The 132,457-nt window shown below is 43.2% G+C and overlaps 1 protein-coding gene and 1 long non-coding RNA gene across 5 annotated transcripts; both read right to left on the bottom strand.

The window, feature by feature from the left end:
* Window positions 1-25,419: 25,419 nt before the first annotated feature.
* Window positions 25,420-78,806, bottom strand: LOC147428390 (E3 SUMO-protein ligase SIZ1-like). Of its 4 annotated transcripts, XM_086497590.1 has the most exons (18): window positions 78,617-78,806; window positions 78,155-78,250; window positions 78,002-78,059; window positions 77,781-77,862; window positions 45,239-45,443; window positions 45,023-45,150; window positions 44,842-44,916; window positions 30,011-30,098; window positions 29,302-29,377; window positions 29,136-29,206; window positions 28,929-29,036; window positions 28,696-28,851; window positions 28,459-28,563; window positions 28,057-28,137; window positions 26,720-27,962; window positions 26,548-26,622; window positions 26,394-26,471; window positions 25,420-25,833 (listed from the first exon to the last, which is right to left on the bottom strand). In XM_086497590.1, the coding sequence occupies exons 1-16, from the start codon at window positions 78,641-78,643 to the stop codon at window positions 26,585-26,587; spliced, it is 2,637 nt and encodes an 878-aa protein (XP_086353716.1). In that variant the 5' UTR covers window positions 78,644-78,806; the 3' UTR covers window positions 25,420-25,833; window positions 26,394-26,471; window positions 26,548-26,584. The 4 variants fall into 4 exon arrangements, with proteins under 4 accessions (XP_086353716.1, XP_086353715.1, XP_086353718.1 ...); XM_086497589.1 differs by having other exon boundaries at window positions 26,394-26,622; window positions 78,617-78,805; XM_086497592.1 differs by having other exon boundaries at window positions 26,394-26,622; window positions 45,239-45,401; window positions 78,617-78,805.
* Window positions 78,807-105,830: 27,024 nt separating this feature from the next.
* Window positions 105,831-132,242, bottom strand: LOC147428389 (uncharacterized). Its single transcript, XR_015186082.1, has 3 exons — window positions 132,051-132,242; window positions 106,783-107,200; window positions 105,831-106,317 (listed from the first exon to the last, which is right to left on the bottom strand). It is a non-coding gene; the product is annotated as an uncharacterized LOC147428389 (long non-coding RNA).
* Between the last annotated feature and the right edge of the window lie 215 nt (window positions 132,243-132,457).

Below are 132,457 nucleotides of genomic sequence, written 5' to 3'. Positions count from 1 at the left end.
TAAGAAACTTCAATTAGTGTGAACATGTTCATGGGCTAATCCCATTGAATCACTACTCTTCTAGTTGGTTAGGGTGATCTTTTGGTGTTCTCAAACACAAAAGGGGGGGGGGGGTTAGGATTTGTGCCTGGCTCACACCATGGAGCACTTCCCCTATTCAGCTTGACCAAATACATTGTACTTTGTCTAGAGGATACTTTGCTAGATTTGGGAGATGCCTCACATGCGACACACACCCATACAATGCCTCCACTTGTGAATTTCGAATTTTCCCTCATGCATCATCTCTAAGGTCAGATGGAGCTCTCATCTTGGCCTATATAGAGGTCCTTGTACTTGGTTCAAGTTGTTCATTCAAATGATTCCAAGATTATGTGCAATTGCCTTGTCATTGTGCACTCCTAGTCCTTATTAGCATCATATAATTAAGTTTATGATTAAGCATGAATGTTAGCTAAGTATATCCATCCTAATCACTTACTTAACAAATGTTTTGAATGCATTTATTTTTAGTATTCACAAAAAATTCTTCTCAAAAAGCATGAGTGTTCAGAATGTTTGCATTGCGGAACCTATTAGCACAAAATGTGTATTTTATAAGAGCCAATATGAACTATAGATCCCCGCTTCAATTTTTGGTCTACGTAAACCGACTTTCTCTCACTAGAATTAACAATTTTAGAGAGAGAGAGAGAGAGAGAAAGGTAAAAATTTTCAAAGGACCGGGAATCACAAAGATGGTAGAAAGGTGCGTGCATGGCTCATTAGTGTGAGAAAGATGATGCTACCTTCAAAAGTGCTAAGGAAATTCATTTTGGATTATGAAGTGTTTTAACGATCAAAATGCCATTAAAACGTGGCCCGACAACCCAAGAAGGGGGAAGTGGGAAAGTGGTGCATTCATGGCCTATTGATGCTAGAAGAAGGATGCTACCTTCAAAAGTGCCTACGGAATACATAAGGGAGCAGAATGCCAGTAAAACGTTTTTCGAATGCCTTCTAGGGAGAGTTAGAAGATTAGTCAAAAGGAAGGGGGATAGGGGCTAATGGAAAAACTTGGTCAACATGTCACTAGCGTAATGGAAATATGTATATGGATTATTGAATATTTTTTATTTAGATTTGGTTAATGATGACGGCACATTGATGATGATATGTTTTTGTTATGACATTGTTATGGTGTTGTTGAAAATCATATCAATGTGTTCCATAGGTGAAGAACGTTGTCATGCCCCGTTGCATGCACAAAAACAAAGTCAAACGAAGAATTTATTGTGTTAATGCTTGGATTGTGCTAATGTTATTGGTGACTTAGAGTCAACAAGATTTCAATTGGAATGTATGCCAAAGATCCTGCTTGGGCAGGGTTTTGATCGGGTTTGCAACGCAAATAGTTCAATTATGTATGCCAATGGTGGTGCTTTTCTTTAGATTGGAATTCATTTGGGAGATGACTTGATATCTCTAGAGAAAATGGATCTATGCGGGCCTTTGGAGCCATGACTTGAATTTGTAACCTCAAGGCTAGAAATGTGGGCTTTGGACCTTGATCGGGGGAAAAAATGATCAATTTTGTCAGTTTTATGAAGGTTTTGTCCATTCGGAGGGTAAAATCCATGAAGTTGTACCATGTGGCCTAGGAAAATGACCCATATTATATGGGGGCTTAAATTCCACGGTATAAATAGAGAACGAGGACTCTCTTATGAGTATCATAAAGGGGAGAGACTCCCTTGAGGGAGTTAATTCCCCATGGATAGCTAATGTAATGGAAATGACCTATGAACTTTGAGAGTAGTGAAATTAAGAGAACTAGATTGAGCATTTTTATGAGACTACTTTGAGAACATAGAGGGTGAACCTAGTTAGCGGTAGCAACATAACCATTATACTTAATTAACTTGGCATGAACAATACTTTTGCAAGAGAGAGAATTAGAGAACATAGACAACATTTGAGGACCGATTTATGTGGAGCCGGACCCCCCTCCAATAGGCTTTTGTATTATAGATTCTCCCATAAAGGGAGACTCGGTCCAATACAATCTTTGTGTTCCTTGTGACCTAGGTGATGCAATGAAGATGGAAAGCTTCGTGCATCATGAGCATAACATAAACTTTGTAAAAGCATTAACCATCCCCTCAGTCCCAAGGCCTCAAACACCTTCGAAGGTGGAGAGAGCTAGCGAGGAATGAGGGTAGGGAAGAGGAAGAAGAAGTAATATACGGGAAAGAGATAGTTCCTCGCTTATCATCACTCTTCTTGCATAGCATAGCTATCATAATAATGATGATGAAGAAGTTGGCAAGCTTAATCATTGGAGCATGGCTCTTGGTTGGTTTTGCATTCCATAGCCAAGAGTGTTGGTGTAGGCTCTCAACTTCTCAACAAGCTTGGAGAAGGAGATGGAGCTCTTGCACTTTGCACTTCACACAATGAGAGTGTGTGCGTGTTGGGGGGGGGGGGGGGGGGGGGGGGGGGGGGGGGGGGGGGTCGACCCCTCATTGTAGCTCAAGCTTCAAATTGATTGGACTCCTACAAGCTTAGCCAATCACATGCAGAGTGCATATCAGGCAACCATGATAGCATTAGGACCTTTGAGAGAGAAAACTTGATAAATGTATAAATAATCAATTTAATTAGCTAAATCATCATTGGACCCCTTGAGAGGCCAACCAATAGGCTTTAGGGACACCATGAGGGCAACATGGAGAGGAACTTGACATGTGTCCTTGTTGCTTATTTAGACTAGGCTTGCCTTGTGTGAGGGTATGTGTGTTCTCTCTCATGCCACTATAATGAGGGGTCGCCCCCCCATGCGTAGGGATACTTGTTGACTTTTGGAACACCTTAGCCCTTTAAGCACCTTAGTCATGGAGCACCTTAAGCACCTTAGTCATAAAGCACCTAAAGCACCTTAGTCAGTAAGAATGACAACCACCTTAAGCACCTTAGTCAATAAGCACAAAAACCATCGCAAGCACCTTAGTCAGCAAGCACGACAAGCACCTTAGTCAACAAGCACGACAAGCACCTCAAGCTTGGGCCGAGTTCCCACCTCAAGCATAGCCCTAGCTTGCCTAAGGTCTAAGGACTTTAACACTAACCTTTGGAGGTCTTTGATGAAGCTAACCCTAAGGTCTTTAAGCTCCATTAGCTAGCCTTGCTCTTTGACATACCATCTCTCATTGGGACCCCTTTAACCTTGGCCCCGTGTTGAGATAGATCCATAAGCACATATCTATATTTTAACCCTTGTTCTTGTTTATTCTCCCACATTGAATGATCAGTTTAATATTAGAAAATCATTTCCGTTGGTTAGATATTACATTTTATGACATTACCTATCTCTTGAAATCATAGTCATCATCAACTATGAGGTAGAAGAGATAAAGCTTTAGTCATTAGTCCATGTTTCTTAGCGGGCAGACGATCCCTTTTTACCCACGGCATCATTCCAAGATGGATGACTAATCCATTTGCGGCTTGGGAGACTTAGCTGTCGCAAGCATGTTTGCTCTTTAGTCCATATCATAGTTCCAAAGTAGAGTGACAATTTCTACTTGGTGTTTGAGAGACGTCATCAACATAAACATGATTCTAAGCATGCATACTACTTAAATTTGTGCACATGAAAAAGAGAATTATTATTATAAGACAAAAACATTGATCATTTAAAGGAAACATTTACATTTGCTTACTTTAATGTAGCATTGTAAGCATTGACAAGGTTCATACTATCCTTAAGCTGTATTTCTTGCATCCATCTAGCATCTTCAAAAGGATAATTTTTGAACTTAATAAGATACCATCAGATAATCTTACCATGTTGTAGTACCTTGTCCTCATTTCAAAGAATAGCTTCCGGTTGTAGCACCTCTTCTTGGTCTTCAATTTCTAGGGGGTCTTCAATAATTGGTTCACTTGGTGGCTCTCCTTTGTAGAGCTTAAGTAGACTCACATCAAAATCATTGCGTATGAGCCAATGGCTAGGCAACTTGAGTTGATAAGCCATGTCATTGATTGGCTTCAAGATTTGAAAAGGGCCATAGTATCTTTTTGCTAGTTTAGCATAATACTTTTGATGGCCCGTAGGATTTTCGCTCGTTGTTTGTCTCAATCGGCCTTGGGAAACTTGACTAAGACCCAATCATTTTCTTTGAATGTTAAGGCTCTTTTGTGCTTATCAGCAGCATCCTTTTGCCTTTGTTGAGAGATGGATCTAGCCTCCTTAATCTTTTAGAAATATTCTTGTAGGTCACGGCTATATTTATCGGTAACAAAGATCTTCCCATGTACTTTAAGTAGCAAGGGTCTTTTAGGTCTTCCCTCTATGATCTCAAAAGGTGCCTTTCCCGTAGTAGTATGGACAATATTATTGTGCACATACTCTACAAGGGGTAAGTACTGCTTCCATTGTGAGTGTTGATCTACTTTGGTAACATCAGTCTTTAGTAGATCGAGAATCGTAAGATTGACTACCTCACTTTGGTCATCCATTTGTGGGTGATAGGCCGAAGAGAAATTCAATCTTGAACCTAGATTTTCAAAGAGACCTTTCCATAAATTAATGGTCATTCTAGGATCTCTATCTGACACGATGGATGTTGGCAATCCATGGTGTTTGAAAATATGAGATATGAAGAGAGTTGCCATTTGGTGTGTCTTACTAGTCTTTTTGACAGAAATAAAGTGAGAATAAAGTGTTCTTGCTTGCTAAATGTGTCGACTATTGTCCGTATTCCCATGGATAGACCTGGGTAATTCAAATATAATATCCATGGATATAGTCTCCCATGGTGAATTAGGGATTCGCAATGGCTAGAGTAATCCAGGTTGGTTCCCTCTATCATACTTGGTCTTTTGGCATACCACACATTTTGAAACATACTCTTGTATGTCCACTTTCACGGTAGGCCAATAGAATTATGTCTGTACTCCTCGAAGAGTAGGTTGAATGCCTCTATGCCCCGCATAGGGAGGAGCATGGGATTTCATAGAAGATAACCATCCTGCAAGGTGAATGGGTCTTCTTTCTTTCCCAATGCAAGGGCTGACATTATGTCTTTGAAGTCAGGGTCAGTAGCATACTCATCTACCATAGTTGATAGATCATTGTGAGTTGCTATAGACACCGCATTGACTCTTGGTCGTCGTGGAAGTGCATCGTCCACTTGATTGTGCTTACCAACAATGTGAGAAATATGAACATAAAATTTCAAAAGAAAATTTGCCCACCTCATTTTTTTGTTGAAAAGTTTGGTTTGTGTCATGAAGTACTTGAGACTTTGGTGGTCCGTTTGCAAAATAAAGGGAGTCCCCAATAGATAATTCTTCCATGTGTCTAGGGCATGTAGAACAGCTAAAATCGCTTTTTAGTATATGCCCACGACTTGTTCATTGGCATTGAGTCTTCGGATCTCATATGCTATGGCATGCCCTTCTTGAAGCAAGACTGCTTCAAGGCAATCACCACAAGCATCACATTGGACCTAAAATGGTTTTCAGAGATCTGGAAGCATAAGAACGGGTTTAGGAGGTAAGATTTTCTTTGAACTTGTCAAAAGCATTTTGCTCTTTAGCAGTCCATGAGTACTTAATGTTCTTCTTTGTTAAGTCATGTAATGGTCCTACTATTTGAGAGATCTTTGCTATGAAGCATCTATAGTATGCACACATACCAATAAAGCTTCTTAGATCACGTAGATTCTTTGGATTATGCCATGCTTTTATTACCTCTAACTTTGATGGATCCATACGGATACCATCTTGAGAGATAATAGGACCTAAGTATTGAATCTCTTGAAGGAAAAATTCACTCTTCTTTTGATTGATAAAAAGTTTGTTCTCCCTCAAAGCTGAAGGAGAGGAGACCGAAGCACAGTGGAAGGGGAAGAGGAATACGCACACACACTCACAGCTTGGAGGGGGAGAGCCAACACACAGTGCCCCCTATCTTCTTCTCTATACAACATGCGCACAAGCACAATACACACAAGACGTAGTGTTAGTGGCTCACACAAGTGTATAGCTGTACACTTAGGGTCAGTAACAGTTAGTGATGACGGCCACATGGCCATTAAACCTAACATTCTCCCACTTGATGGCCAATGTGGGAGACCATGGGAATGGAAGAGAACCACTCTTTTGACTCCTTCATGCAAAGGTTTAAGTGTTTTCGCATCATGAAAACTTTATTACTAGCCATAAATATTTTCAAAAGTGTCGCATAACTTTTGCCATATAGCATAGGTAGTATCACATTCTAACACTGAAAAGTATACTGACTCGGAAAGCTGCAGTCTAATGGTAGACCTGCATAGCTCATCAAGCTCTTCCCTTGAAACTCAGTCAAGTTCATGTCTTTAGTTCACGCCGCATAGATAATAGGCAATTTCTGTTTCTTTTGGACGAACACATCTTGCATTTGGTTTTTCCAAACCTGAAAATTAATGCCATCGAACTTCTTTATGTCATAGATATCATGCTCCTTGGTAGTAGAAATTATGACAAATCCAAAAGATTCTAAGAAAATTTTGGCAGAGTCTCGTTTATATTTGGGACTATATCAATCAAAACATAAAAGACAAAATGACCAATATGTCAATCAAAGTGCATAAGGAGGGCAATGCCACCCACAAGGCATAGATATCACGCTCCTTGGTAGTAGACATTATGACAAATCCAAAAGATTCTTGGAGAATTTTGACAGAGTCTCGTTTATATTTGGGACTATATCAACCAAAATATAAGAGACAAAATGACCAATATGTCAATCAAAGTGCATAAAGAGGGAAATGCCACCCACAAGTCATACAATATAGAGAGCAATTGAGGTGCATAAACTGTCACATTGATGATAGACCGTTAACTTGGCATTAAGAGCACCTATCCCACTCTATACATGTCCTATGGCGAGGTCACGTAAGGGTAACTCCAGCTACCTATATCACTGAAGGTATCTCCACATTTGAGAATACCCCAGCTCAAAAAAACCTCACCATGACCCTCTCAATGTAGGATATGCAACAAACATATAGCCAAGTCTCAAAAATGTCTATCTTCCGGACCAAGTCTTAGAAATGGCCGGGACTATCATTTAAGCCAAAAGTGGCTCCACAGAGGGTGTACAAAGGCAGTATCCACAAATACCGTACAAGATCTAACAATGCACTCAAATAGGCACCAAAAGCATATGCATACATGAGTTGAACCTGCTCACAAATCAATCCAAAAAACTACACGCAAGATGCGGTAATCGATGAACCTAGACAATGCCTATCAAATCTCTCCCACTTGAAGAGATTACCGCATGCTAAGCCTGCATGCACTAGGTCATTCCGCATATGGCATACACTCTTCCACCCGAGAGCAAAACCACTACCAAAAACATGCTCTAAGCAAGAGCAAACACTACCACAAAACAAAGTGTGGAATTCTCAATGCACACTACGAAAAACCGACAGTATAATGGTAGTAAATCGGCAAGCTGCGCCAAACCATAGTCTCAAGCTGCACCAAATCACTGGTATAAAGTGTAGCCAACTCAAGCATCATTGAGCATCTCCATATCAAGGCATAACCGCCCAATCTGACAAACTGCAATCAATGAGCATAAACCACTCAATGTAATGCCAGATCAAATGGCAACCAATGCAATCGATGCCAGAAACCTATGGACCAAACAAGAGATTTGTCAATCAACTAGGCTGTCCACACATGTATACATCCACTCTAAATTGGCTGAAGATTCAACTCTCCAAAGCTTTCCATCACCCTGATCTGAAGCCCTAATTTAAGCTCTGAAATACGTGCCTCTGCAAAATGCAAAATACACACAGCTGCTGCAAAAAAAATTGTGATCAAAATTAGGTCAACAATACATTACCTCTGCATCCAAAACGTGCCAAAACCCCAAAAAAGAGTCTTTGGTTGCGTATATTTGAGTATGTCTGAAGGATTTATGGCCAAAAAAGTGATTTTTGGGCGAAAAATGCACCCATGCAAAATTTGATTCTGCAAAACCGCTTGCTGTGTAGTGTGTGTGGGTTGATCTGTGGACACAAGGAGCTCATAATAAGATCCCTCTCTTTGCTTGACCTACACACACAAAACGGAAATCAATTGTGTGCTTGCTCTGCTTCCAGCATCTGCAGCAAGTCGATTGCAAACCGATTCTTGTTGCACACTAAGGTTTAAGCCTTAGCTCTTCTTGAAGCTTGTGGATGCACGGAGATAATGCCGATGTCTCTACCGCTCAGACCCAAGCTCTGATACCAGATGAAGGAGAGGAGCCGGGAGCACGAAGGAAGGGGAAGAGGAATACACACACACACACACACGCACGCACACTCACACCACCATAGCCACACACACACGGCTTGGAGGGGGAGAGCCAACACACAGTGCCCCCTATCTTCTTCTGTAAACAATATGCGCACAAGCACAATACACACAAGACTTAGTGTTAGTGGCTCACACAAGTGTATAACTGTACACTTAGGGTCAGTAGAGCAGTTAGTGATGGGCGGTCGGCCACATGGCCATTAAACCTAACAAAAGCTTGAAAGATCACCTGGAGATGTTGCTCGTGATCCTCCACAGACTTGGAGTAGATGATGATATCATCTTCTAGTGAACTTGCGGTAGGGTATAAAATATTTTCTCCATCAAACGATTGAATGTGGCCACTGCATTAGTCAAGCCAAAAGGCATGACTAGAAATTCATAAAGACCAAACGTTGTACGGAACGTGGTCTTTAGGATATCTTCACTCACTATCCTTATTTGATGATAGCCACTTTTAAGGTCAATCCTAATGAAGTAGTTCGAACCTTGTAGCTTATCAAATAGATCTTCTACCTGCGATACGAGAAATTTGTTTTTGATAGTGATATGGTTTGGTGCTCGATAGTTTACACACATGCGGTATGTACCATCTTTCTTTTGCAGTAAAAGGACTGGAGAACAAAAGGGAGAGGAGCTAGGCCTCACCATCCCTTTGTCTACCAATTCTGGTACTTGCCTCATGATCTCCTCTTGTCGAGGTTGGAAAACTTGATAAGGAAGCTTGTTAGGCGGTGAGCTTCTTTGTAGGAGCTCTATTTGATGGTCATCATCCCCTCATTTTGGAGGTAAGTTCATAGGGAGATCATCTATAAAAACATCTTGGAATCCATTTAGAACATTAGACAAGTCTAACTCTTCTTGATTCCTACCATCTTCATTTGATAAAACATTAGGACTTGTTATGGATTGTTTGACAAAAATCATGTACTTTGTCGTGCAGCTCCGCTCCCATGCTAAGAAAGATACTAGGAAGATGCACATCAAACTTAATTGAAGCTTACCTAATTAATGATCAGTGTTCAGGGCTTGCTAACAAGCTAGCTTAATGGTTAATGTATGCCAGATGCGGCTTTAAAGGGCCAATAGATGCCTTGATGATTCTAAAAAAGAGTATGCTTGAAGTGAGCACATATGAGAGTTTATGATCTAGAAGTATAGTGCTTGAAGTGCTCTACCGGCCTATCTTTATGGCTCCTCGATTGGAGCTACAGTGAAGAAGCTATGGTAGTTTGAAGTTTAAGTTGATGCAGATCCGTACCGGATTGGGCAACTACAGCTGAGGGGATAAAAATGAAGTGAATGCATGGTCTTGAAGTTCTCACTTTGTGGAGCACATTCATCTTTTCAAATCAGTGATGGGAGATACAGTTACCAAGATATCGCCAGATTAAATTTCACCAGGGACCAATTCCGTACCAGTCTGGTCGGCTCGATCGGTGTGCCATCTGGGAATTTTTGAGCTTCAACCAAGGAACACTGGAAACCGATGTCGTGCTTGGTAATGCTTTAGTTGAGTTATATGCCAGTTTGCTAATGGAGACACACATGCTTTGGAAGTTAAATATGTTAAATGTGGTGCCTGTACGGAAGCACATAAGGTTTTTGATGAGCTTCAGTTCAAAAATGTTGTCTCCCAGGGATCATTGGTTGTGGGGAATGCCCCACACGGCTGTGGCAAAGAAGCTCTAGCTTGTTAACTAAATGCAAGGGAAGGCATTTCTCCAAATGCAATCACTTATACTTGCATCTTGATGGTGTGTGGCATTATCTGAGATGCTGATATGAGCAGTAAAATTCACGATGATATTGTCATTAAATACCAAATGTTGTGCTAGGCATTGGTCTGGCCAGAACGTATACCAAATGGAAGCTAGCAATGCCTTGCACGATATGTATACCCAATATGGTGCCCCATAAAACCAAGGGATGGACGCCCGCCCAAGGCAACCAAGGAAATTGACTGCCCAAGGCCACTAAAATTAATTGGCTGCCCATTGGGGCAAAGAAAGGAGAAGGGGGAAGCTCGTGTAGGCCGGTTGGGAGCTTGGGTGAGCGCAAAGAAGAAGAGAAAAATCTTCAGCTCCTCATGGAGCCCCTTTTGGTATTGCTCTCGCACGGAATGGCAAACCCCAACAACCCTACTGCCACATCATCAAGACCCACTTCCCACGGCCCTAGCAACGACGACGCCGTCGTTGCTTAGGAAGGGGCCTATTTTAAGAGGGGAGAACGAGAGGAGGCTATAAAAAGGGGGATTTTTTGGCATGAGGAGGAGAACGGGAGTAAGATGAACGGGAAGAAAAGGAAAACGGGGAATTGCATGAGAAGGAAGGCAGAGGAATCATTCTCTCTGGCTCGCTCTGGACCTCAAGGAGGTTATCTCTCTCGTTCTCGACTAAGAGGAGAAGAGGACTCAATCTCTCTCTCTCTCTCTCTCTCTCTCTCGGATCTAAGCAAGGAAGAAGGGTCTCTCTCTCTCTCTCTCTCTCTCTCTCTCTCTCTCTCTCTCTCTCTCTCTCTCTCTCTCGCATGAGCAAGCTAGAAGCTCTTGTTCTCTCTTTTGAGCTTAATCAAGAAGTATCTCTCTCTCGACCTAGAGAAGGAAGGAGGAGATAAAGCAGGGAAACCCTCTTTCTCTCTCTCTCGAGCTGGGAAAGAGAAAGCACCAAGGACATATAAGGCATGACTGCAATCAAAGCAAAACAATTAGCCAAGAAGGTTGAAGATTGTTTTTGGCGATTGGGCAAGAGAACCACGAGTTCGTCAATCATAGGAGACAAATAGGAAAAAACGAGCTCTTGAGACCTTTGACAAGGGATAGAGTAAAAATAGTTTATTGGCAACCAAAGAAGGGAGACCAACACGTAGGATATTTCCATCGTCGTCATCAATCTAAACTTGAATGCTCATCTTGGTAAATCCCGGTGTTGCTAACGGCCCGATTAATCCTGTAAAATGGGAGCTTAAACTCCTCATTATCAAATGATCCAAGTGATGGTGTTGTTAACATTCCGCCTTGGCTAAGGATTAAGTTGTACTTAAAGTTTGACTCGATGAATTGAAGTTTACAGTGATTGCCATAGCCTTTTGCACCCATTGTTCTTATTCTCTCTCACACCTCTCACAGCTAGAGGCTCGGTGTTTTCCCGGCTCACGTTTCGAACACATATCCCCTGACATATTTGGCGAACCTGACACGAATCGAGCCAGGGGGGGAGGTGTAGATGGAGAGTTTAGAACAGATGATGAAGTTGATTAAAGAGTTAAGTGCAAATGGTTTTGACGATAAGTCAACAGTTCCAATTTTTTTGATGATGCTTCACTTGGTTCAAGGATCTCTGCTTGAAATGGAGGTCATGAAGAAGAAGAATCAAATGGATGAAGCTTTGGATGCAGCTTTAGATGCGGTATACGACGAGAGGCGAGTCTTCGATGGATATGATCCAGAAGGCTACCTAGAGTGTTATGAGTTGGAAACCAAGTTAAGAGGGATACCAAAAGAGTTAATGATCAGATCCTTTGAGCAATTAGTGAGTTCATATTTGAAGGAGTAGATTTAAGAAGTTACCAAAGCCTACAATGACAAATGGGAATACTTCAAAGAAGCTATTGTACAAGTAAGTTATGAGCATTATGTAAGCTATCAAGAACAAAGTCCAAGTCTACCAAACTACGCAGATGTTCGAGGACAAGTATGATCAAAATTAGAAGCTGTGTGATTGATGAGTGTATTGTACAGGATGCTACCTTCTTACAAGCTAATGATGAAGGCATAGTTAAAGCTATGTATGAAAAGTTGGGTTTTGCAGATGCCTTGCATGAAGTAAATACGCAGGGTGAATTTTTCAAAGAACCTATACATACAAAACAGGAGGAAAAGAAATCAAGGGATCAAAACAACGAAGTGGCTAAAGCTCAAGAATAAATTGTGCAGGTGAATGAGTGCAATCATATTCAAGTAGACTAGGATTTTATTTTTGCGAGCTTTCAGTGTCGAGCTTTTACAATTGGAACCATTTTTTCGAGCTTTTGAGCCTTGATTTTACACTAATGATATCTTTAAGTATCATTGTGTAGTGAAAAAACTTGTTACCATATACATGTGGTAGACATGTAGTGATGTGTGTGAACACACTAGGACCGCCGGGGCATTTTTTCCCTCTCTAGGAGGTTTTTCCCCCCGTGCATTGTATATACGCCCATTCATTCTAGGGCAATCTATCTTTCCATTGCACACTAAGTAACAAACTCTCTGTTGTGTGCCTTGAGCTTCCTTCATCTTCTCCAAGTTGTGTATGTTTCTCTGCAACCCTAATTCCAATTGGTATCACAACAAGTTGCGTCCTCCCGGGCTTAGTCGCCAGCTACTCCAACACACGCCTGCTCACTTTCTTCGATTTCTGTGAGGTTCGGCAACCGTTCGCACGTCGACATATATTTCGGATCAGCTCGTAGAGCCGAGTATGCTCAAATATTTGATTCGGGCTCATTTCAACCTCCGTTTCCACTACAAGCAGGTCTGCACAGGCAATTTTGTCATTTTGTGCAGAATTTTTGTTAGTGCCGTTTTTTGCATAACAAGTGCCTTACAGTCTTCTATGGTTTGTGCTATATAACACGTGTTGTTCCGGTTCTGTTTCTCCTCTTTTTGGGTAGTTTTCACATCAGGTACAACATTTACCATGGCCGACAACAACACAGAGGTGTTCAAGATGTTTGCTGCTGAGAACAGGTTGGATGGGGACAATTACCCTATGTGGGCTTGTATGATGCAACATGTTCTTATGTCAAAGGGCGTATGGAATAATGTGCAGGGCATTGATGTACGTCCTGGTTCTAAGGATGTAGGCGATGTTGAGGATGTTGCAGGTCTTACTGCAAGGATTGCTGCTATTAGAGGTTTTTTGCCTATGGCAGAACAAGCTCTTGGTATGTAAAGGATGCACAGGTTCTTGCGTTGATTGTGTTGTGTATGAAGCGCACCATCACTCCTCACATTCGTTAAGCAAAATCTACTAAACAGGCTTGGGATATTTTGGCTGGTCTTTATACAAGCCGTAATGAGGCAAAAATTGCTTTGCTGCGTAAAGAGCTGGAATCGAAGATTATGCATGAGGAAGATGATATGGACACTTTCCTTGTTGGTGTCAAGGATATCAATGAGCAACTTATTTCTGTAGGTGAAGTCATTTTAGACAGTTTCCTTCTGCAGACTATTCTTGATGCCTTACTAGCTTCTTACCAGACTTTTGCAAGTACTTGGAGACTTATGACCCAAGGAAATCCTGAAGTTGTCAAGTTTGATGCATTATGCACATTGTTGTTGCAAGAGTCACTTTTCAGAAAAAACATGACTAGGCAGCGTGCAGTTGAACATGCTTTTATTGCTTCTCAAAGAAAGGGTGGTAGCAGCAATGCAGCCACTTTGTTCTGCTACGAGTGGAAATTTTTTTGTTCCTAATGCTTCTACTGGCAGCAATTCGTCTGGAAATTCTGGTGATAAGGGGAAAAAGAAGATGCAGGTTGCAGGTTATGCATAGTGATGTTTGTGGGCCCATGCAAACCCCGTCCTTGTGGAATTACCTTTACTTCGTGACTTTCATTGATGATTACTCCAAGCATGCATGGGTATTTCCGCTTAAAACGAAGTCCGAAGTTTTTATGTGCTTCCAACAATTTCTGGCTATGGTTGAAAATGTCTCCAAATGTACTATGGCCACCCTCCGTTTCGATCGAGGAGGGGAGTGAAGGAGTATGAGCGAAAGTGCAACGCGAGAGAGAGTGCGAGAAGAAGAGCATGACGATATGGTGAACTCGCTCTACTGTGTTGTGTAGAGCATAGTGAGTTCTTATTAGGTTTTAACAAAAGAATATGTGTACATACCTGGCGGCCTGCCCACTTACCTGGGCGACCACATTGGGCTTTCTACCCCAACAACCTCCCACTTAAAGTCCAATGTGGTACTTTAAGTGTGAGAGAAGCTACTATACAAGCTAATATACAAGAGATGTAGAGAAGTGATGTACTACCCTACACCTAACTGCTTGCGAAAATGCGCAAAGCTCTCTGAGGGAAGTCCTTTTGTAAGTAGATCAGCAGGATTTGCTGTGGTGTGAACTTTGACAAGCTGAAGTTTCTTATCCTCGAGCATTTCCCTGATGAAATGATACTTCACATCCACATGCTTTGTCTTTGAGTGATAAACTGGATTGCGAGCCAATTGTATAGCACTTTGACTATCACAATATAACACAGGCATCTCTTCTTTGATTCCCAAATCTGTTACTAGTCGATTAAGCCAAATTGATTCTTTGCATGCCTCTGATGCTGCAACATATTTAGCCTCTGTAGTAGACTGAGTAACACAATCTTGTAATCTAGAACCCCATGATACTGCTCCACCAGCCAATGTAAAGACATACCCTGACGTAGACCTTCGGTTGTCTAAGTCACCTGCATAATCTGAGTCTGTAAAACCCTTTACACTTAGCTCCTGACTCCCATAGCATATACGCATACTCTTTGTAGCTTTCAGGTATCTCAATATTCCTTTCACTGCCTCCCAATGTTTCTTGCCTGGGTTTGACATGTATCGACTTACTACTCCCACTGCAAATGCAATGTCTGGGCGAGTAGCAATCATTGCATACATCAAACTACCCACTGCAGATGCATACGAAATCTTATCCATTTCAGCCTGTTCTTCCTCAGACACAGGACAATCTTGTTTGCTAAGTTTCACATATGGTGGCAATGGAACACTCAATGCCTTTCCCTTCTCCATATTGAAACGTTGCAAAACCTTGTCAATATACTCTGTTTGAGATAACCAAATCAACTTCTTTGATCTGTCTCTCTCAATGCGCATACCAAGGATATGACTTGCCTCACCCATGTCTTTCATGTCAAACGATTTTGCCATCTTTGACTTCAAAGCTGAAATTTCTTCCAAGTGCTTGCCAGCAATCAACATGTCATCCACATACAAAATAAGGATCAGCCAACTACCATCCTTTGCCTTCTTTGTATATAGACAGTGATCGAACTCACTACGTTTGTAGCCTTGAGAAAGCATAAACTTGTGGAATTTATGGTACCATGCCCTCGGTGATTGTTTTAAGCCATAAAGACTCTTTAACAACTGGCATACCCAATCTTCCTTGCCTTTCTCAACAAACCCTTCTGGCTGCTGCATGTAAATTTCCACATCTAAATCACCATGCAAGAACGCTGTCTTGACATCCATTTGGTGCAACACCAAATCTAATATGGCAACCAATGCAAGAAAGCATCTCAATGTAGTCATCTTGACCACCGGAGAGAAGACTTCATCAAAGTCAATGCCTTGTTCTTGCTTAAAGCCCTTGGCAACAAGCTTTGCTTTGTACTTTGGCTGACTATCATGAGCGGTGATCTTATACCTGTAAACCCATTTACAAGGTAGAGCCTTTTTGCCCTGTGGTAATTTAACTAGCTTCCATGTCTTGTTTTTATGCAGAGTTGTCATCTCTGACTGCATGGCCAATTGCCAATTCCCGGAGTCCTTCATTTGCACTGCTTCCTTGTAACATGAAGGCTCATTGCAATTAGTCAACATGACATAGTTCATAGATGGAACAAACCTATCAGGAGGTCGCGTGACACGTCCAGATCTACGCACAATAGGTGGCTCAGGCTCAGCCACAACCTGTGGTTCCACTCTATCCTGTCCTTGCTCCTCTTGAGCCCCGACATTTTGTCTTGCACGTGCAGGTCCATCTTCTTGGAAGACAACTCTTCTAATCTCCTCAACCCTCTCTTGTTTAGAATGATATTTGGATTCATTAAAGTGAACATCATTGCTGCGGACAACCTTTTTGGATTCGGGATCCCAAAGTCTGTACCCCATCTCACCATAATTACCATAGCCTAGAAAGATGCACTTTCTACTTTTTGGCTCAAGTTTGTTCCTAAATTCCTTTGGAACGTGAGTATATGCCTCACAGCCAAAGACTCTGAGATGCTTGTATGAGGGCATTTTGCCTGACCATACCATCTCTGGCACTGAATCCTTCCGCAAAACCTTGCTAGGAGATCTATTTACAAGACGAACACCTGTTGATACAGCTTCAGCCCAAAACCGATTTGGCATCTGTGCATTAGACAACATACTTCTGACCTTCTCTTGTATGGTCCTATTCATCCTCTCAGCAACACCATTTTGAGGAGGATTGTAAGGAGCAATAAGTTCAGATTTTATACCTTTTGACTCACAAAAGTCCTGAAAGGCCTTTGAAACATACTCTCCACCATTGTCAGTGCGTAAGCATTTAAGCTTCTTGCCACTCTGATTCTCCACAAGTGTCACAAACGTTTTGAAAACACTAAACGCTTCATCCTTGTGCTTGAGAGAGTAAACCCATACTTTCCTCGAGTAATCATCTATAAATGTCATAAAGTAAGAAGCTCCCCCTAGAGATAAGTTAGGCATAGGTCCACACAAATCATTATGAACAAGTGCCAACTGTGTATCTCTTCTACTGCTTCTATGCTTATGTGGCTGCTGTGTTTGCTTACCATACAGACAATGTTCACAGAATTCAAAATCATTAAATGAATAGCCAGGCAAATAACCAGAACGAGACAAGATTTCCATTCCCTTCTTGGACATATGTCCTAACCGGCTATGCCACAAAGAAACGTTCGGCTGCTCGGTTACATTGATTACATTTTTAGAGACATTTGATACATAAATCATGTAAAGTCCTCCAGACTTTACTCCATGTGCTACTGTCATAGAACCCTTGGATATCTTCCACATGTTCTGTCCAAAAGTGGTGACGTAGCCAGCATCATCAAGTAAACCTGTGATGATCAAGCTCTTTGTAATTGCGGGAACATGTCTCACATTCTTCAGCGTGAAAGAAGAGCCATTCTGAAACTTCAATTGAACATCTCCAACACCTAAGATCTCACATGTCTGCCCATTGCCTAGGCGAACATGATCTTTAGTGGTCACATAAGAGGTAAACCACTCCTTGTTTGGAGACACATGAAGTGATGTCCCTAAGTCTATAATCCAGTCACTCAGTGCATTTCCATCAGATGCTGTAAGAAGAGCTGAGTCCATTGTATTCTTCAAGAAGTAGATGTCTCCTGACACTAGGCTGTCATCCTCTGCAACATTGTTTGTCACATTTATTTCTTGAATCTTCACTGAGGACTTGTTCTTCTCACCATGGTCTTCAGCTTTCTCGTTGCCTTTTTCTGCTTTCCATTCTCTGCATTCTCTTTTCATGTGACCCTTCTTGCCACAATGGTAGCATTCTATGTCACTCTTGCCTTTAGCACTGCGGGACTTGCTACGAGACTGATTCCTCTTTCCACCTTTGTACTTTTCTTTGGTCCTTCCCCTGACAACTAAGGCTGTTCCTTTGCCTTTGTCCATTGTCTTTCTATTGGTTTCTTCAGTAAGTAGACTTCCTTCTACACCTGCTATGTTCAAACCATCTGGAGATGCAGAATTACTCAAAGCTGTGCGAAAAGTGTCCCAACTTTCCGGCAATGTGATCAACAGGAACATAGCTCTAACAGGTTCATCAAACTTGACACCTTGAGCTGACAACTGACTATAGATTGTGTTGAATTCATTCAGATGATTGGACATAGGTGTCCCTTCTTTCATCTTCAAGTCAACAAGCTTCTTAAGCCAGTATACCTGTGAAGCTGCACTCTGCTTCTCATAAAGATCACTCAGCTTTAACCATGCTTGATAAGCCGACATCTCGTCTGCTACATTGAAGTAAACGCTTTCTGCCAAAGTCAGCATAATGGTAGAAAGTGCCAATTCATCCATTTCGCTCCATTCATCTTCGTCCATATCTTCTAGTTTTATCCCCTTGAGCTTTATAGGTTTTATCTGATTCTTTTGTACCAACACGTGCCAAATCTGCTTCTTCCACAATGGGAAATTGGTTCCATCCAGCTTCTTGATATTGTAAAGAGCAATGTCCTGTGATCCAGCCATAGCTACGCTTCACAGTAGTTTACTTTCCTGGGAAAAATTCGACAGAGTTTCCCCTGTAAACTGACCTCTGAACCAATATCAACCTGTCAAATGAAACAAGAAAGCTTCAGATTCTGCTGAAATTTTGGCAGAGTCTCCTTTGTAAAATGGCTCTGGTATACTAAAAAACAGACCAAAAAACAACTCAAAAAAAAACACTGTCTCTCTGACACTGTAAGCTGTGGGTAAACCTGTCCTGCACCTGTACTGTCTCTGACTGTCCTGTCACTGTCCTGTAAGCATAGACTGCGACAATGCCTCAACGGCAATAAAGCAAAGATGCAATCCCAACTGTCTAACTCACAGTCAATACATCCTAGCTGCCTATCTAAGGGTGCTCGAAGGATCGCTCCAAGACCTGTATCACCGAAAGGATCTCAACATTCGAGAATCCCCCAGCTCAATAAAACCTCACTCGACCCTCAACAAAGGCTGCAGTAAATCTGACAATACATAGACTTCCCACAAAGTCATACATCCACAAATTACCCACTATATGCTGTAACCGCTGCGGCGGTTGTTTGCTGCGTGACTCACAGCCAGCAAACCCTCAACAGACATACATCATCTCTGACAATACATCCCATGTGGAAGTACCTGCAATGTCAGGATGAAATCCGGAATATCAAGCAGCAAACACAAGCTACCTGATGAACCAGTGGATGTCGCCTACAGTCTGTGTGTAGATGCGCCCGTGTCGTATGTGACATGCCTCCAAGAACTGTGAGCCGTCCTTCGATGTGTAGACAGCCACAAATCAACACTCTAGGAGTGTCGATATCCTCAGCACCTGCAGTCGTAGGCCGAAAACCCCAAATTTGCAGAGTCGGATGTGCACCCGTCGAGACCACGTAGTCGAAAATGGCCTGCGCAGACCTTTGTCGAAGCCGAACGGTGGCCGAGATGACCTCAGAATGAAATTCTGACAACACCGAGCCCTTCGAGCTCACCCACGAGATTTGGAGCCGTGTCTTCGCCTATCGAATTTCACTCCAATCTTAGTTGGTGACTCTAGCCTCCTGCAGTGCTGCCTCGAGCCTCGATCTGAGCTCTGATACCAGTTGAAGGAGTACGAGCGGAAGTGCGATGCGAGAGAGAGTGCGAGAAGAAGAGCACGACGATATGGTGAACTCGCTCTACTGTAATGTGTATAGCATAGTGAGTTCTTATTAGGTTTTTACAAAAGAATTTGTGTACATACCTGGCGGCCCACCCACTTACCTGGGCGACCACATTGGGCTTTATACCCCAACAGTGTTTTCACAGCTTACTTCAAAAGGCCCCAATTTCGATGATGAAATAAAGGCCATTTTCTTGCTATGTTCGCTACCATCGTTATGGAATAATTTTGACACATCCATAAGAAATTATGCACCCAATGGCAAGCTAGATTTTAGTAGTGTTGCTGTTGCGTTGCTCACTGAGGAGATTCAACGCCAATCACTTGATGCGGGTGGGCATGGTGATGCATATGTGGCTAGTGGCAATCATGACAAGAAAAAGTAGTGTGGTCGTAGCCGTGGTCGTTCGTAGGATCGCACGCAAGGTCATAGCAAGAGTCACGGCAAAGACTTACAAAAGGTAGAGTGTTACCACTGCCATAAAAAGGGACACTTGAAGAAAAATTGCCGCACAATGCAGCGTGACAAGGGCAAGGAAAAAGCAAAGTCTCGCAAACCTAAAAGCAATGTAAAAATTGAAGAGCTTAATGTGGTTGAGTATCCAGCCATTGAGACAGTCTTTGATGTGCCAAATGATGGGTTGATTTTCACATTGGATTTGAGTTCTGATGCAATGTTAGCTCATGATGAGTGTTATGCGCAGAATTGGATTGTGGACTCATGTGCTAGCTTCCATGTGACTCGTCACAAAGAGTGGGTTTCTACATACACTGCCATGCATGGCATGATGCAGCTAGGCAATTCTTATGAGCTTGATATATGCAGTGTGGACAACATCAAGTTTTCTATGCATAATGGCACTGAGTTTATATTGCACAATGCCAGACATGTACCCAAATTGACAAAGAGTTTGACGTCAGTTGGACAACTGGATGATTTGGTTTACACTACCATATTGCTCATGGTTATTGGATTATCAAGAAGGGAAGTATGGTCATGCTTAAAGTCCAGAAGTATGACTCATTGTACTCACTTTATGTCTCTTCCGTGAAAGAAAATTCTACTTGTGTAGCTGAGCTCTCGTCTATAGGGTTGTGGCATAGCCAGCTAGGGCATATGAGCCAAAAGGGAATGAAAGTCTTGCAGATTTCTGGTTATATTCCTGTGTTAGATTACTCTAACTTCTCTTTATGTGAGCATTGTATCTATGGCAAATAGACTAGGTTGACATCAGTGCCTTTGGACAAGGAGTTAGGGAGTCCTCTAGATCTCGTTCATAGCGACTTGTGCGGACCTATGCCAGTCAAGTCTCTAGGGGGAGAGTTATACTTCCTAACATTCATAGACAACTCTACTAGAAATGTGTGGGTTTATCTCTTGAAGAAAAAGAGCGACGTCTTTAGTGTTTTTGAGAAGTTCTTAGCATTGGTAGAGAACCAATCGGGTAGAAAGCTTAAAGCTTTGCACAGTGACAATGGAGGCGGGTACATTTCCTCTGAGTTCAAGGACTTTTGCAGTAAAAGAGGCATTAGAAGATAGTTTACCACGCTTTACACACAGGCCCAAAATGGTGTGGCTGAGAGGATGAATAGAACCATTCAGGAACCGGTCACTTCTATGTTGTCTACGGCCAACTTACCTCAAAAATTTTGGGGAGAAGTTGTTTCGACGACTGCTTACTTGATCAATCAGTCACCTAGTATAGCACTAAAGTACAAGATTTTGTAGAAGATGTGGACGAATAAAGAGCCTAGTTATGACAGATTACATGTGTTTGGGTCTGAGACATTCTCACATGTGCCAAAAGCGCTTAGACAAAAGCTGGACCCCAAATCACACAAGTGCATCTTCATTGGATTTGGTGTAGATGGAGAGATGGGATATTTTCTCTGGCACCCGGAATCAAAAAAGGTCATATGCAGCTCACAAGTGATATTCAACGAGTCTAGATGCATAAAAAGCCAGTGAAAGACATTGAGTATCGCAGAGTACGGTTTGAGGATGTCTCCTCACCGCTAGTTACATAGAATGTTGGACGTGCTAGTGATGCACCTTCCACTAGTAGACACACACACATGTTTCTCCAGAGAGAGCAAAAGCCAGGAGTCGGGCACTTCGGAGATCTACTCGTACATCTCATGCACCTGAGCGGTTTGAGCCAAGATTGGACTACTTGCTAGTCACTGATTGCGTTGAACCCACTTTCTACAAAGAGGCCATTCAAATGGACGATAACGTGAAGTGGAGGAGGCTATGCAATCTGAGTATAACTCGATTTTAGCCAATGAAACTTGGGATTTGATAGAGTTACCTGCAGGTAAACAGGCATTGCCATGCAAATGGGTGTACAAGAAGAAGTATATCACAGATGATCCCGAGCCTAAGTATAAGGCAAGATTGGTTGCAAAAGGGTTCAAGCAAACAAAAGGCGTGGATTTTGATAAAATATTTTCTCCAGTGGTCAAGATGACTACATTGCGTCTTGTGCTTGGTCTAGTAGCCATCAAGGACTCGGAATTGGTCCAAATGGATGTGAAGACAACATTTCTTCATGGGGATCTTGAAGAGGATGTTTACATGAAATAGCCAGAGGGTTTTGCAATAAAGTCTGAGAAGCCAACAAGGGCAGAACTGGTGTGTAGACTCAAGAAATCTTTGTACGGATTAAAGCAAGGCTCAAGGCAATGGCACATCAAGTTTGATAAGTACATTCAGTCCCAAGGTTACATACAGAGCCAAGAGGATCACTACTTGTACACAAAGAGGTTGAACGATGGTTCCCTTATCATTATGATTTTGTACATCGATGGTATGCTCATAGCCGGGAAGTCAAAAGATGAGATTGCACTTCTTAAGGATGCCTGCTATGAAAGATTTAGGTGATGCACATCACTTTCTTGGTATGCATATCAAGAGAGATTGCAAACGCGGTATACTTGAGCTTTTCCAGGAAGAGTATTTTCATAAGGTCTTGCAATGTTTTAATATGCAAGGGGGGAAAGCATTGAGTATCCCAATGACAGCATAAGAAAAACTTAGCAAGCATGATTGTCCCAAATCGGATGTTAAAAAGGTAGAGATGGCAAAAGTGCCGTATTCTTTGGCAGTTGGCAATCTTATGTTTGCCATGGTTACCACACGACGAGAAATTGCATATGCAGTGGGAGTGGTCAACAGGTTTATGGAAAATCCAAGCAGAAAGCATTGGGACGCAGTGAAACACATCTTGAGATACGTCAAGGGCTCAGTTTGGCAAGTGCTTACACTTTGGGAACCGTGATGTATCCATAGTTGGATACACTGATTCACATTATGCGGGTTGTCGGGACACTGAGCGATCCACATCTGGCTACATTTCTTGTTCGCTAGAGTAGCAGTTTCTTGGAGGTCATGTATCCAGAATTGCACTTCGTCTTCCACCACTGAGGCAGAGTATGTTGCAGTTTCTAGTTCCAATAAAGAAGCTATGTGGTTATCTCGTCTAGTGGGAGATTTTCCTATACACTAGACTCCAATGCTACATTGTGGACAGTCAGAGTGCGATTGCATTAGCAAGAACCCCGTGTTTCACTCCAAGTCAAAACACATAGAGGTCAGGTATCATGTGGTACGGGATATTTTGGCTGGCAAACGCATTGAGTTAGTCAAAGTTAACACAAATGAAAACCCAGTGGATGCTCTAACAAAGAGCCTAGCCTCAGAGCGGTTGGCACATTGCATAGAGATGATGGGGGTAGGGTGAAGCTACAGTCATGCTTCACGGTTTTGTACATTTGTACATAGTAGTCCCTACATTCTTTATCCACTTGGGCCACGTTGGCCTTCAAGTGGGAGATTGTTGGGTTTCAAGCCCCGTAGTCAAATATGGTCGGCAGACGCCCATCCACTTATTCTTGTTCATAAAGGAAATAAAGAGAGTAAGAGTGGTTGACTCTCACAAGCTCCACCAAAACAGGTCTATTGCTCTTCTTCCCCTTCCCCTTCTCTCCTTCCCTCTCTTGCACACTCCACCTCCGCTCCATCAAAAAGGCACATAAAGCCAATACAACTCCCATGAAGTAGAGGGAAAGTCCACACTATCATGAAATTTTAGAGGGGATCACTAGAGTTACAAATAATGGTCACTTTTAAATCTTAGTTCCATATTCCCATTTTAGATTCCTATTCCGAATCCATATTTCATCATGTTTCAAACGTATCTGTGATAGGGGAAGGCAATTAATGTCAATTGATGTTTTCGTTCCCCGTTTTGATTTCTCATTCCAAGTAAATAGTAACAAGAGGGGCCAATCCATACAAGGATGCAGGTATCTAAGGTATCAAAACATATAGTCAAGCTATTGAATCCAGGTGAAGAGATTTTCCAATGTAAAAGGAATATTATTATGAAAAAGTGTGTGTGTGTGTGTGTGTGTCCACCCTTTCCAAGCACCATACTCAATGTTTAGAGAGTAGACCCATTATAGGCCTAATGCCTCATGGGGTTGATGAGACTATAACAATCAAGCTTGAAACCATGCAAGTTGTCATACTTTAAAAAGTAGAAAAGATAGAATGATGCAAAGTGTTTTAGAACTATAAAAGCAACATTTGTTGAATAAGAAGTATTAGACAATGTCTCAGTGAACATTATACTCCAGTCAAAGTTTTAAGGCTTTGTGAGGCAGCATATGCTAGTGTAAAGCATGTATTCACACTGTCCATATAGAAGTCTTTATTTCTTGAAATGAAGACACTATTTAGATTCAAAATCTAAATATAGAGGCTGTATTTAAGGCTTTGTGAGCTATTATATGCTAGTGTAAAGCCTATATCCACATTGCCATATAGAAGTATTTGTTTCTTGAAATAAAGACAATATTTAGATTAAAAATCTAACAAAAGGTAGTAAGAGTGGTAGCTCCTATTTCCTGAAACTAGCCAATCAAAAGACCAAAATGTCTATGAATAGGAACCCCATCTAGATTCATAGATAGACCACCTGACACCTGCCTACCTAAGAGAAATTACTAATAGTGGTTCATTCAGAGACTAGAGACCAAAAGTAAGCCAAAGCCACCACCTTCGCCTAACCTGTTTCCCAGGAACACCTTGCATCAAAGGTGTGTGTGTGTGTTAAAAAAAAGATAATACTTATACACAAAAGAACCTCGTTTTCAAAATGCAAATGGATTTGAACAACAATAAGGTATTTTTGCATAAACTTTTATGCATTAAAATAATTTATGTGCAATATCGTGAGAATTAAGGAGCATTCCAATTATCTTATTTATTAGGGCAAAAGATGAAACTATGGTTGAAATCGATCTTCGTCTTCAAGGGTGAAAAACAGATAACCTAATGCTCTTTAAGCAAAGACAAAATTCTCACCTTCATAGTGTCTAGGCATTGACAATAACTGGCCACCACTTCCTGTCTCACTACAAAGCTTTGAGCAAATCATTATAGGAATCAAGCAGAGACGAGAAACAGAGCACCAGGAAAAATGATTTGCCAAATGGATGCAACATTTAGAGAAAGCTAGTCGCAAGATCTACAGAGGGAGAGCAGTGTCAGGTGCTAGGCATGTATCCTTGTGGTGTAGTGAATGGCATGGGAGCGAGAAGACCGTGTGGTGCATCGTATGAGCTCGCGGCACAAAAAACGAAAACATCTTCCATGCTAGAAAAAATAGAGAGAGAGAGAGAGAGAGAGAGAGAGAGAGAGAGAGAGAGAGAGAACCTAAAACAAAGTGAAGAATCATGTGGGCATTCTAAAACAAGAGAAACTCACACGGGCCATGAATGCTAGCAGGACCGTTTGCAAGCTAGAGACACAAAAGACTGTATACCTCTCTCTCTTCTCCTCTAAGACATGTTTTAGCATGCCAAAAAGAGAGACTCCAGATTGCTCATCCTCTCAGATGGCAGAAACACCTTTTCCATTGCTGAGAAATTATAAGTTCAAAGAGAGATGTTTGGCCTGAGAAACTGTAGCATCAATGGGTTAATTGCATACACAACCCTAGCTATCTGAGTGCTAATTATGAGCACTACAGATTCTGTTTCAAGGGCTTACTTTCTGTCAGTATGTGGAGTATATCTGTACATTGGCAAAAAATGCCTTTAAAGCTTGCACCTTCACATGAGAACTCTGGTGAGTATTATACAAGGTAACACCAATCGCTATGTTTCAGGACTTAAAGAAGGTTAATGGGGCCAGAAGAAACCATGAAAAGAGTTAAAGAATACGAGTTGTTTTACAGGTAAGGTAGGTAATGGTTGCTTGGGCACCAGCAACTGACAAGCTTTGAAACCGTCTGCTATCTAGCATCCTATCTGCAAAGCATGTAAATGTTATCAACCTGTGCATGCACTAGAAACTCAAAAAGGAAAGAAATGAAATTCACATAAGAGTTCACAGAGCGTTTAACAAAGTCCAAGCACAGAAGACTTAAGCTTTGCAACATGTGCGTCTGCTTGAGGCCATCATGTGTGTTGCATATGAACATTTTAACAGGGGTCCTATTAAAGCCTTGCAATCTATCACTCTGTACAAAGCTTGGCATGGTAAGGGGCATTCTATTGGTCACTTGTATGTCTTTGATTGTTTAGGGTACGCATTATTGCTTGAGCCCAAAACAACCCAAAAAAAAACCAACAAACTAAACCTTTAGCTGGTCAAATTCAGTTTTTGGGCCTTACAACAGTCTCTAAGGTAGCCTTGAATAATGAACACATCCTCACTCCAAGTTCCAATTAATGGGACCGGGAAAGACAGACAACCAGAGATGAAACTACCACAAAATATGTCTCCAAGTCCAAATGAAGAAAGCAAGGTCTCACTGTTCCAACAATGGGAGGGGTGCAAAATGAGAAACTATTAACCTCTGCAATACCTGACAATTAGAAGGGGATCTGATTTGAAAAAACAGCCAGAGAACAAGGGACCTTCAAATGTTTGGATGCAAAAGCCCCTGCCACTTTAATCAGAGTCAGAATCAATACAAAAGAAATTCCCTTGGTATTGATCGGGTTGGGTTATTTTACTGCCTTTAGTTCTTTTTGATCCAAAGAAGCTTCCATCTACTCATGTCTTGCAATGACTTAAATCAAGCAGAGCAGATGCTGCAAGCCAGACAAGAAGTTAAACTTAGGCATGGGGCATGATAAATTTACTCATATTTGCATTCAACGTAAAGCATTTTCAAATACAGATTGGCACCTGATTCAACAAGCGGATCAATTTGTGTCGTTTGAGCACATGATTCATAGAAAGGTGCTGCGGCATTGAAAGATTCAGTTCCACCCAAACTAAGGGAGAACCACTCACCTTGCATGTCATCAGTAAGAGCTTCCCTGGGCTCATGCCCTGTTAGGTTAGATGCAGACCTGGCCGGTTGATGGGGTAAGAATTCCCTTAGTGATGGATCAGATGTAGCCAAGTCCTTTGAGCTTTCCTTGCATAGGGTCTGATATCCCTGTGCACAAGTAACAGGAGTTTCTTCACCAGGATTTATGCAAATCGTATCCAGCACATGGGTGTCTCTAGAAAATTGATTCAAAAGTACACTTGGGTTGTATGCTTGCATCGCAATTGAGTCATCAAGAAGGTGGGAGCTCTGGCCCATGAACGATTCTGGTGCAGAGCTCAAAAATTTGTAAGATCCAACCTCGTTTTCTGCTTGCCACGATTCCTTTTGAGCAGAAAAGGATGAAGGTTCCTGACCCATACCTAGAAAATCTACAGCTACAGTCATATTTGACTGACAGGAGGCTCCCTCAGCCAAAGCAATTCCTGCTTCTGAATAGTTTTGAAGAAAACCTTCTTCAAATTGATCAATATACCTCGTGTGATTTTTTTGTACCTCAATATGATTCATGTAAAGAGATCCATCAGCACCTGTATTGAAGGCTGTTAAGTTGTCTTCCTCGTCACTAGACACAGTAACTTCTCCAATTACCCCTTGATCAGAAACACCGCCAAAAAATCCAGTGGGATCATTATTCACAGCGGCATTTAATGGACATGAATTAACTTCCACTTCCTCTCTTCCAAAATGTTTAAGGAAATTCATGGGCTCCTGGTTCACACTTGAGACCTCCCTGCTCACACTGGCAGTACTCTTGTGAGACCTTGCAACACTCTTTAAAGCATCATAATTAAGCCCAATCATCATATCACTTATGGTCAAGTCTTCGGGCCCTGAAGTGCCATTCACTTTCCAAAGCCCATCCTGTGTTCGCTTAAAACCTATCTTTAGCGGTACCTTTTCAACCGAAACATCTTCCTCCACTTCCCCGGGATTTGAAGAAAAGTGAAAGTTGTCAGCATGAGTTATCGTGGAGTTCCAACAAACTGGTGCTCGCCATGACTCATTCAACTGAGAATCACCATCTAATTTGGGACGCCAAAAGCCATCTGGCTTCATCTCAACTTCACTCACGTCTTCATCATAGCTCTCTAACTGTCATAATCAGTTGCAAACATTAGAACTCTTATATACAGGACAGAAGCCAGCAAGAGAAGAAGACACTGATAGTAGTTACTGTGGTTCTTACTTCTCGGGCAACTTGTGTAAAGAATGGATCTACGACAAGATCCTTCAATGAATAGTTCTTCAGACAACTAGGGCATTGCCACTGAAACAGGTAGACAAGTTCTTGATTAAATAGGAAAGCTTGACTGCAGAGTTTTCTTTTAAAAAACAAGCATTGCCTTTAGCCAAAGCCAAAACTAGGTAAAGGATGCAGAGATGTATTCAAGCCCTATTAAACATATACAACACCCAAGGATGTGATGTCCCTGTTTCAGCAAGTTCAGCATAAAAAGACTACTTGCAAATCTCCTTACAAACATAGAAATGCAAACATACGAGCAAAGAGAAGACACTTGCAGATGCTTCACAGCAAAGTATTTTCCTTTTTTTACAGGAAATCATAAGACAACCAACTAAACAATACCTTTCGAGCTCTCTGATTGAGCTGTACAAATGTGTGTAGGTCAAAGCAACCCATATGCATACATGGCTTAAATCTACTAGCCACCTTGATTCTGGAACCACTCATCTGTGGGAAGAAAAAAAAAATTCAACAAAAAGTTTATCTGCTCTTCAAATCATAGGAGCCATTGAAAAACAAACTACAACGACTGTATTGAAAAGCAACACAAATATAAACTGTAACCATGAACCATCTTACCGGGCAGCGAAGGTTTACAGTCACCCATTCCGACACAACTTCTAAGTCACTGTCACTATCATCACCCAATGCTCCACCACCACTAATGCGTCGCACACGTGCCAAAGCTTCATCAAGGCTTTCACCTTCTGTTTCACTGGGAATTTGGCTCAAAACCTGTAAAGATTTTCTACATGAAATCTTTGCAAATGGTTTGCTAATCCATGAATTGGAGAGCCAGTATCTTGCCAAACCTGATCTACTGTCAACCGCTGAACTATGCGGACTCCTAAACAAAAGCTTCGTCCATCATAGGCTGTAAATGATATTCTATTTAAGCCTTCTCTGGTGAGATCAGTAATCTACATTGTCATGTCCAAACAAGTGCAGTACAAAATTGTGAGATGGACTGCAGGAATAAGAAAGTAAAGTAATTAGTATTAAAAATAATGAAGCCTTACCAGTGGACCATCATCACGATCATTGGCCCCCAGTTTCTCTCCTCGTCTATTTGTCACACGGACAGAATCACCTGTTGTCACACTATTTGCTCAGGCCACAACATAAAAACTAAAACTAGACAACTTCGCCTGACCAGAAACTAAATTAAGGGTGCAAAGTAAACACCATTTACTCGCAAATCCGCTTCTAGAGGCCAATGCATTCTATATGAAACCTCATCACCAAGAAGCACACACCAAATCTGCAAGAGAGCATCAAGAAAATTACATGACCCCCACAACGACCTCTTTTGCAAGCTACTGCGTAGTCGCTAATAATTACTAAATTCAAGCTCAAATGACTGGACTGCATTCACATTTATATGATATGCTCACAATTTGACGGAAAAGCACATTTTGAATTCAGACAAAAGCAGACAGAAAAAATATTTGTAGCTATGTGGCACACACTTAAATGCAGGTAGACACATACACACACTCATACATACACATCATTACAGGTGTGTCTGCGGGCGTGCACGCGCATGCTTGCATGTACACAGACATATGCATAAATACATGCACGCGCACACACACACACACACATTTACACATCTCAATGTGGTGTGCATCCATACATACATGTGTAGATTGAATTTGTACATACATATACACATCAATAATAATCAATGTTATTTTGTAGGCGTACACACCCATATATACATACGTACATACATGTCACAGGCATACATACATATGTCTGTAGGTCCAAAAGAGATTATAGCAACCTTTGGGACCAAAAAACCTATACATATAGAAATAGTAAGTGACAAAAAGAATGCACATGGTCTGTACATCTAGAGCAGTGAGAGTAGCAGAAAACAAGGCATGCAAACCTGAAGGTCGTAATCTGGATATCTAAGATGTTCCCGATCATTGTGAGTAAGGGTAAATGATGCTTCCACACTTTGCATTACACTTGATCTGTTCATGGTACAACATATATACATTTTATCGAAAGGCAAAGATGCATCTCATTTTACACTATAATCCACATTTTGCCAGGCATAGAGGCAACGAGAGTACCTTGAAAGGAGTGGAAAAGCATTTCTATTGGCCTCAGCTCAAGAAGGATATGGATGACTTTGTTTGCACTTATTTGGTATGCCAAAAGGTCAAGTTTGACAGACAAAAAAACCTAGGACTTCTGCAACCTTTGCCTATTCCAAACCAATCGTGGGAGAGTATAGCAATGGATTTCATCTTCGATCTTCCTAAGACTCACAATGGGCATGATAAAACTTGGAGTCATTGACAAATTCAACAAGCAGGCTCACATCATCCCATTTAAGAAGACAGTGAAAGCCGATCACTTTGGCCAAACATTAAACTTTTTCTCTCAGATTTTCTGAATATATGGCATGCCTAAATCTGTAGTATTGGATAAGAGACCTGTATTCTCCCCGCTTAAATTCTCGTCCCAGTTTCATCCACAAGCAGATGGGCAATCGGCGATAGCCAACTCGGTGGTTTTGGACTTGTTGAAGTCCTATATCTCTGATCATAAGACTCATTGGGAGAAGTATTTGCCCTTGGTGGGATTTGCTTACAATAACTATCATGAGACGGGCACCACGTGCCAACGGAAAAGAACAGATTGAACAGACTTTTAGCACTTCAACAACTGAACTGGAGGAGAGAGAGAGAGAGAGAGAGAGAGAGAGAGAGAGAGAGAGAGAGAGAGAGAGCGCACGCAACACAGAGTGGCAGAATTCCACCCCAGAGAGTACTGGCCCCAAACCTTGGGGCCCCTTTCGGTATCTCTTTATATTACTTAAACTCAATACAATACCAGTACTCGCGCTCTGCACCTTCACTTGGAAGAGTGCTCGAGACTAAGCCCTCTACACATATTTAAAGGCCCTTGGCCTATGAAAAGCAGTTTACATGAAAAGTTTCAAACTCAAAATCATCCGGCCCCAAAAGCACTAGCGCCCAAAAGCTGCCAGCCTGTTTTGGGAAAATCGTACAGGTGCCACGTCAGTATTGGAGAAATCCGTACTAGTCTGCCACGTCAACATGTTAGCGCAGAATCCGGAAATCCGTACAGGGCTGCCACGTCAGCAGGTCAATGCAGAATCCGAAAATCCGTACATATCTACCAGGTCATCAGCTCTCCGCGTGTGTGTGTGTGGGCTTGCTTTATTTTTAATGCCTTTATGTCACTTGGGCCCCATCAGACAGGGTCCCATAAGTTGGTGAGAACTCCTCTTTAAAAATAGGCCACTCGGCAAGACTTTGTAAGTCAGTAAACTTCTTCCATCGCTTCTGCTTCTTCACTTAGGGTCTAGGCTTCTCGGCCGGGATCTGCAAATTGGCTGCGTCCTTCAGTGGCTTGACACGTCAGCAATTGTGACATCCCCCCTTCTTGAAAGAAAGTAATCATTCGCGATTACATCATATGTGCAAAACAACTCAAGTTAGCTCAAAAAATTCCGAGGGACAATCAATTCTCTCATTCAAAATCGGAGCTCTTGATTTCCTATGTCGTTGGCTTCTAAGAAGAATCTCATCCAATAAGGAGTCTCATTCCACATTGGAGCTCTTAATATCCTAGGTCGTTGGTTTCCCAGAAGTATCTCATCCAATAAGGAGTCTCATTCCAGATTGGAGCTCTTGATATCCTAGGTTGTTGGTTTCCAAGAAGTATCTCATCCAAAAAGGAATATTCAATGGTTGGCACATCACAATGCAACACAAATGCTCACATATGAATGTTACAAGACACAACGAACAGCATCGTTGAGCACTCCCCCAAGACAAACAGTCTACGATACACCATTGGACTACCATTACTGTTACAAGAATAATGTCTATCCAAGCAAGTCTCAACCATGCAAGAACTTATGGACCATGCAACGTCGGCTACAAACTGATGAGGGAAAATTGGAGTTTTCCGCAGAACCAACTCCAACCACCAACCAAACCTCTCGGCAACAACGAACCAATTCTCGAGAGTCTCGTGAAACCCAACCTCAAAGGCCTCGACTGACACAGCGTCAACGAGAAACCATGAGGCAACAGAACTGAACACACCCCAACTCGGAGCAATGACACGTGGCAACTATACGGCAGTCCCGAAAATTGCGCCGCTTTTTGCACTGACTTGCTGACGCGGCAAAGTGTACGGATTTCCGCTTTTTACATTGCTGTACGGAAATCCCTCCATTTACCTTGGTTGACTTTTTGGAAGCTTTTGAACTTATTGCTTTATTTTAGAAGCTTTTGAGTTGAGAAGCTTTTGGGGCTCTGCTTTTGGGCATCCCTTGTAACTTATATATACGTAGGCAGGGCCTCACTTCTCAGAGCATTTGGACGCAGACTCTGAGAGTGAGCACCCTCCCACTCTCTTGTACTTTGAACACAAATTAATACAAAAAGAAATACCCAAAGGAGCGCTAGTCTTTGGGGCCAATATCTCTAGGCACGGAACTACGTCGGGCCGTGTCGAATCAAGTGAGAATTGTGAACTGTTTTGAAGTGAATCTCAGATCTCTGCTGTGTCGCAGTAGAATCTTGGCTTGGAGTGTCCAAGTTTGTTACAATGAAGAGAAATCTCAGAAAAGAAACAAAAAGGCAGCAGATCGACACTGTCGCGATTTGAAATTCAAGGAAGACGATTGGGTGCTTTTTTGTTTTGTTTTGTTTTGTTTTCGGAGTCGGGTAGAGCACGCCCGGCCGCTCCCCTCATACACCAAAAAAGTATACAAGGAGAACGACAAGGACTATACACCCAAAAACCGAAGGCAGACGATTGGGTGCTCTTACGTTTTGAGAAGGCACACTTGAGAAAGAAAAAGGAAAAGAAGCTGCTTTTTCCAAGGCTTAGCATGAGATACTATGGACCTTTCCAGATAAAAGAAAAGATAAATAATGTCTCCTTTAGATTGAAGCTGCCCGATACTTGGAGAATTCACAATGCTTTTCATGTGAGTCTCTTAAAGCCTTTTAAAGGCGATAAGCTCGATGATGGGGAGCCAGATGAGCAACCCGAGTTGGAGGAGCGAGGCGATACTCGTTCCAAAACAGATACTGGCACATAAAGATAGAAAGTTTAAAGGTAAAGTGATAAGGCGGTTCTTGTTTCAATTCAAGAACTATCCCACATTAGATGCGAAGTGGATGGAGGAGGAGGACCTTGCAGATATTCCTCAGATTGTGAACCTTTACCTTCAAGCATTCGGTTTAGCAAAGTCTACTCCGATAGAACCCCAATTTCAGCATGGGCGAATCTAGTGTAGCGGGTATGCACAAGAGGGGAGTCACTCCACTCCTTTGTCGACAGACTTCCCTGATACTTTGATTTGATATAGAGTCACTGATGTCCCTTTGGGTTTCAGGGATACTGCTGTGCTGACAGTATTCTGCTGTATGACTTTATGCACTGGAATTCCCGATAATGAAAATAATATTGATTGATTTGTACTTAAGGCTTGTTTGAGTGCGGGAACTGATAAACGAAATGATTGCAACATTTCAGTCTCATAAATCTCTATAGACATGATTGCAATATGGATTAATTAATCGGGCATCTGTGAGGTCCCGACCGGATCTAGATGCGATTGCTAAATACGTTGCCGATTAATCATGGTCTGAGATTTCGAATGATATTTGAATGTGATTTGTCATGTGACGCCCTGTAATGTCAACTGATGTCCTCTGATGTGACCATCGATTGGTACATGTGCTAGATGTGTTGTTCCTAGTACGTTGGTACTAACAGTCAATGTCTGCTAGGACAGTTTATGGCCTCTCTCTGTTTTGCAAGCGTAATCAAGGGCGATTACAATACTTTCAAGAGGCGGGTATGTCACAAATGGGTGAGGTGGTATGGCCCTGGACACACTTACAAAGTGGGACAGCAGACCAAGACACACCCCGACTCGCAACAGTGACACGTGGCAACTGTACGGAAGTCCCGAAAATTGCGCTGACTTGTTGACGTGGCTGCTGTACGAAGTCCCTAGATTTGCGCTGGTTGACTTTTTGGAAGCTTTTGAACTTACTGCTTTATTTTAGAAGCTTTTGAGTTGAGAAGCGTTTGGGGCTCTGCTTTTGGGCATCCCTTGTAACTTATAAATAAGTGGGCAAGGCCTCACTTCTCAGAACATCTCGATGCAGAGCCTGAGACTCGAGAGTAAGCATGAAACCGGCCTATTCAATCCAAAAAGGGCGGTAGACCTTATACGTAAACCTTATTTGCTTTCACCCATTTAATTTGTCGCCCACTTTACCTGTACTTTCAAGACACAACAAAGGGGAAAGGGATACAGGCTGCTAGACTGCACCTATATGAGAAGACCGACACTAGACTAGCCCCTAAATTAGGCGCCCCTTTCGGTATTTCTTTATTCCTTAACAGAGGGAATAAAAGTTGTGGTTCCCTACAAGCTGCCCCGCACAATCTTGGCTGAATTTCAGCTGTTCTGGCCCGATTTCGGTAGCATAACTGTACTAGGACCCTTCGCAGTCAGTATCCCCACGCATTGGATGACTTTCCCGACGCATACGGACACTTTGCAAAACCTGGCGAGAATCTGCAGCACGCTGAATTCTCTGTTTTCTGCCCTGAAAAAGCGCCAGATCACCTGTACAACGGTCCCCTCGCGTCCCCGAACGTCCTGGGGGTATTAGGGTCCGTTTAGGGGCAAAACCCTAAACCTGCAAAAATACACAGCAGGCTGTAATTCACTGTTTCGGGCTCCGTTTTACGTGCCAATCGCATCCGTAGCAAATCCTCGAGATCCCGCACCTGTAGGGCCACTTGCCCTTTGAATCGGACGAGATTTCGCATGTGAAACCTCTCCGAATCACTTGTACTTGCGGGGGATTAGCCGCTAGCTAATCTAGTACCTGTGCAAGAGGCTCTTGCCTCGGCAATCGCGCATGAACCCACACAACTGTACATTGGTCAAATGAAAAGCCCACTAGAGGGGCATAACATACTGCCATAGGGGAGAGAGAGAGCACTGCGTAGCATGCAGGGCATCACTCCTGGCACCGCACTGTACATAAGAGGTAAGCAAGCACTCCATTGAAGCTCTCAACCTGTGACCAATTGCAAATGAAGGCCTCTCCCAGCTTAAAAATTAGCGCCCATTTTTCTGCATGAGGCAGGTTCATGAAAAACTGCAACTTGGCGCATTTACAAGCATTTTCCCGTTCGGGTTCGCCGCTTAAAAATATCTTGACCGGTTGCCCAATTGACTTCGCCGCAGAGTTGTAAAATGTTCCCCTAGTCATACCGGAGGTAATGACGCGAACACATTTCTCGGCCCAAAATAGCAGTTCCCTAAATTTTAGGAGATGTTGCCATTGTATCTTTCTAGGTCATCTGACCCCCTTTGTACATTGCAACCACACCCAGAACTGAAATGTAGCCTCTGTAGCAAAGGATTCCACTTTGGTTAGTCAATGACCCCAGTTTGGCTAACCATAGTCCTTGTCCAACCTTAGTGCTCTCTTGCCCTCAGGCCTGGACTCCCTCTGAACAGTTCCACACTAGTTATGCAATGCAGGGCAGTTAGATTTCCCAAGGGGTGTTTCCAAAAAGTGAAAATGAATAAATAATAAGAAAGAAATCAACAAAAAGGATAGATAGTAGTCACATGCTGGTGACATACCCCCCTCTTGAAATCCCAAACGTCCTCGTTTGCATCTATGTCGTACATGCTCACAGTCAACACTGGTGTATTCAACACCTGTCGACACATGTACGACACATACATACTCATTGTCAACCCTGGTGTATTCAACACCTCGTCGACACATGTATTGCCTGCGTGTGAACCCTGTCCCAATGACATAGTGGTAGCTTCGCACTCTGCCATTGCTTTGAGTCATGAACTTTCCAATGACAAAATGGTAGCTACACATTTTGCCACTGTCTTTCAGTACACGTTGGATCCAGTAACACTTTCGAGCATACCCAAACCGATAGTTTAAGAATGCAGTTTCACATGTACCCTTTAATAGAAGCAATCACTGTATCCTTGACAAACTGACAAGAAATACTCACTTCTATAGCACTAACCAAAGTTCTGGACTTTCTATAAGAGCAATTGCGAAACTGACAATCTGTAGAGCTCTAACATTCATGTAACACGTATTTGATTTGAGCTCACTTTGAATACCATGTTCATCATTTCTTTCAAAAGCCATTGTCACACTGACAATCCATGTAGCTTTGAAACTCAAGGGGTCAAGGTAGGTTGCAAATCGAAGGCTTCAAGGTAAAGTGATAACACAGTTGGTGATTCTGCAAGTTCGCCTTCTTCCATCCACTTAGCATCCATTGGTCGATAGTTTCCGAACTTCACCAAGTAACGCCTAGCAACCTTGCCTTTTACTTTTCTTTCTTTATGTGCCAAAATCTGTTCCGAGACCAAGATGTCGTCAAGTTCCTCGACTTCTGGCTGATCTTCAGCTGGCATATACTCTGGCACATCACCCACATAGGGTCTGAGAAGACTCACATGAAACGCATTGTGAATCTTCCAACTCTCAGGCAATTTCAGCCTATATGCAACATCATTGATTATGTCGCATACTTGAAAAGGCCCATAGTAACGCATGTTGAGCTTTGGAAACAGTCTTTCCTTGCCCTTCATCTTCTTTAACCTTGCCTTTTCAAAGCGTAGAAGCACCCAATCACCAAGTGAAAATACCACTTCACAACGGTGACGATCAGCTGCTTTCTTTTGCTTTGCCTGACTCTTTTCTAAGGCCACTTTAACCTTCTTGTACATTTCATCCATGTCCTGAACATACTTATCTGCTTCAAATATCTTGTCCTTTGTATGCAGTATGGGAGGAACTTTCTTGCCACATTCAACTATCTCAAAAGGTGCCTTGCCAGTTGATGAATGCACTGTATTATTGTATGCATACTCCACCAACGGCAAATACTACTCCCACTTTCCTTTATGCTCTGACACATAGCACTTCAGCAGATCTAAGACAGTAGAATTTGCCTCTTCTAACTGCCCATCTGTTTGAGGATGAAATGACGAAGAGAATTTGAGCGTTATGTCCATATTCTCAAACAAGCCTCTCCAGAACAAACTTGTCATGCGTGGATCACGGTCGCTAAAAATCGACAGTGGCATGCCATGATACTTGAAAATATTGCTCATAAACAAGCGTGCCATCAGATCTGGCTTTATCTTCTTCCTGACAGGAATAAAATGAGCCTGCTTGCTGAATCTGCAAATGATGGTCCAAATACCATCGTTTCCTATCTGCGTTCTCAGAAGATCAAAGATAAAATCCATAGCAATACTTTCCCATGGTTTATCTGGAATACGTAGTGGTTGCAATAACCCTGGTACCTTTTGCCTGTCAAACTTGAGACAATGTGTCCCAGAAAGTGAATCTCTTCTAGAAAAAATTCACTTTTCTTTGCATTGATGAGCAACCTATGGCTGCGTAGCTCTTTGAACACAATGGCCAAGTGATGCCTATGCTCCTCTTCATTCTTTGAGTAGACTATCATGTCATCAAAGAATGTACCAACAAACTGCTGGTGTGGACGGAAAATTATGTCCATCATCCTATTGAACGTAGCAGGAGCATTTGTGAGACCAAACTAGAAATTTGTAAAGGCCAAACATTGTTCTAAAAGCAATCTTGTGCACATCCTCTGATCTAATGCGGATCTGATGGTACCCACTCTTTAGATCTATCCTGCTAAACATAGTTGCTCCTTCTAATTTGTCCATAATATCATTAATTCTAGGTATAGGGAACCTATTCTTGTTCAGTGCACGGTATTTGATGCACATACGCCATGAGCGCTCCTTTTTCTGCACCAACAACACTTGAGAACAGAATGGAGATGAACTGGGTTGAATCAGCCCCTTTTCTAACAGCTCCTGTACTTGGCTCATTATCTCTTTCTGTTGAGCCGCACTAACCCTGTACGGAGGCTTATTTGGTGGGCTACTGCCTCGCACCAAATCTACCGCATGGTCCTCAGGTCTCTCTGGCGGTAATTGAGACGGTAATGAATCGAAAAATCAGTCACTATACTGTTGTAAAAACATTGACCTTTCTTTATCTAACACAGATAAATTTGATTCATCACAATCTGACACTTCACGTGCAAAAACCAAGTACGCAGTAAGATGCTTTTTCATTACAGAAGTAATAGCAGAAGCTGATACAATGGGAATAGCTCCCCTTTAAGCTTTACATCCAGAATGTGAGTCTTTCCCCTGCTCTATACCGTGATCTTTTTGTTGTAGACATCCATGATTCCTTGTACACGAAACAACCAACGAATACTTAGCAACACATCACATCCGTCCAGTGGCATGATGTAAAATTCTTTAGCATCTACGTAGGACTAGATATGTAGGCGCAACTTTCCGATGATGGGTGTAACCGGTCTGTACAATCCAAAAAGGGCGGTAGACTTTACTTCAAACCTTGATTTAGCTTTCACCCATTATTAGTCGTCTATTTTACCTGCGCTATAGTGACACAAGAGAGGGGAATGGGATACAGATGCTTGAATGCACCTGTATGAGACGACCGACACCAGATTGGCCCCTAACTTAGGCGCCCCGTGACACCATACATGGGGTTAGGCATCATCGTTTGAGCACCCCCAAACACTGTTCCTGGCGTGTAAAACTGATTTCCAGGTGCATGACCAGCCATGCTCTGGAATACGGATCCACCTCCAAAATAGCCAGGGTGTACTGAAGGTGGTGGGAAGACCTGTTGCATAGCCTGTAAGTTGCTTCCCTGCCCATTAGAACCAGCTATAGGCTGTTGAAAGGTGGAGGGCTGAACTCGTACAGCTTGAAAGACTGGCATCTCAGCCACCTGTTCTTGCACCTTAGGCATAGGTTGTGGAGACTGCATGTTCTCCGTCAAGTGTACAGGTGTTTCCATTGACTGTGCGGTATGAATCACCTGTGCTGGAGCCTTAACAGGCTTTTGGACATGATCAAGTGACCCAACTTGCTGAGACGGAAGAGGAGGTTGCAAAAAGGCTAAAAACCTCGGGTTCTGCATTACCTGTGTGAACATAGCCACAGCAGTAGCCAAATGGGTCCTGAATATATCATCAACCGTCTGTGGTGGTCTTGAGGACTGACCCACTTCATGTGTCTGTTGACCCTGTGAAGAGGAAACCTCTTCAGTCACATTATCCCCTGTGTCTTCAAGCCCAAACTAACCAAGGCTCGCTTCTATGGGAAAAAGTGATTTAATCCCGGGGATGGAACCATGAAACCGGCCTGTTCAATCCAAACAGGACAGTAGACCATAGACTTAAACCTTATTTGGTTTCACCCATTTAATTTGTCGCCCACTTTACTTGTACTTTCAAGACACACCAAAGGGGAAAGGGATACAGGCTGCTAGACTGCACCTGTATGAGAAGACCGACAACAGACTGGCCCCTAAATTAGGCGCCCCTTTCGGTATTTCTTTATTCTTAACGAAGGGAATAAAAGTTGTGGTTCCCTACAAGCTGCCCCCCACAATCTTGGCTGAATTTCAATTGTTCTGGCCCGATTTCAGTAGCATAACTGTACTAGGACCCTACACAGTCAGTATCCCCACGCACTGGATGACTTTCCCGACGCATACGGACACTTTGCAAAACCTGGCGAGAATCTGCAGCACGCTGAATTCTCTGTTTTCTGCCCCAAAAATGCGTGAGATCACCTGTACAGCGATCCCCTCGCGTCCCCGAACGTCCTGGGGGTATTAGGGTCCGTTTAGGGGCAAAACCCTAAAACTGCAAAAATACACAGCAGGCTGTAATTCACTGTTTCGGGCTCCGTTTTACGTGCCAATCGCATCCGTAGCAAATCCTCGAGATCCCGCACCTGTAGGGCCACTTGCCCTTTGAATCGGACGAGATTTCGCATGTGAAACCTCTCCGAATCACTTGTACTTGCGGGGGATTAGCCGCTAGCTAATCTAGTACCTGTGCAAGAGGCTCTTGCCTCGGCAATCGCGCATGAACCCACACAACTGTACATTGGTCAAATGAAAAGCCCACTAGAGGGGCATAACATACTGCCATAGGGGGGAGAGAGAGCACTGCGTAGCATGCAGGGCATCACTCCTGGCACCGCACTGTACATAAGAGGTAAGCAAGCACTCCATTGAAGCTCTCAACCTGTGACCAATTGCAAATGAAGGCCTCTCCCAGCTTAAAAATCAGTGCCCATTTTTCTGCATGAGGCAGGTTCATGAAAAACTGCCACTTGGCGCATTTACAAGCATTTTCCCGTTCGGGTTCGCCGCTTAAAAATATCTTGACCGGGTTGCCCAGTTGACTTCGCCGCAGAGTTGTAAAATGTTCCCCTAGTCATACCGGAGGTAATGACGCGAACACATTTCTCGGCCCAAAATAGCAGTTCCCTAAATTTTAGGAGATGTTGCCATTGTATCTTTCTAGGTCATCTGACCCCCTTTGTACATTGCAGCCACACCAAGAACTGAAATGTAGCCTCTGTAGCAAAGGATTCCACTTTGGTTAGTCAATGACCCCACTTTGGCTAACCATATTCCTTGTCCAACCTTAGTGCTCTCTTGCCCTCAGGCCAGGACTCCCTCTGAACAGCTCCACACTAGTTATGCAATGCAGCGCAGTTAGATTTCCCAAGGGGTGTTTCCAAAAAGTGAAAATGAATAAATAATAAGAAAGAAATCAACAAAAAGGATAGATAGTAGTCACACGTTGGTGACAAAGCACCCTCCCACTCTCTTGTACTTTGAACACAGATTAATACAAAAAGAATACCTAAGGGGGAGCCAGTCTTTGGGGCCAATATCTCTAGGCACGGAACTACCCCGGGTCGTGTCCAATCAAGTGTGAATTGTGAACTGTTTTGAAGTGAATCTCTACTGTGTCGCGGTAGAATCTTGACTTGGAGTGTCCAAGTTTGTTACAACTAGTCCCTGATATCTATGGCATACGCCTTGAAAGTACAAATGAATTAGGTTGAGCATATGGCAAAGTCAACGGCTTGAAAGCCCTTATTTTCCTTGACCCCGGAGCTATAGAGAACTTCATCATCCAGAATTCTTGAAGCGGATGCACTTTGATTACGATGCAGAGGGTGGAGAAGTAGAAGCCGAGCTAGCGATGATATCTGTTTTAAACCAGACTGGTGCCGATTTGAGTTGTTTGACTCTGGTTTAAAATACTGGTTTCATTGATTGGTAATTTACTCCTGAGTGGAGTAGTGAGAAATGTTGTTTTGGTATTCTGGTTTTAAATACTGGTTTCATTGATTGGTAATTTACTCCCAAGTGGAGTAGTAAGAAATGTTGTTTTGGTATTGTCTGAACCTTGGAACGACACAGACGGGATGCCTAGGGAGCGTTTCGTTGTATGCTAGAAAACCTCCGAACGACGCATACGGGATGTGTGGGGAGCGTTTGGTTGTATGCTTGAACCTCCAAGCGAGGCAGGCTACGGTCTGGGGAGTGTTTGGTTGTACTAGTCTTGTATAACATTGTTCACACTTCTACGAGGAAGGTGCCATTTGAGATTGTTGAGGGTGTCAAAAAGGTTCCACCAATTTTGAGCACCAAGGACAAGATTTTTCAAGGAGATCCGTACACACAAGATCTAGACATTGCTTTTGCCAAGGTAAGGGAGACTTTGCAGAAGTCTGAAGCAGAGCATAAGAAGGTAGTAGACAAGCATCTACGTGACTTTCAATTGAAGGAGAATGATTGGAGCACGCCTACAAAAGCGGAAGGGTAAGGAGGGGCTTTTTTCAAAGCTTAGTATGCGATACTATGGACCATTCCAAGTACAAGAAAAAATAAACTATGTATCCTTCCGATTGAAGTTACCAGATACTTGGAAGATTCACAATGCCTTCATGTGAGTCTATTGAGCCCTTTCAAAGACCGAAGTGCCAGTGGACATATGGACATCTTCTGGCCTAATGCGTATCTGATGGGGCCCACTCTCTAAATCTATCTTGCTAAACAGTGACGCTCCCTCAAGTCGATCAAGAATGTCACCTGTCCTCGGTATGGGGAACTTATTCTCGATGGTATTCCTATTCAAAGCGCGGTAGTCAATGCACAAGCATCATGAACCATCCTTCTTGTGCACTAGGAGTATAGGGGAACCAAAGGGGATGAACTAGGCTTCTCTAAAAGCTCATTGACCTAACTCATAATCTCTTTCTACTGAGCTGCACTAACCCTATACGGTGGTCTATTTGGTGGACTAGATGCTATGACCCTCAAGTCTCTCAGGGGGTGACTACCTTGGGGCTAGACGAGCAACGTGTCAGAAAGATGAAATAACTACAGCATTTTATCTAGTCACATGGCAAGTGATGAGAATATGACAATAACAAGATTTAGTAGATCAAGACATCCATGAACCGATCAGCGCGGTCTGGATGTGATTGCTAAATAAGTTACAGTGATAATGATTCTCATTTGAGATCTCGACAAAGATAATGATGTGAATGTGAAGTGAATGTTTAGTGACTGCCCTCATTGTGCAAGTATTGAATGTGTGCAATCTAGTGCGTCAATACTTAAGAGTCGATGTCTACTGAGCTATTTTTTGTTCTGTCTGTTTTGCACGTATAATCGAGGGCGAGTATGTCACAAGTTTGTGATGTGGCATACTTCTCCCCAACTTAGTTGGGTAGAGGGGACAACTGTAACAAACTTGGACACCCCAAGTCAAGATTCTACCACGACATGGTGGAGATTCACTTCAAAACAGTTCACAAAAGACGACACGGCCCGGCGTAGTTCCGTGCCCAAAGGTATTTGCCCCAAAGACTAGCGCCCCTTTCGGTATTTCTTTTTATATTAATCTGTGTGCAAAGTACAAGAGGGTACTCACTCTCAGACTCTACGTACAAATGCTCTGAGGAGTGAGTCCCAAAAGAACTTATTTATTCTTAGAAGGGATGCCCAAAAGCAGAGCCCCAAAATCTTAAACTCAAAAGCTATGGCTCCCAAAAGCATTGGTTAAAAATCTGCCATCCAAAAGCAGCCAACGTAATTTCCGGAAATCCGTACGCACTGCCATGTCAGCAAGTCAACAGAAATTGCGGAAATCTACGACGTCAACAGTCAGGGGAAATTGCGGACGTCCGTACACTTCGCCACGTCAACCTGTCGGCGCATTTCATGGGATCAACAGCATGTGTGTGTGTCCGGGTGCACGTCACCATCAGTCAACTAGTGGATTCATTTACACCCTGGCACGTGGTGCTATTTCATGGTGCTCTAGACTTCAGAGGATAGTTGCACTCTTCACTCTTGAAGCTGAATATATTTCAGTCATTGAGGCTTCCGTAGAAGCCATATGGTTAGTGCACCTAGTCAGTGAGCTTGGATTGTCTATGACACGCCTGTCCTTGGTTGTGATAGCCATAGTGCAGTCTGTTTGGCTAAAATGCCATGTTTCATGCGCGTACCAAACACATTGATGTGTGGTACCATTTTATTAGACAAATGCTTGATGATAGTTTGGTCTCATTGATCAAAATCTGTACACATGAAAACCGTACAGATGCTTTTATGAAAAGTCTGCCTAAGGCACAACATGAGCATTGCCTACAGATGGTGGGAGTTACATAGCTTAAAGGCGACTCTCTGGGCCTTTAAGTGGAAGGCTGTTAGGAATAAACTGCCAAGACGTCGCTTTAGATCTCCTCTAGACCGTTTTAATTGTATAGCTCTGATCGAGAGCTTCACACGCATATTTTCGGTATATTTTTGGCCCACTATTTTGGGCCTTTACAGGCATTATACATCATTTCTTGGCCTTTGGGCCACTTAAATTATCTTTAAAGTCTTCACATTATCCAAGTGGCCAAATGTTTGCCCATTTTAATAGAAAGTCCCACAACCTATCTTTTTTAGGTTTTGTGGACTTATCGTAAGCTCCTCCCTGCAGCTAGCGCACAAAATCCATGCTCTCTCTCTCTCTCTCTCTCTCTCTCTCTCTCTCTCTCTCTCTCTCTCTCTCTCTCTGAGATGCCTGGGTCTGTTTTTGCTCGAGCTGCACAGACACAGAGAGAGTTTGATGAGAGGAGAGGGAGACAGATCACAGACTTCTTTAGAGCTGCCACTGGACATCCGAAGGAGCTACTACCACAGCAGAGCTCGTCACCTCACACCAGAGGCACACGAGCTGGGGAGATCCAGATGCCCACGACTGTGGAGGACTACACAGCATCGACAGAGGCTGCATCAGAGGATTCGGATCACTTTGGCAAGACACGCACAACGCCCGGTCAGACTACTGCCATGGAGGAGATTGATGAGATCCGCCAGCGACCGATGCTGGATCTCTTGTGATCTAGCTATCCCAGCTAGCTGCTTAGTTCACACCTAGCAGTTTAGGATTCCATAGTATTTATTTTGTCATTTTGTCATCTTGTTACTCTGACTTTGATTTCATTTCTCTCTCTCTGTGTGTGCATTCGATCTGCGCACTCAGAAACCACTACTCAATCTCACTCAACTTGGGTTTGCTAACCTCCTCTTCCATAGAAGGAGGTAAAGCCTTGGCTCTCCTTTCATGAGTTCAATGTGTCTATTAATCTATGTCCCTTGGCAATAAGATAAACAGCATAGCAGTTACTTTATGATTCAAGACTCAAAACTTATAAATCATTCACGTATTTCTTTGTAGAGAAGAACTAACCTCCCTTCCGGAGGATACGTGATGGAAGCAATAGTTTTTATTGGCATGAGTGGGTGAGCCATTGAAACACAGAACCTGCACAAAAATGATATGGGCTATTAAAATGATCTAGGCTATTAAAATGCAGACAAACTTCAGAATTTTTCCGAGTACATGAGATATGTAAGCAAAGAGTACTCACGGATCTCCATGTTCGATGCGACAAACTTCACAGAAAAATTTGGTAGGAATTTCTGGCTTCATATCTTCTTTCTCGGGCAAAATAACACAATTGACATGCTGCCGTGCCAAACAGCTAGGAGCATCACACTGCACAGCAAAAATGTCAAAACATAGGAGTTATTTCTCCACATGACCAACAGTAGGGAGCAAAAATATCACAGAATATAAATTGTACCTGTATCATTGAACCAAGCTCCATTGGATTGCCGCAAGGGCAACGCATCTTGGAGTCAGTAGCACATCGCATGCCATCGTGTGAACTATGTTGAAATGATCCAACTCTAATTCCATTGTCAACCATGCTTGTTGCCAGATCAGGAGCGCTGAAGCGGCGCATTCTGTTAGTTAACAAAGGCCTGCGTCTTCTACTTGCTGTCCTACTGTTCCATGTAAGGCCAGACAAAATATAGCAGATAACTCTTTCATTGTAGGCTACTACTTGCATTGTGAACTAGTTAAACAACACTATAATGTGCACTAAGCTATAGAGTTTGGCAGAAAACACACAGAAGCTTATTGCACAAAAGTTTTGAAACAAGTACTAAACTTTAAAGACAATGATAAAACAATGCAAAGACTAAACTCCTACAGTTCGAACTCAAAAAAAGATCCTAATATGAGCTAAAGACGAAAAAGACAATCTACAATGTACCAGCCTAGAAGTGGCAATACATAACCAAATTAATACTTGTTGAAAACCTGACAACCTGTGACCTTACCTTCACTATTTTTCCAAACAAGAAGAATCTTTACCATCCATATCCCATACAATAGCTACAAGACCCCACTTCACAATGCACATCATCAAGTGCCCACAAGTAGGTGCTTGTTTGACTTGACTCATATAGAACATACTATACAAAAACAACAAACTCGGTTTCTATCACATTCTGGAGGCCACGGCATGCAATGTGAAGTAAGAGCAAAAAACTAAATGTACCAAAAAGAGCTTAGTACGCACTATGCTAAACAATAAGAGGGTTTTCAAGCTCCCCACTTTTATTGAATTTACTTCTAATTGTCTGAGACACTCCAAAAGAAGAAACCTTGCAAAAACGATCGACCATTCTTTTCATGATGGGTATTGATGGGTATCCTTGTTCAACAAGTGAAGAAACAAGATGACAAGATTGAACGACAAAAGCAGATTTACTAGAGCAAAGATGAGAAAATCTAAATGGCTGAGAATAAATAACACCATCTGTAGCATAGAGAAAAATTGTAAACCACTCCAGGCGAGTGGTCGGAGAGAAGTCAGTTGTAACAAACTGTTGACATGTCAAAGCCTAAAGAATGGAGTCAACTTACAAAAGCCAACCAAGGCTAAACCCTAAGAAGAACAAGTAACAGAAGAAGTCCAACCAACTTATGGGGACCCCGTTCTATGGGGTCCCAAGTGACATAAAGGAAGTAAAAAAAAGCAAGACCCACATACACACTCACGTAAAACTGATGACGTGGCAACTTTTTAGAAAATTGCCCTGAGCATGATGACGTGGCAAGTTGTACAGAATTCCACGTTTTGCGTTGGCTGATGACGTGGCAGGCTGTACGGATTTCCGTAAATTGCGCTGGCAGTTTTTTGGCTTTGCTTTTGGACCAAATGCTTTTGAGTTTGAAAGGCTTTTCATTGTAACTACTTTTTAGGCCAAGGCCTCGTGAAAGTCTCGAGAGTCTCGAGAGTCTCGTGAAAATCAACCACAAAGGCCTCGTTTGACACCTCAACAACGAGACACCTTACTACAAGAAGGCCAATGTTTTGGATGCTTTCAAACAAGACATAACTATTTTAGTTGTCCCCAACGCACTGACAAACCCGCGGAGCCAACTCCCGCGTCGACGGTTGACACAAACCCAGGACCGTCTCCAGCCAAACGAGTTAAACTGGCTATTGGATTAGTACTTGACATCTATGGCATACGCCTTGAAAGTACAAATGAATTGTGTCGAGCATATGGCAAAGTCAATGGCTTCAAAGCCCTTATTTTTCTTTGACCCCGGAGCTACAGAGAACTTCATCCATCCAGGATTCTTAAAGCAGATGCACTTTGATTATGATGCAAAGGGTGGAGAAATTGAAGCTGAGCTAGCCACGGGGCAAACTCAGAAAGTGGCACCGCTCATTGGTGCTCTTCCAGTGACTATTCAAGATTATCATGGAAAAGCTGATTTCCACATCATGAAGTTGGGCAATTGTGACATTCTATTAGGCATGCCTTGGCATGACAAGAATGATGCGACTCTCAAGGTTTGGAACCGAACCATCACCGTGATGTAGAAGGGCAAGCTAGTCATCCTCCAAGTTCGATTGTCCAAACAAAACCCTGAATGAACTTTCTAGTTGTTTTATAGTTGATACTTTTGAACTTTGTTTGAGAAAGTATGGTTTGAAATTTGTTTGAAATGGATGGTATCTATTTTGAATCTGTCTTGGTGCCAATTTGAAATGTTTGACTCTGGTTTTAATATTGGTTTCATGATTGGTGATTTTACTCCCGGGTAGAGCAGTGAGAAATTATGTTTGAGAATGCTTGTTCATACTCATGGCCCGGACCTTTGTGGTTATTTGCGGGGGAAGTTTTGAATGATTGAACAGTGCTGTTTTTTTTTATTCATGGCCCGGACCTGTGTGGTTATTTACGAGGAGTCTTAAGAAGTCTTGAGTAGTGGTTACTCTCAGCACCTCCAAACGACGCAGGCTGCGATCTGGGGGGCGTTTGGTTGTATATCTCATGGCCCGGACCTTTTTAGGTTATTTGCGGGAGGAGTGATGAGGGAATCGTTGAACAGCTCATGGCCCGGACCTGGATGGTTATTTGCAGGGGGAGTGTTCATCGGCGGCTTTATGTTTCTATTTCTTGTAACATGCATAAGTGAGCATTTATGTTACATTGTGATGTGCCAACTATTGAATATTCCTAATTGGATGAGATTGCCTGGGTATGTAATTTAGTGCATCAAAACACCCATGGAAGATCAGTACAATCTGCATGTGATGGATAATTTTACTACGTCGGAATATCAAGAATTCCAATCTGGACGAAAGAAGAAGCTAACTCCTTGATCAAAACAGCCAATAGGAGAAGCTAACTCCTTGATCAAAAGAGCAAAAAGGAGAAGCTAACTCCTTAATAAAAAGAGCAAACTGATTGTCCCTCGGAAAAAAAAATTGAGCTAACTTGAATCGTTTTGCAGATATGCTGTAATCACGGACGATTACTCTCTTTCAAGAAGGGGAGATGTAACAAACTGCTGACATGGCAAAGCCTAAAGAATGGAGTTAACTTACAGAAGTCGGTCGAGGGGCCTAAACCCTAAGAAGAACAAGTAACAGAAGAAGAAGTCCTACCAACTTATGGGGACCCCGTTCGATGGGGCCCCACGTGACATAAAGAAAGTAAAATAAAGCAAGACCCACATACACACTCACGCAAAACTGATGACGTGGCAGCTTTTTTCGAAAATTACGCTGGCATGATGACGTGGCACGTTGTACGGAATTCCGGGTTTTGCGCTAGCTGATGACGTGGCAGGCTGTACGAACTTCCGTATATTGCGCTGGCAACTTTTTGGTTTTGCTTTTGGACCAGATGCTTTTGAGTTTGAAGGATTTTCACTGTAACTGCTTTTCAAGCCAAGGGCCTTTAAATATGAGGCTAGGGCTCATTCTCTGGCATGCTTCCTGGAGAAGGTGCAGAGTCTAGAGTACCGGCTTGTACTGTGTTGATGCAATACAAAGAAATACTAAAAGGGGCGCCAAGGTTTGGGGCCAATACTCGCTAGGGTGGAATTCCGCAACTCCGTGTCGTGTGTCGTCTCTCTTTCAGCTCAGTTGTTATTGAAGAGCTAAGAGTCTGTTCAATCTGTTCTTTTCTATTGGCACGTGGTGCCCGTCTTGTGACATCAGCTAACTACTGGTCTTTGTAGCCTCGAAGCAGCTTTAGTACTCCAAAGATACTTGAAATAGCTGAACAAAATTGACAAAGGAAAAGAAGATAGTGGAGCGGGATGCTCCTGCACAAGTGGGTGAGTGTCCCTCAACCACCACTGTCAGTGCACCCGATTGGGTAGTTGTCTCTTGCTTTAACTGAATGTGTACAACCGTCAAGAGAGAATCATACTCCCTCCACTTTGAGTGCTTAGGAAGTCCCCCACACACTTCGTTGTGCTCTCGTGTAGAGGTCCATCTAAAGATAGCTCCTTTCCGAGTAAAATCAGCAATAAATCGCCCGTAGCATGAGGCAAGGCCCAAGAAATTGTGAAACTCATGAACAGAAGTTAAGTGGGGTCACTCGTGTCTAGCTTTACCTTTTCAAGATCCATTCTAACCACCTCTGTTGATATGATACGTCCGAGGTAGTGGATCTGTTTCATGAAGAATTCACTTTTCTTTCTGTTGAGAACCAATTTATGGTTGTGGAATTCCCCAAATACCAAAGCAAAATGTCGTCGATGTTCATCTTCATTCTTGGAGAAGATAATCAAGTCGTCAAAGAAACTGCCCACAAAATCACTGTGTTTTCTCAAATACGCTCCATCATTCGATTGAAGGTGGCGGGGTATTTGTTAGTGCAAAAGGCATGAGCAAAAATTCATAAAGTACAAAAGTGGTTCAAAGGTTGTCCTTGATACATCGGTTGGGTGAATGCGAATATGATGGTAGCGACTCTTCATGTCGATACGACTAAAACAAGAAGAGCCTTCAAGCCGATGCAGAATATCATTAATCCGTGGTATAGAGAAACGATTGTCAGGTGGGTGGACAAGCTATCTCAGGTCTAGGGTTCAGGTCAGCCTAGGGAGTGTTCTGGCACCCTTGTGAGCCTGTGCGCAGGCCATGCATGTCCAGGCACTTAGATTAGTTGCATATCCTCTGTTTGGACACAGCATAATCATTAGCATCATGCATGAGTACCCATCATGAGCATTTTAGAGAGCATAGAACCCTTTTCCCAAAATACACATTTTTCACTAATTTATTAATGAGTGACTTTTGTTGGAAAAGTAAGGAGGGCGAATTGCTAAGGAAATATAAAAGAAGCCAAGTGGTCACTTAATAGAAGGAGAATAAGCAACAGAAGGAGCTCAGGCAAGTTGCAGATTTTAGCGTTTTCAGTCTACAGGACCCTACGTTTTTGCATTGGCAGATCGGCCTCGCGTTTTCCCAGTTTGCAGATCAGCCTAGCGTTTTTGCAAACTCAGTAAATCAGCCCCAACGTTTTCTAGGCTTGCAGATAGATCAGCGTTTTCAGTTTTCAGCCCTCTGCATTTGCGAATTTAGCCATAATAGCCTCGCAGATCTTACCTACCCGCAGCAGATCCTCGCCGTACCGTCGAGACAGCCAGCATTTACAGTTTCAACCCGTTGTTTTCAGATTCCAGCATCTGCATTTTCAGCGCATCGTCGTCGAGTCGTTGACACCGCCATCCTCACCGACACAATGTCAGTATTCAGCATAAAGTCAACCTTTTGCAGATTTCAGCATTTCAGCCCTAGCGTTTTCAATTTTCAGCCCGTCCTCGTGATCGTCATCATTGCCGTCGACATCGTCGGCAAGCCCATTGCATTTAGACCATTGTACCAGATTTGGGCAATCTATAGCATAGACCTCTCTCACCATAGAGAAGGGGGCCCTTGAAGGAGGGTTTGAGAACCGTCTGGTGTCATATTCTTCTCTCTCTCTTTCTCTATCTCAACACCTTCATTCACAGTAGCATTCACTTTGTCATTGCATTCTCTCTCTAAAGGAACGGAAGGCTCTCCCTTCCGTAAGTCGGAGCACTCAGCTTGAGCAATATCAACATTCACTTCCTCTGCACCTTACATCAAGTGCTATGAAAGTGTTTTAAGGACTTAGCTCGGATCTAGTACTCCGCACAAACACAAGGGACACTTTACTTCACTTGAAAGAAGTCAACTGAACTGAATGAAAGAGAGAGAAAAGAGACAACAACGAATGTCGGGTCCCAAACCCTCAAGGGTCCCCTTGCTTTGTTATCACAGTAAGTACTTTCTTTATTTCTTGCACAATGCTAATACAATGACTAAATGTTGAGATGTAGATGCTAATGGGTATTGATGCTACTGATACTGGGTACTACTGAGAAACTAAAGGGTATCACGGGTACTAGGGTACTGCGGGTATTGATGGATACTGAGGGGTATTGTGGCTACTAATGGGTATTGTGGGGTACTACGGGTACTGATGGGTACTGATGGGTACTGAAGGGTACTGATGGGTATTGAAGGTCCCTATGCTAAGCTAGGCAAGAGCCAAGCCAGAACACAAGGGTGCTAGATGTTGGGGTATTGTGTCCATGACGATGACGACGATAACAACGACGACGATGAGGCTATGATTGAATTCTGAAAATGCTAACGATGTCGATGGCTAGGATCTGCAACCATGACGAGGCTTGCATGTTGAACTCTTGTTTCTGCTGCCTCTTCTGCCAGAAATGCTAGCGCTAGGGTTTCTTATATACTTGCGGTTCTAAATTGCCCTACCCAGTTCCCAACAAAAGTCACTTAAAAATAATAAGTGAAAATTGGCTAAAAATAGGGAAAATAGGTCTATGCACTTTAAAAATGCTCCTGATGGGTTCTGATGGAAATCTGATGATCATGTTGTGTGCAACCAGAGGATATGCATCTACTCTAAGTATGTGGACATGCACGGTCTGCAAACAGACTCACAAAAGTGCAAGATCACTTCCTAAGCTAACTCAATTGAACTGAACCCTAGTCATGAAGTAGCTTGTCGACGTACACGTAGGGTTAGATGTGCACGTGACAAGAAGGGAGAGAGATGAATCCAGGGGAATTCTTCACGAGGGGTTAAGAATCAGTCGAAGGTTGGGGTATGGTGCACCACCCTCACCCAGCTCTACACCAAGACTAATACTATCTCTATAATATGCAACTGGAATTCTAGCAATAGTCCTAGAAATCTCACTGTAACTACAAGACCATTACCGAGGCTAGCTAGATCCATCTCCCGTCTCCATGTGTACGAATAACAATATGCAGAGGGGACACTATGCCAATGCTAGACTAGCTGTATAACAGACTTGGACACTCCAAGTCAAGAATCAACCGCGACAGCACCAAATAACCACTTCAAAACAATTCACAGATCACAATAGATTTGCACTGGCCCGGCGGAGTTCCGTGCCTAGAGATATTGGCCCCAAAGACTGGCGCCCCTTTCAGTATTTCTTTTTATATTAATCAGTTCAAAGTACAAGAGAGTGGGTCGGGATTCACTCTCAGACTCTGCATCCAGATGCTCTGAGAAGTGAGGCCCTCACCACTAATTTATAGATTACAAGGGATGCCCAAAAGCACAGCCCCAAAAGCTTGAAAGCAAAAACAGATTCTCTCTCTCTCTCAATGAGAGTCAATAAAAAGCAAGTTCTCTTTTTCTCTCTCTTTCTCCCAAATCATAGCAAAAAGCTGAGATTTGCGTCGCTCAAAATTTCCCCCCAAAAAAAAAAAAAAATCCACCTCCACGATTTCCGAAAATTAGGGTTTCTGGCAAAAATTAGGGTTTGCAAGATTTTTAGGGTTTTTGGCAAATATTAGGGTTTCTGCTATCCGTAGCCACGTCATCACTTCTTGACACTAGCCTCATCCGATGTCTCAAACTGAACCATGTAACAACCTCTCCCCAAAGCAAAGACTAACACAATCCTGCGAATGAGTGGCATGAGTAAGGGAGCTTTAAGGAAGTCCAAAAGCTGTGTCGCTAACAGCCCTCCTCCCACCAATTTGCATATCAAACAACATGCCTCTAATGAAGCCATTGAACTATGAATGGAACTAAGAGTATCTATTGAGAGTTTGATTCCAGTGGACATCCCGTCAAAATCCATGATCACTAAAGAGAAATACCCCTAGGGAACAGAATCCAAAACACAGTAGAATTCCCCATAAAAGAAAGGCTTACCAAAGTCTGGAGCCCAAATTAGACTCATACCTAGTTGTTGGTGAATCTTCTGATATTCACCTCTTGAAGCTTGAAAGACTCTTATCACTAAAAATCCAAATACACTTGGACCTAAAATCTTACTGCCTTGTATTATGGAAACCTATAATGGAGATGGGAAGATAATGGTAAAAGACTGCAGCTCACACCTGCTCAAACTTGCAGCAGCAACGCTCTTGTTGCTAAATTGGCTTTATCTTACAGAAAAATAATTCTAAATGAATTATTGGATTTAAGTGAGAGGGTTTTCTCGCTTGGAACACAAGGAAAAATAATTCTAAATGAATTATTGGAATTTTAAGTGAGAGGGTGTAACAAACTATTGACGTGTCAAAGCCTAAAGAATGGGCCAACTTACAGATGTGGCCGACAGGCGTAAACCCTTAGAAGAACAAGTAACAGAAGAAGTCCTACCAACTTATGCGGACCCCGTTCGATGGGGCCCCAAGTGACATAAAGGAAGAAAATAAAGCAGGATCCGGACACACGCCAAAAACTGATGATGTGGCAGATTTTCGAAAATTGCGTTAAAATGATGACGTGGCAAGCTGTATGGATTTCCGCGTTTTACGCTAGCTGATGACGTGGCATGCTATACGGATTTCCGTAAATTACGCTGGCAGCTTTTTGGCTTTGCTTTTGGACCAGATGCTTTTGAATTTGAAGGCTTTTTACTGTAAACTGCTTTTGGGACCTAGGGCCTTTACATATGAGGTTAGGGCTCATTATTTGGTATGCTTCCTGGAGAAGGTGAAGAGGGTGGAGTACCGGCTTGTACTCTGTTGATGCAATATAAAGAAATACCGAAAGGGGCGCCAAGGTTTGGGGCCAATACTCTCTGGGGTGGAATTCCGCCACTACGTGTCGCGTGTCGTCTCTCTCTTTCAGTTCAGTTGTTATTGAAGTGCTAAGAGTCTGTTCAATCTGCACTTTTCTATTGGCATGTAGTGCCTGTCTTGTGACACGGGGTTTTTCTCACTGGAGACATCCGAGTACAGATATTTCTAGTGCGTCATTCAGAGTGATGACAGGAGCACTGTGTAAGGGAATATCTATAAGGCCACCAAGAACGGGTACTTCTGATGCATCACATTGGATGGGTGACAGGGAGCATCGGGAAAGTATTCGACCATTCGGGAACAGACATCTCCGATGCGTCATAGGATGGGTGACATAGAGCATCACGAAGGAGATTGTACCGTAAGTTCAGTAGGAAAGGACTAGGTAATGGGTATGCGTCATAGGGTGGGTGACGGGTGCATCGGAAAGGGGATATCTATAGTCGGAAGGAAATTCCGAACTGTGTTAGAATTGTGCACAAGGATGAGCAAGCACTTGAATGAGGATGGGTTTGGAGGAAACTTTGAGTATGCTTTTTGAGAAAGCGTGTTGCTTTTCAAAAAAGCAGACGCTTTTCCGTGAGGAAGTTTATGTCTGCATTGCAACTGTGCATGTGATTGCATCCAGGGACACCTAGGAAAGTGCTGTGAAAGCATTGTTTTTAACTTATAAGGTTTTATTGAGTTTTTGGGCAGGTTCAGATCATTTTTAAAATACCCGGCCGCCCACTTAATAAGTGGGCAACCACCAAGCAAATAAGGCATCAGATCAGCCATCGTTTTTCTCTTCCTCTTTTTCTGACAGAGATTTTTTTTTCTTTCTTTTTTTTTATAAAGAAAACGATTTCGCGATTTCGCTTTTCTTGCATCCCCTCCCCTCCTCTATTCCTGCCGGCTGCCAAAAGCAATAAAAGCAAACTCTCTCTCTCACTCAGAGGTCTCGGAAACGCCATCGGTAGGAACATGGGGAGGTGCTGCAGATTTCAGCCACGAAGACGAACGTCGCCGGTGAACCTCATGGCTGCCTCGAGTGTACCGGATGTTGCCAGGACTATGTAGGCGAGTTCCATGGCAAAGAAGTGCCGACGGAGAAAGTTTCCACCGCGACATGTTGCTGTTTTTCTCTGTTTTCAGCCCATAAAAGTCGTAGACGGGGCTGATTTACAAGAAGGAACCCGAGAACACACCTCTTCTGTGTGTAGGATTTGAAGAGAAGGATTTCCGCACAGAGCTCTCTTCCAAGAAGTTGCTTCTCGTGAACCAAGTTGCGTTCCAAGTGTGGAGACATCGAAGGTAATGATTTTCTGTTTTTGTTTACTAGTTGTTTGTTTGCAGGTGAATTTTCTCTCATGAGGGAGTAGGAGCACAGGAAAGCATGAGCCTCTGCAGAAGAAAAGCGCTCTGAGGAATTAGAGCCAGATCAACCCAAGGGTTCCGTATCCGGGTTTGGGAAGTAGATCCACGGATCGGAGAGAGGTAATCTCTCGAGTTGTGATCCGGAAGTTGAGATTCCCAAGAAAGGACTCCGTGTCTGAGAAAGCAGAGTTGTTCTGTGGGAAGAGGACTCTGGAAAACCGAGTAGGACAAGAATTGCAGGGATGGTGAGATCTGGAGGCAAGAACCTTGGTTCTCGAGGATTTTGGAATAAGGAACGGAAGTTCCTTGGAATAGGGTTTTGCCCTAGGAATAGGAAGTCGAGACTTCCAAGAACCATGAAGTCTTATTCTAGAACCAACACGGTAATACATTCGGTTCAAGTGGGGACCAGCCCATCTTCTGGTCCCAAATATTGTGTCGATCTTTTCACTCGCTATCTCTCTCTCTATCTATTTTTCTCTATATACTCTGGCTTCAATATTAAGTGGTAAACTCTATTTATCCGAGTACATTTTATATTCTTATGCGCTCCCGTTTGTGACAATGGTATCAGAGCATGGTCTCCTCTCTTTATTTGTAAAGGAGGACGACTCTGGGAAGATATAGGGAAGAAGCCATGACAAGCCAAGAGAGAAGTTAGCAGGCGGAACCCTAAGTCCTGCAGGAAAGAGCTCGCAGAGTTGGAAAAAAATTTCACTTTGCAAGAAGTCGACAAGACTTGGGATTCTCTGAGAAAGCGACAAGATCAAGAACCTAGAGAATCCAAGAAGGGGAATGATCGAGATCCTTCAGAATCCAGAAAATATCCATGAACATCAACCCAGAGCCATAGCCAAGAAATCCCGTCATTTTGGGAAGGATATGAAGGAGGAGGAACACTCCAGTCAAGTTTGATACTTTTGACTGAAGGGAAAATGTCCCGAAAGCATTCGATACTTTGAAGATGCCTTTGCAAATGGCAATTTCTCAAAAGCGTCGAAGGTGAGGCATGTGACCAAACACCTCAAGGTGAATTGCAAGTACTTGGTGGTATACCAAAGCTCTGCAAGGAACTTACAACAAGACTTGGACTCAATTCAAAGCTGAATTTTCCGGAAAAAAAAAGAATCGTATACGCTTTAAGGAAGGCATTGGAATCAGTTTGCCCAATAGGAACACGAGCGAGTCAAAGCAAGTAGTGGTTCACTCTTGCCAAGGTAGCTCCACTCTTGATCTGTAACAAACTGCTGACATGTCACAACCTAAAGAATCGAGCCAACTTACAGACGTGGCCGAGGGGCCTAAACCCTATGAGGACAAGTAACAAAAGAAGAAGTCCTACCAACTTACGGGGACCCCGTCCGTTGGGGCCCCAATGACAGATTCAAATAAAGCAGGACCTGTACACACACGCAAAAACTGATGACATGCCAGATTTTTGAAAATTGCGTTGGCATGATGACGTGGCAAGTTGTACGGATTTTCGCGTTTTGCGCTGGCTGATGACGTGGCAGGCTGTACGGATTTCCGTAAATTACATTGGCAGCTTTTGGCATTGCTTTTGGACCAGAAGCTTTTGAGGTTTAAAGGCTTTTTACTGTAACTGCTTTTCAAGCCAAGGGCCTTTCAATATGAGGCTAGGGCTCATTCTCTGGCATGCTTCCTAAAGAAGGTGCAGAGTCTGGAGTACCGGCTTGTACTGTGTTGATGCAATATACAGAAATACCGAAAGGGGCGCCAAGGTTTGAGGCCAATACTCTCTGGGGTGGAATTACACCACTGTGTAGTGTGTTCTGTCACCAGCGTGTGACTACTATCTATCCTTTTTGTTGATTTCTTTCTTATTATCTATTTACTTTCACTTTTTGGAAACACCCCTCGGGAAATCTAACTTCCCTGCATTGCATAGCTAGTGTGGAACTGTCCAGAGGGAGTCCAGGCCTGAGGGCAAGAGAGCACTAAGGTTGGACAAGGACTATGGTTAGCCAAGTGGGGTCATTGACTAGCCAAAGTGGAATCCTTTGCTACAGAGGCTACATTTCAATTATGGATGTGGCCGCAGTGTACAAAGAGGGTCGGATGACCTAGAAAGATACAATGGCAGCATCTCCTAAAATTTAAGGAACTGCTATTTTGGGACCTGAAAATGTGTTGACGTCATTACCTCCTGAATGACAAGGGGAACATTTTCTTACTCTGCCGTGAAGTCAATTGGGCAACCGGTTGGGATATTTTTAGACGATAACCCAGAAACGGAAAAATGCTTATAAATGTGCCAAGTGGCACCTTCTGGTGCACTTGCCTCCTGCAACAAGAGTTGGCGCTGAATTTAGGAGACGGAGAGCCTCATTTTCAGATTTGTCACAGGTTAAGAGCTATCGAGTGCTTGCTTTCCCTCTTATGCACAGTGCGGTGCCAGGAGTGATGCCCTGCACGCTACGCACTGCCCTCTCTCTCCCCTTTGGCAGTATGTTATGCCCCTCTAGTGGGCTCTTCATTTGACCAATGTACAGTTGTGTGGGGTCATGCGCGATTGCCGAGGCAAGAGCCTCTTGCACAGGTACTGGGTTAGCTAGCGGCTAATTCCCCCGCAGGTACAGGTGAATTCGTAGACGTTTCACGCCAGAAATCTCGTCCGATTCAAAGGGCAAGTAGCCCTATAGGTGCGGGAGCTCGAGGACTTGCTACGGATGCAACCGGCACGCGAAACGGAGCACAAAACAGTAAATTACAGCCTGTTGTGTATTTTTGCAGGTTTAGGGTTTTGGCCCTAAACGGACCCTAATACCCCCAGGAGGTTTGGGGACGCAAGGGGACCGTTGTACAAGTGATCTGGCGCATTTTCAGGGCTGAAAACAGAGAATTCAGCGTGCTGCAGATTCTCGCCAGGTTTTGCAAAGTGCCCGTATGTGTAGGGAAAGTCAGTCAATGCGTGGGAATACTGACTGTGAAGGGTCCTAGTACAGTTATGCTGCCGAAATCAGGCCGGAACAGTTGAAATTCAGCCAAGTTTGTGTGGGGCAGCTTGTAGGGATCCACAGCATTTATTCCCTCTTTTAAAGAAAAAAGAAATACCGAAAGGGGCGCCTAAGTTAGGGGCCAATCTGGTGCATTCTAGCATCTGTATCCCATTCCCCTCTCTTGTGTCACTATAGCGCAGGTAAAATAGACGACTAATAATGGGTGAAAGCTAAATCAAGGTTTGAAGTAAAGTCTACCGCCCTTTTTGGATTGAACAGGCCGGTTACATGGTTCCATTGCCGGGATTAAATCACTTTTTCCCATAGAAGTGAGCCTTGGTCAGATTGGGCTTGAAGACACAGGGGATCATAGACCAGACATAGGGAATTGCAATTATGGCTGACAGACCAAATGATGTGACTTAAGAGGTTTCCTCTTCACAGGGTCAACAGACACATGAAGTGGGTGAGTCCTCAAGACCACCACAGACAGATGACGATATATTCAGGACCCAGTTGGCTACTGCTGTGGCTATGTTCACACAAGTAATGCAGAATCCGAGGTTTTTAGCCTTTCTGCAACCTCCTGTTCCGTCTCAGCAAGTTGGGTCACTGGATCATATCCAAAAGCCTGTTAAGGCTCCAGCACAGGTGATTCATACCACACAGTCAATGGAAACACCTGTACACTTGACGGAGAACATGCAGTCTCCACAACCTATGCCTAACGTGCAAGAACAGGTGGCTGAGATGCCAGTCTTTCAAGCTGTACCAGTTTAGCCCTCCACCTTTCAGAAGCCTATAGCTGGTTCTAATGGGCAGGGAAGCAACTTACAGGCTATGCAACAGGTCTTCCCACCACCTTCAGTACACCCTGGTTATTTTGGAGGTGGATCCGTATTCCAAAGCATGGCTGGTCATGCACCTGGAAATCAGTTTTACACGCCAGGAACAGTGTTTGGGGGTGCTCAAACGATGATGCCTAACCCCATGTATGCTGTCACGGGCATGCTACCAGGGTTTCAGAGCACTCAGGGCCAATTTGGGATGCCACAAGCAAATTGTGGTATGGCTGGAATTACCAATCAGCAACCAAATATGGCATTTCCAGGTCAAGTTAATAGCGGCCAAGGAACACAGATGAACCCTAACAATGTTCCCCTGTTTCAGTCACTTCCATATGACAATTTAACGCCGCTGGAGAGGCCAACTCCGTACAAAGAAGGTGGCAAAGGTGTGTCATTCACGACCTTTACAGGGTTTGATGACAGGAAGAAGGCTCTCTCATTCCTCCAGCAGTTTGACAAGGCCTATGCAGGGGGAAATTTTACAGAGGCTTCAAAGGTCCGCAAGGCAGCCACTTTCTTGACAGGGAATGCGGGACAATGGTGGACAACTTTATTGCTTCAAGGGCAAGCTCCGTCCACATGGATTTACTTCAAGCACATTTTTGCAGCAGCATGGTTATCTGATGACTCTGAAGCAGATGTCATGACAGAATAGCACCAGCTAAATGCTGCCACTTGCAGAAATCTGGATGATTACAATCGGAAGTTTTGGAAAGCTCTACTTCCAGTAACTTCCTATAGGTTTGTGCCATTGACAGAACAGATTGAAAAATACTGTTGTGGCCTACCCAAAAGATTGAGAAAATACTGCACGAGGACAAAAGTCACTACTTTGACGCAGCTCATCGAGGTAGCAAACACTAGCAATGGTTTGCTCAAGGGAGAAGATTGTGAATTTAACACTGGCGTCAAGGGAGGATCAGGCAAGAAAAATTCAGCCAAGAAGCACGTTCCCAATGAGGCTCCTACAGGGACTCAGGAGTCAGCCAACGCAGGGAAAGACAAAGCTACGGCTAAATCAGAAAAAGGACCAGCAAAGAAATGGAAAAGACGTTTTCCTCGCAAGTCAGAAGAGTAAAAGAAGGTCCTGAGGACAGAGAACAAATGCTTTATATGTGAGCAGCCTGGCCACATTGCTTACAATTGTCCTACAAAGAAAAGGCCAGCTGATTCTGATGACAAGGAAGACAAGAAAGGAAAGAAGCCCATGGCTGGTCTAGTGCCAGATATGGTGGGCGACAAGCCAAATTCAGATGCAAGTGAGCTTTGCAGAGCATGGGGAAAGGTCAGGGATCAAACAGTGCTTATCTTCTTTGATCCAGGTGCCAAAGCCAACTTCATTTCCCCAGAATTGGCTTCAAAGTTGGGAATCAGACCTGAAGAGATGGGGTATACAGCAGAGGCAGGTTTGGCATGTCCTGGCCATACAGAGGCTGTGACACCCATCATTGGAAAGTTGCGTCTACATATCCAATCCTATGTAGATGCTGAAGAATTTTACATCATGCCACTGGACGGATGTGATGTGTTGTTAGGTATTCCTTGGTTGTTTCGTGTACAGGGAATCATGGATGCCTACAACAAAAAGATCATTGTACAGAGCAGGGGAAAGACTCACATTCTGGATGTAAAGCTTAAAGGGGAGTCTATTCCTACTGTATCAGCTTCTGCTATTACTTCTGTAATGAAAAAGGATCTTTTTGCGTACTTGGTTTTTGCACGTGAAGTGTCAGATTGTGATGAATCAAATTTATCTGTGCTAGATAAAGAAAGGTCAATGTTTTTACACAATATAGTGACTGTTTTTCCGATTCATTACCGTCTCAATTACCGCCAGAGAGACCCGAGGACCATGCGATAGATTTGGTGCCAGGCAGTAGCCCACCAAATAAGCCTCCGTACAGGGTTAGTGCGGCTCAGCAAAAAGAGATAATGGGCCAAGTACAGGAGCTGTTAGAAAAGGGACTGATTCAGCCCAGTTCATCTCCATTCTGCTCTCCAGTGTTGTTGGTGCAGAAAAAGGATGGCTCATGGCGTATGTGCATCGACTACCGTGCACTGAACAAGAATACCATCAAGAATAGGTTCCCTATACCTAGAATTGATGATATTATGGACAAATTAGAAGGAGCAGCTATGTTTAGCAGGATAGATCTAAAGAGTGGGTACCATCAGATCCGCATTAGATCAGAGGATGTGCACAAGAGTGCTTTTAGAACGACGTTTGGCCTTTACGAATTTTTAGTGATGCCCTTTGGTCTCACAAATGCTCCTGCTACGTTCAATAGAATGATGGACAGAATTTTCCGTCCACACCAGCAGTTTGTTGGCACATTCTTTGATGACATGATAGTCTACTCAAAGAATGAAGAGGAGCATAGGCATCACTTGGCCATTGTGTTCAAAGAGCTACGCAGTCATAGGTTGCTCATCAATGCAAAGAAAAGTGAGTTTTTTCTGGAAGAGATCCACTTTCTGGGACACATTGTCTCAAAGGATGGTGTCAGAATGGATCCTTCAAAAGTTGAAGCGATCAAGTCATGGCCAAATTTGAAGACGGTGCATGATGTCCGAAGCTTTTTGGGACTATGCTCCTATTACAGAAGGTTTATCTGAAATTTCGCTGAGATTGCTTCACCTTTACATACTCTTCAAAAGAAGGCAGTCACCTTTAGATATACACAAGAAGAGATTTCAACTTTTAATCTCTTAAAGGAAAAGATGACTTCAGATCCAGTCATTGTGTTGCCAGATCTTAGGAAGTCATTTGTGGTCCAGTGTGATGCCTACAGTAGTAGCATTGGTGCAGTGCTAATGCAAGATGGCAGGGTAGTAGCCTATGAGAGCAGAATTTTGCAAGGGCCAGAGATGACCATGCAGGTCTATGAGAAAGAGTTACTGGCTGTGATTCATGCGCTCTTAAGTTGGAAACACTACCTGCTAGGTGCAGATTTCGTTGTCCAAACGGATCATCAGACCTTGCGATACTTCTTGACACAAACAAAGTTATCTGAGAAGCATATGCGATGGGCAAATATCTTGTCCATGTTCCATTTTCAGATTGTGCATGTGGAAGGCAAGAAGAACGTTGTGGCTGATGCCTTGTCAAGGAAGCCACAAATTTCACTTGTGTCGATTCCTTATCATCATGAACTTGATGATATGAGAGAACAGTATGCAAATGATGAAGATTTTCCAAGGGTCTTCGAGCAACTAATGGATGGACAACGTCATGAACACTATCTTCTTAAAGACGGGTTCATGATGATGCATGGCAGATTGTGTGTCACAAAGCCATTGCGACGCAAAGTAATGGAAGAGAGTCATGTCCCACCGTATGCAGGGCATCGTGGTATCGATGCTACAGTTAAAGTGGTTGAGACATTCTTCTATTGGCCTACATTGAGAAGCGATGTGGATGCCTTTGTGCGAGAATGCCTAATATGCCAAAAGGTCAAGTTTGACAGGCAAAAGGCACCAGGGTTATTGCAACCACTACCTATTCCAGATAAACCATGGGAAAGTATTGCTATGGATTTTATCTTTGATCTTTCGAGAACGCAGACAGGAAACGATGGTATTTGGACCATTATTTGCAGATTCAGCAACCAGGCTCATTTTATTCCTGTCAAGAAGAAGATAAAGCCAGATCAGATGGCACGCTTGTTTATGAGCAATATTTTCAAGTATCATGGCATGCCACAGTCGATTGTTAGCGACCGTGATCCACGCATGACAAGTTTGTTCTGGAGAGGCTTGTTTGAGAATATGGGCACCACGCTCAAATTCTCTTCGTCATTTCATCCTCAAACAGATGGGCAGTCAGAAGAGGCAAATTCTACTGTCCTAGATCTGCTGAAGTGCTATGTGTCAGAGCATAAAGGAAAGTGGGAGCAGTATTTGCCGTTGGTGGAGTATGCATACAATAATACAGTGCATTCATCAACTGGCAAGGCACCCTTTGACATAGTTGAAGGTGGCAAGAAAGTTCCTCCCATACTGCATACAAAGGACAAGATATTTGAAGCAGATAAGTATGTTCAGGACTTGGATGAAATGTACAAGAAGGTCAAAGTGGCCTTGGAAAAGACTCAGGCAGTACAGATTGTTAGAGCTGTACAGATTGTCAGTTTGGCAATTGCTCTTATGGAATGTCCAAAAGTTTGGTTAGTGCTATAGAAGTGAGTATTTCTTGTCAGTTTGTCAAGGATACAGTGATTGCTTCTATTCAAGAGTACATGTGTAACTGCATTCTTAAACTGTTGGTTTGGGTATGCTCGAAAGTGTTACGGGATCCAACGTGTACTATAAGACAGTGGCAAAATGTGCAGCTACCATTTTGTCATTGGAAAGTTAGTGACTCAAAGCAATGGCAGAGTGCGAAGCTACCACTATGTCATTGGGACAGGGTTCACACGCAAGCAATACATGAGTCGACGAGGTGTTGAATAAACCAGGGTTGACAATGAGCATGTATGTGTCGTACATGTGTCGACAATTGTTGAATACATCAGTGTTGACTAGGAGCATGAACGACATAGATGCAAACGAGGACGTTTGAGATTTCAAGAGGGGGGTATGTCACCAACGTGTGACTACTATCTATCCTTTTTGTTGATTTCTTTCTTATTATCTATTTACTTTCACTTTTTGGAAACACCCCTCGGGAAATCTAACTTCCCTGCATTGCATAGCTAGTGTGGAACTGTCCAGAGGGAGTCCAGGCCTGAGGGCAAGAGAGCACTAAGATTGGACAAGGACTATGGTTAGCCAAGTGGGGTCATTGACTAGCCAAAGTGGAATCCTTTGCTACAGAGGCTACATTTCAGTTCTGGATGTGGCCGCAGTGTACAAAGAGGGTCGGATGACCTAGAAAGATACAATGGCAGCATCTCCTAAAATTTAGGGAACTGCTATTTTGGGACCTGAAAATGTGTTGACGTCATTACCTCCTGAATGACAAGGGGAACATTTTCTTACTCTGCCGTGAAGTCAACTGGGCAACCGGTTGGGATATTTTTAGACGGCAACCCCGAAACGGGAAAATGCTTATAAATGTGCCAAGTGGCACCTTCTGGTGCACTTGCCTCATGCAACAAGAGTTGGCGCTGAATTTAGGAGGCGCAGAGCCTCATTTTCAGATTTGTCACAGGTTAAAAGCTATGGAGTGCTTGCTTTCCCTCTTACGCACAGTGCGGTGCCAGGAGTGATGCCCTGCACACTACGCACTGCCCTCTCTCTCCCCTTTGGCAGTATGTTATGCCCCTCTAGTGGGCTCTTCATTTGACCAATGTACAGTTGTGTGGGTTCATGCGCGATTGCCGAGGCAAGAGCCTCTTGCACAAGTACTGGATTAGCTAGCGGCTAATTCCCCCGCAGGTACAGGTGAATTCGGAGAGGTTTCACGCCAGAAATCTCGTCCGATTCAAAGGGCAAGTAGCCCTACAGGTGCGGGAGCTCGAGGACTTGCTACGGATGCGACCGGCACGCGAAACGGAGCCCAAAACAGTAAATTACAGCCTGCTGTGTATTTTTGCAGGTTTAGGGTTTTGGCCCTAAACGGACCCTAATACCCCCAAGAGGTTCGGGGACGCAAGGGGACCTCTGTACAGGTTGATCTGGCGCATTTTCAGGGCTGAAAACAGAGAATTCAGCGTGCTGCAGATTCTCGCCAGGTTTTGCAAAGTGCCCGTATGCGTTGGGAAAGTCAGTCAATGCGTGGGAATACTGACTGTGAAGGGTCCTAGTACAGTTATGCTGCTGAAATCAGGCCTGAACAGTTGAAATTCAGCCAAGTTTGTGCGGGGAAGCTTGTAGGGATCCACAGCATTTATTCCCTCTTCTAAAGAATAAAGAAATACCGAAAGGGGCGCCTAAGTTAGGGGCCAATCTGGTGTCGGTCTTCTCATACAAGTGCATTCTAGCATCCGTATCCCATTCCCCTCTCTTGTGTCACTATAGCGCAGGTAAAATAGACGACTAATAATGGGTGAAAGCTAAATCAAGGTTTGAAGTAAAGTCTACCGCGCTTTTTGGATTAAACAGGCCGGTTACATGCTCTCTCTCTCTCTCTCTCTCTCTCTCTCTCTCTCTCTCTCTCTCTCTCTCTCTCTCTCTCTCTCTCTCTCTCTCTCTCTCTCTCTGTGTGTTCAGTTGTTAATGAAGTGCTAAAAGTCTGTCCAATCTATTCTTTTCTATTGGCACGTGGTGCCCGCCTTGTGACACTGGTATCAGAGCATCAGGTGTGTGCTTTTCTAAAAGCATACCGGTCCTACAAAAGAGGAGACAGAGCTATTGGATTTTGATTCGATGCACTCCAACCCGAAGTTATTAGCCACCCCCACCCTTACTTCATCGCGCATCGGGCGCGCTCCCGTCTTCACCGCTCATGTCTTACAGTGCATAAGCCATAAAGATCACTTACAAGAGAAGGATCCAGATTTGTCACTGTTTTTCTCAGAAGCAGTGCCATGCAGGTGTTGATGTCTATAGCTACCAAGCCGCACACTTCCAAGGACTTTGCAAGCTTTCAAGAAAAATTTTGCCCCAAGTTATATGGTTTCTGACATCTTCCTTCGGAGTGCAACTTCTGGCAGAGTGGGGTATCCTAAAAATCTTCTGTAAGGTGCAGTGGAATGAATGTTTGAACTTGCTCAAGATGAGTGCTCCGAACTGTGCTCAAAGTTCCTTTTGTTCTAATGGAAGGGAGAGCCTTCCGTTCTTAATGAGAACGTTCAATGATCACGAACAAAGTGAATGGACACTGTGCGTGCAAGTGTATGAGACTAAGAGATAGAGAGAGAGGAGAAATACGACACCAAGACGGTTGTAAAACCCTCCTCTGAAGGCCCCACTCTCGTCGACGAGAGTGGTCTACTATTGATTGCACAAACTGGTACAAATTGAATGTATGTGACTGATGCAAGTCTAGGCCATGTCGGTGTCAACGACGGAGATGGCAAGACCGACTCTATGGCTAAAATCTGCTACTCTTTATCTGTTGTCCAAAATCGCTAATGGGCTGAAATCTGTTGTCCTTCTACTCCTGTCCAAAAACGCTAATCGCTGAATTCTGCTGCGGCTGAAAACGCTATGGAAAACAATGCCCTTGCTGGTTTTTATGGCTGAAACTGTCGGTGCTTATCTGCTGAAAATCGGCAAGGGCTGAAAACTGTGGCGCTTCTTGCTGGGATGAAAAACGCTAGGCTTTGTTGAAGCTTCTGGTGTAAACGCTATGTAAAATGTTTGCCATGCAGTGACGATTGCTGAAAACGCCAAGTGGGAGAAGGCTAGGCGATGAGGAACCAAAAACGCTAGGCTTGGTTGAGGGAAACGCCAATGGTTAGGGAGTCTTGCTGAGAGAGAAGGGGGAACCTGTCGCCGAAGGCCTGTGTTCTCCTTGCTCATCTGGCAAATAGTACTAACCTTGGTATGCTTATATATTATCTTACCCAATTTGCCCTACCTACTTTCCAACAAAAGTCACTTAAAAATATAAGTGAAAAATGTCAAAAATAGGTAAAATAGGCTAAATGCACTAGAAAATTCCCTTGAAGGATTCTAATGGATTCTGATGGGAATGCTTATGATCATGCTATGTGCAACCAGAGGATATGCATCTACACTAAGTGTCTGGGCATGCACGGTCTACGAATAGACTCACAAAAGTGCCAGATCACTTCTAAATCTAGACTGACTGGACTGACTCAACCCTTGCTATGCTATATCTTGTCCACGGACACATAGGGTTGGATGTGTCACGTGACATCCCCTCCTTTTCAAAGTGAGGTACTGGTACCGAACTGTATGGCGTCGAGGGAGATCACCAATAGCATCCGGAATCCTGGAAGGGACTATTCGCCAGCCCACTCTGATGTGTGGGTCGTGCGGTACTTGAACTTCATAAAGGTCTGCAAAACTTGCTTCTTTGAGCCGCGCCGAAAGCGACAGAGTCTTTTGCGGCTCCTTCGATGCTGCAACTTCGTTGAGAATCATGCTTCTTTCTTCTTCAAGAATCTCCATGGCTGAAAATTCCTGAAACCATTTCCAACACAAAAACATGAACATACCTATTCCATGTAAAGTGACTGGAAAAAATCTGGTCTCCCTAAAAGACTGTGCCTGCCATGTAGAATAAAAGAGACAGAGTGCCAAACCGTTCACCACACACACGCAAACGATGAGATCGATTCTTTCTCTTATGATCTAGAGCAATCAACTGGGGCAATTCACCACGGAAATGCCCATGCTTGGTGCTCATACGTTCATGTGCTCCTTCTACAACTGTGTCGTGCCAAGGAAGAGACATGGAATGTGGCTTCCTTGAATGCATACTTTTCAGCTTTTTATGAACAATCTGCATACATTTGTACTCATTCACGAGTGAAACGTGCTCAACATACAATATGTCATGCCTAGAAAAAGGGATCACATAAAGACGCTCACTAAAATACAAGAAACGATCACGAATGAAACACTCGAACAATGCGTGCGTACTAATCATGCGAACACATAATACTTCTTGTGAGGGTTCTTTGGACCTAGGCTCGAGAGCCAAGATCGGTTCTTCTTGAAGAGGTTCTTGGTACCTAGGCTTGAGAGCCAAGATCGATCCTTCGTGATTGATCGAATCTACAACGAGGTTAGCTTCGCTAGAAAACACATCATTCTTGTGAACAATCACGTCTTCTTCATGCAAATCATCATGCTTGTGAGAAATCACATCTTGATCATGCAAATCATCATGCTTGTCAGTGTCATCCAAACCATCATGCAAATCATTGTCATTCAATTCATCATGCTTCTCATAATCATGCAAATCCTGTGTGTCATGCTTTGGAGAAGAAGAGACTGAGAGAGCCTCCTTCTCTTGAATATGTTCAATCTTCGCCTGCACATTAGCAATGAGAGAGAGGGAGAATGAACAACTTCCTCTCCACGAATGACAATGGGAGAGTCACTTTTGGCATTGAAAGTGAACGTATTTTCCGCCCAATCAATGAAAGGATTATGCTCACGAAACCATCGAATGTGCAATAGCATATCACATCCTAAAAGAGGAGAGACTAAAAATTTTCTTCGGAAAGCAACTTGTTGAATTGTAAACAACACATCAAGGCACTCTTTCGTGATGAGAAAGTCCATACCGGGAGCAAAGCCAAAAACCTCGAGAGGAGATTTCTAACTAACCTCTAGGTGGGCTTTCTCAACAAGAGAGGGACTACCGCATGATTGAGCAGCTTGCAAAGCTTGAGCCGAACGCAGAGCGATATGAGGAGATCGATATATGCCTCTCCTTTACACGAGGTAGCGTACATGGTGGATCCAGAGTTCCAAGATGCAGGTCAAGAGAGAGATAGGGAAGTCATGAACCAATTTACAGAGATCTTAAACAAGATGGTTCTAGACAAAGATGGGCGACGTATTGTCAGAGATCAGTTGCGACAGTACAGAGAGATGCGGGGGTCATTTGGCAGTCCAGATGCTCAGATTGATCGTAGGAAGATAGGTTCAGTGCTATGGTGGGAGGACTATGGCTATGATGGTCCTGAGCTTCAGAGATTGGCGATCCGTATTCTCAGTCAGTCAATTAGTACCTCATGCTTGGAGCAATTGTGGAGTACCTTAAGCCACATTGCTTCCAAGAAGAGGAATCGGCTTGGAGTGGAGAAGGCTAATGATCTTGTCTTCATCAGCGCAAATTTGAAAATGCTTTGCAAGAGTACAGACAAACAGACAGATTCTTTTACACAGTGGGAGATGGAGCAAGAGGCTCCTCAGGCAGGTGGAGATGCACATCCACCAACACCAGGTACTTCATCCGTGGCTGCGGGCCTAGAGCTCAATGATGAGGAATGGGAGGATGTGCATGATTTACAGCCAGCTACTATGGATTGGGAGGCCTCTCAGGCTAGTGGCTCTTGAGTATTGAGTCTTTGCCATTTATTCTTACCTCTTTGTATGGCTGCTTGAGCATTGCCCTCTTTGCCATTTATAGCTACTAGCATCTTTATGGTATTTGTCACCTTCAGTCTTTTGGTATTGTGGTCATTGGTTTGCCCCCCTTTGGTTTTTTAAATTTTTGTAGCACCTTGGTGGCCCTTGAGGCTTGTTACCCAGAATTAATTCCAAAGTGTTATCTCTGACTACTACTCTTACAATTATTTGAGAGCATTGTGTATGGGCATTGTGTTTGCTCAATGTTGTATATGTGCTATGTACTCTGGGAGCTGCACATCCCAATCAAGTCATAATAAGGTTGAATGGTCTTCGAATCGTGTTTTTTGTGGGTATTAGAGTCAAAGGACTCTAGTACTACTTGTATTCAAACACATAACGCTAAAAAAAACAATATTTAGGTGTTTTTTTAGCCTCCCGTTCCGAGCCTATTCCCGTTCCCCCGTTCCGCAGGGAGGCCCGTCGCCGTTCCCTTTCCGCGTTCCGACTAACTTTGAAAAAATGTCCAAAATAGGTAAAATAGGCTAAATGCACTAGAAAATTCCCCTGAAGGATTCTGATGGGAATGCCTATGATCATGCTGTGTGCAACCAGAGGATATGCATCTACACTAAATGCACGGTCTACGAATAGACTCACAAAAGTGCCAAATCACTTCTAAATCTAGACTGACTGGACTGACTGAACCCTTGCTATGTTGTAGCTTGTCCACGGACACACAAGGTTGGATGTGTCACGTGACAGCTTGCCATGGAAACCCTAGCAGATTATATCTTGAAATTTCTCGACATCTCTCAATAGATGTCTCTTCTCGAGTTGATAACCTTTGTGGTTCGGTGTGATTGCTATCTTGGGACTACCATCGCCACCAAAGAAAGACTGTCTGTCCAAGAGCTGATGGACCATGTTGTGCTCGGCTACGATCTTATGGAATGAATCTAACCCTAATTTTTGGTGCAGGTTTCAGGATGGAAAGTCAGTCGACTTTTCAAGCTTGACTGATGTCGAGATTGCTTTTTATGCTTGAAGGGAGAAGTCTATACAAGCACTTGAACCGAACGTATTACCACGTTCGTTCTAGAATAAGACTTGATGGTTCTCGGAAGCCTCAACTTCCGATTCCTAGGGCAAAACCCTATTCCAAGGAACTTCCGTTCCTTATTCCAATTCCTCCAGAATCAAGGTTCTCGCCTCTGGATCTCACCTTCCAGACTCAGGGCATGACATCCCTACAACTCTCTTTTAGAACTCTATTTCCAGAGTCCTCTTCCCACAGAACGACTCTGCTTTCCTGGACACGAAGTCCTTACTTGGGAATCCCAACTTCCGGATCGCAACTTGAGAGACTACCTCTCTCCGATCCATGTATCTAGTTCCCAAACTCGGGTACGAAACCCCTGGGCTGATCTGGCTCTAGTTCCTCAGAGCACTTTTCTCCTGCAGAGGCTTATACCTTCCTCCGCTCCTACTCCCTCACTAAGAGGAAGTACACAAATACTCAGAGTTCATAACATGAAAATCGATACCTTCAAAGTCTCGACGCTCGAAACGCAACTCCGTTCTCGAAAAGCAATTCCCCGGAAGAGATCTCTCCATAGAAAATCCTCTCTTCCAATCCTACACACAAAAGAGGTGTGTTCTGCGGTTCCTTCTCATAAATCAGCCCCGTCTACGACGTTTAGGGGCTGAAATCAGAGAAAAACAGCAGCTTGTCGCGATGGAAACACGCTCTGTAGGCACTTCTTCGCGAGGGAACTCGCGCACTGGGTCTTGGCGACATCTGGTACACTTGGGACAGCCATGGGCATCACCTGCAACGTCTTCTTCACGGCTGAAATTTGCAGCAGCATCTCCTCCTTGCAAAGATTGGTCCTCCTCTCTGAGTAAGGGCATGTGATGCTTTTATAGCTCCTAGCCACGGGCACGAATAGCTGCTCGCGTAGAGGTCGCGGCCGGGTTTTTTTTTTTTTCAAATTTTTTTTTTCGCTGCTCTGCCAAAAAAAGAGAGAGAAAACGCTGGCTGATCTGTTGCCTTATTTATCAGATGGCTGCCCACTTATTAAGTGGGCGGTCGGTCACCTTTAAAAATGATCTGAATCTATCCAAAAACTCAATAAAACCTTATAAGTTAAAAACAATGCTTTCACAGCACTTCCCAGGCGTCCCTGGATGCAATCACATGCATAGTTGCAATGCAGACATAGACTTCCTCGCGAGAAAGCATCTGCTTTCCCGAAAGGCAATCCCGCTTTCTCAAAAAGCATCCGTTTTTCCTCAAAGTTTCCTCTGAACCCATCTTCATTCAAGTGCTTGCTTTTCCTTGTGCACAATTCTAACACAGTTCGAAATTTCCTCCCGACTATGGATATTCCCTTTCCGATGCACCCGTCACCCACCTTATGACGCATCAGGAATACCCATCACCTAGTCCTTTCCTACCGAACTTACGGTACAATCCCCTTCACGATGCTCTGTCACCCATCCTATGACGCATCAGAGACGTCCGTTCCACGATGGTCGGATACTTCTTTCCGATGCTCCCTGTCACCCATCCGATGTGAAGCATCAGAAGTACCCATTCCTGGTGGCCTTACATATATTCCCGTTCACAGTGCTCCAGTCATTACTTTGAATGACACACTAGGAATACTCTGTACTCGGATGTCTCCAGTGAGAAAAACCCTCTCACTTAAAATTCCAATAATTCATTTAGAATTAGTTTTCCTTGGTGTTCCAAGCAAGAAAACCCTCTCACTTATAAATCCAATAATTCATTTAGAATTATTTTTTTGTAAGATAAAGCCAATTTAGCAACAGATGACGTGGTAGGCTGTACGGATTTCCGCATTTTGCGCTGGCTGATGACGTGGCAAGCTGTACAAATTTCTGTAAATTACGCTGGCAGCTTTTGGCATTGCTTTTGGACTAGAAGCTTGAGTTTTAAAGGTTTTTTACTGTAACTGCTTTTCAGGCCAAGGGCCTTTAAATATGAAGCTAGGACTCATTCTCTAGCATGCTTCCTGGAAAAGGTGCAGATTCTGTAGTACCGGCTTGGACTGTGTTGATGCAATATAAAGAAATACCGAAAGGAGCGCCCAGGTTTGGGGCCAATAATCTCTGGGGTGGAATTCCGCCACTCCGTGCCGCGTCTCTCTCTCTCTCTCTCTCTCTCTCTCTCTCTCTCTCTCTCTCTCTCTCTCTCTCTCTCTCTCTCTCTCTCTCTCTCTCTGTTCAGTTGTTAATGAAGTGCTAAAAGTCTGTTCAGTCTGTTCTTTTCTATTGGCACGTGGTGTCCGCCTTGTGACATGATCCTCTTTGAGGAAAGAAAGATGAAATTCAACACAAAGGACTTTGCCCGAATTTTGTAAACACATCCGCAAGATACTTTGCAACAGATGGTGGAGTCAGCAATACAAGCTGAAAGTGTACACCTCAGTGTACATAGAATCTAATACCCGCAGTGGGACGGGAACCATTGAACACAGAAACAATGAATTTTTGTTACCTCTCCTCGAAGGATACGTTGCTATCCGGAGAAAGTTTGGAGTAAGGGAATTGAATCTAACTCCTGAGTTTTTGAATAGAAGACCCTCAAACTTCAAGTGAGAGGGCAGGTCTGATCAAAGTTACATCTTTGAGGAAGTTACAAAGTGCGTTTTCTTTTTCGCACGAGGAATGCATGTCTAACCAGGACTGATCACTCTTGAGTGTTTATGAGAGTAGGGTTGAGTCAGAACATTGTTTTACACGATGAACTACTTTGCTTAACCATCCGGAACGTCCATGTTAATCTGGTATCCGATAATTCTCAAACACATTACCTGCTCCTGCTGGTAGGAAATTATGAAGGAACCATTCTGACCTTTCAAGCAAAAAAAAAGCTTGAGTACTCTTTATGCCCACACCCCCTATCCATTAAGAAAGATATGGTAGTGCTTTTCGTACAAGTGAAGGAATACTCTCTTTATGAGGGAAGAAGCAAGAGACGACCTTGGCTTATGCTCGTAGAATTCCACATTTGAAATCCAAGTTTATTCGATGAGCGGGTTTTTCTCTAACATCGAGCCAAGGGATCGTCAGGTTGAGCGTCTTCGCTCTAAAGATCTTACGAAGGGAAGGTAATTTCCCAGGTTCACCGAAACTCTAACAACTTGAGAATTATGTACACCTTTGGGTACATGGATAACACATGAAGATACAGACCTATGCCAAGGTGGGTCATCTACCACTCTTTTTTTTTTTTGCTGAATGGAATGAGATGAACCAACTTCCTTTTCAGGAACTGGACGAGAGTTTGTTATGCTCTCTCGAGCGCCTTCTTGCACGCAAGGATATTCCGACACGAGAATCTCTATTTGAGATGTGTTCAGTAGAAGAAATTTGAGTTTCTCTATAGAAAAGAGGTTTTCTGATGGTCGTTGATCATTGAGTACGTTATGTGCTTTTACCATTACAGCAGCAACTTTTGGTTGTGGTAAATGTTTCTCCATGAGCAAGACAAGTAGAAAATTCGAGAATGACGACAATTGGCCTACCCAAAGCAAAGGCCCTAAATAAGAACTTACTTGGTAAGATGGCACACTTTGCCTGCCACAGGAAGATTCACATAAGCTTAATGCTCTCGACATGCCTATGCGGGAGGACACAAGAGGTTTAGCATCCTGGGGACTAATAGCGCAAGGTTATGCGCGAGGACAGAGACCTAGATTGATTTCTAGGAGGACTATTCTTCTCAGGATTGAGAAGGTGGAATTGAGTTAACAAATTCTCGGAAAGACGTGAATGATGAGTTCTTACGTGGCTCGTTATTTTGATGATTGGTGAAGGATATCCTCGAAGTACTAGAGGAAGGACATGAACTAGTAAGGTAAGTACTGAATTATTGAGTTTCTATTTAATTTAATTTTTTGAGCAAGATTTTGAATTTTTTCGATTTCTCCCCGGTAGTTCAGTTGGACCTCTATAGTTGAGAACGATTGTTTATAAGTGAGAGGGATGTTGCTAAATTGGCTTTATCTTACAGAAAAATAATTCTAAATGAATTATTGGATTTAAAAGTGAGAGGGTTTTCTCGACTGGAACACAAGAAAAAAAAATTCTAAATGAATTATTGGAAGTTTAAGTGAGGGTTTGTTTTTCTCACTGGAGACATCCAAGTACAGATATTTCTAGTGCGTCATTCAAAGTGATGACGGGAGCACTGTGAAAGGGAATATCTATGAGACCAGCAGGAACGGGTACTTCTGATGCATCACATCAGATGGGTGACCAGGAGCATCGCGAGGAAGTATTCGACCATCCGGGAACGGACATCTCTGGCGTCATAGGATGGGTAACATAGAGCATCGCGAAGGAGATTGTACCATAAGTTCGATAGGAAAGGACTAGGTAATGGGTATTCCTGATGCGTCACAAGGTGGGTGACGGGTGCATCAGAAAGGGGATATCCATAATCGGGAGGAAATTCCGAACTGTGTTAGAATTGTGCGCAAGGATGAGCAAGCACTTGAATGAAGATGGGTTCGGAGAAAACTTTGAGGATGCTTTCTGAGAAAGCGGGTTGCTTTTCGGGAAGGCAGATGCTTTTCCGTGAGGAAGTTTATGTCTACATTGCAATTGTGCATGTGATTGCATCCAGGGACGCCAGGGAAAGTGTTGTGAAAGCATTGTTTTTAACTTATAGGTTTTATTGAGTTTTTGGGCAGGTTCATATCATTTTTTAAATACCCGGCCGCCCACTTAATAAGCGGGCAACCACCACGCAAATAAGACACCAGATCAGCCAGCGTTTTTATCTTCCTCTTTTTCTAACAAAGATTTTATTTCTTTCTTTTTCTTTATAAAGAAAACGATTTCGCAATTTCGCTTTCCTAGCATCCCCTCCCCTCCTCTATTCCTGCCGGCTGCAAGAAGCAATAAAAGAAAACTCTCACTCAGAGGTCTCAGAAACACTAGCGCTAGGAACAAGGGGAGGTGCTGCAGATATCAACCACGAAGACGAACGTCGCCGGTGAACCTCATGGCTGTCTCGAGTGTACCGGATGTTGCCAAGACTATGTAGGCGAGTTCCATGGCGAAGAAGTGCCTAAGGAGAAAGTTTCCACCGCGACATGTTGCTGTTTTTCTCTGTTTTCAGCCAGGATTTCCGCACAGAGATCTCTTCCGGGAAGTTGCTTTCTCGTGAACCGAGTTGCGTTCCAAGTGTGGAGACATCGAAGGTAACGATTTTCTGTTTTTGTTTACTGATTGTTTGTTTGCACGTGAATTATCTCTTCGTTAGGGAGTAGGAGCAAAGAAAGGCATGAGCCTCCGCAGAAGAAAAGTGCTCTGAGGAATTAAAGCCAGATCAGTCCAAGGGTTCCTTACCCGGGTTTCGGAAGTAGACGGATCGGAGAGAGGTAGTCTCTCGAGTTGTGATTCGGAAGTTGAGATTCCCAAGAAAGGCCTCCGTGTCCGAGAAAGAAGAGTTTCTACGGGAAGAGGACTCTGGAAAACCGAATAGGACAAGAATTGCAGGGATGCTGTGCCCTTAGGATGGAAGGTGAGATCCAAAGGCGAGAACCTTGCTTCTCGAGGATTAGGAAGAAGGAACAGAAGTTCCTTGGAATAGGGTTTTGCCCTAGGAATAGGAAGTCGAGACTTCCAAGAACCATCAAGTCTTATTCTAGAACAAACGTGGTAATACGTTCGGTTCAAGTGCTTGTATAGACTTCTCATCAATAATAAAGATACTATTACGGGGGGACCAACCCATCTTCTCGTCCTCAGTACTATGTCGATCTTCTCACTGTCACCAGCGTGTGACTACTATCTATCCTTTTTGTTGATTTCTTTCTCATTATTTATTTACTTTCACTTTTTGGAAACACTCCTCGAGAAATCTAACTGCCCTGCATTGCATAGCTAGTGTGGAACTGTCCAGAGGGAGTCCAAGCCTGAGGGCAAGAGAGCACTAAGGTTGGACAAAGACTATGGTTAGCCAAAGTGGGGTCATTGACTAGCCAAAGTGGAATCCTTTGCTACAGAGGCTACATTTCAGTTTTGGGTGTGGCTACAGTGTACAAAGGGGGTCAGATGACCTAGAAAGATACAATGGCAGCATCTTCTAAAATTTAGGGAACTGCTATTTTGGGACCTGAAAATGTGTTTGCGTCATTACCTTCGGAATGACAAGGAGAACATTTTCTTACTCTGCCGTGAAGTCAACTGGGCAACCGGTTGGGAGATTTTTAGGCGGCAACCCCGAAACGGGAAAATGCTTATAAATGCGCGAAGTGGCACATTCTGGTGCACTTTCCAATGCAAGGAGGAGTTGGCGCTGAATTTAGAGAAGAAAGGCTGAGTTTTCAGCTTGTCACACAGGTTAAGAGCTATGGAGTGCTTGCTTTCCCTCCTATGTATAGTGCGGTGCCAGAAGTGATGCCCTGCACGCTACGCACTGCTCTCTCTCTCTCTCCCCTATGGCAGTATGTTATGTCCCACTAGTGGGCTTCTCAATTGACCAATGTACAGTTGTGTGGGTTCATGCACGATTGCCAAGGCAAGAGCCTCTTGCACAGGTACTGGATTAGCTAGCGGCTAATCCCCCACAGGTACAGGTGAATTCGGAGAGGTTTCACGCCAGAAATCTCGTCCGATTCAAAGGGCAAGTAGCCCTACAAGTGCGGGAGCTCGAGGACTTGCTACGGATACGACCGGCACGCAAAATGGAGCCCGAAACAATAAATTACAGCCTGCTGTGTATTTTTGCAGGCTTAGGGTTTTCGCCCTAAACGGACCCTAATACCCCCAGGAGGTTCGGGTACGCGAGGGGACCGCTGTACAGGTGATCCGGCGCATTTTTGGGGCTGAAAACAGAGAATTCAGCGTGCTGCAGATTCTCCCCAGGTTTTGCAAAGTGCCCGTATGTGTCGGGAAAGTCAGTCAATGCGTGGGAATACTGACTGTGAAAGGTCCTAGTACAGTTATGCTGCCGAAATCGGGCCGGAACAGTTGAAATTCAGCCAAGTTTGTGCGGGGCAGCTTGTAGGGAACCACAGCGTTTATTCCCTCTTTTGAACAATAAAGAAATACCGAAAGGAGCGCCTAAGTTAGGGGCCAATCTGGTGTCGGTCTACTCATACAGGTGCAATCTAGCAGCCTGTATCCCTCTCCCCTTTGTTGTGTCTTGAAAGTCCAGGTAAAGTGGTCGACAAATTAAATGGGTGAAAGCAAATAAGGTTTAAGTTTAAAGTCTACTGCCCTTTTTGGAAAGTACAGGCCGGTTTCACTCACTCTCTCTCTCTATCTATCTTTTTCTCTCTATATACTCTGGCTTCAGTATTAAGTGATAAACTCTATTTATCCGAGTACATTTTATAATGTTATGCGCTCCCGTTTGAGACAGCTTTCCACATATATGAGTTGCTGGTGTAAGAAGGTATGGCGGGCAGTCAGGTTCGCGTCGTAGAAGATAAGATGGCAGCTTCGCTTGGCAATTTCCACCCCCCCCCCCCCCCCCCCCCCCCTCTCTCTCTCTCTCTCTCTCTCTCTCTCTCTTTCTCTTAGGCCCCATCAAAGATGACAAAATGAAATTATAAAAAGTTCAGATACATAAGAGATGGACAATACAAGAGAGAGATATATTCACCAAAGAAATATAAAAGAGGAAAGAAAGAGCTAAACCACAGCAAAGCATAGAAAAGAGTTTGAAGAAAATCTAAAAACCGTGTCTTTTGAAGATGACCTTCAAAACAAATTTGGAATTTCCATGTACTAAAGAAATCACACCTATACACATCATCAACGATCCTTGCAACATCCTCTCGACTCCTTGAGCTCCTCCTAGCTGTTAGATTTTCAAGCTTCGGTCCTGAAGTGCAAGACACTATGTTAACAAAAGAAGAAACCCAACAAGCAATCCAGTCACACTGCTTACCAACTTGAGCTTCTCTTAAGACTCCAAAACAGAGACAACTGAACTCTTTGAAAACTGAAAAACAAGAGAATACCCGCTGAAGGTCCCCATTCCGCCGACAGAAATATAGCCATTATTTTGTCCACGAGCACCTGCACAATTTACTGTACATTAGAGACGCGATAACATCAATGAGTAAAGTCTCCCAAATTACAAATAAATTAACTTGCAAATGGTGCCCTTTCACCTTCATCAAGTTCACCTGTTTCTTGCCTTGTTTTCCTGCTCCAATTCTTGACAGAACATCTTTCAACTCTTTGATGCGAAATGATTCCAACTTTTCCTGCGTTGAGAATAACAACCGCGATAAATCCTTACCTGGGCTCTCAGCGAAGCAGACTCTCATTTCTCATGAGAACTAAAATGACAGCATGATTAAACAAAAGTTGCTAATCTAAACAAATACAGGCTCTGTGCACTCATTCTCCCTTATTCAGAGAGCTTTGAAGGGTTGCTCATTTAGAAGAAGAACCCCGAATGCTGCGAATAAAAATGCTCGGGATTGAGGCCTAAAATGTGCACGCATCATGCGTCTAACAACAAATCAACGTTGCATGTAGAGAAATCGAGATGTAAAATGAGTGATGTTTGTTCTCTGATGAATCAAACGCTCAAAAGAAAGCTCTGTACTCTAGAGTGGCACGCATACCTTGCATTGCAGAGCGAGATGATCCATAATGGTGATCGCCGTTGGTACCTGCTTCCATGCAAATCTTTTCACCGGCCAGCAGAAGCTAACACAGTCGAAAATGCGTGAGAATGCTAAAGGCGGAAGTGCGTGCGCGCGCGCGCGCGCGAGAGAGAGAGAGAGAGAGCGCGCGCGAGCAAGGGAGAGAGTATCTGTAAAACGCTAGGCCTACAGAGAGAGCAATTTGAGTCGCAAGACTTTTGTAACGCGCTTTAAAAAGGGACTGCTTTCATGGAGATGCCGCTTTACATTTCAAACCCAAAAGAATAATATACTGTGGGTGGAGTGCTCGAAGAAACCAAGGGTTAGGGGGTTTTCGCACGATCGAGGTTTGCGCCATCGTGGTATCCTCTCTTGAGTAGATCTACACCCACAGCTTGACATAGGGATGTTGGGCTAAGCATGCCTACGAAGAAGCACAGTGCTTCCTACATAAACCGTAGTTGCTTGTGTGCTTGCTTACTAGCAAAGCAAACGCTGAATTATCCCAAGGGCAAAGTTTTGCAAATCTTCCCAAGCCCTAGATTTTTTTAATTGCCCACAGACAAGGACCATTGGGTCAACATAACTCTATTAAGCTCTACCTATGAATCTGCTCGTTGTGACTCTTCCCATCTTTGGCCAAGTCGAGCCAAACTTGATTGCAAATTATCGGGAACATTAACTCAACTGGTGCAAAACAATCCACATTTTAAGGTCATCATGGTGTTAGGATTTGTGCCTTGCTCACACCATGAAGCACTCACTACCCCTTATTCATCTTGAGTAGATACATTGTACTTTGGCTAGAGGATAATTTGCTAGATTTGGGAGATGTCTCACGTACCGCATGCATGCCACACACCCCCATATGAGGCTTGCACTTGTGAATTTCGAATTTTCCCTCCCGCATCATCCTTGAGGTCAACTAGACCTCTCTTCTAGGCCTATATAATGGCCCTTGTAGTTGGTTCAAGTTGCTCATTTTAATGAAGCCTAATTTATGTGTAATCACCTTGTCATTGTGCACTCGTAATGCTAATTAGCATCATCTAATTAAGTTTATGATTAAGCATGGATGCTAGCTTAATCTATTCACCCTAATCACTTACTTAACAAGTGATATCAAAGTCGAAGGTGTTAGATCCTAGCATATACTGAATAAGAAACTTCAATTAGTGTGAACATGTTCATGGGCTAATCCCATTGAATCACTACTCTTCTAGTTGGTTAGGGTGATCTTTTGGTGTTCTCAAACACAAAAGGGGGGGGGGGGGGGTTAGGATTTGTGCCTGGCTCACACCATGGAGCACTTCCCCTATTCAGCTTGACCAAATACATTGTACTTTGTCTAGAGGATACTTTGCTAGATTTGGGAGATGCCTCACATGCGACACACACCCATACAATGCCTCCACTTGTGAATTTCGAATTTTCCCTCATGCATCATCTCTAAGGTCAGATGGAGCTCTCATCTTGGCCTATATAGAGGTCCTTGTACTTGGTTCAAGTTGTTCATTCAAATGATTCCAAGATTATGTGCAATTGCCTTGTCATTGTGCACTCCTAGTCCTTATTAGCATCATATAATTAAGTTTATGATTAAGCATGAATGTTAGCTAAGTATATCCATCCTAATCACTTACTTAACAAATGTTTCGAATGCATTTATTTTTAGTATTCACAAAAAATTCTTCTCAAAAAGCATGAGTGTTCAGAATGTTTGCATTGCGGAACCTATTAGCACAAAATGTGTATTTTATAAAAGCCAATATGAACTATAGATCCCCGCTTCAATTTTTGGTCTACGTAAACCGACTTTCTCTCACTAGAATTAACAATTTTAGAGAGAGAGAGAGAGAGAGAGAGAAAGGTAAAATTTTTCAAAGGACCGGGAATCACAAAGATGGTAGAAAGGTGCGTGCATGGCTCATTAGTGTGAGAAAGATGATGCTACCTTCAAAAGTGCTAAGGAAATTCATTTTGGATTATGAAGTGTTTTAACGATCAAAATGCCATTAAAACGTGGCCCGACAACCCAAGAAGGGGGAAGTGGGAAAGTGGTGCATTCATGGCCTATTGATGCTAGAAGAAGGATGCTACCTTCAAAAGTGCCTACGGAATTCATAAGGGAGCAGAATGCCAGTAAAACGTTTTTCGAATGCCTTCTAGGGAGAGTTAGAAGATTAGTCAAAAGGAAGGGGGATAGGGGCTAATGGAAAAACTTGGTCAACATGTCACTAGTGTAATGGAAATATGTATATGGATTATTGAATATTTTTTATTTAGATTTGGTTAATGATGACGGCACATTGATGATGATATGTTTTTGTTATGACATTGTTATGGTGTTGTTGAAAATCATATCAATGTGTTCCATAGGTGAAGAACGTTGTCATGCCCCGTTGCATGCACAAAAACAAAGTCAAACGAAGAATTTATTGTGTTAATGCTTGGATTGTGCTAATGTTATTGGTGACTTAGAGTCAACAAGATTTCAATTGGAATGTATGCCAAAGATCCTGCTTGGGCAGGGTTTTGATCGGGTTTGCAACGCAAATAGTTCAATTATGTATGCCAATGGTGGTGCTTTTCTTTAGATTGGAATTCATTTGGGAGATGACTTGATATCTCTAGAGAAAATGGATCTATGCGGGCCTTTGGAGCCATGACTTGAATTTGTAACCTCAAGGCTAGAAATGTGGGCTTTGGACCTTGATCGGGGGAAAAAATGATCAATTTTGTCAGTTTTATGAAGGTTTTGTCCATTCGGAGGGTAAAATCCATGAAGTTGTACCATGTGGCCTAGGAAAATGACCCATATTATATGGCGGCTTAAATTCCACGGTATAAATAGAGAACGAGGACTCTCTTATGAGTATCATAAAGGGGAGAGACTCCCTTGAGGGAGTTAATTCCCCATGGATAGCTAATGTAATGGAAATGACCTATGAACTTTGAGAGTAGTGAAATTAAGAGAACTAGATTGAGCATTTTTATGAGACTACTTTGAGAACATAGAGGGTGAACCTAGTTAGCGGTAGCAACATAACCATTATACTTAATTAACTTGGCATGAACAATACTTTTGCAAGAGAGAGAATTAGAGAACATAGACAACAGTTGAGGACCGATTTATGTGGAACCGGACCCCCCTCCAAGAGGCTTTTGTATTATAGATTCTCCCATAAAGGGAGACTCGGTCCAATACAATCTTTGTGTTCCTTGTGACCTAGGTGATGCAATGAAGATGGAAAGCTTCGTGCATCATGAGCATAACATAAACTTTGTAAAAGCATTAACCATCCCCTCAGTCCCAAGGCCTCAAACACCTTCGAAGGTGGAGAGAGCTAGCAAGGAATGAGGGTAGGGAAGAGGAAGAAGAAGTAATATACGGGAAAGAGATAGTTCCTCGCTTATCATCACTCTTCTTGCATAGCATAGCTATCATAATAATGATGATGAAGAAGTTGGCAAGCTTAATCATTGGAGCATGGCTCTTGGTTGGTTTTGCATTCCATAGCCAAGAGTGTTGGTGTAGGCTCTCAACTTCTCAACAAGCTTGGAGAAGGAGATGGAGCTCTTGCACTTTGCACTTCACACAATGAGAGTGTGTGCGTGTTGGGGGGGGGGGGGGGGGGGGGGGGGGGGGGGGGGGGGGGGGGGGGGGGGGGGTGTGAGTATACACTGCAACCAAGCCCCTAGCTTCCTTGGTCGACCCCTCATTGTAGCTCAAGCTTCAAATTGATTGGACTCCTACAAGCTTAGCCAATCACATGCAGAGTGCATATCAGGCAACCATGCTAGCATTAGGACAAGTGGCCCCCTTTCCCCTTTGAGAGAGAAAACTTGATAAATGTATAAATAATCAATTTAATTAGCTAAATCATCATTGGACCCCTTGAGAGGCCAACCAATAGGCTTTAGGGACACCATGAGGGCAACATGGAGAGGAACTTGACATGTGTCCTTGTTACTTATTTAGACTAGGCTTGCCTTGTGTGAGGGTATGTGTGTTCTCTCTCATGCCCCTATAATGAGGGGTCGCCCCCCCCATGCGTAGGGATACTTGTTGACTTTTGGAACACCTTAGCCCTTTAAGCACCTTAGTCATGGAGCACCTTAAGCACCTTAGTCATAAAGCACCTAAAGCACCTTAGTCAGTAAGAATGACAACCACCTTAAGCACCTTAGTCAATAAGCACGAAAACCATCTCAAGCACCTTAGTCAGCAAGCACGACAAGCACCTTAGTCAACAAGCACGACAAGCACCTCAAGCTTGGGCCGAGTTCCCACCTCAAGCATAGCCCTAGCTTGCCTAAGGTCTAAGGACTTTAACACTAACCTTTGGAGGTCTTTGATGAAGCTAACCCTAAGGTCTTTAAGCTCCATTAGCTAGCCTTGCTCTTTGACATACCATCTCTCATTTGCACCCCTTTAACCTTGGCCCCGTGTTGAGATAGATCCATAAGCACATATCTATATTTTAACCCTTGTTCTTGTTTATTCTCCCACATTGAATGATCAGTTTAATATTAGAAAATCATTTCCGTTGGTTAGATATTACATTTTATGACATTACCTATCTCTTGAAATCATAGTCATCATCAACTATGAGGTAGAAGAGATAAAGCTTTAGTCATTAGTCCATGTTTCTTAGCGGGCAGACGATCCCTTTTTACCCACGGCATCATTCCAAGATGGATGACTAATCCATTTGCGGCTTGGGAGACTTAGCTGTCGCAAGCATGTTTGCTCTTTAGTCCATATCATAGTTCCAAAGTAGAGTGACAATTTCTACTTGGTGTTTGAGAGACGTCATCAACATAAACATGATTCTAAGCATGCATACTACTTAAATTTGTGCACATGAAAAAGAGAATTATTATTATAAGACAAAAACATTGATCATTTAAAGGAAAAATTTACATTTGCTTACTTTAATGTAGCATTGTAAGCATTGACAAGGTTCATACTATCCTTAAGCTGTATTTCTTGCATCCATCTAGCATCTTCAAAAGGATAATTTTTGAACTTAATAAGATACCGTCAGATAATCTTACCATGTTGTAGTACCTTGTCCTCATTTCAAAGAATAGCTTCCGGTTGTAGCACCTCTTCTTGGTCTTCAATTTCTAGGGGGTCTTCAATAATTGGTTCACTTGGTGGCTCTCCTTTGTAGAGCTTAAGTAGACTCACATCAAAATCATTGCGTATGAGGCAATGGCTAGGCAACTTGAGTTGATAAGCCATGTCATTGATTGGCTTCAAGATTTGAAAAGGGCCATAGTATCTTTTTGCTAGTTTAGCATAATACTTTTGATGGCCCGTAGGATTTTCGCTCGTTGTTTGTCTCAATCGGCCTTGGGAAACTTGACTAAGACCCAATCATTTTCTTTGAATGTTAAGGCTCTTTTGTGCTTATCAGCAACATCCTTTTGCCTTTGTTGAGAGATGGATCTAGCCTCCTTAATCTTTTAGAAATATTCTTGTAGGTCACGGCTATATATCGGTAACAAAGATCTTCCCATGTACTTTAAGTAGCAAGGGTCTTTTAGGTCTTCCCTCTATGATCTCAAAAGGTGCCTTTCCCGTAGTAGTATGGACAATATTATTGTGCACATACTCTACAAGGGGTAAGTACTGCTTCCATTGTGAGTGTTGATCTACTTTGGTAACATCAGTCTTTAGTAGATCGAGAATCGTAAGATTGACTACCTCACTTTGGTCATCCATTTGTGGGTGATAGGCCGAAGAGAAATTCAATCTTGAACCTAGATTTTCAAAGAGACCTTTCCATAAATTAATGGTCATTCTAGGATCTCTATCTGACACGATGGATGTTGGCAATCCATGGTGTTTGAAAATATGAGATATGAAGAGAGTTGCCATTTGGTGTACCTTACTAGTCTTTTTGACAGAAATAAAGTGAGAATAAAGTGTTCTTGCTTGCTAAATGTGTCGACTATTGTCCGTATTCCCATGGATAGACCTGGGTAATTCAAATATAATATCCATGGATATAGTCTCCCATGGTGAATTAGGGATTGGCAATGGCTAGAGTAATCCAGGTTGGTTCCCTCTATCATAGTTGGTCTTTTGGCATACCACACATTTTGAAACATACTCTTGTATGTCCACTTTCATGGTAGGCCAATAGAATTATGTCTGTACTCCTCGAAGAGTAGGTTGAATGCCTCTATGCCCCGCATAGGGAGGAGCATGGGATTCATACATGACTTTGTCACAAAGGGAGTGGGTAACACATAGCCTATTGTTGCCATGGAGAAGATAACCATTCTGCAAGGTGAATGGGTCTTCTTTCTTTCCCAATGCAAGGGCTGACATTATGTCTTTGAAGTCAGGGTCAGTAGCATACTCATCTACCATAGTTGATAGATCATTGTGAGTTGCTATAGACACCGCATTGACTCTTGGTCATCGTGGAAGTGCATCGTCCACTTGATTGTGCTTACTAACAATGTGAGAAATATGAACATAAAATTTCAAAAGAAAATTTGCCCACCTCATTTTTTTGTTGAAAAGTTTGGTTTGTGTCATGAAGTACTTGAGACTTTGGTGGTCCGTTTGCAAAATAAAGGGAGTCCCCAATAGATAATTCTTCCATGTGTCTAGGGCATGTAGAACAGCTAAAATCGCTTTTTAGTATATGCCCATGACTTGTTCATTGGCATTGAGTCTTCGGATCTCATATGCTATGGCATGCCCTTCTTGAAGCAAGACTGCTTCAAGGCAATCACCACAAGCATCACATTGGACCTAAAATGGTTTTCAAAGATCCGGAAGCATAAGAACGGGTTTAGGAGGTAAGATTTTCTTTGAACTTGTCAAAAGCATTTTGCTCTTTAGCAGTCCATGAGTACTTAATGTTCTTCTTTGTTAAGTCATGTAATGGTCCTACTATTTGAGAGATCTTTGCTATGAAGCATCTATAGTATGCACACATACCAATAAAGCTTCTTAGATCACGTAGATTCTTTGGATTATGCCATGCTTTTATTACCTCTGACTTTGATGGATCCATACGGATACCATCTTGAGAGATAATAGGACCTAAGTATTGAATCTCTTGAAGGAAAAATTCACTCTTCTTTTGATTGATAAAAAGTTTGTTCTCCCTCAAAGCTGAAGGAGAGGAGACCGAAGCACAGTGGAAGGGAAAGAGGAGTACGCACACACACTCACAGCTTGGAGGGGGAGAGCCAACACACAGTGCCCCCTATCTTCTTCTCTATACAACATGCGCACAAGCACAATACACACAAGACGTAGTGTTAGTGGCTCACACAAGTGTATAGCTGTACACTTAGGGTCAGTAACAGTTAGTGATGACGGCCACATGGCCATTAAACCTAACATTCTCCCACTTGATGGCCAATGTGGGAGACCATGGGAATGGAAGAGAACCACTCTTCACCCAATGCCCATCAACTCACGACGACAATGCTAAAACTGATGGCTGGAGAGACTCTTAGTGAGTGCATCCGTTGTGTTCTCTGACGTAGGTATCTTCAATAAATCAAGGCTCTTGTTTCCCAGACATTCACGACCAAAGTGATAATGCACATCAATGTGTTCCGTTCTGGAACAAAACACTGGATTCTTAGCCAAGGCAATAGCACTCTGATTGTCACAATGAAGAACTGGTGTACACTGCTCCAATCCATCCTTCACTAGGAAAGCAAGCCAAATAGCTTCTTTGCACGCCTCGCTCAATGAAACATACTCTACCTCTATAGTGGAAATGGATGTACAGTCTTGAAGAAATGATCTCCAAGAAATAGTAGAGCTAGCAAATATGTAAATCCAACATGTTGTTGATTTGGACTGTCAACACAGCCTGCACAATCACTGTCTACAAATCCCTTAATGGATAACTCTCCACAACCATAGCATAATTATCTATCTGCTCTGCCACTCAAGTATCTGAGAATTGACTTGACAGCATCCCAATGCTTTTTACCAAGGTTAGACATAAATCTGCTGACAACTCCCACTGCATGTGATATGGCATACATGAGACTACCACAAGTTGAAGCATAAGGAACCTTAACCATTGCAGCTTTTTCCTCAGCAAATTTGGGACAATTGTGTGGCTCAAGAACTTTATGCACATAATTTTTCTATGATAAGTATAACAATCTCTTGTTATAGTCTTGAGTAATACGCATACCCAAAATGTGATTTGCATTTCCCAAATCTTTCATGTCAAACTAACTCTTCAACTTCATTTTGAGGTCACCAATGTCCTTCTTTGAATGACCAACAATGAGCATGTCATCCACATAAAGAATAAGCACAATTAGGTGTCCATCGGGTTGTCTTTTCACATAAAGACATGGATCCTCAGTACTGCACTTATAGCCTTGGGAACGCATAAATGCATCAAACTTTTGATACCATTGTTTGGATGATTGCTTCAATCCATAGAGACTTTTTGAAAGTTTACAGACTAAATGTTCCTTGCCCTTTAACACAAACTCTTCAGGTTGCTGCATATAAATCTCTTCATCGAGATCTCCATGTAAGAAATTTGTAATGACATCCATTTTCTCAAGCTTCAAATCTTCAGTGGCAACCAAACCAAACAACATTCTCAGTGTTGTCATCTTGACCACTGGAGAAAATATTTCTTGAAAATCTATACCATATTCTTGCTTGAAACCTTTGGCCACTAAACGAGCTTTGTAATTTCAACACTGGATGCAATCTTCTTCTTGTAAACCCATTTACAAGGAAATGCTTTACTACCTTTTGGCAATGAACCAATCTCCAAGTTTTGTTTTTATAGAATACTAGACAACTCCCTTTTCATAGCATGTTCCCACTGAACCTTATTGCTAGCTAGCATGGATTCTTTGTAAAAAGAAGGCTCACCACTATCTGTCAGCAAAACAAAATCCACGTCTGGAACAAACTGTTCTAAAATGTGAGACTCTTCGAGATCTCCTAGGCTGATCAAAACTTGTACTAGCCATGTAGAAATTGGCTCTAGAGTTGTCTGTAAAGGAGGTGATACGTCGAAAAACATCACTTTTTGGAATTCAACCTCTTTCATTGGCTGTCTATGCATCTTGATCTTATTAAAGACAACATCAATACTACGGATTATTGATCAACTTTCTGGATCCCATAAATGATAACCAAATTGACCATCTAATCCATAGCCTATAAAGATACATTTCCTAGACTTAGGATCTAGCTTAGCGCGCAACTCCTTTGGTACATGTGCATAAGCCTCATAGCCGAATTTTCTTAGTTTATCATAAGACAATTTGTGTTTTGACCATAATTTCAATGCTACACAAAATTGTAATGAGGCATGTGGTGATCTATTGATCAAATAGATAGCAGTGTATAATGCTTCAGACCAAAATGCTTGTGGTAAATTGGCTTGTGATAACATAGACATTATCCTTTTTTGGATGGTCCTGTTCATTCGTTTGGCAACACCATTTTGTGCAGGGGTATCAGGAGTTGTAAACTCACACTTAATTCCCCTACTTGAACAGAAGTCTGTAAACTCTTTGGAGACAAATCAAGAACCCATGTGTGGGACACTTCACCACTAACAAGTAGTTCAACTGGCATAGAACTTTGTAAAGTCAAAGTTTCTCGTGCATCATAAAATACATATGAATATTTAATCAACACATTAATGTCTTGCACATCACTGTCATCTTGAGCTATCTTCAGTTCTTTAATCTTGTAAGGACATGGGTCCGACGGGCAAGGCCACCGGCACGACCGAACAATGTGTACGCTAGGGGGAGGCTATAAGATAGCACGGTTGGGTGGAGACTAGCACACACATTACCACCACCCTTTCAAATCTTAATAGAACTCTTTGGATTTTCATCTTTCACATCATGATCCTTGCCCTTGTCATGGTTCCAAGCATGACAACCTTTCTTTATGTGACCACACTTATCACAATAATGGCATTGTATATTGTGACAACCACGAGACTTTGATCTACTTTTTGACGCATCTCTATTGCCCTCTTTCTTGGATTCATGGTGCCAAGAACAACCTTTACGCTGTTTATCATCCTTTTGCACATAATGAGCTTTGTCATGATGCAAGCTACTCATAGTCTTTCGACACATTTCCTCTGACAAAAGAGAACTAGTGACATCATTTTACACTAGTGTACCATTAAGAGCAAAATTATTGACAAATGTGCAAAAAATATCCCATGACGGTGGCAGCGAACAAACCAAGAAGAATCATCAATGTTAATTCGTTGTGCACGAATCTGGGCAAACAAAGAGTCAAAGTCATTGATATGACCGGCAACACTTTTGACTCCTTCATGCAAAGGTTTAAGTGTTTTCGCATCATGAAAACTTTATTACTAGCCGTAAATATTTTCAAAAGTGTCGCATAACTTTTGCCATATAGCATAGGTAGTATCACATTCTAACACTGAAAAGTATACTGACTCGGAAAGCTGCAGTCTAATGGTAGACCTGCATAGCTCATCAAGCTCTTCCCTTGAAACTCAGTCAAGTTCATGTCTTTAGTTCACGCCGCATAGATAATAGGCAATTTCTGTTTCTTTTGGACGAACACATCTTGCATTTGGTTTTTCCAAACCTGAAAATTAATGCCATCGAACTTCTTTATGTCATAGATATCATGCTCCTTGGTAGTAGAAATTATGACAAATCCAAAAGATTCTAAGAAAATTTTGGCAGAGTCTCGTTTATATTTGGGACTATATCAATCAAAATATAAAAGACAAAATGACCAATATGTCAATCAAAGTGCATAAGGAGGGCAATGCCACCCACAAGGCATAGATATCACGCTCCTTGGTAGTAGACATTATGACAAATCCAAAAGATTCTTGGAGAATTTTGACAGAGTCTCGTTTCTATTTGGGACTATATCAACCAAAATATAAGAGACAAAATGACCAATATGTCAATCAAAGTGCATAAAGAGGGAAATGCCACCCACAAGTCATACAATATAGAGAGCAATTGAGGTGCATAAACTGTCACATTGATGATAGACCGTTAACTTGGCATCAAGAGCACCTATCCCACTCTATACATGTCCTATGGCGAGGTCACGTAAGGGTAACTCCAGCTACCTATATCACTGAAGGTATCTCCACATTTGAGAATACCCCAGCTCAAAAAAACCTCACGATGACCCTCTCAATGTAGGATATGCAACAAACATATAGCCAAGTCTCAAAAATGTCTATCTTCCGGACCAAGTCTTAGAAATGGCCGGGACTATCATTTAAGCCAAAAGTGGCTCCACAGAGGGTGTACAAAGGCAGTATCCACAAATACCATACAAGATCTAACAATGCACTCAAATAGGCACCAAAAGCATATGCATACATCAGTTGAACCTGCTCACAAATCAATCCAAAAAACTACACGCAAGATGCGGTAATCGATGAACCTAGACAATGCCTATCAAATCTCTCCCACTTGAAGAGATTACCGCATGCTAAGCCTGCATGCACTAGGTCATTCTGCATATGGCATACACTCTTCCACCCGAGAGCAAAACCACTACCAAAAACATGCTCTAAGCAAGAGCAAACACTACCACAAAACAAAGTGTGGAATTCTCAATGCACACTATGAAAAACCGACAGTATAATGGTAGTAAATCGGCAAGCTGCGCCAAACCATAGTCTCAAGCTGCACCAAATCACCGGTATAAAGTGTAGCCAACTCAAGCATCATTGAGCATCTCCATATCAAGGCATAACCGCCCAATCTGACAAACTGCAATCAATGAGCATAAACCACTCAATGTAATGCCAGATCAAATGGCAACCAATGCAATCGATGCCAGAAACCTATGGACCAAACAAGAGATTTGTCAATCAACTAGGCTGTCCACACATGTATACATCCACTCTCAATATGCTGAAGATTCAACTCTCCAAAGCTTTCCATCACCCTGATCTGAAGCCCTAATTTAAGCTCTGAAATACGTGCCTTTGCAAAATGCAAAATACACACAACTGCTGCAAAAAAAATTGTGATCAAAATTAGGTCAACAATACATTACCTCTGCATCCAAAACGTGCCAAAACCCCAAAAAAGAGTCTTCGGTTGCGTATATTTGAGTATGTCTGAAGGATTTATGGCCAAAAAAGTGATTTTTGGGCGAAAAATGCACCCATGCAAAATTTGATTCTGCAAAACCGCTTGCTGTGTAGTGTGTGTGGGTTGATCTGTGGACACAAGGAGCTCATAATAAGATCCCTCTCTTTGCTTGACCTACACACACAAAACGGAAATCGATTGTGTGCTTGCTCTGCTTCCAGCATCTGCAGCAAGTCGATTGCAAACCGATTCTTGTTGCACACTAAGGTTTAAGCCTTAGCTCTTCTTGAAGCTTGTGGATGCACGGAGATAATGCCGATGTCTCTACCGCTCAGACCCAAGCTCTGATACCAGATGAAGGAGAGGAGCCGGGAGCACGAAGGAAGGGGAAGAGGAATACACACACACACACACACGCACGCACACTCACACCACCATAGCCACACACACACGGCTTGGAGGGGGAGAGCCAACACACAGTGCCCCCTATCTTCTTCTGTAAACAATATGCGCACAAGCACAATACACACAAGACTTAGTGTTAGTGGCTCACACAAGTGTATAACTGTACACTTAGGGTCAGTAGAGCAGTTAGTGATGGGCGGTCGGCCACATGGCCATTAAACCTAACAAAAGCTTGAAAGATCACCTGGAGATGTTGCTCGTGATCCTCCACAGACTTGGAGTAGATGATGATATCATCTTCTAGTGAACTTGCGGTAGGGTATAAAATATTTTCTCCATCAAACGATTGAATGTGGCCACTGCATTAGTCAAGCCAAAAGGCATGACTAGAAATTCATAAAGACCAAACGTTGTACGGAACGTGGTCTTTAGGATATCTTCACTCACTATCCTTATTTGATGATAGCCACTTTTAAGGTCAATCCTAATGAAGTAGTTCGAACCTTGTAGCTTATCAAATAGATCTTCTACCTGCGATACGAGAAATTTGTTTTTGATAGTGATATGGTTTGGTGCTCGATAGTTTACACACATGCGGTATGTACCATCTTTCTTTTGCAGTAAAAGGACTGGAGAACAAAAGGGAGAGGAGCTAGGCCTCACCATCCCTTTGTCTACCAATTCTGGTACTTGCCTCATGATCTCCTCTTGTCGAGGTTGGAAAACTTGATAAGGAAGCTTGTTAGGCGGTGAGCTTCTTTGTAGGAGCTCTATTTGATGGTCATCATCCCTCATTTTGGAGGTAAGTTCATAGGGAGATCATCTATAAAAACATCTTGGAATCCATTTAGAACATTAGACAAGTCTAACTCTTCTTGATTCCTACCATCTTCATTTGATAAAACATTAGGACTTGTTATGGATTGTTTGACAAAAATCATGTACTTTGTCGTGCAGCTCCGCTCCCATGCTAAGAAAGATACTAGGAAGATGCACATCAAACTTAATTGAAGCTTACCTAATTAATGATCAGTGTTCAGGGCTTGCTAACAAGCTAGCTTAATGGTTAATGTATGCCAGATGCGGCTTTAAAGGGCCAATAGATGCCTTGATGATTCTAAAAAAGAGTATGCTTGAAGTGAGCACATATGAGAGTTTATGATCTAGAAGTATAGTGCTTGAAGTGCTCTACCGGCCTATCTTTATGGCTCCTCGATTGGAGCTACAGTGAAGAAGCTATGGTAGTTTGAAGTTTAAGTTGATGCAGATCCGTACCGGATTGGGCAACTACAGCTGAGGGGATAGAAATGAAGTGAATGCATGGTCTTGAAGTTCTCACTTTGTGGAGCACATTCATCTTTTCAAATCAGTGATGGGAGATACAGTTACCAAGATATCGCCAGATTAAATTTCACCAGGGACCAATTCCGTACCAGTCTGGTCGGCTCGATCGGTGTGCCATCTGGGAATTTTTGAGCTTCAACCAAGGAACACTGGAAACCGATGTCGTGCTTGGTAATGCTTTAGTTGAGTTATATGCCAGTTTGCTAATGGAGACACACATGCTTTGGGAGTTAAATATGTTAAATGTGGTGCCTGTACGGAAGCACATAAGGTTTTTGATGAGCTTCAGTTCAAAAATGTTGTCTCCCAGGGATCATTGGTTGTGGGGAATGCCCCACACGGCTGTGGCAAAGAAGCTCTAGCTTGTTAACTAAATGCAAGGGAAGGCATTTCTCCAAATGCAATCACTTATACTTGCATCTTGATGGTGTGTGGCATTATCTGAGATGCTGATATGAGCAGTAAAATTCACGATGATATTGTCATTAAATACCAAATGTTGTGCTAGGCATTGGTCTGGCCAGAACGTATACCAAATGGAAGCTAGCAATGCCTTGCACGATATGTATACCCAATATGGTGCCCCATAAAACCAAGGGATGGACGCCCGCCCAAGGCAACCAAGGAAATCGACTGCCCAAGGCCACTAAAATTAATTGTCTGCCCATTGGGTGAAACAGGGAAAATGTGTGTGGATAGGAGGTAAAAAGAAGAAGCCATGCCGTCAACCAACGGGTAGCGCAAAGAAAGGAGAAGGGGGAAGCTCGTGTAGGCCGGTTGGGAGCTTGGGTGAGCGCAAAGAAGAAGAGAAAAATCTTCAGCTCCTCATGGAGCCCCTTTTGGTATTGCTCTCGCACGGAATGGCGAACCCCAACAACCCTACTGCCACATCATCAAGACCCACTTCCCACGGCCCTAGCAACGACGACGCCGTCGTTGCTTAGGAAGGGGCCTATTTTAAGAGGGGAGAACGAGAGGAGGCTATAAAAAGGGGGATTTTTTGGCATGAGGAGGAGAACGGGAGTAAGATGAACGGGAAGAAAAGGAAAACGGGGAATTGCATGAGAAGGAAGGCAGAGGAATCATTCTCTCTGGCTCGCTCTGGACCTCAAGGAGGTTATCTCTCTCGTTCTCGACTAAGAGCAGAAGAGGACTCAATCTCTCTCTCTCTCTCTTCTCTCTCTCTCTCTCTCTCTCTCTCTCTCGCATGAGCAAGCTAGAAGCTCTTGTTCTCTCTTTTGAGCTTAATCAAGAAGTATCTCTCTCTCGACCTAGAGAAGGAAGGAGGAGATAAAGCAAGGAAACCCTCTTTCTCTCTCTCTCGAGCTGGGAAAGAGAAAGCACCAAGGACATATAAGGCATGACTGCAATCAAAGCAAAACAATTAGCCAAGAAGGTTGAAGATTGTTTTTGGCGATTGGGCAAGAGAACCACGAGTTCGTCAATCATAGGAGACAAATAGGAAAAAACGAGCTCTTGAGACCTTTGACAAGGGATAGAGTAAAAATAGTTTATTGGCAACCAAAGAAGGGAGACCAACACGTAGGATATTTCCATCGTCGTCATCAATCTAAACTTGAATGCTCATCTTGGTAAATCCCGGTGTTGCTAACGGCCCGATTAATCCTGTATAATGGGAGCTTAAACTCCTCATTATCAAATGATCCAAGTGACGGTGTTGTTAACATTCCGCCTTGGCTAAGGATTAAGTTGTACTTAAAGTTTGACTCGATGAATTGAAGTTTACAGTGATTGGCATAGCCTTTTGCACCCATTGTTCTTATTCTCTCTCACACCTCTCACAGCTAGAGGCTCGGTGTTTTCCCGGCTCACGTTTCGAACACATATCCCCTGACATATTTGGCGAACCTGACACGAATCGAGCCAGGGGGGGAGGTGCAGATGGAGAGTTTAGAACAGATGATGAAGTTGATTAAAGAGTTAAGTGCAAATGGTTTTGACGATAAGTCAACAGTTCCAATTTTTTTGATGATGCTTCAATTGGTTCAAGGATCTCTGCTTGAAATGGAGGTCATGAAGAAGAAGAATCAAATGGATAAAGCTTTGGATGCAGCTTTAGATGCGGTATACGACGAGAGGCGAGTCTTCGATGGATATGATCCAGAAGGCTACCTAGAGTGTTATGAGTTGGAAACCAAGTTAAGAGGGATACCAAAAGAGTTAATGATCAGATCCTTTGAGCAATTAGTGAGTTCATATTTGAAGGAGTAGATTTAAGAAGTTACCAAAGCCTACAATGACAAATGGGAATACTTCAAAGAAGCTATTGTACAAGTAAGTTATGAGCATTATGTAAGCTATCAAGAACAAAGTCCAAGTCTACCAAACTACGCAGATGTTCGAGGACAAGTATGATCAAAATTAGAAGCTGTGTGATTGATGAGTGTATTGTACAGGATGCTACCTTCTTACAAGCTAATGATGAAGGCATAGTTAAAGCTATGTATGAAAAGTTGGGTTTTGCAGATGCCTTGCATGAAGTAAATACGCAGGGTGAATTTTTCAAAGAACCTATACATACAAAACAGGAGGAAAAGAAATCAAGGGATCAAAACAACGAAGTGGCTAAAGCTCAAGAATAAATTGTGCAGGTGAATGAGTGCAATCATATTCAAGTAGACTAGGATTTTATTTTTGCGAGCTTTCAGTGTCGAGCTTTTACAATTGGAACCATTTTTTCGAGCTTTTGAGCCTTGATTTTACACTAATGATATCTTTAAGTATCATTGTGTAGTGAAAAAACTTGTTACCATATACATGTGGTAGACATGTAGTGATGTGTGTGAACACACTAGGACCGCCGGGGCATTTTTTCCCTCTCTAGGAGGTTTTTCCCCCCGTGCATTGTATATACGCCCATTCATTCTAGGGCAATCTATCTTTCCATTGCACACTAAGTAACAAACTCTCTGTTGTGTGCCTTGAGCTTCCTTCATCTTCTCCAAGTTGTGTATGTTTCTCTGCAACCCTAATTCCAATTGGTATCACAGCAAGTTGCGTCCTCCCGGGCTTAGTCACCAGCTACTCCAACACACGCCTGCTCACTTTCTTCGATTTCTGTGAGGTTCGGCAAGCGTTCGCACGTCGACATATATTTCGGATCAGCTCGTAGAGCCGAGTATGCTCAGATATTTGATTCGGGCTCATTTCAACCTCCGTTTCCACTACAAGCAGGTCTGCACATGCAATTTTGGCATTTTGTGCAGAATTTTTGCTAGTGCCGTTTTTTGCATAACAAGTGCCTTACAGTCTTCTATGGTTTGTGCTATATAACACGTGTTGTTCCGGTTCTGTTTCTCCTCTTTTTGGGTAGTTTACACATCAGGTACAACATTTACCATGGCCGACAACAACACAGAGGTGTTCAAGATGTTTGCTGCTGAGAACAGGTTGGATGGGTACAATTACCCTATGTGGGCTTGTATGATGCAACATGTTCTTATGTCAAAGGGCGTATGGAATAATGTGCAGGGCATTGATGTACGTCCTGGTTCTAAGGATGTAGGCGATGTTGAGGATGTTGCAGGTTTTGCTGCAAGGATTGCTGCTATTAGAGGTTTTTTGCCTATGGCAGAACAAGCTCTTGGTATGTAAAGGATGCACAGGTTCATGCGTTGATTGTGTTGTGTATGAAGCGCACCATCACTCCTCACATTCGTTAAACAAAATCTACTAAACAGGCTTGGGATATTTTGGCTGGTCTTTATGCAAGCCGTAATGAGGCAAAAATTGCTTTGCTGCGTAAAGAGCTGGAATCGAAGATTATGCATAAGGAAGATGATATGGACACTTTCCTTGTTGGTGTCAAGGATATCAATGAGCAACTTATTTCTGCAGGTGAAGTCATTTTAGACAGTTTCCTTCTGCAGACTATTCTTGATGCCTTACTAGCTTCTTACCAGACTTTTGCAAGTACTTGGAGACTTATGACCCAAGGAAATCCTGAAGTTGTCAAGTTTGATGCATTATGCACATTGTTGTTGCAAGAGTCACTTTCCAGAAAAAACATGACTAGGCAGCGTGCAGTTGAACATGCTTTTATTGCTTCTCAAAGAAAGGGTGGTAGCAGCAATGCAGCCACTTTGTTCTGCTACGAGTGGAAATTTTTTTGTTCCTAATGCTTCTACTGACAGCAATTCGTCTGGAAATTCTGGTGATAAGGGAAAAAAGAAGATGCAGGTTGCAAGTTGTGCATAGTGATGTTTGTGGGCCCATGCAAACCCCGTCCTTGTGGAATTACCTTTACTTCGTGACTTTCATTGATGATTACTCCAAGCATGCATGGGTATTTCCGCTTAAAGCGAAGTCCGAAGTTTTTATGTGCTTCCAACAATTTCTGGCTATGGTTGAAAATGTCTCCAAATGTACTATGGCCACCCTCCGTTTCGATCGAGGAGGGGAGTGAAGGAGTATGAGCAAAAGTGCAACGCGAGAGAGAGTGCGAGAAGAAGAGCACGACGATATGGTGAACTCGCTCTACTGTGTTGTGTAGAGCATAGTGAGTTCTTATTAGGTTTTAACAAAAGAATATGTGTACATACCTGGCGGCCTGCCCACTTACCTGGGCGACCACATTGGGCTTTATACCCCAACAACCTCCCACTTAAAGTCCAATGTGGTACTTTAAGTGTGAGAGAAGCTACTATACAAGCTAATATACAAGAGATGTAGAGAAGTGATGTACTACCCTACACCTAACTGCTTGCGAAAATGCGCAAAGCTCTCTGAGGGAAGTCCTTTTGTAAGTAGATCATCAGGATTTGCTGTGGTGTGAACTTTGACAAGCTGAAGTTGCTTATCCTCGAGCATTTCCCTGATGAAATGATACTTCACATCCACATGCTTTGTCTTTGAGTGATAAACTGGATTGCGAGCCAATTGTATAGCACTTTGACTATCACAATATAACACAGGCATCTCTTCTTTGATTCCCAAATCTGTTACTAGTCGATTAAGCCAAATTGATTCTTTGCATGCCTCTGATGCTGCAACATATTTAGCCTCTGTAGTAGACTGAGTAACACAATCTTGTAATCTAGAACCCCATGATACTGCTCCACCAGCCAATGTAAAGACATACCCTGACGTAGACCTTCGGTTGTCTAAGTCACCTGCATAATCTGAGTCTGTAAAACCCTTTACACTTAGCTCCTGACTCCCATAGCATATACGCATACTCTTTGTAGCTTTCAGGTATCTCAATATTCCTTTCACTGCCTCCCAATGTTTCTTGCCTGGGTTTGACATGTATCGACTTACTACTCCCACTGCAAATGCAATGTCTGGGCGAGTAGCAATCATTGCATACATCAAACTACCCACTGCAGACGCATACGGAATCTTATCCATTTCAGCCTGTTCTTCCTCAGACACAGGACAATCTTGTTTGCTAAGTTTCACATATGGTGGCAATGGAACACTCAATGCCTTTCCCTTCTCCATATTGAAACGTTGCAAAACCTTGTCAATATACTCTGTTTGAGATAACCAAATCAACTTCTTTGATCTGTCTCTCTCAATGCGCATACCAAGGATATGACTTGCCTCACCCATGTCTTTCATGTCAAACGATTTTGCCATCTTTGACTTCAAAGCTGAAATTTCTTCCAAGTGCTTGCCAGCAATCAACATGTCATCCACATACAAAATAAGGATCAGCCAACTACCATCCTTTGCCTTCTTTGTATATAGACAGTGATCGAACTCACTACGTTTGTAGCCTTGAGAAAGCATAAACTTGTGGAATTTATGGTACCATGCCCTCGATGATTGTTTTAAGCCATAAAGACTCTTTAACAACTGGCATACCCAATCTTCCTTGCCTTTCTCAACAAACCCTTCTGGCTGCTGCATGTAAATTTCCACATCTAAATCACCATGCAAGAAGGTTGTCTTGACATCCATTTGGTGCAACACCAAATCTAATATGGCAACCAATGCAAGAAAGCATCTCAATGTAGTCATCTTGACCACTGGAGAGAAGACTTCATCAAAGTCAATGCCTTGTTCTTGCTTAAAGCCCTTGGCAACAAGCCTTGCTTTGTACTTTGGCTGACTATCATGAGCGGTGATCTTATACCTGTAAACCCATTTACAAGGTAGAGCCTTTTTGCCCTGTGGTAATTTAACTAGCTTCCATGTCTTGTTTTTATGCAGAGTTGTCATCTCTGACTGCATGGCCAATTGCCAATTCCCGGAGTCCTTCATTTGCACTGCTTCCTTGTAACATGAAGGCTCATTGCAATTAGTCAACATGACATAGTTCATAGATGGAACAAACCTATCAGGAGGTCGCGTGACACGTCCAGATCTACGCACAATAGGTGGCTCAGGCTCAGCCACAACCTGTGGTTCCACTCTATCCTGTCCTTGCTCCTCTTGAGCCCCGACATTTTGTCTTGCACGTGCAGGTCCATCTTCTTGGAAGACAACTCTTCTAATCTCCTCAACCCTCTCTGGTTTAGAATGATATTTGGATTCATTAAAGTGAACATCATTGCTGTGGACAACCTTTTTGGATTCGGGATCCCAAAGTCTGTACCCCATCTCACCATAATTACCATAGCCTAGAAAGATGCACTTTCTACTTTTTGGCTCAAGTTTGTTCCTAAATTCCTTTGGAACGTGAGTATATGCCTCACAGCCAAAGACTCTGAGATGCTTGTATGAGGGCATTTTGCCTGACCATACCATCTCTGGCACTGAATCCTTCTGCAAAACCTTGCTAGGAGATCTATTTACAAGATGCACACCTGTTGATACAGCTTCAGCCCAAAACCCATTTGGCAGCTGTGCATTAGACAACATACTTCTGACCTTCTCTTGTATGGTCCTATTCATCCTCTCAGCAACACCATTTTGAGGAGGATTGTAAGGAGCAGTAAGTTCACGTTTTATACCTTTTGACTCACAAAAGTCCTGAAAGGCCTTTGAAACATACTCTCCACCATTGTCAATGCGTAAGCATTTAAGCTTCTTGCCACTCTGATTCTCCACAAGTGTCACAAACGTTTTGAAAACACTAAACGCTTCATCTTGTGCTTGAGAGAGTAAACCCATACTTTCCTCGAGTAATCATCTATAAATGTCATAAAGTAAGAAGCTCCCCCTAGAGATAAGTTAGGCATAGGTCCACACAAATCATTATGAACAAGTGCCAACTGTGTATCTCTTCTACTGCTTCTATGCTTATGTGGCTGCTGTGTTTGCTTACCATACAGACAATGTTCACAGAATTCAAAATCATTAAATGAAAAGCCAGGCAAATAACCAGAACGAGAAAAGATTTCCATTCCCTTCTTGGACATATGTCCAAACCGGCTATGCCACAAAGAAACGTTCGGCTGCTCGTTACATTCATTACATTTTTAGAGACATTTGATACATAATGCATGTAAAGTCCTCCAGACTTTACTCCATGTGCTACTGTCATAGAACCCTTGGATATCTTCCACATGTTCTGTCCAAAAGTGGTGACGTAGCCAGCATCATCAAGTAAACCTGTGCTGATCAAGCTCTTTGTAATTGCGGGAACATGTCTCACATTCTTCAGCGTGAAAGAAGAGCCATTCTGAAACTTCAATTGAACATCTCCAACACCTAAGATCTCACATGTCTGCCCATTGCCTAGCCGAACATGATCTTTAGTGGTCACATAAGAGGTAAACCACTCCTTGTTTGGAGACACATGAAGTGATGTCCCTGAGTCTATAATCCAGTCACTCAGTGCATTTCCATCAGATGCTGTAAGAAGAGCTGAGTCCATTGTATTCTTCAAGAAGTAGATGTCTCCTGACACTAGGCTGTCATCGTCTGCAACAGTGTTTGTCACATTTATTTCTTGAATCTTCACTGAGGACTTGTTCTTCTCACCATGGTCTTCAGCTTTCTCTTTGCCTTTTTATGCTTTCCATTCTCTGCATTCTCTTTTCATGTGACCCTTCTTGCCACAATGGTAGCATTCTATGTCACTCTTGCCTTTAGCACTGCGGGACTTGCTACGAGACTGATTCCTCTTTCCGCCTTTGTACTTTTCTTTGGTCCTTCCCCTGACAACTAAGGCTGTTCCTTTGCCTTTGTCCATTGTCTTTCTATTGGTTTCTTCAGTAAGCAGACTTCCTTCTACACCTGCTATGTTCAAACCATCTGGAGGTGCATAATTACTCAAAGCTGTGCGAAAAGTGTCCCAACTTTCCGGCAATGTGATCAACAGGAACATAGCTCTAACAGGTTCATCAAACTTGACACCTTGAGCTGACAACTGACTATAGATTGTGTTGAATTCATTCAGATGATTGGACATAGGTGTCCCTTCTTTCATCTTCAAGTCAACAAGCTTCTTAAGCCAGTATACCTGTGAAGCTGCACTCTGCTTCTCATAAAGATCACTCAGCTTTAACCATGCTCGATAAGCCGACATCTCGTCTGCTACATTGAAGTAAACGCTTTCTGCCAAAGTCAGCATAATGGTAGAAAGTGCCAATTCATCCATTTCGCTCCATTCATCTTCGTCCATATCTTCTAGTTTTATCCCCTTGAGCTTTATAGGTTTTATCTGCTTCTTTTGTACCAACACGTGCCAAATCTGCTTCTTCCACAATGGGAAATTGGTTCCATCCAGCTTCTTGATATTGTAAAGAGCAGTGTCCTGTGATCCAGCCATAGCTACGCTTCACAGTAGTTTACTTTCCTGGGAAAAATTCGGCAGAGTTTCCCCTGTAAACTGACCTCTGAACCAATATTAACCTGTCAAATGAAACAAGAAAGCTTCAGATTCTGCTGAAATTTTGGCAGAGTCTCCTTTGTAAAATGGCTCTGGTATACTCAAAAACAGACCAAAAAACAACTAAAAAAAAAACATTGTCTCTCTGACACTGTAAGCTGTGGGTAAACCTGTCCTGCACCTGTACTGTCTCTGACTGTCCTGTCACTGTCCTGTAAGCATAGACTGCGACAATGCCTCAACGGCAATAAAGCAAAGATGCAATCCCAACTGTCTAACTCACAGTCAATACATCCTAGCTGCCTATCTAAGGGTGCTCGAAGGATCGCTCCAAGACCTGTATCACCGAAAGGATCTCAACATTCGAGAATCCCCCAGCTCAATAAAACCTCACTCGACCCTCAACAAAGGCTGCAGTAAATCTGACAATACATAGACTTCCCACAAAGTCATACATCCACAAATTACCCACTATATGCTGTAACCGCTGCGGCGGTTGTTTGCTGCGTGACTCACAGCCAGCAAACCCTCAACAGACATACATCATCTCTGACAATACATCCCATGTGGAAGTACCTACAATGTCAGGATGAAATCTGGAATATCAAGCAGCAAACACAAGCTACCTGATGAACTAGTGGATGTCACCTACAGTCTGTGTGTAGATGCGCCTGTGTCGTATGTGACACGCCAAGCAGAAAACACAAGCTACCTGATGAACCAGTGGATGTCACCTACAGTCTGTGTGTAGATGCGTCCGTGTCGTATGTGACACGCCTCCGAGAACTGTGAGCCATCCTTCGATGTGTAGACAGCCACAAATCAACACTCTGGGAGTGTCTATATCCTCAGCACTTGCAGTCGCAACCGACGATATGGTGAACTCGCTCTACTGTGTTGTGTAGAGCATAGTGAGTTCTTATTAGGTTTTAACAAAAGAATATGTGTACATACCTGGCGGCCTGCCCACTTACCTGGGCGACCACATTGGGCTTTATACCCGAACAGGGAGTATATGTCTCATGACTTTAATGCATTTCTGGCTAGTCGTGGGATAAAACACCAATGTACAGTGCCTTATACACCTCAAAAAAATGGTGTTTCTTAGAGGAAAAACAGGTCACTTACGAAAAGGGCACAATGTATGGTCAAAAGTCAACCTTTGCAGCCTTCCTTTTTGGCTTGAGGCCCTCATGTGTGCCACTTATGTACTTAACAGGTGTCTTACGAAAGCTTTGCATTCTATTACTCCATATGAAGCATGGCATGATAGAGAGCCTTCTATTGAGCACATGCGTGTTTTTGGTTGTTTGGTATATGCTTTGGTGCCACAAACATAGCGTAGAAAATTGGATGATAAGGTTGTCAAATGTATTTTTGTTGGTTATAATGCTGAAAGCAATGGTTACAGGTTGTATCATCCGCAAACAAAGCGTATTCTAGTTTCACACGATGTAGTGTTTGTGGAAGATTTTATTCAGCCCTTGCTATCATGTACTAGAGACAATAATGTAAGCTCACATGACATTTATGACACTTTGTTGCCTCTTTTCAATGATGGAAATACGAATGTAAATTCCAATGAGGCAAATGTACAGCCTATGGGGGTGTCTAAAAATGTTACAAATCAGCCTATTATACTGATGCAGATGTACATGATGTACTTGATGAGGAAAGGGCTAAAAATGAGCAGGCTAGAGGTATGCCAAAATGGTTGGTGCATACATTGCGTGACAGTAAATTGGATGCACCTTTGTCTAGTCGAACTCGTTCAGGCTCTTGCCATGCATCTTATGCATCAGATTGTTATGCTTTGGTTGTGTCTATCTTACATGATGTTGAGGAACCTCTCTCTTTTGATGAAGCATAGAATTCAAAAAATTGGATGGCTGCCATATGCAATCAGAATATGATGCACTTATAGAAAATGACACATGGACTTTATGTGATTTGCCTCCTGGAAAAAAGGCCATTAGTACGAAGTGGGTTTACAAGTTGAAACGCAAGCCGGATGGTGAGATCGATCGCCATAAGGCTCGACTTGTTGCAAAGGGTTATGCACAACAAAAAGGCATAGATTATGAAGAAACTTTTGCTCCCACTTGTCGTATGACTACTATCTGTATTCTATGTGCATTGGCAACTCATTTTGGTTGGGATGTACATCAATCAGCCTCGCGGTTTTGTCAAGAAAAGACAAGAGGACAAAGTGTGCAGATGTAAGAAGGCTTTGTATGGGTTGAAGCAATCTCCTCGTGCTTGGTATGAGAAAGCTGACACTCATTTGGTGAAATGAGGCTTTCGCAACAATCCAGTAGAAAGCACATTGTATGTAAAGCGTGAGGGCGATGTACTTCTCATTATTGTTCTTTATGTGGATGATTTGCTGATCACTAGTCCCAATGAGGGACATATTGCTGAATTTAAGGCTGATTTGAATGCTACTTTCAAGATGAAAGATTTGGGGCTGTTGATTACTGGGGCATACAATTTAAGCAGTGTGATGGTGGTATTGCCTTGTGTCAGGAAAGTTACATAAAGACATTGCTATGTAACTTTGGACTTGAGGATTGCAAACCTATTTCCACTCCCATGGAAACAGGTTTGAATTTAAGTCTACATGATGCTGGTGATCCTGATGATGTCACTCTTTATCAAACTACTATTGGCTGTCTCATTTATGTATGCAACAGGAGGCCAAATATTTAGTTTGCAGTCTCACAGGTCAACAGATTTATGCATAGCCTAGGGTCTAAGCATTGGCAGGCTGTCAATAGGATTTTTCACTACCTTAGTGGCACTTTACATCTTGGCTTGTTTTATCCCAAGGGGGGATCATTGCCGCCAGACTTACATGCTTTTTCAGACTCAGATTGGGCTGGTTGTTTTGACACATGAGTGTCCAAAAGTGGTTTTTGTTTCATGCTTGGCAGTTCATGTATATCATGGTTGAGCAAGAAGAAACCTACTGTGGCCACTTCGAGTTGTGAGGCTGAGTACAGGGCAGTCTTCATAGCTACGGTTGAGTGTGTATGGCTCAGACGCCTTATGGTTGATTTGGGTGTTGGACAGGACACTACCAACACTATCTACACTCACACTCATGTATATCATGGTTGAGCAAGAAGAAACCTACTGTGGCCACTTCGAGTTGTGAGGCTGAGTACAGGGCAGTCTTCATAGCTACGGTTGAGTGTGTATGGCTCAGACGCCTTATGGTTGATTTGGGTGTTGGATAGGACACTGCCAACACTATCTACACTGACAGTCAGAGTGCATTGGCAGTTGCGAGGAACCCAGTTTTTCATGCTCGCATAAATCACATTGAGGTGCATTACCACTATGTCAGGGAGAGGCTCTCAGCAGGAGAGATCGGCTTGGCTTATGTGCCAACACAGGACAACCTTGCAGATCTTTTCTCAAAGGTATTGTCTCGTGAGAAGTTCGAAGCTTTTCGCAAAGCTTTGAGCTTACTCCTCTTTGTGGATTGATCATGTCCTCAGGGCATGTCACTTCCCTTTACTCATGTGCCAACTCTCGTTCATCGCATCACTCCAGGGGGATTTGTTACCATATACATGTGGTAGTGATGTGGGTGAACACAGTACAACCATCGGGGCACTTTTTTAGGAGGTTTTTCCCCCCGTGCATTGTATATACGTCCATTCATCCTAGCGCAATCTATCTTTCCATTGCACACTAAGTAACAAACTCACTATTGTGTGCCTTGAGCTTCCTTTGTCTTCTCCAAGCTGTGTGCGTTTCTCTGCAACCCTAATTCCAACTAAACTCAAAACCTCATAGTTCAATCCGAAACACTTTTAAGAAATATGGAAGCATGTCTATGCTTTTGCAAAATGAAACTTTATCAAAAGACCATTTGTATGTATTTTTGAGCTTGTACATAAAACACGATTTTTAAAAATTTTGCAAGAGTCTCCTTTGTAGACCTCTTCATAAAAAAAATTGTACATCCTTTCTTGGGCTCCCACATGGGATTTCCTTGACATAAACTCTTATTTCCATCACTTTAACGATTTTGTTATCTCACAAAAATCAACGCACAAGCTAATGGTGTCAACATAATCTAACTACATAGGAAAGCTCCAATCAAAGTCATCTGCACATCATGTGGCCATCATGTACCAAAAAAACACAAATGAAACATCCAAATGAAACGTATGGAGCATACCAAAATGCCATGTCAATGTCATATGGTTGCCATGTACATAAAAACATAAATCAAAACATCAAGATGTGTACTGTTAGAATAGAGTTTGCTCAACCAAGTGTGCATCCGCAATCAACATTTCACAGGTCCACATGCAATATCGGTCAAACATCTTTCATAGAGCACATCATCTAGCTCTAGACACATGCAATGCCTCATATCTTCCACAGAAGCTCAGTCCAAACCACCAGACCCCGCAAACAAGTCCAAAACATAGTCATGAGGCTCAGTAAACATTGCCACCTGACCTAACCATATAAAAAGTAAATTAGAAACCTAATGCAAACACATATGTACCATAACGGTCATTAGTATCATACTTTGGATTAGTCTTACCAAAAGAACAAAGAAGACTACTCTGCGTCGCCTCTAAGAATAAAACCATCAATCTCAATGGGGGAGACTACATCATCTATCATATAGCTACAATCTACTAGAAACAATCTCTCGGTAATTTTTTCTCCTGCCTCTCTATCATAGTGTGGCACATGATGGCCAATATGATACCAAAGACACTTTTGTAAGATCAAGTACCTGCATAAATAAATAACTCAAAGAATGAATGTCATAGCTACAATGTTTTAAGTTAAGAAATTAAACTATGAAACTAAGTTTGTCATCTCATTGCCTCTCTAGTGAGTGGATGTCGATATGCCTTCTCATTACACACGAGGGTCCATGTACGTAAGAGCAAAAGTCCTGCCCTAGTTGCATCTGCAATAAAATCTCGAATACGCTCGTCCATGCACATGGTGAATAAAAACCCCTCATTGGCCAAAAACTCACGAGCAACGTCCATGCACACTGTCACTAGACCCCTGGAAAATGTGTTCCACTTGGGAACACTCATGTCCTCTACAAAAGTGAATGATGAATGTAAGCATACAACCATAGTTAGCTGTACGTACTAGTCCAACTAGAGTGCTTCGTTAGCTACATTGACACAATTTGACGACCATTTGATTTAAGAACATGAATGAACAGAAGTGAATTGAGAATGGGACTATATATATTAGTGAAACTGTTTGATGTTTATAATACAGATATTGATGTAGAATGAGTAAAAGAATTAATGAAATTTAAAAGCCAAGGACAAATTTAAACATGTTGTTCTCTAATCTGTTTAGCTTGTTGTCAATACCACACAAATGCAATTAATGAGGCAATCTAGTTGTTGTTTGAGAGAAACAATATATTATATCGGACATATGGTTAGTAGTTTTGCTTTCTCAGGAAAGAGAGAGAGAGAGAGAGAGAGAGAGAGAGAGAGAGAGAGAGAGAGAGAGAGAGTAAGAAAGAGAAAAAGAGAAAGTTTGTTACCGCTCATTAAAGCATGTTTCCATGGTTTTTAATTGGTATCCCCTCTAGTACGCTATGATCGCGACGCCCATTTTTTATCCGCATACCTCGAAAAAGAGCCATAAAAAGAGTTAGAATTGATAGAAATTGATGATACGGATCATTTGAAATATATTTACTTTAAGATGTTGTTTCCTTTTTATGTTTGGAAAAAAAAAAAGAAAACATGCAAGTCTCCTTGCATGGGGAAGTTTGCACAGTTCTTCCCAATTCTTATAATACGAGGGAACGTGCCATTCCTACGGAAGCATGCAATTTTCAGTGCATTCATTTCACAGCGTTCTCAGAAATCAAGAGTAAAATGTGGTAGTTCTTACTTACCGTACACTCATTTTTTGTAAATGTACAAGAGTTTTGTCGAGGCTTCTTTATACGTTGACTGCAATGAAACATCATAACATCATGAAGGTCTCATAAGTAGGATGCATGAAACATTTTTCTAACTTTGAATATTTTATAATTAAATAAAAATGAAAACAATTTGTGAGTATTTGCACCAATCCAAATACAATGGTATTTCACAACAAAGCTTTGGCATTTTCCATAACGATTGAAATATCAACAGAAAAACTCTAACTCTTTATCAGAGCTTGCTTGCAATCATGGAGTTGGATATATCTTGGAATTTAGGTTTTCTGGCTTTGAGTCCAGCACTACTCATTTGCAATAGCCATGGAGAAGTTGTGGGATACCGAGTAGGCATTTGGGATGCATGAGGTCCATCGTATAGGTGATTTCATCTCAAGTGATACCCTTGCTTTGTATTTTGAGGGCTTGCTAGCCCTGCAACATTTGTCATACATGTCGACTAAGGCAATGTCAAGTATAAAGATTTTTTTGACAGTTCTTGACTAACAGTATGACGTAAGTTCTTTTGCCTATCTTAGCGTCTTCCAAATTTCCACATGGCTTTGAAATGCAAGCATAGGTAATTGCATATATAGAGACTCGTTTCACATTAGCTGAAAAGTGTCTAGAGCTTCCTTGCCTCGCTCATGTACAGCACATCCTGCAATCAGTGCAATCTGAAAGAGCGACGCAAGTGAACGGTTGCGAGATGTATGTTTTGAGCTAGAGAACTCTTGATTACGCATATACCACATGCCTCCAAGATGCAAGCATATGTGATTGCATATAGAGAGATGTGCTCACTTCTCATCAGTTGAAAATAGTCTAGAGCTTCTTGGTCCCACCCCTGTTCGGTACATCTCGCTATCAATGCAATTTGAGAGAGGGATACATGTAAAGGATTGTGGGATGTATGTTTCGAGCTAGAGAGCTCTTGATTATGCATCTTCTTGTATTCCGAGCCATAGCCGGCTCTGCGACTTGAAGCTTGGTGTTCCTCCCTTGCTCATCCTACTAGGTGGATCGCGCTTGTGGGCCATTTTGATAGATGCACCCCGATCTCATCAGAACGAGAGCAGGTATTCTCTTTGTTTTCGATGACTACTCGATAAGCAACAATCAACGGTGTTCTCCTTTTATGTAAAGGGTTGAAGGAAATATGTTTTGAGCTTTTTGTGTTGAGCATATCCCGCGATCAATGTGTTCCAAGAGACCACATTCCAAACAGAAAGATGCTCAAGCATGTTCTGTGCTTTCTCAAGAGCCCCACATCTCGTATATGTGATTGTTTCTCCTACGTAGTGCCACATGCTCTCAAGATGCAAGCATAGGTGATTACATAAGGAGAAATATCCTTGCTTCTCATGTTGGAAACAGCCAGCCAGAGCTTCTTCGCTGTCGAACATATTTCGCAATCAATGCACTTGAGGAGACGACATTTCGGACATGAATGCAGTGCCACATGCATTCAAGACAAAATCATAGGTGATTGCATCTGGAGAGATGCCTTGGCTTTGCATCTGTTGAAAACAGACCAAGGCTTTTGCCCATGTAAGCATCTTCCAAATTTCAAGATACCTTCAAGATGGAAGCATAGGTGACTGCATCTAGAGAGATACATCGCATCTTCCAAACCGTGCCCTTGTCTCGCATATCCCCCAATTAATGCCTTCCACGAGGTGACATTCCGTACAAGAAGCTCTTCAAGCAACTTTTGTGCTTTTGAAGAACACCATATATTGCATACATGTTGTCCCACGCAATGCAAAGCACAATTCTTCAGCAGCCCTTGAGTAACGATATCATCGTGCATTTTGTTGCCCATGAGTGTTAGCGTCATCTGAATTTCCACGCGTCTTCAAGATGCAAGCGTAGGTGATTACATTAGGAAAAATTTCCTCACTTCGCATGTTGGAGGCAGCCAGCCAGAGCTTCTTGGCCTCATCGTTGTCGGGCATATCCTGCAGTCAATGCACTCGAAGAGACAACATTCTGACAGCCAACAGAGCTTCTTGGCCTTGTCCCTGTTATCAATGCACTTGAAGAGGCGACATTCCGGACATCAATGCAGCGCCACATGCCTTCAAAACGGAAGCATAGGTTGAAGGAGTATGAGCGGAAGTGCGACACGAGAGAGAGTGCGAGAAGAAGAGCACGACGATATGGTGAACTCGCTCTACTATAATGTGTAGAGCATAGTGAGTTCTTATTAGGTTTTTACAAAAGAATATGTGTACATACCTGGCAGCCCGCCCACTTACCTGGGCGACCACATTGGGCTTTATACCCCAACAACCTCCCACTAAAAGTCCAATGTGGTACTTTAAGTGTGAGAGAAGCTATTATACAAGCTAATATACAAGAGATGTAGAGAAGTGATGTACTACCCTACACCTAACTGCTTGCGAAAATGCGCAAAGCTCTCTGAGGGAAGTCATTTTGTAAGTAGATCAACAGGATTTTCTGTGGTGTGAACTTTGACAAGGTGAAGTTGCTTATCCTCGAGCATTTCCCTGATCAAATGATACTTCACATCCACATGCTTTGTCTTTGAGTGATAAACTGGATTGCGAGCCAATTGTATAGCACTTTGACTATCACAATATAACACAGGCATCTCTTCTTTGATTCCCAAATATGTTACTAGTCGATTAAGCCAAATTGATTCTTTGCATGCCTCTGATGCTGCAACATATTCAACCTCTGTAGTAGACTGAGTAACACAATCTTGTAATCTAGAACGCCATGATACTGCATTTCAGCCTGTTCTTCCTCAGACACAGGACAATCTTGTTTGCTAAGTTTCACATATGGTGGAAATGGAACACTCAGTGCCTTTCCCTTCTCCATATTGAAACGTTGCAAAACCTTGTCAATATACTCTGTTTGAGATAACCAAATCAACTTCTTTGATCTGTCTCTCTCAATGCGCATACCAAGTATATGACTTGCCTCACCCATGTCTTTCATGTCAAACGATTTTGCCATCTTTGAATTCAAAGCTGAAATTTCTTCCAAGTGCTTGCCAGCAATCAACATGTCATCCACATACAAAATAAGGATCAACCAGCTACCATCCTTAGCCTTCTTTGTATATAGACAGTGATCGAACTCACTACGTTTGTAGCCTTGAAAACGCATAAACTTGTGGAATTTATGGTACCATGCCCTCGGTGATTGTTTTAAGCCATAAAGACTCTTTAACAACTGGCATACCCAATCTTCCTTGCCTTTCTCAACAAACCCTTCTCGCTGCTGCATGTAAATTTCCACATCTAAATCACCATGCAAGAACGTTGTCTTGACATTCATTTGGTGCAACACCAAATCTAATATGGCAACCAATGCAAGAAAGCATCTCAATGTAGTCATCTTGACCACCGGAGAGAAGACTTCATCAAAGTCAATGCCTTGTTCTTGCTTAAAGCCCTTGGCAACAAGCCTTGCTTTGTACTTTGGCTGACTATCATGAGCGGTGATCTTATACCTGTAAACCCATTTACAAGGTAGAGCCTTTTTGCCCTGTGGTAATCTAACTAGCTTCCATGTCTTGTTTTTATGCAGAGTTGTCATCTCTGACTGCATGGCCAATTGCCAATTCCCGGAGTCCTTCATTTGCACTGCTTCCTTGTAACATGAAGGCTCATTGCAATCAGTCAACATGACATAGTTCATAGATGGAACAAACCTATCAGGAGGTCGCGTGACACGTCCAGATCTACACACAATAGGTGGCTCAGGCTCAGCCACAACCTGTGGGTCCACTCTATCCTGTCCTTGCTCCTCTTGAGCCCCGACATTTTGTCTTGCACGTGCAGGTCCATCTTCTTGGAAGACAACTCTTCTAATCTCCTCAACCCTCTCTGGTTTAGAATGATATTTGGATTCATTAAAGTGAACATCATTGCTGCGGACAACCTTTTTGGATTCGGGATCCCAAAGTCTGTACCCCATCTCACCATAATTACCATAGCCTAGAAAGATGCACTTTCTACTTTTTGGCTCAAGTTTGTTCCTAAATTCCTTTGGAACGTGAGTATATGCCTCACAGCCAAAGACTCTGAGATGCTTGTATGAGGGCATTTTGCCTGACCATACCATCTCTGGCACTGAATCCTTCTGCAAAACCTTGCTAGGAGATCTATTTACAAGATGCACACCTGTTGATACAGCTTCAGCCCAAAACCCATTTGGCAGCTGTGCATTAGACAACATACTTCTGACCTTCTCTTGTATGGTCCTATTCATCCTCTCAGCAACACCATTTTGAGGAGGATTGTAAGGAGCAGTAAGTTCACGTTTTATACCTTTTGACTCACAAAAGTCCTGAAAGGCCTTTGAAACATACTCTCCACCATAGTCAGTGCGTAAGCATTTAAGCTTCTTGCCACTCTGATTCTCCACAAGTGTCACAAATGTTTTGAAAACACTAAACGCTTCATCCTTGTGCTTGAGAAAGTAAACCCATACTTTCCTCGAGTAATCATCTATAAATGTCATAAAGTAAGAAGCTCCCCCTAGAGATAGGTTAGGCATAGGTCCACACAAATCACTATGAACAAGTGCCAACTGTGTATCTCTTCTACTGCCTCTATGCTTATGTGGCTGCTGTGTTTGCTTACCATACAGACAATGTTCACAGAATTCAAAATCATTAAATGAAAAGCCAGGCAAATAACCAGAACGAGAAAAGATTTCCATTCCCTTCTTGGACATATGTCCAAACCGGCTATGCCACAAAGAAACGTTCGGCTGCTCGTTACATTCATTACATTTTTAGAGACATTTGATACATAATGCATGTAAAGTCCTCTAGACTTTACTCCATGTGCTACTGTCATAGAACCCTTGGATATCTTCCACATGTTCTGTCCAAAAGTGGTGACGTAGCCAGCATCATCAAGTAAACCTGTGCTGATCAAGCTCTTTGTAATTGCGGGAACATGTCTCACATTCTTCAGCGTGAAAGAAGAGCCATTCTGAAACTTCAATTGAACATCTCCAACACCTAAGATCTCACATGTCTGCCCATTGCCTAGCCGAACATGATCTTTAGTGGTCACATAAGAGGTAAACCACTCCTTGTTTGGAGACACATGAAGTGATGTCCCTGAGTCTATAATCCAGTCACTCAGTGCATTTCCATCAGATGCTGTAAGAAGAGCTGAGTCCATTGTATTCTTCAAGAAGTAGATGTCTCCTGACACTAGGCTGTCATCGTCTGCAACAGTGTTTGTCACATTTATTTCTTGAATCTTCACTGAGGACTTGTTCTTCTCACCATGGTCTTCAGCTTTCTCTTTGCCTTTTTCTGCTTTCCATTCTCTGCATTCTCTTTTCATGTGACCCTTCTTGCCACAATGGTAGCATTCTATGTCACTCTTGCCTTTAGCACTGCGGGACTTGCTACGAGACTGATTCCTCTTTCCGCCTTTGTACTTTTCTTTGGTCCTTCCCTTGACAACTAAGGCTGTTCCTTTGCCTTTGTCCATTGTCTTTCTATTGGTTTCTTCAGTAAGCAGACTTCCTTCTACACCTGCTATGTTCAAACCATCTGGTGGTGCAGAATTACTCAAAGCTGTGCGAAAAGTGTCCCAACTTTCCGGCAATGTGATCAACAGGAACATAGCTCTAACAGGTTCATCAAACTTGACACCTTGAGCTGACAACTGACTATAGATTGTGTTGAATTCATTCAGATGATTGGACATAGGTGTCCCTTCTTTCATCTTCAAGTCAACAAGCTTCTTAAGCCAGTATACCTGTGAAGCTGCACTCTGCTTCTCATAAAGATCACTCAGCTTTAACCATGCTTGATAAGCCGACATCTCGTCTGCTACATTGAAGTAAACGCTTTTTGCCAAAGTCAGCATAATGGTAAAAAGTGCCAATTCATCCATTTCGCTCCATTCATCTTCGTCCATATCTTCTAGTTTTATCCCCTTGAGCTTTATAGGTTTTATCTGCTTCTTTTGTACCAACACGTGCCAAATCTGCTTCTTCCACAATGGGAAATTGGTTCCATCCAGCTTCTTGATATTGTAAAGAGCAGTGTCCTGTGATCCAGCCATAGCTACGCTTCACAGTAGTTTACTTTCCTGGGGAAACTTCGACAGAGTTTCCCCTGTAAACTGACCTCTGAACCAATATCAACCTGTCAAATGAACCAAGAAAGCTTCAGATTCTGCTGAAATTTTGGCAGAGTCTCCTTTGTAAAATGGCTCTGGTATACTAAAAACAGCTCAAAAAACAGCTCAAAAAACACTGTCTCTCTGACACTGTAAGCTGTGGGTAAACCTGTCCTGCACCTGTACTGTCTCTGACTGTCCTGTCACTGTCCTGTAAGCATAGACTGCGACAATGCCTCAACGGCAGTAAAGCAAAGATGCAATCCCAACTGTCTAACTCACAGTCAATACATCCTAGCTGCCTATCTAAGGGTGCTCGAGGGATCGCTCCAAGACTTGTATCACCGAAAGGATCTCAACATTCGAGAATCCCCCAGCTCAATAAAATCTCACTCGACCCTCAACAAAAGCTGCAGTAAATCTGACAGTACATAGACTTCCCACAAAGTCATACATCCACAAATTTCCCACTATATGCTGTAACCGCTGCGGCGGTTGTTTGCTGCGTGACTCACAGCCTGCAAACCCTCAACAGACATACATCATCTCTGACAATACATCCCATGTGGAAGTACTTGCAATGTCAGGATGAAATCTTGAATATCAAGCAGCAAACACAAGCTACCTGATGAACTAGTGGATGTCGCCTACAGTCTGTGTGTAGATGCGCCCGTGTCGTATGTGACACGCCTCCAAGAACTGTGAGCCGTCCTTCGATGTGGAGATAGCCACAAATCAACACTCTGGGAGTGTCGATATCCTCAGCACCTGCAATCGTAGGCCGAAAACCCCAAATTTGCAGAGTCGAATCTGCACCCGTCTTGACCACATAGTCGAAAATGGCCTGCGCAGAACTTTGTCGAAGCCGAACGATGACCGAGATGACCTCAGAATGAAATTCTGAGCACACCAAGCCCTACGAGTTTTCCCACAAGATTTGGGACCGTGTTTTTGCCTGTCGAATTTCACTCCAATTTGAGATGGTGACTCTAGCCTCTTGCAGTGCTGCCTCGAGCCTCAATCTGAGCTCTGATACCACTTGAAGGAGTACGAGCGGAAGTGCGACGTGAGAGAGAGTGCGAGAAGAAGAGCACGACGATATGGTGAACTCGCTCTACTGTAATGTGTAGAGCATAGTGAGTTCTTATTAGGTTTTTACAAAAGAATATGTGTACATACCTGGCGGCCCGCCCACTTACCTAGGCGACCACATTGGGCTTTATACCCCAACATAGGTAATTGCATCTCGAGAGATGCCCTGGCTTTGCATCTGTTGAAAACAGCACGAGGCTTTTGCCCATCTTAGCAACTTCCAAATTGCCAGATTCCTTCAAGAAGCAAGCATAGGTGATTGCATCTAAAGAGATGCACTCTCTTTAGCCCCTCAAGAACTCATTGTGCTTTGTGAAGATGGCTTTCCACAACCATGTCATTTGTACCTAGCAATCAATGTACTTGAGAAAAGTGCAATCAATAGAAAAAGCGCATCCAGGACTTTTTGGAGTGCCGTGAGGGCACCACATGGGCATGCATATTAGGCAAAACACCGTTGGGCATGATGATCTTCTCCAACAACCCGCAGCTAGCAATTTCATCATCATGAATTGTCAAACCCATGTGAAGGTCTTGCATAAGGTGACCAACTTCCAAGGTGCAAGCATGGGTGAATCCATCTGGAAGAAGACGCTTCCTTTGAAAAGCTCTCGATGCACATGAGAGTCGTTTTTGCTGGCAAGCAGAAAGGCATGGATCGCGGCTACACATCAGCTGAAAATAGTGTAGCTCCCTCTCCCCACTGATGTTAAGCACATCCCACAATCATTGCGTTTGAAGAGGTGGAATTCCGTACAAGAAGCTCCTCAAGCACTTTCTGTGCGTTCTGAAGAGCACCATATTTGGCGTATACATCTTCTGAGGCAAAGTCAAGCACAACTTCTTTCCTGTATTGCTCATTGGCCTTGCTCTTGTTGCACACATCCCACAATGAGTGCATTCCCAAGATTCAACATTCCGCATAGAAAGCTGAAAACTGCCTAGAGCTTTCTGGCCCTGCTCCTGCGATGCATATCCCACGACCAATGCATTGAACGAGACGCCATTCCCATTGTTGAATGCATTCGACAATGAAGAACATGGTCATGAACAACATGCCCATGTCGTATTGCATCTTAGAAAAATAATTCAAAGCTTCCTCACCTACCCTTGCTTCGCATATCTGGATATAAAAGCACTCCAAGGGACTTTGTACGGAGACAGGCCCTCGCTTCGCATCTGTTGAAAATAGACTAGATCTTTCTCCTGTGGGGCGAATCCTGCAATCAATGCATTCCAAGAGTCCACACTTTGGATAGCCTCGCTTTGCATCTGTTCAAAAAAGCCGAGGGCTTTTTCCCATCTCTGCATCTTCCAAAATGCGACATGCCTTCAAGATGCAAGCTTAGGTAATTGCAGCTAGAGAGACGTGCTCATTTCATATACAAAGAAGTGCTCGCTTCGCATCAGCTGAAAATACTCTAGAGCTTGCTTGCTTCGCCGATGGTCAGCGCAACCCACAACCAATGCATTCCAAGAGTCAACATTCCTGTTAGGAAGCTGAAAACGGCCTGAGCTTTCGCATCAATTGAAACTATTCTAGAGCTCGCTCGCTTCCCTCATGTTCTGCACATCTCCCAACCAGTGCCTTCCAAGAGTCAACACTCCGGATAGGAAGCTGAAAACAGCACAAGGCTTTCTCGCCCTACTCTTGCGGTGTATATCCCATGACCAGCGTATTCCAAGCGACGCCATTCCCATCAGTCAATGCACCATATTTGGCGTATACCTCTTCCAAGGCAAAGTCAAGCACAACTTCTTTCCTGTATTGCTCATTGGCCTTGCTCTTGTTGCACACATCTCACAATGAGTGCATTCCCAAGATTCAACATGAGAAAGTAGACTAGATCTTTCTCCTGTGCGGCGATCCTGCAATCAATGCATTCCAAGAGTCCACACTTTGGATAGCCTCGCTTTGCATGTGTTCAAAAAAGCCGAGGGGTTTTGCCCATCTCTGCATCTTCCAAAATGCAACATGCCTTCAAGATGCAAGCTTAGGTGATTGCAGCTAGAGAGACGTGCTCATTTCATATACAAAGAAGTGCTCCCTTCGCATCAGCTGAAAATACTCTAGAGCTTGCTTGCTTCGCTGATGGTTAGCGCATCCCACAACCAGTGCATTCCAAGAGTCAACATTCCTGTTAGGAAGCTGAAAACGGCCTGAACCTTTCGCATCAATTGAAGATATTCTAGAGCTCGCTCGCTTCCCTCATGTTCTGCACATCTCGCAACCAGTGCCTTCCAAGAGTCAACACTCCGGATAGGAAGCTGAAAACAGCACAAGGCTTTCTCTCCCTACTCTTGCGGTGTATATCCCAGGACCAGTGTATTCCAAGCGACGCCATTCCCATCAGTCAATGCACCATATTTGGCGTATACATCTTTCGAGGCAAAGTCAAGCACAACTTCTTTCCTGTATTGCTCATTGGCCTTGCTCTTGTTGAACACATCCCACAATGAGTGCATTCCCAAGATTCAACATAAGAAAATAGACTAGATCTTTCTCCTGTGGGGCGAATCCTGCAATCAATGCATTCCAAGAGTCCACACTTTGGATAGCCTCGCTTTGCATCTGTTCAAAATATCCGAGGGCTTTTGCCCATCTCTGCATCTTCCAAAATGCGACATGCCTTCAACACGCAAGCTTAGGTGATTGCAGCTAGAGAGACGTGCTCATTTCATATACAAAGGAGTGCTCGCATGGCATCAGCTGAAAATAATCTAGAGCTTGCTTGCTTCGCCGATGGTCAGCGCATCCCACAACCAGCGCATTCCAAGAGTCAACATTCCTATGAGCAAGCTGAAAACGGCTTGAGCTTTCACAACAATTGAAAATATTCTAGAGCTCGCTCGCGTCCCTCATGTTATTCACATCTCGCAACCAATGCCTTCCAAGAGTCAACGCTCCAGATAGGAAGCTGAAAACAGCACAAGGCTTCTCACCCTACTCTTGCGGTGTATATCCCATGACCAGTGTATTCCAAGCGAGGCCATTTCCATCAGTCAATGCACCATATTTGGCGTATACATCTTCCGAGGCAAAGCCAAGCACAACTTCTTTGCTGTATTGCTCATTGGCCTTGCTCTTGTTGCACAAATCCCACAATGAGTGCATTCCCAAGATTCAACATAAGAAATTAGACTAGATCTTTCTCATGTGGGGCGAATCCTGCAATCAATGCATTCCAAGAGTCCACACTTTGGATAGCCTCGCTTTGCATGTGTTCAAAAAAGCCGAGGGCTTTTGCCCATCTCTGCATCTTCCAAAATGCCACATGCCTTCAAGATGCAAGCTTAGGTGATTGCAGCTAGAGAGACGTGCTCATTTCATATACAAAGAAGTGCTCCCTTCGCATCAGCTGAAAATACTCTAGAGCTTGCTTGCTTTGCTGATGGTTAGTGCATCCCACAACCAGTGCATTCCAAGAGTCAACATTCCTGTTAGGAAGCTGAAAACGGCCTGAACATTTCGCATCAATTGAAAATATTCTAGAGCTCGCTCGCTTCCCTCATGTTCTGCACATCTCGCAACCAGTGCCTTCCAAGAGTCAATACTCCGGATAGGAAGCTGAAAACACCACAAGGATTTCTCCCCCTACTCTTGCGGTCTATATCCCATGACCAGTGTATTCCAAGCGACGCCATTCCCATCAGTCAATGCACCATATTTGGCGTATACATCTTCCGAGGCAAAGTCAAGCACAACTTCTTTCCTGTATTGTTCATTGGCCTTGCTCTTGTTGCACACATCCCACAATGAGTGCATTCCCAAGATTCAACATAAGGAAATAGACTAGATCTTTCTCCTGTGGGGCGAATCCTGCAATCAATGCATTCCAAGAGTCCACACTTTGGATAGCCTCGCTTTGCATCTGTTCAAAAAAGTCGAGGGCTTTTGCCCATCTCTGCATCTTCCAAAATGCAACATGCCTTCAACATGCAAGCTTAGGTGATTGCAGCTAGAGAGACGTGGTCGTTTCATATACAATGAAGTGCTCGCTTCGCATCAGCTAAAAATACTCTAGAGCTTGCTTGCTTCGCCGATGGTCAGCACATCCCACAACCAGCGCATTCATGGAGTCAACATTCCTATGAGCAAGCTGAAAACGGCCTGAGCTTTCGCAACAATTGAAAATATTCTAGAGCTCGCTCGCGTCCCTCATGTTCTGCACATCTCGCAACCAATGCCTTCCAAGAGTCAACGCTCCAGATAGGAAGCTGAAAACAGCACAAGGCTTCTCGCGCTACTCTTGCGGTGTATATCCCATGACCAGTGTATTCCAAGCGACGCCATTCCCATCAGTCAATGCACCATATTTGGCGTATACATCTTCCGAGGCAAAGTCAAGCACAACTTCTTTCCTATATTGCTCATTGGCCTTGCTCTTGTTGCACAAATCCCAGAATGAGTGCATTCCGAGGATTCAACATAAGAAAATAGACTAGATCTTTCTCCTGTGGGGCGAATCCTGCAATCAATGCATTCCAAGAGTCCACACTTTGGATAGCCTCGCTTTGCATCTGTTCAAAAAAGCCGAGGGCTTTTTCCCATCTCTGCATCTTCCAAAATGCAACATGCCTTCAAGATGCAAGCTTAGGTGATTGCAGCTAGAGAGACGTGCTCATTTCATATACAAAGAAGTGCTCCCTTCGCATCAGCTGAAAATACTCTAGAGCTTGCTTGCTTCGCTGATGGTTAGCGCATCCCACAACCAGTGCATTCCAAGAGTCAACATTCCTGTTAGGAAGCTGAAAACGGCCTGAACCTTTCGCATCAATTGAAGATATTCTAGAGCTCGCTCGCTTCCCTCATGTTCTGCACATCTCGCAACCAGTGCCTTCCAAGAGTCAACACTCCGGATAGGAAGCTGAAAACAGCACAAGGCTTTCTCTCCCTACTCTTGCGGTGTATATCCCAGGACCAGTGTATTCCAAGAGACGCCATTCCCATCAGTCAATGCACCATATTTGGCGTATACATCTTTCGAGGCAAAGTCAAGCACAACTTCTTTCCTGTATTGCTCATTGGCCTTGCTCTTGTTGAACACATCCCACAATGAGTGCATTCCCAAGATTCAACATAAGAAAATAGACTAGATCTTTCTCCTGTGGGGCGAATCCTGCAATCAATGCATTCCAAGAGTCCACACTTTGGATAGCCTCGCTTTGCATCTGTTCAAAATATCCGAGGGCTTTTGCCCATCTCTGCATCTTCCAAAATGCGACATGCCTTCAACACGCAAGCTTAGGTGATTGCAGCTAGAGAGACGTGCTCATTTCATATACAAAGGAGTGCTCGCATGGCATCAGCTGAAAATAATCTAGAGCTTGCTTGCTTCGCCGATGGTCAGCGCATCCCACAACCAGCGCATTCCAAGAGTCAACATTCCTATGAGCAAGCTGAAAACGGCTTGAGCTTTCACAACAATTGAAAATATTCTAGAGCTCGCTCGCGTCCCTCATGTTCTTCACATCTCGCAACCAATGCCTTCCAAGAGTCAACGCTCCAGATAGGAAGCTGAAAACAGCACAAGGCTTCTCACCCTACTCTTGCGGTGTATATCCCATGACCAGTGTATTCCAAGCGAGGCCATTTCCATCAGTCAATGCACCATATTTGGCGTATACATCTTCCGAGGCAAAGCCAAGCACAACTTCTTTGCTGTATTGCTCATTGGCCTTGCTCTTGTTGCACAAATCCCACAATGAGTGCATTCCCAAGATTCAACATAAGAAATTAGACTAGATCTTTCTCATGTGGGGCGAATCCTGCAATCAATGCATTCCAAGAGTCCACACTTTGGATAGCCTCGCTTTGCATGTGTTCAAAAAAGCCGAGGGCTTTTGCCCATCTCTGCATCTTCCAAAATGCCACATGCCTTCAAGATGCAAGCTTAGGTGATTGCAGCTAGAGAGACGTGCTCATTTCATATACAAAGAAGTGCTCCCTTCGCATCAGCTGAAAATACTCTAGAGCTTGCTTGCTTTGCTGATGGTTAGTGCATCCCACAACCAGTGCATTCCAAGAGTCAACATTCCTGTTAGGAAGCTGAAAACGGCCTGAACATTTCGCATCAATTGAAAATATTCTAGAGCTCGCTCGCTTCCCTCATGTTCTGCACATCTCGCAACCAGTGCCTTCCAAGAGTCAATACTCCGGATAGGAAGCTGAAAACACCACAAGGATTTCTCCCCCTACTCTTGCGGTCTATATCCCATGACCAGTGTATTCCAAGCGACGCCATTCCCATCAGTCAATGCACCATATTTGGCGTATACATCTTCCGAGGCAAAGTCAAGCACAACTTCTTTCCTGTATTGTTCATTGGCCTTGCTCTTGTTGCACACATCCCACAATGAGTGCATTCCCAAGATTCAACATAAGGAAATAGACTAGATCTTTCTCCTGTGGGGCGAATCCTGCAATCAATGCATTCCAAGAGTCCACACTTTGGATAGCCTCGCTTTGCATCTGTTCAAAAAAGTCGAGGGCTTTTGCCCATCTCTGCATCTTCCAAAATGCAACATGCCTTCAACATGCAAGCTTAGGTGATTGCAGCTAGAGAGACGTGGTCGTTTCATATACAATGAAGTGCTCGCTTCGCATCAGCTAAAAATACTCTAGAGCTTGCTTGCTTCGCCGATGGTCAGCACATCCCACAACCAGCGCATTCATGGAGTCAACATTCCTATGAGCAAGCTGAAAACGGCCTGAGCTTTCGCAACAATTGAAAATATTCTAGAGCTCGCTCGCGTCCCTCATGTTCTGCACATCTCGCAACCAATGCCTTCCAAGAGTCAACGCTCCAGATAGGAAGCTGAAAACAGCACAAGGCTTCTCGCGCTACTCTTGCGGTGTATATCCCATGACCAGTGTATTCCAAGCGACGCCATTCCCATCAGTCAATGCACCATATTTGGCGTATACATCTTCCGAGGCAAAGTCAAGCACAACTTCTTTTCTATATTGCTCATTGGCCTTGCTCTTGTTGCACAAATCCCAGAATGAGTGCATTCCCAGGATTCAACATAAGAAAATAGACTAGATCTTTCTCCTGTGGGGCGAATCCTACAATCAATGCATTCCAAGAGTCCACACTTTGGATAGCCTCGCTTTGCATCTGTTCAAAAAAGCCGAGGGCTTTTGCCTATCTCTGCATCTTCCAAAATGCGACATGCCTTCAACATGCAAGCTTAGGTGATTGCAGCTAGAGAGACGTGCTCCTTTCATATACAAAGGAGTGCTCGCTTCGCATCAGCTTAAAATACTCTAGAGCATGCTTGCTTCGCCGATGGTCAGCGCCTCCCACAACCAGCAATTCCAAGAGTCAACATTCCTGTTAGGAAGCTGAAAATGGCCTCAGCTTTCGCATCATTTGAAAATATTCTAGAGCTCGCTCACTTCCATCATGTTCTGCACATCTCGCAACCAGTGCCTTCCAAGAGTCAATACTCCGGATAGGAAGCTGAAAACACCACAAGGATTTCTCCCCCTACTCTTGCGGTCTATATCCCATGACCAATGTATTCCAAGAGACGCCATTCCCATCAGTCAATGCACCATATTTGGCGTATACATCTTTCGAGGCAAAGTCAAGCACAACTTTCCTGTATTGCACATTGGCCTTGCTCTTGTTGCACACATCCCACAATGAGTGCATTCCCAAGATTCAACATAAGAAAATAGACTATATCTTTCTCCTGTGGGGCGAATCCTGCAATCAATGCATTCCAAGAGTCCACAGTTTGGATAGCCTTGCTTTGCATCTGTTCAAAATATCCGAGGGCTTTTGCCCATCTCTGCTTCTTCCAAAATGCAACATGCCTTCAACATGCAAGCTTAGGTGATTGCAGCTAGAGAGACGTGCTCATTTCATATACAACGAAGTGCTCGCTTCGCATCAGCTGAAAATACTCTAGAGCTTGCTTGCTTTGCCGATGGTTAGCGCATCCCACAACCAGTGCATTCCAAGAGTCAACATTCCTATTAGGAAGCTGAAAACGGCCTGAAGCTTTCGCATCAATTGAAAATATTCTAGAGCTCGCTCGGTTCCCTCATGTTCTGCACATCTCGCAACCCGTGCCTTCCAAGAGTCAACACTCCGAATAGGAAGCTAAAAACAGCACAAGGCTTTCTCGCCCTACTTAGGTGATTGCAGCTAGAGAGACGTGCTCGTTTAGGTGATTGCAGCTAGGTTCAGGCCTTCAACATGCAAGCTTAGGTGATTGCAGCTAGAGAGACGTGCTCGTTTCATATACAAAGTAGTGCTCGCTTTGCATCAGCTGAAAATACTCTAGAGCTTGCTTGCTTCGCCGATGGTTAGCGCATCGCACAACCAGCGCATTCTAAGAGTCAACATTCCTATTAGCAAGCTGAAAACGGCCTGAGATTTCGCATCAATTGAAAATATTCTAGAGCTCGCTCGCTTTTATCATGTTCTGCACATCTCGCAACCAATGCCTTACAAGAGTCAACGCTCCAGATAGGAAGCTGTAAACAGCACAAGGCTTTCTCCCCCTAATCTTGCGGAGTATATCCCATGACCAGTGTTTTCCAAGAGACGACATTCCCATTAGTCAATGCACCATATTTGGCGTATAAATCTTCCGAGGCAAAGTCAAGCACAACTTCTTTGCTGTATTGCTCATTGGCCTTGCTCTTGTTGCACACATCTCACATCAACATAAGAAAATAGACTAGATCTTTCTCCTGTGGGGCGAATCCTGCAATCAATGCATTCCAAGAGTCCACACTTTGGATAGCCTCGCTTTGCATCTGTTCAAAAAAGCCGAGGGCTTTTGCCCATCTCTGCATCTTTCAAAATGCGACATGCCAAGCTTAGGTGATTGCAGCTAGAGAGACGTGCTCATTTCATATACAAAGAAGTGCTCGCTTCACATAAGCTGAAAATACTCTAGAGCTTGCTTGCTTCGCCGATGGTTAGCGCATCCCACAACCAGCGCATTCCAAGAGTCAACATTCGTGTTAGGAAGTTGAAAACGGCATAAACCTTTTGCATCAATTGAAAATATTCTATAGCTCGCTCGCTTCCATCATGTTCTGTACATCTCGCAACCAGTGCCTTCCAAGAGTCAACAGTCCGGATAGGAAGCTGAAAACAGCACAAGGCTTTCTCGCCCTACTCTTGCGGTGTATATCCCATTACCAATGTATTCCAAGCGATGCCATTCCCATCAGTCAATGCACCATATTTGGCATATATATCTTCCGAGCCAAAGGCAAGCACAACTTCTTTCCTGTATTGTTCATTGGCCTTGCTCTTGTTGCACACATCCCACAATGAGTGCATTCCCAAGATTCAACATAAAGAAATAGACTAGATCTTTCTCCTGTGGGGCGAATCCTGCAATCAATGCATTCCAAGAGTCCACACTTTGGATAGCCTCGCTTTGCATCTGTTCAAAAAAGCCGAGGGCTTTTGCCCATTTCTACATCTTCCAAAATGCAACATGCCTTCAACATGCAAGCTTAGGTGATTGAAGCTAGAGAGACGTGCTCGTTTCATATACAAAGAAGTGTGTGCTTTGCATCAGCTGAAAATACTCTAGAGCTTGCTTGCTTCGTTGATCGCCAGCGCATCCCACAACCAGCGCATTCCAAGAGTCAACATTCCTATGAGCAAGCTGAAAACGGCCTGAGCTTTCGCATCAATTGAAAATATTCTAGAGCTCGCTCGCTTCCCTCATGTTCTGCACATCTCGCAACCAATGCCTTCCAAGAGTCAACGCTCGAGATAGGAAGCTGAAAACAGCACAAGGCTTCTCGCGCTACTCTTGCGGTGTATATCCCATGACCAGTGTATTCCAAGCGACGCCATTCCCATCAGTCAATGCACCATATTTGGCGTATACATCTTCCGAGGCAAAGTCAAGCACAACTTCTTTCCTGTATTGCTCATTGGCCTTGCTGTTGTTGCACAAATCCCAGAATGAGTGCATTCCCAAGATTCAACATAAGAAAACAGACTAGATCTTTCTCCTGTGGGGCGAATCCTGCAATCAATGCATTCCAAGAGTCCACACTTTGGATAGCCTCGCTTTGCATCTGTTCAAAAAAGCCGAGGGCTTTTGCCCATCTCTGCATCTTCGAAAATGCAACACGCCTTCAACATGCAAGCTTAGGTGATTGCAGCTAGAGAGACGTGCTCGTTTCATATACAAAGAAGTGCTTGCTTTGCATCAGCTGAAAATACTCTAGAGCTTGCTAGCTTAGCCGATGGTCAGCGCATCGCACAACCAGCGCATTCTTAGAGTCAACATTCCTATTAGCAAGCTGAAAACGGCCTGAGATTTCGCATGAATTGAAAATATTCTAGAGCTCGTTCGCTTTTATCATGTTCTGCACATCTCGCAACCAATGCCTTACAAGAGTCAACGCTCCAGATAGGAAGCTGAAAACAGCACAAGGCTTTCTCCCCCTACTCTTGCGGTGTATATCCCATGACCAGTGTATTCCAAGAGACGCCATTCCCATCAGTCAATGCACAATATTTGGCGTATAAATCTTCCTAGGCAAAGTCAAGCATAACTTCTTTCCTGTATTGCTCATTGGCCTTGCTCTTGTTGCACACATCCCACAATGAGTGCATTCCCAAGATTCAACATAAGAAAATAGACTAGATCTTTCTCCTGTGGGGCGAATCCTGCAATCAATGCATTCCAAGAGTTCACACTTTGGATAGCCTCGCTTTGCATCTGTTTAAAAAAGCCGAGGGATTTTGCCCATCTCTGCATCTTCCAAAATGCGACATGCCTTCAAGATGCAAGCTTAGGTGATTGCAGCTAGAGAGACGTGCTCATTTCATATACAAAGAAGTGCTCGCTTCGCATAAGCTCAAAATACTCTAGAGCTTGCTTGCTTCGCTGATGGTTAGCGCATCCCACAATCAGTGCATTCCAAGAGTCAACATTCCTGTTATGAAGCTGAAAACGGCCTGAACCTTTCGCATCAATTGAAAATATTCTAGAGCTCGCTCGCTTCCCTCACGTTCTGCACATCTCGCAACCAGTGCCTTTCAATAGTCAACACTCCGGATAGGAAGCTGAAAACAGCACAAGGCTTTCTTGCCCTACCCTTGCGTTGTATATCCCATGACCAGTGTATTCCAAGCGACGCCATTCCCATAAGTCAATGCACCATATTTGGCGTATACATCTTCCGAGGCAAAGTCAAGCACAACTTCTTTCCTGTATTGTTCATTGGCCTTGCTCTTGTTGCACACATCCCACAATGAGTGCATTCCCAAGATTCAACATAAGGAAATAGACTAGATCTTTCTCCTGTGGGGCGAATCCTGCAATCAATGCATTCCAAGAGTCCACACTTTGGATAGCCTCGCTTTGCATCTGTTCAAAATATCCGAGGGCTTTTGCCCATCTCTGCATCTTCCAAAAGGCCACATGCCTTCAACATGCAAGATTAGGTGATTGCAGCTAGAGAGACGTGCTCGTTTCATATACAAAGAAGTGCTCGCTTCGCATCAGTTGAAAATACTCTAGAGCTTGCTTGCTTCGCCGATGGTCAGCGCATCCCACAACCAGCGCATTCCAAGAGTCAACATTCCTATTAGCAAGCTGAAAACGGCCTGAGCTTTCGCATCAATTTAAAATATTCTAGAGCTCGCTCGCTTCCCTCATGTTCTGCACATCTCACAACCAATGCCTTCCAAGAGTCAACACTCTGGATAGGAAGCTAAAAACAGCACAAGGCTTTCTCGCCCTACTCTTGCGGTGTATATCCCATGACCAGTGTATTCCAAGCAACGCCATTCGCATCAGTCAATGCACCATATTTGGCGTATACATCTTCCGAGGCAAAGTCAAGCACAACTTCTTTCCTGTATTGCTCATTGGCCTTGCTCTTGTTGCACAAATCCTACAATGAGTGCATTCCCAAGATTCAACATAAGAAAATAGACTAGATCTTTCTCCTGTGGGGCCAATCTTGCAATCAATGCATTCCAAGAGTCCACACTTTGGATAGCCTCGCTTTGCATCTGTTCAAAAAAGCCGAGGGCTTTTGCCTATCTCTGCATCTTCCAAAATGCAACATGCCTTCAACATGCAAGCTTACGTGATTGCAGCTAGAGAGACGTGCTCATTTCATATACAAAGGAGTGCTCGCTTCGCATCAGTTGAAAATACTCTAGAGCTTGCTTGCTTCGCCGATGGTCAGCGCCTCCCACAACCAGCGCATTCCAAGAGTCAACATTCCTGTTAGGAAGCTGAAAACAGCCTGAGCTTTCGCATCATTTGAAAATATTCTAGAGCTCGCTTGCTTCCCTAATGTTTTGCACATCTCGCAACCAGACCCTTCCAAGAGTCAATACTCCGGATAGGAAGCTGAAAACACCACAAGGATTTCTCCCCCTACTCTTGCGGTCTATATCCCATGACCAGTGTATTCCAAGAGACGCCATTCCCATCAGTCAATGCACCATATTTGGCGTATACATCTTTCGAGGCAAAGTCAAGCACAACTTTCCTGTATTGCTCATTGGCTTGCTCTTGTTGCACACATCCCACAATGAGTGCATTCCCAAGATTCTACATAAGAAAATAGACTAGATCTTTCTCCTGTGGGGCGAATCCTGCAATCAATGCATTCCAAGAGTCCACACTTTGGATAGCCTCGCTTTGCATCTGTTCAAAAAAGTCGAGGGCTTTTGCCCATCTTTGCTTCTTCCAAAATGCAACATGCCTTCAACATGCAAGCTTAGGTGATTGCAGCTAGAGAGACGTGCTCATTTCATATACAACGAAGTGATCGCTTCGCATGAGCTGAAAATACTCTAGAGCTTGCTTGCTTCGCCGATGGTTAGCGCATCCCACAACCAATGCATTGCAAGAGTCAACATTCCTGTTAGGAAGCTGAAAACGGCCTTAACCTTTCGCATCAATTGAAAATATTCTATAGCTCGCTCGCTTCCCTCATGTTCTACACATCTCGCAACCAGTGCCTTCCAAGAGTCAACAGTCCAGATAGGAAGCTAAAAACAACACAAGGCTTTCTCGCCCTACTCTTGCGGTGTATATCCCATTCCCAGTGTATTCCAAGCGACGCCATTCCCATCAGTCAATGCACCATATTTGGCATATATATCTTCCAAGGCAAAGTCAAGCACAACTTCTTTCCTGTATTGCTCATTGGCCTTGCTCTTGTTGCACACATCCCACAATGAGTGCATTCCCAAGATTCAACATAAGAAAACAGACTAGATCTTTCTCCTGTGGGGCGAATCCTGCAATCAATGCATTCTAAGAGTCCACACTTTGGATAGCCTCGCTTTGCATCTGCTCAAAAAAGCTGAGGGCTTTTTCCCATCTCTGCATCTTCCAAAATGCGACATGCCTTCAACATGCAAGCTTAGGTGATTGCAGCTAGAGAGATGTGCTCATTTCATATACAAAGGAGTGCTCGCTTCGAATCAGCTGAAAATACTCTAGAGCTTGCTTGCTTTGCCGATGGTCAGCGCCTCCCACAACCAGCACATTCCAAGAGTCAACATTCCTGTTAGGAAGCTGAAAACGGCCTGAGCTTTCGTATCATTTGAAAATATTCTAGAGCTCGCTTGCTTCCCTAATGTTCTGCACATCTCGCAACCAATGCCTTCCAAGAGTCAATACTCCGGATAGGAAGCTGAAAACACCACAAGGATTTCTCCCCCTACTCTTGCGGTCTATATCCCATGACCAGTGTATTCCAGGAGACGCCATTCCCATCAGTCAATGCACCATATTTGGCGTATACATCTTTCGAGGCAAAGTCAAGGACAACTTTCCTGTATTGCTCATTGGCCTTGCTCTTGTTGCACACATCCCACAATGAGTGCATTCCCAAGATTCTACATAAGAAAATAGACTATATCTTTCTCCTGTGGGGCGAATCCTGCAATCAATGTATTCCAAGAGTCCACAGTTTGGATAGCCTCGCTTTGCATCTGTTCAAAATATCCGAGGGCTTTTGCCCATCTCTGCTTGTTCCAAAATGCAACATGCCTTCAACATGCAAGCTTAGGTGATTGCAGCTAGAGAGACGTGCTCATTTCATATACAACGAAGTGCTCGCTTCGCATCAGCTGAAAATACTCTAGAGCTTGCTTGCTTCGCCGATGGTTAGCGCATCCCACAACCAGTGCATTCCAAGAGTCAACATTCCTGTTAGGAAGCTGAAAACGGCCTGAAGCTTTCGCATCAATTGAAAGTATTCTAGAGCTCGCTCGCTTCCCTCATGTTCTGCACATCTCGCAAGCCGTGCCTTCCAAGAGTCAACACTCTAGATAGGAAGCTGAAAACAGCACAAGGCTTTCTCGCCCTACTTAGGTGATTAGGTGATTGCAGCTAGAGAGACGTGCTCGTTTAGGTGATTGCAGCTAGGTTCAGGCCTTCAACATGCAAGCTTAGGTGATTGCAGCTAGAGAGACGTGGTCGTTTCATATACAAAGAAGTGCTCACTTTGCATCAGCTGAAAATACTCTAGAGCTTGCTTGCTTCGCCGATGGTCAGCGCATCGCACAACCAGCGCATTCTAAGAGTCAACATTCCTATGAGCAAGCTGAAAACGGCCTGAGATTTCGCATCAATTGAAAATATTCTAGAGCTCGCTCGCTTTTATCATGTTCTGCACATCTCGCAACCAATGCCTTACAAGAGTCAACGCTCCAGATAGGAAGCTGTAAACAGCACAAGGCTTTCTCCCCCTAATCTTGCGGAGTATATCCCATGACCAGTGTTTTCCAAGAGACGCCATTCCCATTAGTCAATGCACCATATTTGGCGTATAAATCTTCCGAGGCAAAGTCAAGCACAACTTCTTTGCTGTATTGCTCATTGGCCTTGCTCTTGTTGCACACATCTCACATCAACATAAGAAAATAGACTAGATCTTTCTCCTGTGGGGCGAATCCTGCAATCAATGCATTCCAAGAGTCCACACTTTGGATAGCCTCGCTTTGCATCTGTTCAAAAAAGCCGAGGGCTTTTGCCCATCTCTGCATCTTTCAAAATGCGACATGCCTTCAACATGCAAGCTTAGGTGATTGCAGTTAGAGAGACGTGCTCATTTCATATACAAAGAAGTGCTCGCTTCGCATAAGCTGAAAATACTCTAGAGCTTACTTGCTTCGCCGATGGTTAGCGCATCCCACAACCAGTGCATTCCAAGAGTCAACATTCCTGTTAGGAAGCTAAAAACGGCCTGAACCTTTTGCATCAATTGAAAATATTCTATAGCTCGCTCGCTTCCCTCATGTTCTACACATCTCTCAACCAGTGCCTTCCAAGAGTCAACAGTCCGGATAGGAAGCTGAAAACAGCACAAGGCTTTCTCGCCCTACTCTTGCGGTGTATATCCCATTACCAGTGTATTCCAAGCGACGCCATTCCCATCAGTCAATGCACCATATTTGACATATATATCTTCCAAGGCAAAGTCAAGCACAACTTCTTTCCTGTATTGTTCATTGGCCTTGCTCTTGTTGCACACATCCCACAATGAGTGCATTCCCAAGATTCAACATAAGAAAACAGACTAGATCTTTCTCCTGTGGGGCGAATCCTGCAATCAATGCATTCCAAGAGTCCACACTTTGGATAGCCTCGCTTTGCATGTGTTCAAAAAAGCAGAGGGCTTTTGCCCATCTCTGCATCTTCCAAAATGCAACATGCCTTCAACATGCAAGCTTAGGTGATTGCAGCTAGAGAGACGTGCTCGTTTCATATACAAAGAAGTGTGTGCTTTGCATCAGCTGAAAATACTCTAGAGCTTGCTTGCTTCGTTGATCGCCAGCGCATCCCATAACCAGCGCATTCCAAGAGTCAACATTCCTATTAGCAAGCTTAAAACGGCCTGAGCTTTCGCATCAATTGAAAATATTCTAGAGCTCGCTCGCTTCCCTCATGTTCTGCACATCTTGCAACCAATGCCTTCCAAGAGTCAACGCTCCAGATAGGAAGCTGAAAACAGCACAAGGTTTCTCGCGCTACTCTTGCGGTGTATATCCCATGACCAGTGTATTCCAAGCGACGCCATTCCCATCAGTCAATGCACCATATTTGGTGTATACATCTTCCGAGGCAAAGTCAAGCACAACTTCCTTCCTGTAGTGCTCATTGGCCTTGCTCTTGTTGCACAAATCCCAGAATGAGTGCATTCCCAAGATTCAACATAAGAAAATAGACTAGATCTTGCTCCTGTGGGGCGAATCCTGCAATCAATGCATTCCAAGAGTCCACACTTTGGACAGCCTCGCTTTGCATCTGTTCAAAAAAGCCGAGGGCTTTTGCCCATCTCTGCATCTTCCAAAATGCGACATGCCTTCAAAATGCAAGCTTAGGTGATTGAAGCTAGAGAGACATGCTCATTTCATATACAAAGGAGTGCTCGCTTCGCATCAGCTGAAAATACTCTAGAGCTTGCTTGCTTCGCCGATCGCCAGCGCCTCCCACAACCAGCGCATTCCAAGAGGCAACATTCCTGTTAGGAAGCTGAAAACGGCCTGAGCTTTCGCATCATTTGAAAATATTCTAGAGCTCGCTCGCTTCCCTCATGTTCTGCACATCTCGCAACTAGTGCCTTCCAAGGAAGCTGAAAACAGCACAAGGCTATCTCGCCCTACTCTTGTGGTGTATATCCCATGACCAGTGTATTTCAAGCGACACCATTTTCCCATCAGTCTTTTCAGTCTGTTCTTTTCTATTGGCACGTGGGTGCCCATCTTGTGACAGCGAGGGAGGCTTTTGCCCATCTTAGCATCCTCCAAATTGCCACATGCCTTCAAGATGCAAGCAGAGGTGATTGCATCTACAGAGATGCGCTTGCAGAACACCATGGAGAAATCATCACTTTTTTGAAAAACAACACATTTGACAAGAATATCGACCAAGATTGTGCCAAGCATGACATGTTTTTTAATTAGACTCTAGCCAACAATAATAGGCTGATTCTATGTGCTCATATCAACCTGTTGTGTAGAGCAACATGTCTTCAAGATGCATGTGTAGGTGATTGCATCCAGAGAGGGGTCCTCGCTTCGCATCTACCGAAAACAGACTAGAGCTTTTCCTTGTTGGGGGAATCTTGCAATCAGTGCATTCCAAGAGTCCACACTCCGGTTAGCCTTGCTTTGCATGTGTTCAAAACAGCCCAGGGATTTTGCCCATCTTTGCATCTTCAAAATTTCAACATGCCTTCAAGATGCAAGCATAGGTGATTGCATCTGGAGAGACGTGCTCGTTTCATATACAAAGATGTGCTCATTTTGCATCAACTGAAAATACTCCATAGCTTGCTAGCTTCCCTGATGTTCGATGCATGCCACAAACACTGCATTCCAAGAGTCAATACTCTTGATAGGAAGCTGAAAACAGCCTAAAGCTTTCGCATCAGCTGCAAATTCTAGTGCTTGCTCGCTTCCCTGATATTCGACAAAAGAAGGCCGATTCGAATATGCCGATGAGGCAAACAGTGACATTGTCGACCTTCTACTGCTGGAATGAATAGGGAGGAGCTTGGCCTACAATCTCTATGCTACTGAAGAATGCTCTCTCTCTTTCTCTCTCTCTCTCTCTCTCTCTCTCTCTCTCTCTCTCTCTCTCTCTCTCTCTCTCTCTCTCTCTCTCAAACACTGGCCAGAGACAAACCTGCAGACAAAGCTCCGAGCTGCTTCTGGAACTTGCGAACTGCTTGTGGAGAAGATCGAATTGCTGCTGAGAGCCTTCTCTCTCACTCTCAAACCAGTGGCCTAAGAAAAACCTGCAGACAAAGCTCCGAGCTGCTTCTAGAAACCTGCGAACTGCTCATGGAGAAGACCGAATTGCTGCTTAGAGTTGGGAGTTGGCAGATTTTGACGGCGTAGTTCTTTTTAGAGCTTTCAATCGCAGTGGTTTTTTTAATAAAAGAGCATCCACGTGGGTTACTGAGAGGCCACGGATCTAAAATTGCTTCTTATGCTAACGAAGTAAAGAAAAGTTACTTGCCCAATGGGATTGGTCCTAGACCATCCACAAGCAAAGTTGTAGGAAAATCTGCAAAGATAAGCCTAGCAACC

This window comes from Adiantum capillus-veneris, chromosome 23 (assembly GCF_014529385.1).
Source record: "Adiantum capillus-veneris isolate H3 chromosome 23, ASM1452938v2, whole genome shotgun sequence".
In the NCBI taxonomy this organism is placed as follows: Eukaryota; Viridiplantae; Streptophyta; class Polypodiopsida; order Polypodiales; family Pteridaceae; genus Adiantum; species Adiantum capillus-veneris.
Note: the sequence above shows the minus strand (reverse complement) of the source record. Positions and strands in the feature narration are given on the sequence as shown.

Bases quoted from the DNA above. Each gene is read 5' to 3' on its own strand.
- LOC147428390 (XM_086497590.1), bottom strand. From the start codon at position 78,643: ATGGATCATCTCGCTCTGCAATGCAAG. The intron at 77,863-78,001 runs GTATTCTCTTGT...CTTGCACTTCAG, and splicing joins GGAATGGGGACCTTCAGCGG to GACCGAAGCTTGAAAATCTA. The intron at 27,963-28,056 runs GTAAGAACCACA...TGATTATGACAG, and splicing joins TTACACAAGTTGCCCGAGAA to TTAGAGAGCTATGATGAAGA.